At 49.9% G+C, this 129,935-nt stretch overlaps 2 protein-coding genes and 3 long non-coding RNA genes across 11 annotated transcripts; all 5 read left to right on the forward strand.

Moving 5' to 3' along the window:
* Nucleotides 1-2,905: 2,905 nt before the first annotated feature.
* Nucleotides 2,906-9,075, forward strand: LOC139075070 (uncharacterized). The gene is made up of 2 exons (XR_011525107.1): nt 2,906-3,291; nt 6,801-9,075. It is a non-coding gene; the product is annotated as an uncharacterized lncRNA (long non-coding RNA).
* Nucleotides 9,076-14,780: 5,705 nt separating this feature from the next.
* CCDC69 (coiled-coil domain containing 69) lies at nt 14,781-64,613 on the forward strand. Of its 5 annotated transcripts, XR_011525473.1 has the most exons (11): nt 14,902-15,136; nt 29,430-29,499; nt 31,848-31,954; nt 32,460-32,547; nt 42,130-42,203; nt 43,230-43,331; nt 43,821-43,940; nt 44,841-44,938; nt 59,635-59,687; nt 60,520-60,742; nt 63,690-64,613. XR_011525473.1 is itself a non-coding variant. In XM_070570409.1 (10 exons), exons 1-9 carry the CDS (start codon nt 15,089-15,091, stop codon nt 59,636-59,638), a joined length of 711 nt encoding a protein of 236 aa, XP_070426510.1. In that variant the 5' UTR covers nt 14,902-15,088; the 3' UTR covers nt 59,639-59,687; nt 63,690-64,613. The 5 variants fall into 5 exon arrangements, 4 of the variants coding, with proteins under 4 accessions (XP_008515483.2, XP_070426510.1, XP_070426509.1 ...); XM_070570409.1 differs by lacking the exon at nt 60,520-60,742; XM_008517261.2 differs by lacking the exons at nt 59,635-59,687; nt 60,520-60,742; nt 63,690-64,613 and adding an exon at nt 45,717-47,933 and having other exon boundaries at nt 14,781-15,136.
* Nucleotides 17,196-21,504, forward strand: LOC139075264 (uncharacterized). Its single transcript, XR_011525474.1, has 2 exons — nt 17,196-17,451; nt 21,290-21,504. It is a non-coding gene; the product is annotated as an uncharacterized lncRNA (long non-coding RNA).
* A 4,368-nt stretch (nt 64,614-68,981) lies between the features above and the next one.
* LOC139075265 (uncharacterized) lies at nt 68,982-70,083 on the forward strand. The gene is made up of 2 exons (XR_011525475.1): nt 68,982-69,144; nt 69,863-70,083. It is a non-coding gene; the product is annotated as an uncharacterized lncRNA (long non-coding RNA).
* Nucleotides 70,084-70,342: 259 nt separating this feature from the next.
* On the forward strand, nt 70,343-120,065 carry ANXA6 (annexin A6). Of its 3 annotated transcripts, XM_070570411.1 has the most exons (26): nt 70,395-70,546; nt 80,194-80,237; nt 86,485-86,575; nt 87,260-87,354; nt 87,875-87,988; nt 88,964-89,054; nt 90,003-90,082; nt 91,976-92,032; nt 92,865-92,958; nt 93,355-93,450; nt 94,600-94,658; nt 95,702-95,824; nt 96,949-97,007; nt 98,374-98,452; nt 100,120-100,201; nt 101,389-101,483; nt 102,132-102,245; nt 103,958-104,048; nt 104,872-104,951; nt 105,510-105,563; nt 111,213-111,230; nt 111,973-112,066; nt 113,210-113,305; nt 116,060-116,118; nt 117,476-117,598; nt 119,646-120,065. In XM_070570411.1, the coding sequence occupies exons 2-26, from the start codon at nt 80,220-80,222 to the stop codon at nt 119,703-119,705; spliced, it is 2,022 nt and encodes a 673-aa protein (XP_070426512.1). In that variant the 5' UTR covers nt 70,395-70,546; nt 80,194-80,219; the 3' UTR covers nt 119,706-120,065. The 3 variants fall into 3 exon arrangements, 2 of the variants coding, with proteins under 2 accessions (XP_070426511.1, XP_070426512.1); XR_011525476.1 differs by lacking the exon at nt 111,213-111,230 and having other exon boundaries at nt 70,343-70,546; nt 105,510-105,576; XM_070570410.1 differs by lacking the exon at nt 111,213-111,230 and having other exon boundaries at nt 70,344-70,546.
* The last annotated feature ends 9,870 nt before the right edge of the window (nt 120,066-129,935 follow it).

A 129,935-nucleotide genomic window follows, 5' to 3' on the forward strand; every position in this document is an offset into this window, starting at 1 on the left:
TGTGAGCCCTGGACTTACTTGGCCCGGAATACCTACCAGCCGTGTTTGTGTGTGGTGGGAGTGAGTGTTCTTGGGGACCCTGTGTGTGGATAAAGGCTGGTGTGGTAAATGCTCTGAGCATGTAAGGGAGGAAGACTTTTCTTCCCTTCTAGGTTCTCTGGCTGGTCTAATAATTAAATTGACATAAGACTGATTAACAGGAGAAGGGGAAAAACAAATTTAATTTCGTATGTATGAGAACTCTTAAGATATGAGGTTCCCCAGTGGTCAGGCAATTAAGGCTTATATGCCATCCTGAGCTAAGGAGAAGGGGGCAGGGTTCTGGAACTTCGAAGAGGAGGAAGACAATTCACAGGAAGATGAGAGGAGCAAATGTGTTGTAAACAAATATTCTCCATGCCATGCAGATAAGTCTTTCTGAGTAAAATGTTATCTCTGGTAATAGGTCTCTTCCTGGTAGAGGCCCCTATCTAAAATCTTAGGCAGTCAAGGGAGAGGTCAAAAGCTCTCCTTGAGTCTACTGGGCCTTGATTGTCTTCAGCTTGAAATAATCCACATGTCACAGTGGCACACGCTGGGGTGGCCTACCCTGAACCTCATCAGATGTAATGAGGACTGCGTACCACCTCAAATGCGAATGAAGCAGGTGCATGGCTCAGATGTCGAGGTCACAGACAGGCAACGCAAGCCTCAAACAAGATTTTTGTGTCTGCATGGTCTTTCTTAGAAGTTTTACTTGGTTGCCAATATATAATAAAAATAGGTGATTTCTCATTAAGTTGTGGTTTCCAGCTTTTCCTGAAAAATCAGAGAATCTGCAAACACCAGCCTGCGTTCCCACAGAGCAAGAGTCCATTAAAGCTGAGCTGCCATTGACCCTTTCAGTGGGGTTTGGGCTCTGCAGTCCACAGCCCCTACAGGCCATGCACCTCTCACTTTTCTTACCACCTGGTCTCTGTGCAGTTTCAACCCCAAACTTAGTCCTGACGAACAAATGACACAAATAGAATATATTGGAGTATATGAGGAAGCCATTTGGTTTAAAACTAATTTGGTCTGAACTTGTTTTTCCGGAAAGGCCTGATGTGGCCTGTTGAGCGTGCATTGTACATCTGCTTTAAACATTTACAACATTCCAAAGCCAAGAATGATGCCCTTAAAGACAGGGACGTTGCCTCCCCCATATCAGCATTTCTTTGAGGATAGGGATTTCTTCCCCAAAACTAAGTGACAAATAAAAATGGCAAGTAATAGGATATATTGGAATATATGAGGAAGCCATTTGGTGTAAACCTAATTCGGCCTGACCTTGTCTTTCCAAAAGGGCCTGACCGAGGCCGTTGAGCATGCATTGTATATCTGCTTTAGAGATTCCCTACGGCAAGAGCAAAGGCCCTTGAGATAAAAGTGCAACTTCTCTCCCCCTCCCAACGTTGGCATCTCCTTAAAGATTAAGCATCTTTCTTTAGGCTGGGAACCGATTGCAGCGATTGCAGCGCTCATCTGTGACGGCCCAGCCTGAGGCAACACACCTGCCACCCCGCAGCATTCACTGAGACAGCAGACCTATCTGCCGTTTCCATCAATCGCTGTGCTGACAGAGCAGCCTCGTGACTATTGTAAAAGGGACATTTCAATCATATGTGAAACATACTCTTTGAGGGCATATAACCACCCTGTATACCCCCACTTCTTTGGAGTGCTCTGTTCCTTTGTGGAAAGACTCTCCCGGGTTATAATCCTAAGATTTAAGCTCAGAATAAACTCACCCAAATTTTCATTTATAGATTGGTTATGGATTATTTTCATCGACATAAGGATTGATTACTGACCGGCTTTAACTCATCTTGTGACCACTGACCTGCTGACCACTGACCCGCTGTGCCTGCTAAGCATCTCATGAGTAAAAGAGAGATTCCTGTCAAATGTGATGGATGCTCTTTGTTGCAAAATGGTACATAAGCACTCTGTACACCCCACCTCTCTGGAGAGCTTCCTTCCTGGGTGGAAAGGTTCTCATGGGCTACAGTCCTCAAATCGGGTCATAACAAACTTACCTCAATTCTGATTTATAGATTTATTATGGATTATTTGCACTGACAGTCTGGACACTTGGTTTTAAATCTTGGCTGTTCTTGTTACTAAGGCATAATTTTCAAAAAGAAGGTAAATCATAACTCTTGTACAGATATAAAATGAACACACATTAGAGGTTTTATTTAACTTCCTCAAGGAGAGATCCTGTGAGATGTTACAACCAGTGCAAAGGGTAGTTCAAAGAATGAACCCATTTACAGATCAGGACTGTTGAGACCAATGTGCAAATGGAGGCAACGCTGGCCTTGTCCATAAGTGGGGGAGGAAGTCAGTTTAACCTGCAGAGGACAAAAATTTACGTGTCTAGAGGCAAAGATTATTTCCCACTGTTATGAGCCACCTACAACTTCAAAGGCAAAGGCAATGAAAGGCACAGAGCCCCCATAAAATCAGCAGCAGATATGTAAAAGGGTATGCTCTAGAGAGTGAATTTTTCTGCAAATGGTAATGGCATTTCTGACTTTAGGCAATGCCTTTACCCTCGCTGGGCCTCAGTTTCCCGATTTGTAAGAAGGTAAGGTCAAAACTAGGTGATTTCTCAGTTCCCTTTCAATTTGGAAAGTCTGTGTGTATACATATAAAATTGGAAGAAACACTAGAAGTTACTTCAATGCCCTCTATGATTAGGCCATTTTAGAGAGAAAGAAACTGAAGCCCAGAAAGGGACAGAAATTGCCTCGCCCACGGCCACTCAGCAGTGGTGGGATGAGGATGCAGATTTCTAGTCTCCCAGCTCAGGGCCACACCTCTGGGCAGAACTGCAGAGCTAACAGCACAACCCCTTTCTCACCTTACCTATCTGAAACCTGAGAGCAGCTGTAGGCCTGCCAGTGCTGGAGAGCAGGGGCTGGACTGGTCGGACAGGCCAGGCCGGGCTGGGGAAGGCGCCTGGGGAGCAGCCTCCCCAGCCAGCCTCAGTCTGAGGGCCCAGGGTGGGAGGACCTCACACAAGTTTGCATCGCTTTGATTCCCAAAGATTTTCATCTCACTAGAGCCTTCGCCAAGAGCTGTGATTCTCAATGCTGCCACACACTGGAATCCCCTGGAGAGCTTGAAATCAGTCACCTAGGAGCGCATGCCCAGCCTGCACCCCAGGGTGGGACCTGGGCATCAGCATTTGTAAAAGTCCCCCAGAGGATTCCAAGGTGCCGCCAACGCCGAGAGCCACTGGTCTAAAGCAGCTTTCACCTAATGGTAATGTGCATGCAAAATACCTGGGATCTCGTTAAAATGCAGATTATGATTCAGCAGGCCTGGGGTGGAGCCCAAGAATTTGCATTTCTAATAAGCTGCCCCTGAGGCAAACGCTGTGGGTCTGAGAACCACAGTTAGAGTAGCCAAGGTTCGCACTAGACTGAGTTTCTCCACCATGGAGTGGCAGTGGTGGGATACAGATGGAGTCACCTGTGTTTACTGAAACAGAGCAGGAAGCACAAAGCCTCAGCTGTTCGCAGGTTCTCGCTAGACACCTCATCACCCTACTGCCTTGGTGGGATGGATTCTTGATGTCTGAGGGCCAGTCCGACGCAGCATCTTTTGATTCTGTGAAGTGTCTAGCTCCAATGAGCTGCCCCAGAGGAGCCCGGGGAATCCAAGCAGGTTGACCAGAAGCCTGTTCTTTGAACAGCTCTGCTCTACCTTTGCTGCTGTAGGGGAAGTGGGAGAATTCCCTCCCGTTCCCTTAAGGTTCTTACGTCTGGTCAAATAATTAAAAAGGCAGGTTAGCAGGAGAAAATCAAACAAAATTTAAGAACATGTATCCATGGGAGAAACTCAGGAAAAACAGAGCAGCTCAGCCGTCTGCCGAGGCTGCCTGTTTAAATATCTTCGGCTACAGACAAGGAGGATGTCGGGGCTAGTGATTTGGGAGTTCAGAGGGGAGGAAGAGAATTTACACAGAGATGGAAATGAAAATGTTTGTCAAACAGTTTTTGCTGGGCCAAAAAATCAGTTTATTGGTGTCTTTCTATCGCACCTATTTTCCATTATACTATAGCTATCATATGGTCTGAGCTCCTTCCTGGAACAGGCCTCTGTGTTAAATCCTTTTAGACAGTTTGGGGTGGGAGGAGGTCGAATGTTCTTCCTGAGACTCTTGAGCCTTTATGGTCTTCTGCTCGAAAGAATCCACATACCAGAGTGGTGCATCTTCGGGCGGTCTGCCCTGAGCCCCATCACTACTCTCCTCCTTCCTTCTTCCTCCCTCGCTCCTCTGCTGGTCCCCAAAGTGGCTCTCAAGGATTGAGTTTAACAGACCCTGTCCGTTTCTGCCAGTAATTTTCCAAACAAGGACAATTCCACGAACTTCTTGGGAGGCCCAGGCAATGCCTAAAAGAACCTTAAGCGTCTGATGACTCCTAATGGAGGCAGGGTTGAGGGTGAAGGTATGAGAATCCTGTCCCTTCTTAGGCTTGGGACCTGGACCCTGGGACAGATGCTAGCAATGCACTGGCACCAGATTTCAGCCAGGTAGCACCACCGTCATTATCCCTTCACCAGGCCCTTTACAGTTTCCAAAGCATTCTATTAGCTGTCTCATTTATTCATTCAACAAACATTTGCTGGGCAGAGCAATGCCAGTGTCCCAGGCCCTGGGATGCAAAAGTGAATCGGCCTGCACTCAACAGTACTCACTGCAATCGCTCCAGGAGCCGCGCACAGCGTTGCTTGCAGGGCTGGGCGGAAACGTGAGCGTGGGTGTCGGCGGCCACCTGTTGTACACTCATCCCGCCGGCAGGGGGCGACCGCTATCCAATCCGGGCTCCTTGCTGCCAGACACACAGGCCTGGTGTGGACAGATCTGATTTTTCAGGAGAAGCTGGAAATCTTATGCGAATTCTTCAAATCGTTAAGGATAGGCAGATAATCGACTCTGAGTGAGCTCAAAATGAGTCTGCAGGACAGATGTACCCTAAAGAACCCCGGTGAGCAAACTTTGACGTTTGACCCTAGAGTATGGGATCCTGACTTCATTCAAAAAAGCCAGAGCTTTACATCATTATTCTAACGCCCGCATTCTACTTGTGGGGAAAGAGGGACTTGCCCAAGTTTGTTAGGGCAGAGCCAAGAGTGGGACCCAGACATCCTGACTTCTGCTCCAAGTCTTCTTGCAGTAGGAAGCATTCCCCCGGAACCCTGGGGTCCCCAGTGAGATACCGTTCTACAGCTCCGGGGAGGGCGTGCTCCGGAGAGCTGGTCCTGCCAAGGGGAGTCCTGACAGGGCTGGGGAGGTCGCCAAAGCCCAAGGGCAGGAGGGGGAGCCGGAGTTTATTTTTAGCTGCCTAGAATGTGCCTCTACGCCTTATTTAGACATCAGGCGACAGGGTGAGCTGGAGGCAGCAGGGGCGGGGGAGGAGATAGCCCCCTCCCCCTCCCCCTCCCAGGCTCCTCTTACAAGGCCCTTCCCTGCCTGCCCCCTTATCATCCTTTCTGGGGGCTCCGGGGCCCCCTGCTAAATAGCAGCCCTTGCTTGCGTGGGCGATGTCCTGCTCCAGGCTGGCTCGCTTTCTCCTCCACCTCCGCCCCTCTCTCCCCATTCCGCACAGTCCCACAGAGAAATAGAACTCTAGAGCCTTTGAATGTTTTCTTTTCACCTTCTGGGGTCGCAGATCTCTTTGAAAAACTGAAGTCATTTATCATGGTGGCTTAGAGCTCGGGTTGGGCAGTCTGATAGAGCTGGGTTCAAATCCAGCGTATGACCCTATGCAAATCCTTCCATTCCCCAAAACTGAGCTTCCTCTTTAGCACAGGGGAAATAGTAACCCATCCAAATGCCTCATGGTTCCTGCAGATTAAATGTGATGAAATATGCGAAGACCTTAGCATATCCAATAAATCCTCAGTAAATGATAGCGATGGTGATGAAAGCTATAGACCCTTTACCCAGAAAAGCGTTGAACCACCTGTACACACACAATGGTGAAAAGCAATTTCAGGAGACTCATGGAACCTCTGAAGCCCTCTGATCCCAACCCAACTAATTCACCCACTCATTTATTGTTCAACAAATCTTTGCTACAGCTTACTTACTCCATGCCCGCACTGGGTACAGTGTGGGTGGCAGATGTGAGGCCAGAGACAGGAATGTATGTGAATTATCCGGGGTCAAAATGCAAATCAATAGCAAACCAAGGATCGACATGAAAGTCTTTCTCTTTTTTTAAGAAAAACAGCTTTATTGAGGTATAATTGATATACAAAATCTGCACATCTTTAATGTATATGAGTGGCTGAGTTTGGACATATGCATACACCCGTGAAACCATCACCGCAATCAGGTAATAGACATATTCATCGCTTCCAAACGTTTCTTTGTGCTTCTTTGTTTTTTGTTTTAGTTTTTTGTTTGTTTGTTTTTGCGGTGAGAACACAACATGAGATCCACTCTCTCAACAAATTTTTAAGTGCACAATAAAATATTGTTAACTATAGGCATTACGTTGTACGCCAGATCTCCAGAAGCACCCTTCTAGTCTCTGCTTCTACGAGTGACTATTTTAGATACCTCATGTAAGGGAAATCATGCAGTATTTGTCCTTCTGTGACTGGCTTATTTCACTTAGCATAATGTCCTCAAGCATCCATGTTGTCACACGTGGCAGAATTTCCTTCCTTCTAAAGGCTGAATAATATTCCATTGCATGTAGACACTACATTTTCTTTATCTATTTGTCTCTCAGTGGACATTTGGGTTGTTTCCTCAGCTTGGCCGTTGTGAATAATGCTGCAGTGACCATGGGAGCGCAGATATCTCTTCAAGATCCTGATTTCAACTCTTGGATATATACCCACAAGTGGGATTGCTGGATCTTATGGCAGTTCTATTTTTAATTTTTTGAGGAACCTCCAAATTGTTTTCCATAGCGACTGTACCATTTTACACTCCCACCAACAGCGCACCAGAATGAAAGTCTCTTGGATGCCAATCTTGACTCCTTAAAGGAATGACGTCTGTCTCTGAAAAGGGACCACAATGAAGATCCCTCCCCGTCGCAGTCAACACGGATGCAGGCATCCATTCCCTCAGGACCCCTCCTCCCACAGATCCGTGCTTGCTTTCTCCAACATGCCTGACCAATGTTAACCTCTGCTTGCACACCACCCCTGACGGGGCACTCACTTCCTGTCAAGCTAGATCCCTGAACCCTTGACCAGCTGGAAGATCCTCCTTGCTCCCAAGGAGCTGGACCCCACATCCCTGGCCCCTCTACCCACTCCTCCTGGTTTTCCAAGACAGCTCAGAAGACTGATCATCTTCTTCAAGCGCCCCACATCCAAAAGTGTCTTGAGGAAGGAAGAGGGGAGAAGGGGGGAAACTGGAGATTTGCCCTTCTGCCAGCCTTGCCCAGCTTCCGAGCCCTGCCTGAACTCAGCCTCCCCCAGCGATCCAGGTCCTGGAGGCTCCCTGCCTCAGCAGCTGCTTCTTTAAGAAGCGCCAGGAGGGGGGGGGCCGGTCCTCGCTACTGTCCTTGGATCCTGTCCAGGGCCCTGATTTAAAAGGTATTGCAAGGTTTTTAAAAAACAAACATGTGTTGTAACCCAAGGCCCTGGTAACCACAACACTGCCGGCTGCTAGCTGCCGCCTCCCAGGCTGAGAGGAGAGGAAGCTGCTCTCCGCCTACCCCGCAGCACCCCACACTCTGCAACGCGCCGCGCCGTACTTACCCTATTATATCAGGCTGGGAGCTCAGCGAGGGCAGGGCCTGGGCTGCACCTGGGGGCTGCAGGCCTTCTGGACTGAAGTGCTTTTTGGACCCACACCAGTTCTCTCATGAACCATTCCAGTAGATAGTTGATGGCTCTAAGACCACGCTTTCTGTCCACTCCACCTGAGCCCCAGAGTGACCATGCATACACCAATCTGATGGGGCCACCCTCACTGCCTACAGGATAAAGTAAAATCATCTTGACTGGGCTTTCAAGGCTTCCCCCTTCTACCTGTGTCTCCCTCACTCCCTGTATTCGCCCAGCACTCCGGCCACACTGAGCCACTGAGCCCCCTGGAAAACCTGCACAGCGCTGGGCATGAATGTTCTTCCCCATTTTCTTTCTTTTTAATTTTAATTTTTGTACATTTATGTGTTACAAAATGATCACCACAATAAGGTCAGTTAGCACATTCATCCCCTCACAGAGATACAGTTCCCCACTGTCTTGACAAGAAGAAGTCTACGGAGCCCAGCTGGGCCATCACATCCTGGGTGAAGCCTGCCCCACCCTGCCTTCTCCCAGACAGAACTTGGTACTCCTTTTGCTTCCATGGTATTTTTCCATATCCCTTGTTATATCATTTGTCTAACTAGATGAGAGGCAATGTAACCTCCTGCAAATATTTTGTTTAGCTTGCATGATAGTTTGTGCTGTGTGTGTGTGTGTGTGTGTGCGCGCGCGCGAAAGAGAGAGAGAGAGAGAGAGATTTTACATTACAAAGACAAAACAGAGGGCCAGCCCAGCGGCAGAGTGGTTAAGTTGGTGCGCTCTGCTTCAGCGGCCTGGGGTTCGCTGGTTTGGATCTTGGGCGCAGACCTATGCACCACATATCAAGCCATGCTGTGGCAGACGTCCCACGTATAAAATAGAGGATGATGGGCACAGATGTTAGCTCAAGGCTAATCTTCCTCAAAAAAAAAAAAAAAAGCAAAACAAAATAAAACATTTCTAGTTTCTTGTGAAAAATTGGAAGGTCAGGCCAGTCTGGGCCTTCATTTCCTTCTAACACCATCCAGCGCAGCATGACCACCCGAGCTCCTTTCCGATGGGCATATGGTACCCACTTTGTAACCCCCTCCCTCATGCTGGCCCTCTCCACACTTATGCACCTACCCAACCCTGTAGACATTTAGGTTCTAAGCCTTGGATTCGATCACCCATTTACAAATATTCCATTTCCTTATCCCCGTAAACTATTTAGATGTTCCAGAAATTCAATATGTTGGCAAAGAATTGAATCAGGTCAATAAAAACTATAAATGTCACAAATTCCTTTGCCAAATCACAGGTTCCAATTTTTGACTTGGGAAACACAGTCCCTGTCCTCACCACCCTCCGACTCTGATTCCGGTTAGTGTCATGTGGGTAAGACGCTCCCATTGGAGTGGAACAAGGAAGGTGGCATCAAGGCCTGGAAACACCGGGTTTTCCAGAAGGGAGGGGTTAGGGCAGTTATCTGTTGGAAGATTGCTTAAATTGTGATTACATAGCAGGTGACATAGGTGGAAAAATATTCACTTTTCAAATCAAAGAATGAGGCGGGCTGCTGGAAACTGGGCTCCCCACTGAATAAGGATCTACAGTAAATATGTTTGGAACTGAATGGAGTTGAGAACACGATGTTGGGTGGGAGCATGCAGAAGGTGCAAACGGTCATCTGAGAAGGAATATGAGGGGGGCATGCAGGGGAGGACAGGTAGATTACTGACTGAGTTGCAGCCAGACAGGGGAATATCCATCTCTGATCTGGGCCTGGAAAGCCCCCAGCTAGTATTGGAGTCCTGCTCATTTGATTATATCTAAATTAACAAGCTGGTCATCAGAGGAGTCATCCAGAAGGACTCACCCTTAGTCCCTAGGTGTGAGGTGGCTTAAGGCCCACAGAAGAGCCTCCTGTGTGTCACATGGAGGGCACAGGTAAGGGCAGCCTAGACACTAGACACCCAGCCCAGCCAAAGATGACTCAAATATGGAAAATGGGGTTCACCTGTAGACTCACTGAGCCCTGGACCCCACTCTGTCCCTCATCCCTGTGCCCTTTAAAAGAAAAATGGCTGTCAGACATGAGCTCAAACATAACGACACGTCAGAACTACCTGGAGCACTTGTAAAACAGATTCCTAGGCCTATACCCAGCGTTTCTGATGCAGCTGGTCTGGGGTGGGGTTCAACTGTTTGCATTTCTAACAGTTTCCCAAGAGATGCTGATGCTGCCGATTCCTGGACCACATTTTGAGAACCACTGATGTAAAGAAACGGTTATTTCTGTTCCTTACTAGTAGCCTCTAGACCCTGGAGCCCACTTAACAAGGTGATGGGAATTTTCCCTGGAGAAAATCCCTAGGTGATGCCCTGTGCCCCTTCTAGTCTGCATTACCATAGAAGCTCCTTGAGGACCTCATCTGAACGTCACTGAACAGAGGAAGCACCCACCAGTGATTATTGACACGAATCGGCTCTTGGTAAAGAAAGTGGTAAGGCAAATCTTGCCACCTCTCCCAAGGCAGCCCCAAAGCACAAACCACCGGCCTCCTGAGAAAATAGGCAGGAATGGCTTCTTGCTAATTAGCATCACTCAGACTCAGTTCTCCTTTCCAAGGACCTCCTCATTAATTCAATTCAACACAACTCAAAATAAATAATGTAATAATTTGATTCCTTCATGAGATGACCCACCCCAACCATTGGAACAATAAGGCTCAAACTTGAGTGTGCAAATTCCTCAGACTCAGTGCTCCCAGGCCGCATTCATAGATGGGAAGAGGAGAGACGGCTCCAGATGATTCTGAAGGAAATGAGCCTGCCCATTCCTGGAGAAACACTCCAGTAGGAGCCTAAGGACTCAACGATTTTCCGTTGCCTTTCATTTCCTTCCCTTACATATATTCCAGGAGGAAGCTGTCAAAACTCACATTTCCATTAAGAGTCTGGCAAATCCAGGGTACTTGTCTCAGCAGAGCCTCGTTCCCCCCTCCAGGACTGAAGCTGGGGTACACATAGTGTCTCCAGAAGTAAATTATTCTAATTAAATTCAATAGAACAAACCTTAATGAGTGACCTCTGAATTGGTTAGAGATTGCATTCTGCTACTAGTGGCAGAATCTCCGTGACAGTGGCTTAAACAAATCTGTTATTTCTTCTATTACATGAAAAAATTAGCAAGTAGTTGGTCAAGGCTGGTAAGGGGTTCAATAATTCATCAGAGATCAAGGCTTCTTCCATTTTTTGCTCAGGGTAATAAAATGGCTGCTGGAATTCAGCTATCATGCCTGTACTGCAGGCAGGAAAAGTGGGGGCAAGGAAGCGGGGAGCCCTGCTCCCAGCTGAGTCATTTCCCTATTGAAAGTTTTCCTGGAAGTCTCAACCAGTGTTCCCCCTTACATATCACCGGCCGCCCCTGGATGCAAGGGAAGCTGGGGAGCTAGCCTGGGAGCCCGGCACGCTGTGGGCCCAGGGAACGTCAGGATTCTGTAACTAAAGAAGAGGGAAGGATGGAAGTTGAGTAAGGTGACAGGAAGTCTCTCCCACAACCTACTAAGTATCGGGTGGGGTGAGGAGGGAGGAAACAGAGGTGTGTAACCCTTAGTCCCTTAGGGAGGACACACAGCACACAAACAAGTGTAACTCAGAGGACAGCTGCCGTGTGTGGAACAAGCGTTGCAAGGCTTTTGGAAGGAGAGGGCACTGGAGCTGCTTCTTGACGTACAGGTAGAATGACAACCCACAGAGACGGATTGTAGAGAAAGCCACTCTGGGCAGACAACATATGTTTGGGGAACAATTGTTTTAGCGACCACCAAGTTGAGAGGTTCCTAGCCTGGGATCCACACACAGACCCACAGCGTGGGCTACAGGGAGAGCCTGAAATTCTGTGCAAAACCTTTGATGTATGGGCATATTGTACTTTTCTCGTGAAAGATGTTCAGGGTGATCTGCATCTCATTCTTTCCAAGCTTTCCCAAAGAGCCCACCCCATCCTCCACTTCTGTCCCTTTACACACAACCTAGCCACCACCACTAATTCCTCACTCCCCAACCTCCACATTCTACCCTGACTTGACTCATGCTGTTCCTCCCTCTTGTAATTACTCCTCCCTACTTCTCCCCTTCCACCTAGATACGGAAAGATAGGTAGTGATTTCCCCATCACTGGAAGTATTCAAATATAGACTGCACAAACACTTAGAAGGGAAATTAGAAAAGAGATTTGTCTCGGTTGTGAGCAACAGAAGCCAAGCATCAGATCCCATCCCAACCTGAGATCCTAGGATTCACTCAGGCATGAATGTCCTTTGGCTTTAGTATTCCTCCAGGAAGTCCTCCTTCCCCACGCCAGCCCCCTGGTCTCTTATCTCCTTTTAATGCTAATACTTTCTGCAGGAATACACAACTTGACATTAGCTTTATGACCTGTTTTGTATTGTTTCCCATCTTTTCCTACGCATAGGTCTAATGTCACAAAAACAGATTATAACTAAGTTAAGGACAAGAACTGAGTCTTATTTTCTTGTGCCTTTACTATGCCTTGCCCGTAGGGTGACCAACCATCCCAGTATCCCTAAGACAGGAGTTTCCTGGGACATGGGACTTTCAGTGCCAAAAGTGGGGAGATGCTGAGCAAACCCAGATGAGTTAGTCACCCTACTTGCCCAAGAAATGGGCACATCATAGTACCTGCTTGTTGATTGCTGACTATGACAGACATTTCTGCTGTTCAGCAGTATTTCTGGTTCTCCTCTCCTTCTGAGCACACATTGCACTTCCGCATCCCCTTGAAGTTGGGCATGACTGTTTGACCTGCTTTGGCCAATAAAATGTGAGTGGCCTTAATGTGTATCACTTCTGAGTGGAAGCATTTAAGACCCCAGGCGCCATTCTCAGTACACTCTCTTCTCTTGCCCTGGCAAACCCTGAAGCAATGGTGTTGAGATAGCTGCCCCACAGGATGGTGTAGGATGTCTCTGGGAAGCAGATCCCCCTGCCTCCCCATGCTGGACATATAGTGTGAGCAAAATTTAGCTTCACTCACGGTCCGTCCCTGAGATTGTTATGTTTTCATTACTGCAGCAAAATCCAACCTAACCTGACTGGTACGTCAGCCACCAAAAGTCTCACTAGCAACTTATTCAAACTCAAGTTACTAAAGCAAGAAAACTCTTCAGAATTTTTTCTCAGGCAGGAACTTCAAATCACGTAACTAAAAACTCAGTTGTATGCAAGTGGGAAATCTGAGCATGGCCTCCCAGGAAGCTCAAAGAAGCTGGAGGCAAGAATTCCCGAGAACAGAGGCTCCGGGAACAGAATATGCCTTCCTGGCTCCTACCCACCAGCCCAAGTTATTGATTTCAATTGTTGACATTAAAGCTCGAGATCAGTCTTAGAAAGTCCAACTCTTTAATACTCAGATGGGAAACTGTCCAAAAGCGGAAACAGCTGGTTCAGGATCGCACAGGGCCTTACTGAGCATGATCTCCCCACACATTTTTGGCCATTTTTGCCCTTTACGTTGCTTTTCTACCTAGTTAATTCACAGTCGTTGTGCATTTCTTTGAGATTTCACATACTTACCCATGACTTGGTGGTAAAAAAACTAGTCTCTTGCATGGGTTTAAAAACATATTTTTTTAAAAAAAAAACTTTTTCTTATAACAATAGTAATTTTCTTATTATAATAGTAATAAGTGTATGCTTATTTTTTTAAATATAAGAAAATGAAGAATAGTTTTAAATATCCAAAATCTCACCCATCCAGCAGTAATCACTATTGATACCTTTTTTTAAATAAGAATGAATGTGTTACATTTTGTAAAATTTTAAAAATTCATCCTCACCAGTATTTTTACTGGTTACAGGAGATTGTATTTTTGTAGATGTATCACAATTTATTTAACCAAGTTCCTTTTCTTTGATATTTATGTTGTTTTGGTGTTTTGCTTGTTTTAAAATCATGAGCACTGTTTCGATAAACACTGTTAATTTAAGTGGACATTCTTTCCTCGTTACCTGTTTAGCACATCCTACAGCAGTGGTTCTCAAACTTTAGCATGGGCCAGAATCCCCTGGAGGACTTGGGAAATGTTAGATTCCCGAGCCCCATCCGCAGAGTTCAGGATCTGTAGGTCCAGGTGGGGTCTGAGAATTTGCACTTCCAACAGAGTTCTCCCATGGTGATGCTGACGCTACTGATTTGGGGACCACACTTTGTGAACCACTATCCTATATTATTCTTCCTTCCAAGAACCTCATCTAACCCGTGTCCTTAGTTTCCTTTCTCAGAACCTGCAGCTACTGGTCTCACACTCTGTGGTCTCATTTCCTTCCCCATTCATGCCTGTGAGTGCCTTTCATCGACATACCTTTCCAAGTGTTTCTGGGCCTTGTATAATTTCTTAACAGACACACAGAGACGCACTCACACGGATTTTCAAAGTTAGGTGTCTTTTTCCTGCACTGCCAACCCCAGAAACCTCAGCTAGTAACAAAGCGAGGGTAAATAAAAGTTCCTTTTCCCAGACACTGATATTTTGTGTCCTTTATCCCCACTGCATCTGCCTGTCTGCCTCACAAGATTGTTGTGACAGGTAACGTCTCTCCAAGATGGACAGAGTAGAATATTACAGATGCTTGTGAGCTGGAAAGAGCTGTTGACCCAGAAGTGGGAAGGCATTGCCGTTAAACTTAGTGTTGTCATGTATTGGTCGGAAAGTGGGTTGCAGCTTAGGTTCTGAGTTAGAACTGGATCTTATCTGGGCTCTCTTGCTTACGAGCTACGTGAACTTAGGCAAATCACTTCGGATCTTTGAGCCTCAACTTACTCACCTGCAAAATACAGGAAATAATACCTTTGTTGCAAGGAAATGGCAAGAAATAAAAATAATGTATGCAAAGTAGCCAGGACAGGAATAGTTCTCACTAAACGGTAGCTGTTTTGTTTACTAAATTATTGCTTTAATTTTTTTTTTCCTGGCCTTTTCGCTGCTGAAGGCCCTGAAAAGCATCTTTTCTGCCCTGGCCGGAGGTTCCTCTCCTTTGCAAAGCTTCTGGTCACCTGCCTCGGGCGGCGGCGCCGAGCCCCGCGGGCTTCGCGGAGGCCCTGCTCTTCGGGTATTTACGGCGCGCGGCCGCCCGCTCGCTCCGGCTCTAGGCTGCGCTTCCAGGTTCAGTTTCAGGGGCTCGCCGGCAGCCCCGGCTGGCGCGCGCGCAGCGAGCGGCGGGCCGGGACGGCAGGGTCCTCTGGGGGCCCCGGAGTTGGGAGGCGGCGTCCGGGAGCCCCCGGAGGAGGATGGGCTGCGGACACAGCAGGCTGAGCTGCTGCAAACCCCCCAAAAAGGTAAAGGGCGCCGGCGGAGAAGTTTGCCTTCGGAGGGGATGGGGAGTGCCGAACCGCTCCACCATAGGGGACCCTCGGCGCCCTGGGCTTCCAGCAGTCGGCCCGGTGTGCCGGGCGGAGAACAGCGAGAGGCTGGTGGGGAGAGCTCGGCCGGGCAGCGCTCTTTCCCCTGGCCCCGGGCTGAGTGGCGCTGGGCAGCCGAGTTTACAAACACGGGCCCGGGAAGGGTAGCTAATTCCGGCTGCCAGTGGCGAAATGTCTAGTGCCTGTGGCAGGTGCCCTTTTCCTTCGGTCTGGGGCTGCTTGCTGTGTGGCCAGGGACAAGTGACTTGACCTCTCTGGCTTTCGCACCGTTCAGAGGCAGATAATCTCTAGGGCCGCTACTCGCAGAGTGGTCCAGGGATTTACAGCATCGGCATGGTCTGGGACCTGTTAGAAATGCAGAATCTCAGGCTCTGCTAAAATAGAACCTGCCTTTTAACGAGATGCCCGGGTGGTTACAAAACGTGTTAAAGTTTGAGAAGCGCCGGTCTAGAGCCTCTTCAGGCCCGAGAGCCGGTGCATGTGGGCTGTCCTGGGGGTAGGTGGGAGGGGCCGACGAGGGAGGAGATCTGCAGCCTTCTGCTGCTCTTCCCGCCCTTCCTGTCCCTCCCTCAAGGGGCCTGGAGCTGGGTTAGGGCCCAGGGGACTGCTCTCTGCTCAGGTTTCTTGCAGTGGGACCAGCTGCCCCTTGGGGTCTGACAAGCCCAGAAGGTCAGAGCCTGGAGCCAGAGGACAACCTCCTCAGGGGACAACCTGAGGCCCAGAGTGGGAAGGGAGGACCCTGGAGACTGTTTTTTCTACTTTTGCCTGCCCTCCAGTCAGGCCGGAATAGGTGGTACCATAAACTTGATGATCAGTCCCCTGGAGACCCTGAGAGACCCCAAACGGTGACAATATTTAGTAGTTTTTCACTGAACTTGAATCTCTCTCTGCTTCCGCTTTGCTTGTGCTGCCTGTGGGAATTCACTACTGTCCCCACCCTGGATGATTCTATTCCCCACCCTGTGCCTAGTCCAGCGGGATGAGTTTTGGTCCCAAGTACAATGTCTCCCCTGCTTTCCTTGTTTCTCCTTTATTCTCACTTCAGAAAACCTCACCAAGCCCTGACCCCTCATGTCTTCCTGGCTCCACAGGGAAACTGAGGCTGACTTCCATCAGCAGAATCAGAGGGTTGGCTGACAGGGAGGACGGGGCCATCAACCTGAGCCTGGCCTGTGACTTGGAATGGAGCTGTTGACAGGGGGACATCCATCCTGGGTTTAAGTGCTGGCTCTGCCGCAAACACGCTGTGTGACCCCCAGCAAGCCCTTACGACTCTCTGGGCCCCAGTTTCTCCCTCTGTGTGGAGAGGGAGGGAGATGAGCAGGACGATGTCTAAGGGTCCGAGAATCTGTGTTCTCTGACCTGAGTCAACCTCTCAGTCTGCAAAGTGGGCCAAGGGTGAGTTCCATCTGCGCAGAGGCAGGAGGAGACTGGAGGAGGAGCCCTGTTCCAGGCCTGACCCTTCCACAGGCTGGAAGAGGAGACCACAGTGAGCGTGGGTTCCCTTGCCTCCTGGCCCTTCGGAGAGCCTTAGAAGCTGTCCCCGTCTGTCCGTGGCACAGCATGAACTGGACCCCCTGTCCCAAGCTGTGAAGGGCAAGTAAAGTCGGCACAGACGATCCAACTGGGAAAGGGCTTGGGTACCACCTGGGCTGATGTGCCCAATGTACAGATGTACAGATGGGAGGTTAAGGCCTGGAGAAGGGAAAGGTCATGACTGATGTCACAGAGCAACTTAGAGCTGAAGCCGGGTATCCAGTCCCCTAATCTGGTGTTCTTTGTCTTCACCCCTGCTCTGTGCTTCCACCGGCTTCTTGTTGATTCCAAAGCTCTTTGGCATTAAAGCCTTTACCCTGTTGCCTCAGAGCAGCCTGGCATGTCTTCCCTGCCCCAGCACTGCCAGGCCCCTGCCCCTGCGTGGCAGGAGTTACAAGCTGGTTTTGTTTAAAGTTCATGCCTGTTTCCATCCCTCCAGGCTGGGCTCCTGGCCAATGTCTCATCCAGGTGCCAACCCCTGGAGGGCCTGAGCTACCGAGCCCATCCCCAACAGGCTGGGGGAGTGGGGGACTCGAAGGATGGGATGCACAAAAACGAGCTCAGACTGGAGAGGGTCAGGTCACGACAACAATGACTCACCCTGAGTGACGGTTAACAGGGTACTTTCACATCCTGCTGACCTCACAAGAGCCCTGGAAGCTAGGCTGAGCTGCTGAACCTTCCCCACTTTGCAGGTGAGGAGACTGAGGTTCATGGGGGAGTGACGTGTCCAAAGTCAGAGGGCCGGTTGGTGGTATGCACAGCTGAGCCTGGTTTTCTGCCCTCCCCATCCAGGGCTCACGGCCTCTGGCAGAGCACAGAGCAGGTGCCGTGTAAATATCGGAGGGAGTGAATGAGGGCCGAATGAAAGCCAGGCTGGGGGTTAGCCCAGGGTGCAACGGGAGAGCCTCCTCCAGCTTTAAACGACCGGGAAAGTCTTCGTGGATGGGGGGTGGGCATGCCTTGGTCAAGTGGGGAGGGTTTGGTGGGAGTTACCCAGTCGGGGCTGAGAGAACGGCCTGAGCAGAGGCTGAGCCAGAGAACGTGCAGTGTGAGGGGCTCATTGTGGAGAGTGGAGGCCGCAAGGAACGAGGCCGGAGCTTTCAGTGCGGACCACCCTACTGGGGACAGGGGCTTGACCACTGGGACTTCTCAAGTGCCCTCCAGGTTCAAGGACCTGAGGGTTTGCTGAATTCTGTGGTCTACAGTGCCTGGTGGCCTTAGCTGACCAGCTGTTCTAGACCCTACTGAGAGGCCCCACCTGGGCTAAGTTTTGGGACAAGTTGATATCCTGGTGAATGAATGAGTGGGGATCCCTAGCAGGCTGGGTGTGGGTACTGAGGAACCATCTGCATTGTGTGGTCCTTCCTAAACCCTTTCTGGCAGAGACCATGGCTGATGTGGCCACGCCCCATGGGAGGACTTGGGAGAAGGCTGGACAGAGAGTATAGGGGCCCAGAGACCAGCCTTCCAAAGACCAGTAGGAGTCACATGGGACTACGCAAGGGCCTTCAATCCCCGGCTGGTTACCTGCCCTCTCTGGGCAGTGGTGGGCAGGGCCACCCAGTGCCTCATGTTCATTGTGCACACGTGCCTGGTATGATGTCTGAAGTCCCCAGTCCCCAGGACTTCAGCTCTGACCACAGCGCCACAGCCCTGAGCAGGGCGTCAGAGAACCTGGCTCCGCACTGCTCCCAAAGCTGGGCCTCAGGCGGCAGGTTCCCTCTGGGTCAGTCTTTCAGCAGCCCTTCAGGAGCGCTTCCAGGTAGCTGGGCAGGTGAGAGAGAGGGAGAGATGCAGAAGTGAGTGCCATGGGAGAGCCTGGCATGGGCATAAATAGAACAAAACCATAGACACAATGGCAGGGGTTTAGCCCTGGGCTCACGTATTCACTTATTCACTCAGCACACAGGCTAGGTGCTGCTTCATTCTGGCTCCAGCACAGATCCATTAAGTGACTGTGGAAGGGACTTGGCTTCTTTGTGCCTCAGTTTCCTCATCTGTAAGATAGGCATGATTAACTCCTGGGTCATCAGGTTGTTCTAAAGATTAATTGAAAGAATGCGTGCAGTAGAGTCCCTGATACGCTGACCGGCAAGTGGTATGCCCGTGATCAGAGGGAATGTGAGCAATGTCATAAGGGAGACATGGTTATACTTTAGGACTTCATCGCCTGGATTGTACCCGAGGAAAGCTATGTGGGAAACGCAGGGACATTAATGTCCTTGGTAAGCTGTTGGGGTTAGAGCAATGAAGCCTGGAGCCAGGCCATTGCCTTCTAACCTCTGAAGTGTTGTCAAGGGCATGGGGAGCAGCCTTGTTCTCCCTTGTTCCAGAAGACAGAATTGTGGCCAGTGAGGGGAAGCTAAAACGAGCCAGGTTCTACTTCTCATGAGGAAGAATGGTAGTGAGTTCCCCATCTCTGGAGGAGTTCAAGCAGAGATCAGATGACATTTTGGCAAGAATAGAAAAGGGGATGCAAGCCTAGGACTAAGAAATATTTGGGATTCCACTTGAGAAATCTAATTATTCTGATCATTACAATGTTTGAGGCAAAATTTCAAAATTTGGAAAAATATGAAGAAATGTAAACATCGCTTTTAATCCCACCATTAAGAACCTCTGTGTACATTTCAGTGTTATTCTTTCTGCTATTTTTACTACATATATATTATACGTGAGTGTGAGCATTTTTACACAATTGGGACCATTTTAAATGGTTATATTCTAGTTACTTAATATTTTGCTCAGGCCATTCTCCCATGCTAAGTAGTTCATGGAAACATGATTTTTTTAATGGCCCCCTACTGTTGGGTGGGTCCCATGGCTTATTTATCCAGACTGGGCACTGGTTGTTTACATTCCCCACCCCTGACCTCATCATTCACGAGCATCCTTGTGTCTTCAGCCTAAGCCGGGGAGAGTATGGCTTTGAGTTCCGAGGGGAGCGGAGGGGAAATCAGGACAAATCAGGGCAAAGCTGACCTTTTCTCTTGGTTTGCCGAGGGTGGGGCAGCAGGGAGCAGGAGAGGAAGCTGCCTTCCCAGGCACAGAGCCCTCTGCCCCAAGCATCCTGGGGACGTGGTGTGTATGTGGCCCCTGAGCTCGTGGCTTTTGCCCAACCCAGAAAATAATGCTTTCCCAGAATCATCCCAGCTAAAGTCAATACAGACTTCCATACCTATGTGCTCTGGCAACTTTGTGAGGGTGAGTCAGATTTCTTTTATAAAAGGACATTTGTGCCTTGTGACCTAAAATCCATTAGAAAAATCCCTATAATCCTTGCCTCGGAGACACAACCTTTGGGAACACATTTTCCAAACGTGTACAAGTTTTCAAGTCTGTCCTTTTCCTTTGTCACTGAATTCCCAGGCAGCTTGCATTGCTCTCCCAAAAGCCTGATTTGTCCCCAGCCACCTGAGGACTTCCATCTTTGCCTCAATCGGGGGTTGAGTTTGGGGCCCATACTTCACATCAGCACTTGTGGGGGTTTTGGTTGTAAAAAGGACAGAAAAGGTAAAACTTCAAATTAGTTGCCCAGAAGCAGGCTGCTATCTAAATGAAGATGGTGACGCTCCTGGTAGGCGGGACTGCCACCTGACGTCTTAGTGTTCATAGATGAGCTCGTAAACAAAAGTCTGAAATCTGCCTGGAAAGGGAGCTCTAAAGGGTCTCAGTATAACATTCATAGACATTTATGTTCAAAAAATAAACTTGGGAACAATAGGGACTCCCCGCCGTAAAAGGAAGAGTCTGACGGATGGCCCGAGTTCTGGTCTGGCATCTCGGGTGCGCTTGGGTTTCCATCCTCAGGGCCTGCACTTCATCCTCTCCGTGTCCTCCGCCCTCAGAGCACTGAGCCGTTCCAGATGACCCGGGGAGAGGGTGAGAAGGGGAGCAGGACCAGCACGGGAGGGGGCGGGGAAGGGGGACACTCCTGTGACCCCACTGTGGGCGGAGAGGAGAGAAAACCCATCCATCTTTAGTACAGATAGATCTGAGTCCATCCATTACCCGAAGACAAGCCATCCTGCGTCTCTCGCCAGGTGCATTTGAATCCCTAAAAATCGTTTATCTTGTGTCACTTTATTTTCAACCTGAAACTTCCAGAACATCTAGGCCAAATGCCTTACAATACCTAAAACACCCATCCCACATCCATGCTTTCCTCCAGGTACGTGATGCACAAATGACCTACTTCCGGTCCTTCTCCCCCAGCGGTGGAGTGCTTCCACTGCGTGTACCGTGAAGCTTGTGGACCTCCTCACCATTTCTCCACTGCCCCATGCAACCCACCTCCTGCCCTCTCCTTAAGGAAATAACCCTGACATCAGAAAAGTTGCTACTGTACTGGGTTAAAACGTGCCCACTGCCCAAACTCATGTACCCCCAGAATCTATGAATGCAGACCTTATTTGAAATAGGGTTTGCAGACGTAATCCAGTTAAGATGAGGTCATACTGGATTAGGGTGGGCCCTAATCCAATGACTAGGGTCCTTATAAGAATAGGGAAATTTGGACACCATACACAGGGAGAAGGATGAGCGATGGGACAGAAGCAGAGATTGGAAGGGTGCATCTACCGGCCACGGAACGCCAAAGACTGCTGGCAACACCAGAAGCTAGGAGAGAGGGACGAAACAGCTCCTCCCTCAGAAGCTCCAGAAGGAACCAAACTAGCTGCTAACTTGATTTTGGACTTCTAGCCTCCAGAACTGTGACAGAATAAATTTCTGTTTTAAGTCACCGGCTTTGTGGTGATTTGTTACAGCAGCCCTAGGAAACTTATGCATTGTAAGGTTAATTACTCCTCACCTTACCACCAGTCAGAATGGGCAGCCAGAACCCATCTCTCCCCTTTGGACCAGGGCTCCGCGGAAGGATGGGGAGCATTGCAGACAGGAGGTGCTTAGACGAGGTCTGAATGCTTACAGACACCAGATGCAGCATCTGCAGGGGAGAGAGCTCTGCCCTGGGGGTCAAGGATCGGTCCCACTCCTGCCTCTTCACCCACCTGCTGCCTGATCTCAAATAGGTGGCTCTCTTCCTGTGCCTTGGTTTCCCCATCTGTAAAATTACTGCCCTGGCTGCTTTTAGGTTCCAAGAGAGGTTATTTCTTCTTGTCGTTGTTGTTAATTTCTTTGTACCCAAGTAAAACTTGAATACAGTATTGTTTAAAAAATTCTAAGAATTCAGGTAAAACTAAAGCTACCCCTCCTTAACCACTGTTTTAGTTCTTTCTCTAGAGATGACAACTGCCATCACTTTGTGCTTTTCTGGGTACTTTTTTCTGTGTGTTTACGTACAGATAGAAATAGTTTGTTTTGCATGTTCCACCAAATGCCTTTCCATCTTTGTATGTAAAGATCTACTTTGTTCTTTTAAACGTATGAGTGTTGTATAGTATTATGCACCTCGGTGTATCGAGTCAGTCCCCCGTCGTGGACATGAGGCAAGTGTCCAGTGTTTCTCTGCTAGGAATGATCCCGCCCTGAGCATCCTGTAGGTGCCCGTTGTCCCACTCACGGGTGCTTCTCTCTGCTCGCAGTACAATTGCAGGGGGTGGAGCATGCTGCATGTAACCTGGGAGCTGGTGGCCGAGCTCTCTGTCATCCCCTGCTTCCAGGCAATCCTGCCCCCCCTTTTCTGTCTCCCTTGCAGGGCTGCTCCAGAACATAGGGTGGAGTGAAGGGCTCAGCACCCCCACCTAGACCCTCCCGACCAAGGGCCCCTCCTCTTGCGTCCTCCAGAGAAGCCCTCTTCATGCAGGGGCTGACAGCTGAGTGTGTCAAACCACCTGTCCTGCTCTGCCTAGAGCAAACGAGCATGACAGGATTGATGGAGGATGGGCTATCAAGATGACCTCACGCTGCCTCTTCTTCCACATGCACAGCATGTCAAAACCAGAAGTGCTCTGACGTATCCCATTGCCCAACTCCATGCTATAGAGAAGAAGAAACAGACGTCTAGAGAGGGGAAGGTGCACCCCCAACGTCACACAGCAAGCAAGTAGCAAGCCAGGGTCTCGACGCTGGACTCCTATTGGAGAGTTTGCCTTTGGGTTGGGGGAACAGGTAGATATCTGGCAGTGTGTCTGTGCCCTCAGCCTGTCTCTTCCCCAACCCCGGCCACTGACACCATTTTCTGTCCTGCTCCTTCAAGGTCCTTCTGCCTGCTGGGCTGACCCAGATGCCAGAAATGGTGCCTATTGCTTCTGCCAGCTCCAGGCCCTCTAAAGCGATCAGAACTGGCAGACACCCCAGGAGGCTGATAAGGGACAGGAGAAGGTGGGCTCCAGGGAGGAAGAAAAGGAATCTGGTCTATTGGAAAGCCTTTCTGTAGGCCTCAGCCTCTCCATCTGTGAATGAGGGGCGGGGCCCTGCCCTTGAGGCCTTCTCCACCGGCTGCCTGGTCTGGCCCGGCAGGTGCTTCAGCAGGAAGTGGTTCTATCCTCCCGAGATCTCTCATCAGTCGGTCAGATAGGAGCAATGGAGACCACATCCGCCCCGACGTGGGGTGCTCTGGGGGCACTGCAGGTGTTCGGGGAATAGGCGGTGCCCGGGCACAGCAGAGGGGGCTGGCTGGTGCTGCTGCCTTTAAGGCGGTTGTATAGTCACATGGCTCTACCCGCAGGCAGGCAGTGGGCGAAGTTGACGCCACACTGCGTCATATGAACCAGTTGAACTAAATCTTTAGCTCCCCTGGCAGTGTGAAAATGAAATCAAATTCAGGCATTACTTTGGCAAAATGCATCCACCCATCTTAGAGATGGAATGTGAGGCCTGTGTTTGTGGTGTTCTTCCGTCTGAGCCGCTGTAATTTGGGTGTGAATGCTAACATTTCTCAGCAGCCCTGGACATTTAGGCCCTGGAGGGGGCCCCTGGGGCCTCTGCCCCCACCCCCTTCCTGCCTCTACCCTCAGCCAATGGGCTCTGCTGTGGTTGTTCCGATTCCGAAACTAATGGGGCTGGGGCCCCACCCAGGCTGAGTCCAGACACCGGAAAGGCAGCTCTGATACTGTGAGGGTGTGACCTGAGGCCTGGGCTCCGCCTGCGATCTGGATCCTCCGTGAGCTCTGCTCCCCGGCTTTGTGGTCTCTGATGAGTTACTCATGCTACCGCAGGGCCTAGGTGTTCCATGTGGAAATAGGAGGCGGGGATTGGAATAAACTGTCTCCGGGGGCCCTTCCAGCCCTGTCTTCTGGGTTCCTTCCTCTGCCAAGATGGGTGTGATAACACTATGTGGCCAAGGGAAGCCCGGGCCTCAGCTTATGGGGACAGGGGAATTGCTGAACTCTTAAGGGTCCTTCGATTACTAAATTCTCTAAGCTCAGCAGGAATAATGAGGACCTAAGTCATAACACTCAATCAGAAATACTCAAAGCCTTGAAGGCCCACAAAAAGGATGGAGTGATGCTTCTTACAGCGAGGTTAGACCAAGTGTCTTCAGGAAACCTTGAGCCATCCTCGGGGTTCCTCTTAGCTTCCATGCCAGTAGGATTCCCAAGGTAAGGAATAGCTGGGCAGCCTCTCTCCAAGTTGCTTCTGCCCTACTCACGCTTGCCTGATGGGGCTCAGAATTTGAAGGGAGTTGAGGAGTCTGCTCCAAAATCTTTGGGAGGACAGAAACCCACCCCAAAGTACTGCAACCTGAATAATACTCAGCAGCGCCCTCTGAGACTCCGTTAATGCTGGTAGATTTTACGGACCGCCTGCAATGGTTGAACACTTTATGCTTCCTGGAGGTCTCTAGTTGCTGAACAACAGGGATATTTTACAGGATTAGACCATGAAGTTGAGGGTCCTCTAAGATCACTTAGATCAACCTGCAAAATGAAGTTTACCTCTTCTTGTATGCTACCAGTGACGGAGAGCTCACTACCACCACCGCACCCCTCCCTCAGATAAAGCAGCTTACCTCTGGTTGGGATAGTTCTGAAATTCTTCTTCCTGTTGAACTGAGACTTCTCCTTGAAACTTCTAGTCCTGGGCCACAGCCCCGCCTTCCAAGGCTGTGGACCACACATTAGCAGCTTCTACCTCGTGACGGTCCTGTGGAGGTTTGAAGACAGTGGGAGGTTTTCTTGCCTGTTCTTGAGGCTGACCAACTATTGTTCTGTTAACAGTCCCTCCTGTAACTTGGTTTTGAGTCTCCTTCCACATCCTGCCAGTTCCTTTTGGACACCTTCCCATTTGTCAGTTTACCCTCCAAAATGCGAGCATATTCGAGGGGGTCTCACCAGGTCCCGTCTGAGCTTGTCTGCTTCTCCACAGCTCTGGACAGTCCTCCCGCTCTACCCTGATTCTGTGTGCTTTTGGCAGCCATATCCCACTGCAGACCAGCTGTGCTTCAGGTTGAACCCGGGGCAGGACTCCAGTCTGCTTGATGACAAGAAGCTGGGCCCAGAACTGTGCATGTCACCAAGACATAGGGGCCCTGTTTCCAGCTTTCTTAGTTGAAAGGCTGCCCTGGCCTTCAGGACTGAGGAGAATTTCTGTTCCAACCCTGACCCATCACAGATAGAGAAACTGAGGTCCAGGGAGGGGAAGGAACTTCCCTAAAGTCACACAGTAAAGCTGGAACCCAGGTCTCCTGGCGTGTCCCCCAGTCCTGGGTTCCCCTACATCCGGTGCTGCCAGCTGCCACCTCCGTAGCTTTCTTCTCCCAAGTCTCCGTTGACTCAGGAAGCTGCCACCCCTCTTCCAGAGCTCAGTCCGGATACCCCGCCCGGCCCTAGGCCTCCCGACTCTGCTCTTGGAAGGGGAAATTCTTGCGTTCCCCCGACACCCCCCAAGCTCCTGTCCTCTCCCACTGCAGGGTGAACTCTGCGCCGTGACCCCCAAGGAGGAAGTGGCCAGGCTCCAACCTGGGGATTTTCCTTGCAGTCATTGCTTATCAATTCCTCCTCAGCTCTGGGCTGTGTCTTCAGGCTTTTGCAAGCATCAGAATCACCTGGATAGACTGGTAGACTGGCGCTTCCCAGCACACACACCACCCTCGAACTGGGTCTGGGGAGCTGTGTTAAGCATGCACTCCAGGTGGTTCTATAGCGGGCCTAGAAATTCCTGGAAATACTGTTCTGGGCATCCTAACAGATACTGGGGCAAATCCAAAGTGGATTTCAAAAACGGTCCCTGTCCTCAAGGAGCCCCTTGGACTAGCAGGAGAAACACAGGTCACCAGATAGGAACTCGCAGAGTGTCTGAACAGGCCCTGGAGGGTAGAACCAATAGGAGCTAACTCAGCCCTGGGGAGAAACCGAGGAGAAATGATAAATGAGCTGGGCCCGGAGGCCTGAGAAATTATCGACCATATGTCATGCTGGGATGGTCTTGAGCAGCTTGGGGTGGTCTTGAACACACGGATAGCATGTTAGGGCTAAGAGCACGATAGGTTGTTTTGACCTGGCAAATTTGCCAACATTTTTTTAAAAGTGATACTATTCCATGTTGGCAAGTTTGCGGTAAAACTGGCTTTCTTGTGTGCTATTAGTGAATTAAGTTATCGAATCTTTCTGGAGGGTAGAGGTGGAATTTCAGATGTCTAAAAAAATCTTATAAATCAGTATGTTCACTAAAGCATAATTTGGAAATTAAAAAGTGGAAAGGACCTAAATCCTCCACAGCAGATTCATGATTCAATTCATGCAGAAGGATGTAATATTTCAGTCATTAAAATTGATATATTTACAGAATATTTAATGCCATGGAGTAAATGCTCATAGTATATTTGAAGAAGTCAGATATAAGAAAGTATCTGTAATATTCCAATAATGAATAAACATACATATTCCTCACTACTCTAATTGAAAAAAGATGTTTACAAATATTTAAATATTAAGAAAATGAGGGAAGAGAGGGGTGGACTGAGGACAGGCCGGGAAGGGCCTTGGCAGTCGTCCTGAGGGAGGTATGCGGGGGGTGGTTTTGTCGGGATCTGGGGACCTGAGCACACGGCCACGTCCTGCCTGTGGCCTGGAAGCTGTTGGTGGAGAAGAGTTTCTCCCCTTTCTGAAGTTGTTTTGGTGGGGAAGGCAGCTTGTTCTGAGCTTTATGATCTTAGTTCAGGCTACCCGAGGCCTCTGGCAGCCCAAGAGGTCCACCGGAACACCGGGGGCTCTGCGTTCCTGCCATGGTTTCAAACAGAAGGTAATAAACTCACGGCATGTTTAAGATCTTAGAATATGCCAGAGTTCCAGGCACATTATCTTCCCTAATCCTTGAAACGACCTCATGAGGAAACCGAGCCCTGGAGGGGCCGTACAGTCACGTGTGTTGGCTTTAGGATTGGAATCCAGATCTGGGTGATTCTAGAATCCCAGTTCTTAACCACGCTACTCCCGTCTCGGAGGTTCTGAGACATGGTTCTGATGCTGATTTTGACATCCGGGTGCCGTGGGACGGTGTCTCACCTCCCCTAGCTTCGGTTTGCTCACCGGTGATCACCCCTGCCTCGCGGGGCTGTTGAGAGGAGCTGAGACCAGACGCCCAGAGTTCGAACGCCGAGGGGATCTCAGTTACGCTAAGACATCCTCACCTCTACTGCACCAGGGAGGAAGCGGGAGCTCCAAGGAGGGACAGGATTTGTCCGAGTATGTGGAAGAGCCGTGACTGGAGTTCAGGAATTCTCACTCCCATAAAAATGGTGCCCAGATTAGCGGACCCAGTGGTGGCAACAGGGACAAGACGACCATTGTGTTATCTCCTCCTTCCTCCAGCCCAGGGTGGAGAGGCTGGCTCCTGTCGCTTTCCCAGATTCCTGTGTTGACAGCTTCCCTGGCTTGTGCCTGAGCTAGGTGTCCCCTCTCCCCCGGGAAGGGGGGCCAGGTCTCCACAGGGTGGATGGAGAGCTCCACTGTCAGGCGTGCCCAGCCACCGAGCAGATTTGGGGTGCCAGGGCCTGGGGGAGGCACAGTGCGTCCCTCAGTTTGCCGGGGGCTCACATTGTGCCAGGCTCTGTGCTGGGCACTGTGGAGCAAGAGCAGAATGTTCTAGAAGTCCTCCCTTGATTCATCTTCCCTCCCCAGCCAGAAGTGTGCTTTCTAGCTGCATTTCAGTTTTTCTTGAATTCAGGAGACTTTCAATAATTTTTATTCTAATGACGACTTTAAAAAGTCTGTTACTGGGGCCAGCCCGGTGGCGCAGAGGTTAAGTGCGCACATTCTGCTTTGGCGGCCCTAGGTTCGCCAGTTCAGATCCCAGGTGCGGACATGGCACCACTTGGCAAGCCATGCTGTGGCAGGCGTCCCACATATATAAAGTAGAGGAAGATGGGCACGGATGTTAGTTCAGGGCCAGCCTTCCTCAGCAAAAAGAGGAGGATTGGCAGCAGATGTTAGCTTAGGGCTAATCTTCCTCCCAAAAAAAAAACTGTTACCATAGTAAAAAGTAAAGTTTTTCTTTTACAGTGATCTTTATTATTGAACAGTTTCATAGGTTGACTTATTTCTAAAAGTGTTTCTTAAAATGAGGTCTAGAATATCGTTTTTCTTTCTTTTTTTTTTTTAAGACCATCTTGAAAGGTGTACAAAAGAGCTTAAATTTTTTTCTACCCCCAATCCTGGTCCAGCGTCCAGGGCCAGACCTTGACCAGCTTTCCACCTATCTGGTGTGAAATGAGAAGATTGAAGGTGTGAGCGTGCGGCGAACGCTGAGTATGGATGTCAGTGCCCTTTCCCAGCAGAACTGTCTTGAGCTTTCCTTACTGTGTTCTGGAAGGTTAAAATGTCCTCTGTTTTATGAAATGACAGTGATAGTCTGTAAATAATTTTTTTAGCATCCTTACTCATCGACCCGTATCAACTCTCCTATTTAAAAATATTATTTATGAAAACTGAGGATCTGGGGGCCCTGACACCACTTTGCGGTGCAGCCCTTCTGCATCAGTTCTGTCCTCAGATCAGATTCAACCAACACTGGGCAAGGCTGGTTAAAATGCCCGCTGGGTATGGCTCAAATACTTGACTCTGCCAATTATCCCCTAATCGACCTTGATCCAGTCCTGACCTGCTTCAGCCTTCTCATCTTCAAATTGCGGGTAGTCCTATTTCCCAGGGTCCTTCTGAAGATGAGCTAAGATCATGTAGATAAGACAGCATGGTGCCCGATACATGCTAATTCCAGTATCTCACCCCGTCTGTCAAGTTAAGTACTACTGTTTCCTGTATCTGGGGAACAGCCCCTTCTAACAGAGAACAAGCGCGGGTGAATCCGTGGTGTGAACTCTGATGCTCTGCCCTCAGTGCAGGGAATTTGGCTGGCAATTGTGGTGGCCACAGGCCCTGAGGAGAAAGGGGAATTGCCTCTGAACTAGGGGGTCACTGGGGTGAAGGTAATTGTAGAAAGTCTGGCCAAGCCCCAGGAGAAGGTGGAGGTGGGCAGGAAGAGCCCCATGGCGGGTGGCAGGAACCAGACCACAGGAATCCAAGGAGAGGGCAACCAGCATCAAACTCCCTGCTGAGGGTTTTCCTGACCAAGATGAGAAATCCAGGTCTGGGAACCCGTTCCCTACAGAGGGAGTGTGAGGGAGGCAGCCTAAGTGGACTGGGCACAGGGCAGGGTCTGGCATACTGGAAGTCTTGTCTTGCCTTTGGAAGAATCCTACTGTAGCATCCATCCTCACATTTACCTCCTCCCCTCTACCTTTACCTCATTGTTGTCTCATTTCTTCCAGAGGCGCCAAGAACCAGATCAGCCACCCAGACCAGAGCCACAGGAACTAGGTCCCCTCAATGGAGATACAGGTAAATAGCCAACCCTATAAACATCCTCCCCGATATCCATGAGGTTTCCTACTTTATAATCAACACAGGTGATATAGTTACTTAATTATCTCATGAGATCTTATGTAGGTTACATTAATAGGAATATGATGTCTGAAATCAGGGAGGTGATAATCCTGACCTGAACTTCCCTGTTCCTGGCTGTTGGTACCACACCTGTAGTGTCAAGTTTATTTCTGCAAAGTACATCTTCAGAGTAATCCAGAAAAATTGGAGGGAGTAGAGTGGAGAAAGATGAGGCTGGTGAGGACTCTGGAAACCATGTCCTATAAAGAACAGTTAAAGGAACAGAGGATGTTCTACCTGGAAGGAAGATGTTGTAATAAAACACAATGGTTCTCTCCGAGTGTCTGAAGTGCCCTCAAGAAGATAAGTGAGCCTGGTTCAGTGTGACCCAGAGGTCAACTAGGGCCTCGAAGTAGCAGGAACAGGCAGGCAGAATTCAGGTTCAATCTCAAAGGATTTTTTATGTGGTTGTTGGTTTAAAACCATCTGAGCTATCGAGTAATAGAGGAAGTCTTCATCTCCGAAAGTGTTTACTTACGGCCTGGAAGCTGTCAGGGATGTTGTAGGGGAAGTTCAAACATCACATAAGCAGCTAGATCAGAATTCGGGGATTCTCCCACCTGCTGTGCATAGAGTTACCTGGGGGAACTTCGGAGACATGGATGCTGGGGCCCTACCCAGACCAGGGAAGCGAGACTCCCCGGGAGCTGAGGAATCTGCATTGTAAGTGACAATGTATCTTCTTAATAAGCTTCTCCCCAGCTGCAGCCAGCCTGGTACTGGTCTCGTGGACCAAAGTTTGGGGCCCTGAGCCAAATGACTGGTGAGAGTCTGGGGCTCTCTCATCTTGACCACTGCCATCCCCTAGGACGCAGGGCACCGACTCACTCCTCCCCCTCTGCCGATGGGCTGACCATGGTGTCCGTGTCGGTGTTGGCGTCTCCTTTCCGGCCCCTTCCTCACATTCTCCTCATACCCTTTGCCGGACCCTCCGCACAGAGTTCTGTAATAACACCAACACTAATAACAATGCGAACAGCGCTGGTATTGGCCTCGAATGCTTGTCACGAGCACCCACGATCATTTAGAGGACGATAGAGAACACTGGTTGAGCTCCTCCCAGTGCCTGGCACCACACTTACTTTTTGTGCATCAGCAGGCAGAATACGGTGGCCGTGGGGAGCATCTGCCGTGGAAGCAGAGGGCTCAGGTTCATAGCCCTTCCCCCGACTGTGAAATGAGTGATCTTCAGCAAGTTGCCTCATTTCCCTGCCCCTCAGTTTCCTCGTCTGTGAGATGTGTCTCATCATAGTCCCCACCGCATTGGGTGGCTGTGAGGATGGAGTGAGTCATACCTGTGAGGCTTGTGAAACAGAGCTGGGCATGGTAAGCTGTCAGGGTCCCCTCCCTGCTCTTACTATTTTTATTGCCATTGTTTTCTGATTTACTCATCTCAATAGCCCTGTGAGGAAGGTATTGTTATTACCCTGATTTCACATATTGGGTAACTGAGGCACAGAGAGGCTGGGTCCCTGCCTTAGCTCATACCCAGAGCCTGTCAGCCTCAGAGTGCCATTGGCAGGGCCTGTTCCGGAGTTTCCCCGAGCAAGGGCTAGACTTCCTGTTTGCATCTCCTTCCTGCTCACAGCAACTCCTGTGCCTCCAGCTGGGGAGATACTGAAGGTGACAGAGAGGTCACACACTCAGATGCTCACAGGACCCCCACCCCCCAGCAGCAAAGGCAAGGGATGAAATGGCCCCATATGCACCTGCCCAGTAGGGAGAGCTGAGGAGTGCGCAAAAAGCAGAGCCACGTCCTGGCCAGAGCAGGAGGCCGCTGCCCCTCAGCTCCAGCTCCTGGTCGACGTGAAAGCACACACTGCCAGGTCTTTGGCTGCTTCAAGAAAAGTTGGAAATCTCTATTAAGTAAAAACTACCCAGTTATTTAAAAAATTGTGTTCCCTCTTTTTTGATTTTTCCAAAGAGTTTGAGATCAGCAACTAATTTTTTTTTGGTTTAGATCTTGGGTAGGGCAAATAGAACATCTTCTGGGCTGCATCTGTCCTGCGAGGTACCAGCTCTGCTGTAGATGCTGGGGGGCAGGATGAGACCACTTGCTCCTGCCTTGAAGGAGGGTCTGCAAAGCCGGAGAGATCTGAGGGGCTGCCTCTGGAGGTTGGTCCCCAAATGAAACCGTTCTTGAGTGGAGACCAGGGTTCCCACCTCGTAGCCCCGGCCTCCCTTTCTCCTGGGCCCTGACCCCATCTCTGCTCTGTGTGATTTTTTTGCTTCCTCACCTATAGCCACCACTGTCCAGCTCTGTGCATCTGAGGAGGCTGAGCAGCACCAGAAGGAAATAGCCAGAATTCTCCAGCAACATGAAGAGGACAGGAAGAATTGGGCACAACAGGTAAGTCCAGGTGACCCCACCCCTTTCTTTTCCTCCTGCTCAGCTAACCTCACTCAATCCCAGAGTGAGGACCAACTTTGGGTTTTATTGTTGTTGTAAGGATCTCTTACCCCTTTGGCCAAGAAAGGAGTCCTTTGTCGAACAAATATTTGTAACTGCTCACGTATAATTCATTATGTGCAAAGACAGGTGGTGGAGATCCTCGAACACGGTCGAAGGGCTTCCTGCCCTGAGTGGGCATCAGGGTTAGAAGACTCCAAAATCCCTTTCCATCTAGATAACTCTCTGGGAGCCCCCTTCTAAGCCTAGAGAAGACAGAGTCTGTGCACCTGCTGTATCTTGAAGGTCTTGTACCCTCTCTGAGCACGTGTCATTGCTATCACTCAGATGAGGGGGTGGGACTCTGATCACCAACCTCCACAAAGCTCCAGGGGTCTGTGAGTGGATCAGTGAGGCCACGCAGAACCTGCTCAGTCTCATCCTGCTGGGGACCCTCCGCCCCCAGGTGGAGAAGGAGAGGGAGCTCGAGCTTCGAGAGAAACTGGACGAGCAGCGAAGAGGCTTGGAGGGAGAGCATGAGCAGAGCCTGCAAGGTAAGGAGGGAGATGCTCCAGTAGGGAGGGCATGGAAGCATCCTTCTTCTGTCCCTAGCTGCTGAGTTCACAGGGGCATTCCCACTGGCCCTCCCGCCTACAGCGGGCCACAAGCAGCTGGCTGCTTCAGGCCTGGAGTCGGCAGGGTCCTTGGGCTGACCTTTGGGGCATGGCTTTAAAAGTCTGACACCATGCTTTGTTTCACCTTAGTTGAGGGGAGTTTTTTTCCTTCCATTTTTAAAAGCAATTCATATTCCTTAAAGGAAATTTGGAAAACCTAGACAAATTGAATTTTTAAATATCCATATTCCTCCTCCACAATGATGACAGCTCTTACAGTTTATGGTTAGGTTGATTATTTTTTTTCAAGTAACTTTCTTACCTTTTATATGCGATGAGATCATTGTAGAAAATTTAGAATCTACAGAATAAACAAAGAGATCTTACAGATCTCAGACTCTGCAGCCACGGTCCCTGGGTTTGAATCCTAGCTCTACACTTACCAGCTGTGTCGCCTTGAAGAAGCTAGTTAACCTCATTCCTAAGGTCTATAAGAATTAAATGAGTCAACTTAATTAGATAGGATTTAGACTGGTGCCTGACATTTCGCAAGGTACTTAGCAAATAATTATTAGCACTTATTTTATTATTGAGGAAATTAAAATTGTATGTAATTTCACCCAAAATTAGTCACTGTTGCATCTTTGATATAGATCCCTTTCATTTCTCTTTTTGTGTATATACCTGGAATATACATCTATATATATATATGTACTTATGGGAAGAAGATAAATTGTTTTTTTCACTTTGAATTATGTTAGCATCTTGTCATTAAACTTCTGTAACCACATAGCAGTCCGATGTGTACCCTTCTTCAGTGAACTGAGCCCCTTTGATTAGGCATGTTGATAATTTCAAACTTTTCCATTGTTTATAATAGCAATGAGACTTACACAGTGAACCCCGTTTTGTAAAATCTTTGCCACATTCATGATTTTATTGTTAGAATAACATCCTAGAGCCAGCCCTGATGGCCCAGCGATTAAAGTTCAGTGCACTCCACATCAGCTGCCCAGGTTGGGTTCCTGGGCGAGGAACCACACCACTCATCTGTCAGTAGCCATGCTGTGGCAGTGGCTCACATGGAAGAACCAGAGGAACTTACAACTAGAATATACAGCTATGCACTGGGGCTTTGAGGCTGGGGAGAAGGAAGAAAAAATGAGGAAGATTGGCAACAGATATTAGCTTAGGGCAAATCTTCCACTGCACACACACATGAAAAAAGAAGAACATCCTAGTAGAGTGGTGTGGCAATGTTTATGTATATAGATTTTTATTTTGGTAAAATACATATAATGTAAGATTTACCTACCATTGGTGACATTCAGCACATTCACAGTGCCCTGCAACCATCACCACTATCCAGTTCCAGAACATTCTCATAATCCTAAAGTAAACCCCATACCCACCAAGCATACTTCCATACTTTCCCCCCAGCCTCTGACAGCCACCTATCCGCTCTCTGTCTCCTGGCTTTGTCCATTGTGGACACTCATATAAATCCAATCGGACAACTGTGGCCCCACATCTGGCTTCCTTCACTCAGCCTAATGTTCCCAAGGCTCATCCACTCTGCAGCATGCATTTGCACTTTATTCCTTTCTCCTCCCGTTTTTAAAATTTTTCCATTCCATTCCTTTTTGTGGCTGAACAATATTCCATTGCATGGACATACCGCACTTTGTTATCCATTTCTAAGTTGATGGACACCTGGGCTGCCTCCACCCTTTGGCCACTGTGAATAGTGCCACTAGTACAAGCACCTGCTTGATCACCTGTTTTTAATTCCCCTGAGTGTACACCTAGGAGAAGATTGCTAGGTCATACAGTAATTCTATGCTTAAGTTTTTGAGAAAACACCAAACTGTTTTCCACAGTGGCTGCACCACTTTACATTCCCATCAGCAATGTGCAAGGGTTCCATTTGCACCACATCCTTGCCAACACTTGTTAGTTTCTATTGATGTTGTTGCTATTATTATCATCATTATTATCATTATTAATGAGTGCAAAGTGGTATGTTATTATGGTTTTGATTTGCATTTCCCTAATGACTAATTTTGCTGAGCATCTTTTCACATGCTTCTTGGCCATTCGTATATCTTCTTTGGAGAAGGTTATGTATATTTTTGACGCTACTGAAATTGACCTAGAAAATGTTTTGCCAATTTTTCCTTTAACCATCAGTATTTGCAGGCCCTTTCCCCAGAATTATTTATCTTTTAAAAATACAGTTAAGGGGCCAGCCCAGTGGCATAGTGGTTAAGTCCATACATGCCGCTTCAGTGGCCCGGAGTTTGCAGGTTCAGATCCCAGGCACGGACCTAGCCCACTCATCAAGTCACGCTGCGGCGGCATCCCACGTAAAGCAGAGGAAGATTGGCACAGGTGTTAGCTCAGCGACAATCTTCCTCAAGCAAAAAGAGGAGGATCGGCAACAGATGTTAGCTCAGGGCCAATCTTCCTCACACACACACACACACACACAAATACAATTAAGATGATTTTATATGTGAAACTTTGTATCCTGTTCTTTCATTTAACATTGTGTCAAACATATTTCCAAGTAATTGTGCTGCTACTAAAATGTTTATAAGGACTAGACCATTGCATACATGGTTTTCGTTATTTCTCGTGAGTCTAGGCATCAGGATTTTAACTACTGTAAATAACACTGCACTAAATGTCTTTTGCATAAAGATGTGCCCACATTTCACATTATGTCCTTGGATTCCCAGAAATGGAATAACTAGAACAGAGGTCTGAACAATTTTAAGATTCTTGAAACATATTGCAACATTAGCACAAAATGTTCTGAAATGGAATTGAGGCCCTCGCCCTGGGAATGTGTGGAGCTGCATTTTAATGCTAATACACCCTGTGACACTGGGCCTGTCATTCAACCTCAGTTCAGTTTCTGTCTCTAAACTCTACCTTCTCTACCTCACAAGGCTATTTGGGGAAAACAGCTTTGTTCTCCAAGCGTCACTTTGATATTCTTTTCAGCATTATTAATACATGGATAAGAAAAATTTCCTATTGTAAAAACCCCAGAAGAGAAGGAACTGCCTGTCTTGTTTCGATCAGTCGGACTTCTTCCACAGTTATTTTTATTTTTCTATTTTTTATTTTTTATAGTTATTTTTAAAATTGCTTGGCACATATTAGGTGCTACATTAGCATGTATGAAATGAATGAACAAAAGCATAGCATGGGGGAAATATGTAGGATTTTTATTTGTTCGGGGGAAGTACACAGACAACTGGGAGAAGGTAGTGGTGGTTTTTCACATTTGATGACCCTTTGTTGTCTTTTATTTTCTACATTTGTTTCTCTTTTTTAAATTATCATACAGTAAAATTGACTTTTGTTGGTGTGCAGTTCCATAAATCCTAACACATGTATAGATTAATGTAACCATCCCCGTAATTGGATACAAAATATCCCATCACCCCCAAAACACTCTCTCAGGCTGCCCTTCGGTACTCACATCCTCCCCGACCCCAACCCCTGGCAGCCACTGATATGTTCTCCATCGCTATAGTTTTCTTTTCAAGGCTGTTGTATAAACAAAATAATACAGTATGTTTTGGGCTTTTTTTTAAAGATTGGCACCTGAGCTAACATCCATTGCCAATCTTTTTTTTTCCTTCTTCTCTCCAAAGCCCCCCAGTACCTAGTTGCATATTGTAATTGTGGTCCTTCTGATTGTGCTATGTGGGACGCCACCTCAGCATGGCCTGACGAGCCGTGCCATGTCCACGCCCAGGATCCGAACCGGTGAAACCCTGGGCTGCCGAAGTGGAGTGCGCGAACTTAACCACCCGGCCTTGGGGCCCGCCCCTACAGTATGAATTTGATATCAGCCTCTTTCACTCATCATGATGTCTTTGAGATTCATCCACATTGTTGCGTGTATCGACAGTTGTTCTTTTTCATTGCTGAGTTGTGTTCCATTGTTTACTCATTCACTCGTTGTGGGACATTTGGATTGTTTCCAGCTGGAAGCGATAATGAATAGAGCTCTTCTAAACATTCATGTACAGGTTTTTGTGTGGACATCGTTTCCGTTTCTCTTGGGTAAATACATAGGAGTGGGATTGACAGGTCATATCATAAATGTGTGTTCAGTTTTATGAGAAATGACTAAACTATTTTCCTGAGTGACCATCATTTCATGTTCCCATTAGCAATGTATGAGCTCCACTATTCTTTCTTGCTAACACTTGTCAATATTTTTAATTTTCGCTGTTCTAATAGGTGTCCTGTGATATCTCATTGTGGGTTTAATTTGCATTTCAATAATGACTAATGTTGAACATCTTTTCTTGTGCTTTGCTGTGTGTATATCCTCTGGTCAAATGTCTGTTCAAATCTTTTGCCCATTTTAATTAGCTTATTTGTTCTTACTGCTGAATTTTGAGAGATCTTTATATATTTTGTATACAAGTCCTTTGTATTTGCAAATATTTTCTCCTAGTCTAGGTTTTTTTTTTCATTCTCTTAACACTGTTATTCACAAAGCAAAGCTTTCAATTTTGATAAATTCCAACTTATTGTTTTTTCTTTTATTGATTATGCTTTTGGTGTCATGTCTAAAAACTCTTTACTGAACCCCAGGTAACAAAGATCTTCTACGTTGTCTTCCAAAACTTCATGGTTTGAGTTTTACATTTAGATCTGTGACCCATATAATCATGTGATTTTTCTTCCCTAGACTGTTAATATGGTGGATTACAGTGATTTGAGTTCCAAATATTGAACTAGCCTTGCATTCCTGGCATAAATCCCACTTGATCATGGTATATTATTCTTTTTATATTTTGCTGATTTGATTTGCTAATAATTTACTGAGGACGTTTGTGTCTATGTTCATGAGGGATATTGGTCTGTACCCTCTGTCTGCTTTTAGTATCAGGGTAAAGCTTGCCTCATGGACTGAGCTGGGAAATGTCCCTTCCTCTTCTAGATCTGGAAGAGATTATATAGAGTTGGTATTACATCATTTTTAAATTTTCAGTAGAATTTGCCAGTGAAACCATCTGTGCTTGGATATTTCTTTTCCAGAAATTATTTAAGTACAAGTTCAGATTCTTTAATAGCTATAGGAATGTTCAGGTTATGTATTTTACCTTGGGTGAGTTTCAGTATTTTTTAGTTTTTCAGGAATTGATACGTTTCAACTAAGTTGTCAAGTTCATGTGCATAGAATTGTTCGTAGTGGTCCCTACTATTGTTGTAAATATCTCTGTGTTAAGTTCCTGATATTGGTAATTTGTGTGTTCTCTCTTTTTCATTTTTATTTTTTAATGTTTTTTTTTTGGTCAGTCCTGCTTGAGGTTTATTAATTCTATTAATCCTTTCTAAGAACCAGCTTTCGGTTTCATTAGTTTTTTTCCTTTCTTTCCATTTTCAATCTCATTGATTTCTGTTATTTCTTATTTCCTTTCTTCTGCTTGCTTAATTATGTTTAGTTAGCCCTTCTCTTTCTGATTTCTTAAACTAGAAGCTTAGATGATTGATTTGCCACCTTTCTGCTTTTCTAACATAAGCGCTTAATGCTATAAATTTCCCCCTAAGCACTGCATTATCTGCATGCCCCAAATTCATGTTTTACATTTTCACTTTTGTTCAGTACAAAATATTTTCTGATTTTCCTTGAGACTTCCTCTTTGGCTCATTGAATATTTAAAGATTTTATTTTTTTCCTTTTTCTCCCCACAGCCCCTCAGTACATAGTTGTATATTCTTCATTGTGGGTCCTTCTAGTTGTGGCATATGGGATGCTGCCTCAGCATGGTTTGATGAGCAGTGCCATGTCCACACCCAGGATTTGAACCAACGAAACACTGGGCCGCCTGCAGTGGAGTGCACAAACTTAACCACTCGGCCATGGGGCCCAGCCCCTCATTGAATCTTTAAAAGTATATTTCTTTCTAAGTGTTTGGAGATTTTCCAGTTCTCTTCCTATTGCTGATTTCCAGGTTGATTCCATTATGGTCAGAGATTGTGGTTTATATTTTACTCCTTTTATAATTTATTAAGGCTTGCTTTATGACTCAGGATATGGTCTATCTCATGAATGTTTCATGTGCACTTGAAACGAATGTGTATTCTGCTATCGTTAGGTTGTATTTTATAAATGAATCAATTGAATCAAGTTGGTAGATGGTCTTGTTCAGTCCTTCTACATTCTTACTGATTTTCTGCTTACTTTTTCTACTGAATACTGAGGAGTGTTGAAGTCTGCAACTATAATTGTGTATTTGTCTATTTTTCCCTTCAGTTCTGTCAGTTTTGAGTTCATACATTTTGAAGAACCATTCTTAGGTGTATAAACATTTAGGATTGTTATATCTTCTTGGAGAATTGATCCCTTTACCATTATGTAATGTCCTTCTTTATCCCTGATCATCTTCCATATTCTTAAGTGTTTTTCCTTTGAAATTAATGTAGCTGCTATAGCTTTTGATTAAAGTTGCTTTTCCACCCTTTTACTTTTAACCTACCTGTGACATATATTTAGTGTGGGTTTCTTGTAAAAAGCACATAGTTTGGGTTTTTAAAATCCATTCTGACATTCTCTTTTATTTGGTGTGTTTGGACCATTTAATTTAATGTTGTTACCGATATGTTGAATTTAGGTCTGTCATTTTGGTATTTTTTCTGTCTTCCATTTTTCCTTTCCTTCTTTCTTTTTGAGTATTTGAACATTATTTAGCATTCCATTTTAACTTGTCTATTGTCTCTTTTAGTATATCTCTTTGTGTGTGTGAATATATATATATTTAGGGATTGCTCTAAGAATTACACTGTACGTAACATCTACTTAGCATTAATATTCTACCACTCCAAGTGGAATGTAGAAACCTTACCATCATGTAGGTCCCTCTATCCTCCCCCCTTTTGATTGTTCTCATCTTATTATTACATCTACATACATTGAATACCCCATCAGACAACATTATACTTTTTGCCTTTAACCATCAATCATGTTTCAAAGAGCTCAAGGGAAGGAGGATAGCCTATTATATTTACCTAGGCATCTCCCAGTTCTGTTGCTCTTCCTACAATCCTTAAGTTCCAAGTTTCCCTCTGGTACCATTTGCTTTCTGTCTGAAGAATTTCCTTGAGCAATTCTTTGACAGAAGCTCTGCTGGTGATGAGTTTCTTTAGTGTTCCTTCATCTGAGAATGTCTTTATTTCACCTTCTTTCTTGAAGGATATTTTCACTATATATAGAATTCTGGATTTACAGTTCTTTTATGTCAGCAGTTTTAACATGTTCTCATTCCTTCTAGTCTTCAAGGTTTCTAATCAGAAATCCACAGTCATTCAAACTGTTGTTTCCTCTAAATAATGCATAATTTTTCTCTGGATCTGTTCTAGATTTTTTCTTTGTCATTAGTTTTCAGAAATGATGTGTCTGGGTGTGGATTTCTTTGGGTTTATTTTGTTTGGGATTCATTGATCTGTAAATTTATGTTTTGCCAAATTTGAGAAGCATTCAACCATCTTTCTTCAAATAGTTTTTCTGCCCTACACTCTTTCTCTTCACTTTCTGAGACTCTGATGACATAAATGTTGGACATTTTGGAATTGTCTTATAGGGCCCTGAGGCTCTGTTCATTTTTTTCCATTATTTTTTCTCTCTGTTCAGATTGGATCATTTCTCTTGATCTATCTTCAAGTTCACCAGCTCTTTCCTATGTCATCGTATTTGTTATTGATCCCACCCAGTGAGGTTTTTTTTTTTTCATGTATTGTATTTTTTAGTTTTAAATTTCCTTTTGGCTCTTCTTAATATCTTCTATATATTTGCTAAGACTTTCTATTTTTCCATTCTCTTCTAGAGTCCACCCTTACTTCATGGAGTATTTTTATAGTAGCTGTCTTAAAGTCTCTGTTAATAATTCCAAAATCTGTGGCATCTCAGTGTTGGCATCTGTTGAATGTCTTTTCTCAGGCAGTTGAGATTTTCCTGCTTCTTTGTGTGCTGAGTATTCAGGATTGCATGTTGAGCAATTTTGGATTTGTATGCTGTGCCATTTTGGATTCATATGCTGAGCAATTTTGTATTATATCCTAGACATTTTGAATATTTGAATACATGAGATTCTGGGTCTTGTTTAAATCTATGAGTTCAGTGGTACTTTGAATTCTGGTGTTCTTGCCCAGTCTGCCTGCTACCACTTACTTTTCAGAGTCTGAAAACAGCCGCTCTTTTCATTCTGTCCCGTTTTTATAGCTACATTCAGTAGGACAGAGTGGATGGCGTGTGCTTTCTCCATCTTCCTGGAATCAGCACCTGTCTTGATAGGCAAATTAATTAGGCAAATTAGGCCTGTAATTTTTAAAAATTAAGTAATTTTTTTAAGATTTTATTTTTCCTTTTTCTCCCAAAGCACCCCGGTACAATAGTTGTGTATTTTTAGTTGTGGATCCCTCTAGTTGTGTCATGCAGGATGCTGCCTCAGCATGGCCCGATGAGCGGTGCCATGTCCACGCTCAGGATTCGAACTGGCGAAATCCTGGGCTGCCAAAGCTGAGTGTGCAAACTTAACCACTTGGCCATGGGGCTGGCCCCTAAGTAATTTTTATATAGCTGATCTTATCAGTTTTTGACAGCTCTATCACATTTATGTTACTGAACATTCTTTTCTCTGTGTCAGTGCCCACTGTGATACAGACCCCCTATAAACCTGGTCCTTTGGCTGTATTAAGCTTTCCTTGCCTGTTCTCTCTGTCCTATTTCCCTTCCCAACGATTGATTGGTCATTTCCCTGTTGTCGTCTTTCAGCTGAGACAAGGTTGGAATTTTCCAAAAGGAACTTTGTAGAGGAGGTGGGATGAAAGATATAACTGTGTTGATTTGGGGAATGACAAGTCCAGCTCTATACAGCACGGCCCAGCCTGGGAAGCCCTTGCATGTCCTTTTCTCACCCCTTAGACATAAGCCAGGCTTATCGACCCATCTCACATTGAGGCAACAGGACTTTTAGATATTTCAAATGATCTCCTCAAGGTTTCCTCTCAGTGTTAAAGAAGCGGAATCAGGACCACGTAGATTTCCTGGCCCCAAATCAAATGTACTTATGGCAGCTTTGTGCCATGGTTCGACAACTAATGATTTAATGATGTCATAATTTGCCTAAGCTAGCTTACACAACATTGACCCTACGCATTTTCCACGGCATGCTGTGGTCTGAGATGAGCAAGCTTGCTGCAGGAGCTTTGGATCTTAGCCTCAGTGAGGTGTGGGTGGCACTCACAATCTGGTAGTTCCTCCCTGGGTATAATTTGTTTCCATTTCCAGGAGCTTTTATTAAATATCTACTATATTTCTGGCACAGCCCCAAGCCCATGAGATAGAGGGATGAACAAGAGCGTTCCCAGATTCTTGGCCCCTGTTGGCCCCTGGTGGTCACCTGGGCTCTCTGGCCCACATGGGGTCTGCTGGAAAGCTTTAGGGTGAAGGGTCTGGGTGTCTGAGCTCACAGAGGTCTCCTTTCCCTACAGTCCTCCGGGCCTCCTATGAGCAGGAGAAAGAAGCCCTTACTCACTCCTTCCACGAGGCCAAGGCAGCCCTGCAGGTGAGCGGGGTTGGGCCATGTCCCTCTCTGAGAGAGGAGGGGAGGACCTGCAGGAAAGCAGCATGGAGCCCAAAGCAGCCAAAGCCGATGGCCTCCACCTGGCTGTGAGGGACAGAGGCAATTGTCTTCCGTGTGTCCAGGCCCCTTGATGTGGTGACCAGGCTCAAGAGGACCTGGTTTGAGATCAGGGATGGCCTGTTTTTCCAAGGACTGTTGGGAGGATCTCGGAGACCTCACGGGCCGGGTGCCACTGTGTGATGGGACTGGTGGGTGGATGCACAGGGACCTGTGGAAGTATGAAAAAAAACATCTGACCCTATTTGGCTGGTCAGGGATTTCCTAGAGGGAGTGAGATCTAAGCTGGAACCTGGAGGATGGGTTCTTGCAATTCTTCAGATGAAAAAGAGTAGGAAGGTGCCTTAGGCAGAAAAGCAGTGTGTTTAAAGGCATGGAGGGAAGCAGAAAAAATATGGAACTGAAAGAAGTCCAAGATGTGTAGGGTATAGAATATGGGTGGCAGAGGGAGGCTGGAGAGATGGACAAGGGCCGAATGGTGGGAGCCTGGGAACCCTATTGGGAGGTTGCACTCTTTCCTAAAAGTAATGGGCAAGGTTAGATGGAGGAAATTCTTGGCAGGGGAAGAGGATGGAGACAAGAATGCACCGTGCAGTTGGAGGAGTGATGTGGTGTTTGGCTGCAGGAGAAGGGGCGTAAGGGGAGCAGTGAGAGATGAGACTGAGAAAGTGCATCGAGCTTCATCTGGATGTGCTTTGAATGCCAAGCTAACACAGGTCTTGAGTACCAGGACATTGTCCCCAAGGATGTGGAGAGTCATTCAACTTTATAACCAGAGTGGGGCTGGTATGTTTCAAGCAGGGGTTGAAGTAGTTTAAGCCCGCGTAGTCGGGTAGGGTACAGTAAAGACAGACTGAAGAACCCCAAATTGATCCCTCTCTGGGACGTGGAGATGTCCACCTGCAGTCGTTATGCACCAGACTGTGATCATCTTCCCGCCTCATTCTCCAGGAGACCATTGACGGACTGACCTCCCAGCTGGAGGCCTTCCAGGCCAAGATGAAGAGAGTAGAGGAGTCCATTCTGAGCCGAGACTATAAGAAGCACATCCAGGTAGGTGGCAGTACATCTGGGGGTCTTTCCTTCTTGAACCTCCAAGGAGGTTAGGGTCTGGGCAACAGGAAAGGCCAGTCCCTCTTCAACGACAGGGCTCAGACCTGACACTCTTACCAGCCTAGAAGAAACAGGGTCCCCATGTCACTGAGGGGGAAAGAAGGCTCAGAGAGAGGCATATGGGATAGTAAAGTGCTCAGGCTCTGGGTTCAGAGAGAAGTAGGTGCAAAGAGCAAACCTACCACTGGGCACATGTGACTTAACCTGTCTGAACCACTGTGTCCTTGCCTGTGATGGTACTAGCACATGCCTCAAGAGCTGTTATTAGAATAGAATGAGATAAAGCATATTAAGAACTCACCATGGGCCAAGAGAGGGAGGTGACTTGTGTAAGTCAAACTGTGAGCTGGAGGCAGAAAGGGGAGGAGGGAGGTAGCCCATGCCCCTCCGCCTGCTGTTCTGATGAGGTCACTCTATGTCCCTGTCTAGGATCATGGGAGCCCCAGCCAGTTCTGGGAGCAGGAGCTGGAGAGCTTGCATTTTGTCATCGAGATGAAGAACGAGCGTATTCATGAGCTAGACAAGCGGCTGATCCTCATGGAAACAGTGGTATGTGGGTGGAGGCGGCTGGGGGATGCAACCTCAGTGCTCTGCTTTCCGGGCATTTCTTCTGTAATATGTGCAGAGGGAAGGTACTTTGAGAAGGCTGCAGCTTGGTCCACACCAGCTTTGACCTGCCACCCATGATGGCCCTTGAGACCAGCCCGTGGCCTGTCTGGGTCAAGTCGTGGCCCCTTCTCATCTGGGTCCTGTGCTTTTCTTGACTACTCCTGATGCTGTAACTTGGGTGATACTGGGGCAGGAAGCCTGGTTAATCAGAGGGGCTGGCAGATGTCACATGTCAGGCAGGGGCTGAGGAAGGAGGCAAGGCTGAAAAATCAGACAGATGTGGGAGGCCAGAGTCAGCAAGGACAGGCCTGGGGAGTGGTGGGCATTGAGGACACAGGTGGCTTGGTCTCCAGGAGAAGGGAGGCCTTGGGAACCTAGGGCTAAATCCAAACAGATTACGTTGCTCTGGAAGAAATCTCCCTGGCCTCGTGGTCACCACACGACCTGTGTTTTAATCAGACCATCTTAGATGTTCCCTATAAATTTTGTTCAGCCGTTTTTGTGGAATAGCGTAACAGACATTTAATTTTATTTATAGAGATTATATCTTCTGCCTTTTGGAGAACCAAAAATATCCTTTCTCTTATGAACTGATGGAGATATTAGACGGTAGTGGTTATATTCTTTTTTTAACGTTCTCATGTGGCAAAATTAAAAATTGGCAGCCCTATGTTCACTCCTTAGTTGTATTTTTTAAAGCAATCTTATTGCTTCATGAAATGTAGCATCTGGTCTCGAATGAATCAGCGTTTTCAGTGACCACAGATAAGAAGGAGGTGATGGCACGCATTGTGCCACATGAGTTTGGTGGCTTTCTGAGCTCCTTCTGGTTTGTTACAGAAAGAAAAAAACCTGATGTTGGAGGAGAAGATCACCACCCTGCAACAGGAGAACGAGGACCTCCACGTCCGGGGCCGCAATCAGATGGTTGTGTCAAGGTAGCTGTCCAGGCCCGCCCCCCCCCCCCCCCAACCTCTGTTCCTCCCGTCCCCCACCCTTTTTGCCAAAATCTCCATTTGGGAGAGCCTCAGAGAAGCCTGGGGGGATGGATTGACACTTGGGCCCCGGCCTGTCTGGGGAACATTGCTCCTCTTTCCTTGGGAGTCAGCAATCTGAAGGGACCAGCTCTGCCCAGAAACCTGTCTCAAGGCCCAGATTGGCATCTGTTTGTCCCTGTCCTGCCTGAGTGGGCCTTATGGGAAAGCCCAGTCCAGGAAGAAGGAACAGGAAACTTACAGTTCAAGAGGCCTAACAAATGAATAAATGTTCACGAATGAATGAATCGATTCTGAGGGCTTGGTAAATGAGAGCTAAGATCATGTGTCAGATATAATTTATTGAATACATATTATCTCATCTCATCTTTATAATTACTCAAAGAGCTGGATCCTATTATTATCATTCCCATTTTATGAGTTTACAAAATTCAGAAGAAATGGAAATTTGGCAAGACTGAATAACTTGTCCAGGGTTACACAGCTAAGTGGTAGAGCATATTTGAACCCAGAGCCGTCTGCCCGTGTGGGCCACACTCTTTGGTCCATAGACTGAACTGCCTCTGGAGTACGGGCAAACGATGGGTGAGGGGGACCCTAGGGCAGGCGGGTGGGCCATCTGAGGAAGCCTTCCTAGGAGAATGGGTCAGTCCCTGCAGTCGCTGGAGGCCCCAGGAGGCTGTCCCCAATAGGCAACCCTGGGCTGTGTCTGCATCCACAGGCAGCTCTCGGAGGACCTGCTTCTCGCCCGCGAGGCCCTGGAGAAGGAGTCTCAGTTACGGCGACAGCTCCAGCAAGAGAAGGAGGAGCTGCTGTACCGGGTCCTTGGGGCTGATGCCTCCCCCACCTTCCCCCTGGCCTCTGTCACCACCACAGAGGTCTCCTTCCTTGCCACATAGGCTCAGGGTCGAGGCCCACTGTGATTGATGCCTGTGGTCAAGCTCCCTCTCGAGGACTTTCCAGAGAAGACACAGGAGCCTCTCCTTTACCCAGGAGGGGACGAGGGCAGGAGTGAGATGGGGAGCCAGGGTGTGTGCCCAGTGAGCCCTGGGGGCTCAGGCCGCGTAGAATCACCCAGGGGGCTTTGGAGGCCCCCAGAAGCGCCTTCCCTTGAGTTGGCCCAGGGAACAAGCAAGAGGAGTCCTTTCCTCCCTCCCCCTTCTCTCCGTCCAATTGGGGAAGTGTTGAGGCTTTTCCCAGGGGCAGCCTGTGCCACTTTGGCCATCTGACAAAGAGGGGACAATCCCCTGGTCCTAATTTGTCAGCTGTGCTGCCAACTCACCAGCTGACTCATCAACTTCCCTAGATGTTCCCACTTCTGCCCTGGCCTTCTCTCTGCCTCAGTTTACCACTCCTCTAAAATGGTTGGGGGAACTGAACACTTGGTCATTTCAGGGTCCCATTCTAGGATTGCCTGAAGGTCAGAGTAGGGGCTGGGGGACAAGGGAGGAAGTGGGCCAAACCCTGTGAATCAAACTGGGAAAGGTAACGGGGTCACTGGAAGCCCTTGGAACTGGCAGTGCCAGGGAGCCCACCCAGCCAAGGCAGGGGCTGGGCAGGCCATTGGGCATGCCCCTGCTGCCCATCCCAGAGTCTGGTCAGTCCAGGGGTGACGGCCAGAGCTGCTCCTCCTTGACCAGACAGGGCTCACTCTCCAGCTCTCCTGATCCCTCAGTCTCTGTGCCACCTCGTGGGTCTGAGTACTCACCAGCCAGAGCTGGACCATCATCCCTGTGCAGACGAGGAAACCAGGTGGGGAGGACGACCCGCAGAGCCAGGACTAGGACCTCATCTGTCATCCGGGTCTCATCTTGCCGTGTTTTTCCTTTCTCCCCAGGCTCTGGGAAGGCCAGACCTGTGACTTAGTCTTTTCCTCCTCCCTCTACCTGCCCCCCACCCACTTCCAGTCTCTCTCTCTCCTGCTCTCCACCTTAATTCCTTTTACCACCCCTGACTGTGGCCCATAGAGCCCGGCCCTCAGCTTCCGCATCAGTGCAAAGGGGTGGCTAGAGGAAGGCACCTCAGCAGGCCTGTCCAGCCCTGACTGTCCGTGGATTTAAGATTGTTCTCAGGAAGCTTTGGGTCAGCAGGAGACTATAATAGTAACCGCCCCACCCACAGACCACCAACACTCCCCATCACCAGCCCACTCTGCACCCCACCCCTGCACAGAGCATTTTAATGCAGTGCTGTCACCGCCCTCCCCTGATCTGCATAAGATCCTTGAAACAGGGTCTTATCCCTCTTTAGCTAAGATCAAAGGGCCTTGTCTGAGGTCCCCCAGCTGCAGGCCCTGGACCTGCACTCAGGAAGTCAGTCATAGAACCGAGGTTTCCTCCGTCACCCCAGACTGCCCTCTTCATTCCCCCGAGTCCAGGTCTGGTCCTCATCCATTCCTAGTTCTAGGAGTTCAGATGTGACTCTGACTCTCTGGCCCGGGGCAAACAGGTTATCCAGGAGCCCTGGGGACAGCTCTGGAGTGAAGTGCACATGTCCTTCTTCATGCAACTTTTCCCAAAGCCTGTCTGGGACACACTGGTTCATTGAACATTAATAAGCATGACCAAGAAAAGAATCAGTGGGCAAGTGATTTGGGAAATTCTAGGTTCAGTCATGTTAAACAGATCTGCAAAATGCAGGCCTTCTCAGAAGCTTTAATAAGCTCATGTGCGCTGCAAATCCCCAAGAAGGAAGCAAAGCGTCCAGCAATTCCTAAACTTCTTTGACCAAGTTTCTACCCCAACTGGAGCCCTTGAAGCTGCAGAATGCACTTTAGAAAGCATTGTTTTAATTGAGAGGGGCCAGGCTGGAGAAGGGGCGATGGGGAGTGGGGTTTCCCTCGTGTAGCCTGTGGTGGATATGAGGAGATAAACTGTGGTCACAGCCCCACCCTGGGGCAGACAAGACACAGAAACTAAAGTTAACACGCGGTATCCAATTTACTTGGCCTCCGAGTTTTCCTGGGAGAGGGAGCACCTGGGTCCTCACTGGGGATCTCCACTAGGGGCAGGGATCCTGGAGGAATAAGTCCTGGGACCTAGGTGACTCACCAGCGGTTCTGGGCTCCCTACTCATGTACCGGCACCCAGTGCCCTGGCTTTTCCTGGACTCAGAGTGGGGCCTGGGGTTGGAGCGAAGGCTGGCTTGGAGGTCAGAGCCTGGAGTGAGCTGTGAGGTTGAAGCAAGGAGTGAAAGCAGTGATGGGCTGGCAGAGTGTGAGGGGTGAAGGGGAAGGCTCTTTCTGCTCTGTGGGGCACGCCCTTAGCATCAAGGTTCACACAGTCACCTACCCTTGTTTCTGCCCACTGCTGGCACACGCAGATGCCTGCAGCCGGGGAAGGAGCCAAGAAGGGGGAAGAGAGACATGAGGGCTTGGGGTTAAGTAGACACAGGTGGTGGTGGTGCCCCTGCCCCAAAGGTTGGTGGCCCTGCAGGTGCAGACACCCTCATCCCAGACCCGGGCCTCTTCCACCTGCAAGGTGCTCCCTGCCTCCCGCTGCACCTGGCCCTCCCAATGCCTCATGTCGGCCCTCATTGATGTAGAGGGGTTTGCCCAGCTGCAGGGACAAAAAATAACTGTCCCTCTGCTGCGCCAGGTGCCATCTTGAACTCAGGCACCACCAGGCAGGTAAGAGGCACCATGTATCCCTTCAGGGAGAGGGGAAGTGACTTGCCCAGGGTCACACGTCCGTGTCAGAGCACCTGAAAGGCCAGCGTCTTTGTGGAAGACGTGCAGCTTCTCAAGTCCCTGGGGAGAAGCGGGCGTCTCCTGTCCTGCTCAAGGAGATGCAAGAGGTCACCCAGCCCGGAGCAGCACCTCTAGTGCAGGTTGTGGGGCCCTCCGGTTCTGTGGGGATATTAACGGGTGCTCCCTCCCTGAAGGAGGAGAAAGTGGGATTCCGTTACCAAAATTGTTTGGGAAACACTGTCAAGCAAAGTTAAACTGGGGAGACTCAGACCACTGAGTCTGTCACGTGTGCATGTGCATTTTGAATCTCCAAGGCAGGTGATGGTTATAAGGGGCAGTGTTTTCCTAAGAACACTTTTTTTTAGTGGGAGGGGGTGGTATTCTACCACTCCAAGGAACGTTTGAAGAAATGCTGGTGTAGCAAAGTCAGTGTCTCCCAAGCACCTGCATGTTCTTTTCCCTTTCTGGGGTCTAAATTTCCACCTTTGATAAGTGGGAGGATGATCCCCACTCTTTCTCCCTCCTGAGGCCTCACCATCATCATGTCTTCGCTGAGTCCAGCCCTTCCTCCGAGGCTCATGTCAAATTCTAGCTCTTCCAGGAAGCCCTTTTAAGAATTCCTAAAGTCGTCAGTGTTGGTAGCCTACTATTTGGCACAGCTGCTCTCCAGATGTTTGAGGGTTAAGGGGTAAGTTCTTTGAGAGGAAAGAACATCACTATGACCACCTCTCCAGTGACACCTTGGAAAGGTCTTGGCCTGAAGCAGATGCCTGGGAAACAGTTGCTAATGCATTTGCCCCATCTCCCATCACACACACCCCCAACCATAGGGCCTGAGCACTTGCCCAAGGCCGATTTAGGCCAGTCTGGTCTCAGCTGGAATGTCACCTCTGACCCCTCTATCATAAGTAGACCCTATCCCATGGCCCTGTTTTATTGCAATGCAGCACCTATTCTTTAGATGATCATATTTGTTCATTTCCTGCTTCCTCTTCCCCATTTAGTCTGTAAACTAGCAGAAAGCAGAATCCATCTCTCTTTTGACTCATCATTGTAGTCTCAGCACCTGGTACAGTGTCTGGCACGTGGTGGGTGCTCAATAATTATTGTTGCATAAATTAACAAAGATCAAATTATACATTTTTATACAGTAACCTGAGAAATTGCTCTATCTGACAAAGGAGGAAACTGAGGAACAGAAAAGGGAAGTGACTGCCCAAAGCCACTTGGAGAAGCAGTGTGAGGGTTGTGACTAGAGTCCAGGTTCATCAGATTCCCAGTCAAGCAGTGGTTCCACTCTGCCATGATCGCGCCTGGCCTTCATCCTCATCCTTCACTCCCACATCCCTGCCCCAACCCAACACCACCACGTACACACATACACGCAGCCTCCTCTCACCCTCTGCTTACCTTCTGCCCTGGATATTCCCAACTGAAGTCCACAGCAATCTCTGGCTCACCCAGAACTGTGCAGGTCACATTGAAATTCTCTCCCATTTGAACTGATATTGCTGAAGTTTGGATGGTGGGTTTGGAGGAGGAAGATGGGTCTGCCATGAAGAAGAAGGGAGAGAAATGGAGACAAACGTTGAATTGATTGTTCAAATGGTTGAATGGAATGAATGGGTGGACTGGTTGAATTGATAGGGGATGAATGGTTGAGGTGGTTGAATTGATAGAGGAGGTGTGAATGGGTATAATGAATTAATAGAGGGTGGGTGGATAATGGAACAGCTTATCTGATGAAGGATGGGTGAATGGAATGATTTGATGGAAGATTGTTGAATGGAATGGTTGATTTAATGGAGGATTATTGAATGAAATGGTTGGTTTGATGGAGGATCGTTGAATGGAATGGTTGATTTGATGGAGGATTGTTGAATGGAATGGTTGATTTGATGGAGGAGGGACAAATGGAATAGTTTGACTTAAGTGAGAATCTGTAGATAGATAGAACAGTTGAACCAATGCAGGCTAGCTTGATGGCTGGTTGCCTGGCTATCTGGACAAGATGAGTGAATACATGGAGTGTTGTTGAAAGCTTGTTTAGAGCTCCATAATCCACAGAACCCAACCCTGAAATTCTCAACAGAGGATCTATCCCCATATCCTCCCCTTCCTTACCCACCCAGAACCCTAGGCTCACACACAGTTAATGTAGATCAGCACATAGATGGCAGAGATTTGTCTCCTGATGCCTAGGCTGGCCAAGCAGAAGGAGCCAGCCAAGGAAGCTTGGGACCAGAGGATGGTGAAGCCCTTCTCCTCATCAAAGGAGATGTCCATCCCATCCACTGGGACCTCCTCAAGGAGGAACTCCCTGTGCAGTGTCACCTGGACCAGAGAGTTGCTCACCTGGCTGGGAAGCAGGACTGGCTGATGGCTGCACAGCTGCACCACCTCATAATAATCCTCTGTGGGGACAAAGAGTTCCTCTGGGTCTGGGAAGGAGGGAGAGAGAATGAACTTGGGACAGATTTCTTGCTTCCTGATGTTCTACCACCACCCATGAGCATGAGGTCCATCGTGGGGACTTGAAATCCCAGTTTCCCTGCCCATCTCCATTCTCTTTCCTCTCTCTAAGGGGTCCTTGACTGAGGGCTGAAGACCAACCTGCTAGTTCCAGCTTTGTCATTAGTTTGCTGTGCGTCTTAAATCTTTTTCCCTCTCTGATCTTTAGTATCTTCATTTGTACAATGAGGGGGTTCAGACTGCTTGGTCTCAAAGAGCCCTTCTAGATGAAAAATATTACAGGAAGCGTGAACTAGTAGTAGAGATTTCTGGTTTAATTCCAGTCCAGATACCCACTAGCTGTGGGATCTTAAATCACTTTCTTCCTCTGAGCCTTGGTTCTTATAAGTCAAGCAGGAGCAATAATCCTGTTCTGGCCTCCTTCACAGAGCTGATAAGCAAATGATACTGGAGATGAGGCGCCAGGCCTGTGGGAGGCAAACCTTCTTCAAACTCCTTCAAAGGACTTTTAGCAACACAATCTCAGGTCAGATTCTTGGGTGCACAATGGTGCCGTGAGTAGGAATTATCTGGGGGCCAGCTTTCCAGAACAGCGCTGTCCCGGAGAACTTGCTGTAACGATGGAAATGTTTTGTAACTGTGTTATGCAATAGGCAACCACTAGCCACCTGTGGCTATAGGGCACTTCAAATGTAGCTCGGGCGAGTGAGGAACGGACTCTTAAACTTTCTTTAATTTTAACTAATTTAGATTTAAATAGCCACATCCGTTGAGTGGCTTCTGTATTGGGTGAAGAGGCTCTAGAGTCGAGACAAATGCAATGGTTAACTTTGGCTGAACATGAGAAGCATCCGAGGTGCTTTTAAAATACCCAGCTTCTGGGCACCACCCCCAGACCAGGTAGATCAGACCCTTACTCGGGGTTGGTCTCAGGGGACCCTAATGTGCAGCCAGAGTTGAGAGGCACTGGCTACCGGTTCCCAGATCTTCCTGAAGACGGGCATCACCTGCAGGACTTATTGGCATTCCAGGTTTCCACACTCTTTCCAGACTTAATGGGCGTGGGGGCCAAGAATCTGTGTTGTTAACAGGCTCCCCGGGAACACAGATAGGGTCAATAACCTGTCCGCTGGTCAGTCATTACTGTTATGGTTGGATTTGAGTGAGGGAGACACTGCTGAGTCCCGAAGGGTCATCTATTTCCTCCGTTGGACAAAATTAGACTCTGTGACTCCTCAATTCCACATGGAACTAGCCATAGAACCCCAGAATGGCACAAGAAGGATCTTGGAGAACCCCTAGCGCAATCCCCTAATTTAACAGGTGGGTCTAAGGGGACAGACTTAAGACGGTTATGTTTGGAGGACTTTCCTGTCCGAGGTTCTTGGAGAAGCTGGCTCTAGGGCGCCTGTGAAGATGGTCTTTCTTGAGCCTCGCCTTCTGCGCACGCGCCGTCCTGGCAGCGCCGAGCCCGACGTCTGTATTTCCCAGTGTTCCGGCCGTGGAGTTGACCAACTGCAGTTGACTGTGCCGGCTGAAGTGCTTGATTTTGAAAGACAGTCGTGGGGGCGGGGCCGGCAGGAGACAGGGGTGGCCTGAGACGCCTGGTGGGCAGCGTTTGTTCGGCTGACAGTCCTCCTCCCCAAATTTCGTCACCCCATCCACCCAGTCTTTCGCCCTTGCCCCTACTGGCCTTTCAGGATTTGTATTGGCCCCACCCACAGTTGCTGATTGGCTCACTGGCTTCAGGCACAGTTTCTAATTAGTCCATCGACTCCCCATTGACCTTGCCCACGTGTTGCAAATGGAATCCCCCAAATTCCTTTGCCCTCCTTGGCTCCTTCCTGGTGTCCCTTTGTCCAGGCCAGCAAACGTCCTCTAAGCACCTCACCGCCAAAGGAGGCAGAGCCCCAAGAAGTCTCATTTTAAGACGCTGAGTTGAAAGAGGGTGGACAAATGTCCCGAACCCAGTCTTCCGTCCCAGCCTCTGCCAGATTCTCTTCTGGATTGGGGCGGGTAATGCTGGCGGGGTCAACTTTGCCTTGATTTCTAGCTTTCCTATGATGGTGTCCCTGAGGGAAGGGTGGTCTCCAGCCTGACATCCAAGCACAGACGGGTCGGACTGTCAGCCTCGTTTGCCTTACCACTGCCGCCTTTCTGCCTACAGGTGCTATTTGCTGGCCCCAGAATTGACATCTCAGGATTGTGGGAAGTCTTGTCTCCCGTTCTGTTAAACACTATGCGTCTGACGGGTCTTGTGAGCCCATTTTACTGTTTCTTTTAGGTGCCTGTAGTTGTAGTAACGGGATGCCCAGTGTGGGTTCTGAGCCGTTTTAACCCCTATAAAAACAGTTATCCAAGTGCTTGTAAACCGCTGCCCGACATCCTCCGACCCACCCCTGGCCCCATTGCGGCAGTCATGCGAGTTCCTCCACTCGATTCCCCAGGCGTCCCTGGCCCTCCTCTTCCCGGTACGCAGGCACCCTCCAGCGGACCACCTTCCCCTCGCGGTGCAGCTCCCGGGGTTCCCCGGCAGTGCAGGCTCAGCGAGTCTCCCACCTTCCAGAAACGGGCCCTCCCTAACACCTGGGCCAGGGTGGAGGGGCTGCGGCCTCCACGGGCGTCTTGATCTGCAGGAACTTCTGGTTCTGGTCTAATCTGGGCTTTCTCCTACTTGGGGCTTCGGGGAGCTTCACCTCACCGGGGCTGGCTGCTTTGAGGCTCCTCTTCTTCTGAGGCTTTGGGGTTCTGCCACACTCCTGGGTTTCAGCTGCCGAGAAGACAGGGTGCTCTGGGGTCACCAGCCTTCACCATTCACCTCAAATTCTATCCTTCCCTCGCCCCAGCTGGTGACAGAGCTCTGTTACCATTTATGCTTGTTACTACTACACAAGTAATTCTTATTAGAGAAAAATGATAAAATACAGACAAACCAAAAAAAGGATTAAATTTGCCCCAAGACTTAACCATCCAGAGGTAACTACCATGGATATTTGAAGTATATCTTCCCAAGACTTTTTAATGTAAATGTTTTAAATAAATATTTTGTTAAAAAAGAAAATGGAACAATATGCTACATATTTTTAATAGTCTGCATTTTCACTTAGTAATATGTTGAGATTATCATTCCATGTCAACAAACACATGTGCACCAACATTTTTAGTGACTTGCATGGTATTTCGTGATAGGGATGTATCATGACTTATTTCTTCATTGTTGGATATTTGAGTTTTTCACATTCTTAGGCAAACGATTTTGGAATAATCATCTTGTGCATGTATCATTAATCAGATTGCTTATTTAGAATAAATTCCTTAGAGGTGGAATTGCCGTTGGGCTATGGAAGGGACCAAATACATTTTCTTATCCAAGTTGTCACCAATATTGCCAAACCCTCTGGAGCATGCTCCAAAAAAGGTCACTTAATCCCCAGTTAGGTATGCCTAGTGATGGGGAACCTGACACTTAATTACACCAATAGCTACCGCTGATGCAGCCTACAGTGTTTCTGGAATAGTATTAGCCCCTTCATATACATTTTCTTATTTCGTCTTCTTCATGACTGCAAAGTAAATATTATTCTGATTTTACAGATGAGGAACTTGGGGCTCACAGAGGCTGACCTTCCCAATGTCCTCTGCCAAGGACCAGGAGACCTGGAACTCACACCCAGGTCAGCCTGACTCCAGAGCCCACGGTAATTCCACCAGCAGCCCATCTCAGGGCCGAATGGCTCTGACTGCTAGAAAGTCCTTTCAGATGTTGACCCAGTATCTTCAACTTTTACCACTGACCTAATTTTTCTTCGCTGTGGAAGAAGCAGCAGAATCGTTCCATGTGCCTGCCTGCGACCCCAGCCCCCAATCTTCTCTTCGTACAGAGACGGTTGTACGATTTGCACCAAGTCCTGAGGCTCTTTCTTTTCCTTCCTAATAGTTCCCTGATTCATCCTTTTCTCTCTGTCCCCACTGATAACACCACTCAGTCCACGCCCTGATCAGATCACATCCAGATTATCACTGTAGTTGCCAACTGGTCTTCTTACCTCTAATCTGTTGTACACACAACATCACATACATCTTCTTAAACCACCATGTTACAAAAGCCCTGGGTCACCCCATCATTGGTGGGGCTGTCAGGGGCCAATCAGGGCCAGGGAGCTGGAACAGCATGTGGGCAGCAGTAATAGAAAAAGTTTAGCAAGTGTCCTTTTTATGGTGCCAAACCACCATCACGAACACACACAGGTACCCAAAGGACAAAAACAAAACAAAACAGCAAAAGAAAGAAAGGATCCAAACCACCACTTTCACACCTGAGTCCTCTGGTTTTTATAATTGTTAAGAAAAAAACTACACTCCTGTGTTTCTTCTTTACTCTCACACTCCTACCACACTCACACTTCCAATACCAAATGTGTGTGTGTGGGGGGGGGAGGTGTTGCCCACACCAAGCAATTGTCTGTGACACCAGCTGGGTGTCCTACAATTTAACTCAATTCTGACACTACCTACCTGGAGAGAGCATCAGACCCACAGGTTAAGACTGCCCCCCCTACTTTCACATGCCAACCTCAAGTCCCAGGTTGTCACCTGTGCTTCTGACCAACTGGCTATAAATCAGGGTCCCCATGATCCCTTCCTGGGGTTTGATAATTTGTTAGCATGGTTCACAGAACTCAGGGAAACACTTAGACTTGCCAATTCATTATAAAAGGATATGATAAAGGACACAGATGAACATCCAGATGGAAGAGATACACAAGGGCAAGGTATGTGGAAGGGGTGTGGAGCTTCCATGCCCTCTCCACCACGTGCCCCACTCTCCCAGCACCTCCACGTGTTCACCAACCTGGAAGCTCTCCAAATCCCATACCCTTGGGATATTTATGGAGGCTTCATCGCATAGGCATGCTCCATCATTAACACTAATCTCCAGCCCCTCTCCCCTTCCCAGAGGATGGGAGGTGAGGCTGGAAGTTCCAAGCTTCTAATCATGGTTTGGTCTTTCTGGTGACCAGCCGCCATCTTGAAGCTATCCAGGAGCCCACCAAGAGTCACCCCATAAGAACAAAAGACACTCCTATCACCCTGGAAATTCCAAGAGATTTAGGAGCTTTCTGTCAGAAACAGGGTCAAAGACCAAACATTAGAACAAAAGACATTCCTAGTGCTCTTATCACTTAGAAAATTATAAGGTTGTAGGAGCCCTGTGTCAGGAACTGGGGGAAGAGACAAACATATATTTTTTTCCCTTATTGTAGATAATGTAAAATGTCCCTAGTAAGGATGTCTATCTAGGGGGCCACACCTGGCCTTGAAGGGAAAGGGTGTCACAATGGTTTGGGGAAGTTTTGGTAGTTTGAGGGAAGTTTATTCTGAATTTCTTACATGGGGAGAGCACTTAACAGTTCACAGAGAATTTTCCCACACAGATTCTGGTTTCATCCCTGCCACAACCCCAAAAGAACACCCAGCAGGCATTACTACCCCTTTTAAAGGTTGAGAAACTAAGCCTCAAAGAGAACAGCTGCGCTCAACATACTAACTAGGTGACCTGGAACACTGAAGTCTAACGTCTAACAACAAATATTTTCTGAGGAGGTATCTAGGCCACTGCAGTGGTGAACCCGAGGGAGCCGATGGAACATGGACTGTAGAGCCATTGGTGCTGGGGTTGGTATCTTTGCTCCCCTACAAACCAGCTGTGTGACCTTGGCCAAGTCATTTAACTTCCCTGAGCCCCATTTTCTTAATTTAGGAAATGGGAACAAGAACACCTGCCTTGCAGGACTGTTGTGTGTGTAAAATGAGATGATGTACGTGCAGCACTGAGCACAGGGCCTGGCATAGACTAGAAGCTCGATAAATAGTTGTCATCACGAGTAGGAGATTAGTTTCCTATTGTTGCTGTAACAAATTGCCACAAACTTAGGGACTTAAAACAACACAAATTTATTCTCTTACAGTTCTGGAGGTCAGAAGTCTGAAATAGGCCTCACTGGGCTAAAATCAAGGTGTCGGGGCTGCACTCCTTCTGGAGGCTTTTGGAAAATCTGTTTCCTTGTCTTTTCCAGCTTCTAGAGGCTGCCCATATTCCTTGGCTTATGGCCCCATTTCTCCATCGTCAGAGTCAGCCATGTTGGACCACCTCTCTGGTTCTCTTGTCTGAGTCCCTCTTCCGCTTTCAAGCACCCTTGTGATTACATTGGGCCCACTTGAATGAAGAATCTAGAATACTCTCCCTATTTTAAGGTCAGTTGATTAGCAACTTTAACTCCATCTGCAGGCTTAACTCCTCTTTGCCATGTAAGGGTCTGGGGATTAGGATGCGGACATCTTTAGGAGCACGTTATTCTGCTGACCACAAATAATATAATCTTAAAAATCCAAACATAAAGCTAATGTTTTGATAGCCAAACTTCCATGGATAGAGGCCTTGAAGCAGAAGCAAGCCAATCAGAGGGCAAAATGAGAGAGCGGCCAGGAGTTTTTGCTGGTTCTTTGATTGCCCTAATTGAGAGGCTGTTGTCAGAGCAGGTGGCTGGAGGAAGACTGGATTCTGGGTCTGGAATCTTATTCGGGTCTTCCTGTTTGGTCTGGACTTGAAATCCCACCAAGGGCAGGGTTAGAGTGGCTCCCAGAGCTGGGGCTGAGCCGGCGGGGTTCTGACGGGGCCCACACAAGCCCTGATGGCGGGGTGGCCACACACACATCTTCATTAGCAGAGGTTCCACCACCCAGAATGAGTGGCAGCCCGCCGTGGGGGAAGGGGCTCCGTGAAACCATCACAAGACGTCCACAGCTTTGGAGCTCCTGCATTTTCCAAGCCAACGAGTCACCTAGGCAAACTTAAGGAAGACATCAAGTTTGACTTCAGGGTCTGAGGATGATGGTGATGATCCTAACTAAAAAGTACTGGGCACCCAGGCGCTGTGCAAAGTGCTCTCCATGAATTACTTCATTCAACACTCACAAGACCTTACCAGGAAGCTCTCACTGGTGGCCCCAGTTTACAGATGAGGAAACCAAGTGTCATATAAGTTCTGTAGTTTGCCCAAGGTCACCAAATAGGAGAGATCCTCATGTTACCTCTTGCTGTCTCTGGGTCTCAGTTTTCACATCTCCAAATGAAGAAGTTGGACTAAACCAGAGATTTTCAAGTTTAGAAACAAACCAATCCGTAGATAGATTGTAGATAGCAGAACCCTTTCTTGAAATGTTGAAAGGCCAATGTTAAAAAAAATAACAACAGAGGGGCCCACCTGGTGGTGCAGTGGTTTAAGCTCGCACGTTCTGCTTCGGTGATCCGGGGTGCAGACATGGCACTGCTTGTCAAGCCATGCTGTGGTAGGCATCTCACGTATAAAGTAGAGGAAGATGGGCATGGATGTTAGCTCAGGGCCAGTCTTCCTCAGCAAAAAGAGGAGGATTGGCAGCAGATGTTACCTCAGGGCTAATCTTCCTCAAAAAAAAAAAAAATAATAATAATAGGGTTGTTCTGGTTGAAGGAGGGGCTGGAAACCCACCCATCCAGCCTCTCAATTACTACCCAACCCCACACACACACACTCTCCCCCTCACCCCAAGGCAGGCAGTTAGAGCAATAGAATTAATTCCTCAGAACATAGTTTTTAAATCCCTGGACCAGAGGGGCTCTCAAGGGTCTTTCTCAGCGCCCATGTTCTAAATGTCTGAGATCACGTCGCCTCCAGTATCCCCCATCCTCCGACTCCTCTCCTTCAAGTAAACCCTCCAATCTCAACCATCAGCCCTTTGCTAAACTGCCGCCTCCTCACCAGGAAGGTGCCTGCCCTTCCCCTTCCATCAGAGGCTCCCTAAGGAGCGTGTGACAGCACCAAGTGGCAAGATTGCCGATGTCCAGGCAGCATCTGGAAGAGAAGTGTGGGACGACACCCCCTCTCCAGTGCTGTTCTAAGACAGCCCCACCCTCTTCCTGGGACGGTTGGAAGCAGAGGGACGGAGGCAGTGTCTCACTGGGGCCTCGGGCTCTCCCGGGGATCTGTCTACTAGCGAGTCCTGGGCCAGAATCCTTCAGGCTGTGCCCCTGGGGGAGCCTGAAAACGGTTGATCTTTGTGAGCAGAATCATAGACCCTTAGAGTCAAAGAACCTAGAAATAAACACTCAGACACTTAGAACAGCGTAATCTTGGTATGATGAACTCGGGGTCTCTAAAATTAGAATAATATTGCTACCGCGTATTCAGTGTTTATGTGCTAGGCTCCAGGCCAAACATTTATATACATTTAGAGACTTCGTTTTATCAAGTCCTGCCAGTGAGCGGAGGAACCAGGATTTCTTCTGTCAGATTTCAGGGTCCCACGTGCTCTGAACCACCACACGAATGTAAATCACTGCTAGACCTGAAATGGTAGCCTCTGACATTCAGATCAGAGAGGCCTGTTGGGCCTGGAAAGGGTTTGGAGGATGACGCAGTCCATCCTTGTCTTTGTACAGGTGAGGATGCTGAGCTCACAGAGGCGGCAGGACCCAGGAAGGTGGCACAGACCGTGAGTGGAGGAGCTGAGCTTAGAACTCAGCCTCCTGACACCAGGGTTCCAGGGCTCTCTCCCCTTCTGCATGCTGTCAACAGGGCATCCTGGGAAAAGTGAGGCAAGGGGGGGTCTCAGGACGTCCCAGGGGAGGAAAAAGATTTGCTGAGATGAAAGGAGATGTCCATACTTGAAATGGCACAGATGAGCAGGCAACATGACAGGAAGCAGAGGGCTTGGGGGTCCACATGGAGTGACCTGGAGCTGAGACACTGATGTGGCAGCAGGGGCTGTAGGGGAGAGACTGTTGGGGCTAGCAGAGTGTGAGCAGGGAAGTGGCGGGGGACCCCTGGGAACAGGAGGGGGCCTGATTTCAAATGTAAATCAAAGTCCTAAGTCCTGGCCTCTCCAGGACTCCAAACAAAATTCCTTTCTCTGGGTTCCCCCTGCCAAGGTGAGTGGAGCTATTCAGAGCCTTGCTCAGGAAAAAACAGACCTGCAGCTGGCAGAGGAGGGTCCCCAAGAACAGACAGGCGGAGCTGGCCGGCGGCTGGAGGGGCCACTGAGGTTCACAATAGGGACGTGAAGAAGGCCCAGGAATAGGAGTGGTTGAGGGCCAGATAGCTGAGTGTGGCCGAGAGGGACAGGCGTGAACCAGACTTAGAGCAGGGTCTGGCTGCTGCCCCTGGGCCAAATCTGCTGGCCCGTAACTAAGAATGGTTTCAACATTTTTAAATGGTTAAAAAAAAATTTGGTGACAAATGAAAATTACATGAAATTCAAATTTCAGTGTCCACCAATAAAGTTGTATTGGAAAACGGCTACACTCATTCTCGTCTGTACCGTTTAGGGCTGCTTTTGCACGAGGGCAGCAGAATGGAGTCATGGCAGAGACACGCGGCCCACAGAGCCGAAACGACGTACTGTCTGGCCCTTCACAGAAAAAGTTCGTCAAGGGGCCAGCCCAGTGGCACAGCAGTTAGGTTCGCACGTTCCGCTTCTCGGTGGCCCGGGGTTTGCCGGTTCGGATCCTGGGTGCGGACATGGCACCACTTGGTGAAAGCCAAGCTGTGGTAGGTGTCCCACATATAAAGCAGAGGAAGATGGACATGGATGTTAGCTCAGGGCCAGTCTTCTTCAGCAAAAAAGAGGAAGATTGGCAGTAGTTAGCTCAGCGCTAATCTTCCTCAAAAAAAAAGAAAAGAAAAAGTTTGTCAAACTTTCCTCTAAAGGATGGTATTTACATAAAATAATTTTACTTAAGTAAATAATATGTAACTAAAATCCATTCTCCAAAAAGAAAATTACAGATGCAGCTAAGTTCCCTTTGACCAGCCCTTCCACCCATGCATGGCCCCTCCCCTTTCCTCAGAGGTTATTGCCTTGGTGTATGTTCCTCCAGACTTTTTCTGCATTTACATACACATACGTGTATCCATCGAAAAATTCAGGATTGTTTCATAAGTTCTTTTTTTTTCTGTAGGTGGTTTTCCACTATACATATTTTTCTTAAATTTGCTTTTTTTTTTTTTTGCTGGAGAAGATTTGCCCTGAGCTAACATCTATCGCCAATCTTCTCCCCACCCCCAACCCCCACCCCACCGCCCAGCCCCAGTACATAGTTGCATATTCTAGTTTAAGTCCTAGTTCTTCTATGTGAGCCACCGTTACATCATGGCTACTGACAGACCAATGGTGTGGTTCTGTGAGCAGGAACCGAACTCCCGCTGCAGAAGCAGAGGGCGCCAAACTTTAACTGCTATCTGGGCTGACTCAACTTGCTTTTTTTTTTTTAACTCAACAATGTGCCTTGGCCACCCACATAGACCTACCTGTTTATATATATGTTTATATATATTCCCACCCCCCCATGAAAATTAATTTGTTTCCTTTTTTTTACTGAGGTCACATTGCTTTATAACATTATATAAATTTCAGTTGTCCATCATTATATTTCGACTTCTGTATAGACTACATCAAGTTCACCACCAAAAGTCTAGCTGCCATGTGTCGCCATACACATGTGCCCCTTTTCCCCTTTGGTCCTCCTCCACCCCCTCCCTTTGTAGTTCCAAAGGGCTACACAGTATTCTACTGCTTGTCTCTACCACATGTCCATTCCCTTACCAAAGGACATTTAGATTGTTTCCATTTTTGGCTATTGGAAACAATGCTGCCACAAGCAAGAACTAGCATTTCAAGGCTCAAATAGCTACATTTTCAGAAAGAAAATGTTTGTTAAATGAGAGAATGGTATTCAACACAGGTATGTCACCAGGTGTATTTTTACTCATTATGTTTGTGACCTAAGTCAATGTCACAGTGCAAAGCCCTCCAGATGTAGCCATTCGCCTCTTGCTCTCTTGCAGAGTTTTGCTGCATCATGACTACTGCTTATAAGCTGGTAGAAACCCTCCTGGCTTCTAGTTGAAACAAGATTCCCTCTGTATAGACTCAGGGGTCATTGTTGGAAAGAGAAGGGTAGTGCGGTGGGGTGGGAAGCAGCAGAAAACAGGGAACTTGTGAGCTTGGCGTCTGGTTCTGGCTTTGCCACTGATGCGACCTTGGGCCTCAGTTTCCCCATCTGTTCAAGGAGAGTGTTGGACACCTAGAACCCTGGCCTTCCAGGGCTTTAACATTCCAGTGACCAAGTCCTGCAAGTGAAGGGCTCTGAGAGGTCACGGTTTACCTTCCAGCTCACGGCATCGCACTCTCAAGGGAGGTGCTGGGAGCTTGGCAGGTGACCACCCTGAACCCAAGTTCTAGCCAATCACTCCCCAAGGGAGAGATGTCACAAAAAGAGTATCCATGTGTCCCAGATAGTGGGCGTGGGGGACCAGCCCAAAGCCCTGGAGAATGCCCCTGTGGCCTCGAGCCCAAGGTCCCGGCTCCAGACCGTGGCCTTACATATGCTCTCTGAGCACAGTGTTCCTCTCCGTCCCACAGCTCTCATCACAGTTTGTAATTTTATAAGAATTTGTGTGATTATGTCATGAATGTCCATCTCTGGCCCTCCAGGGTGTAAGCTCTGAAAGCTGGGACCAGGTCTGCTTTGCTCACCCCTTGTCCCAGTCCATTAGCACAGTGCCTGGCATTTTGTGGGCACTAGATAAAGATTTGTTGAATAGACGAATGAGCTGCTCCAGGCTGGTTTCAATAGCAGAGACATAGCCCAGGCTTCTCTCTGATCCAAGGGATCCCAAGAGGCAAATAATGGTGGCGGGGGGGGGGGGGCAGTGGGTGGACAGAGGGTCCAGGCAACATCATGAAATTGGAAAGGTCACTCTCTCCCCAGATGTCAGCCCTGGGCGGGGGCGGGGGTAATGTTGGTAATAGTAGACCTTGGGAATAAACACTCTTGGAATCTGAATTGTAGAATTCATTCATTTATTTTTCATTCATCAAATATTCACTGAGTATTGACTTTACCAAGCAATAGAGACGTGGAGAAGACAGGCATTAACCAAAAGCACACAAGCAAATATCTAATTACCAATTAGGACTGTGTTATGATGGGAAAAAAACGAGATCCCAGGGGAGACAATGGGGAGGGGTGTGTAAAGTGCGCTGGGGGAAGGATTAGGAAGGAATTTCTGAGGAAGTGCTATTTAAGGAGAAACCCACAAGAATAGTTAAGAGCAAATGGAATCTTTCAATAGAATTTTGAGTGAGTCATGGGATCTTGGAACCCCAGGACGAGGCTCTCAGTGTTACAGGATCCTAATCTCATAGAATCTTGAAACAAACACTCACAGACTCTTCGACAGTAAATGGAATCTTCGAATGGTAGAGGCTCAGAGGCTTCACATGCAAGGACAAAGAGAATCTTACCAGATCATTTAGTCCCATCCCCGTCTCTCTACTATTGTACAGATAGGTATAAAACTAAACCAAAGTGTGAGGTCATATACCCCAGCCAGAACTAGCTCTCCTCTTCTTATTAGTAGACCAGGACTCTAGCCACTTAACAAAGAATAATCGTAGTAACGGTGCCTTTCCTTCCTATACCTTTCTCTTCAGGGGTCAAGGTAAACTCTTGGCTTGACTTTGCTGGGAAGATGAGCTGCCTGGAAGGTCAGGAGCACACTCTCACGTTCAAAGAAGCCTTCTGAAGACCCAAATGTGCCGTTAAACCCAAAAGAAGTGAGTTTGTTTAAGGGATCCAGGACACAGGATGGGGTCAGGAAACCTGAGTTCCAGTCTGAGTGCAGGCACTAAACAGCCGTGGTACGCAGGCCACGTCATGGAGCCTCTGTGGGTCCCAGTTCCACGTCTTGTAGGTGGGATGACAGTGTCCAACTCAGCTGTGAAGAGATAATGCGTGCAAACATGTTTTGCAATTTACGAAACACGTGTGATGGTTCTAAGGTTCAATGGTTTCTTTTCGACCTTGTGAGATTGTGGGTTGATTTCCTCTCACTGGAGGGCAATTTGGCAATATTTATCAAAAGACTTAAAAACCACACATTACTATTTTATGTGGAATTCAAGTTTTAGAAAACAATCTCAAAGCTATGCTGAAAAAAATCAGAAACAATCTAAATGTCCAACAATAGGCAATTAGATAAGTAAGTTATACTATTACTATATAGGAGAATTTGATAGTTATCTTAAATGTTTTGAAGAAGAATATTTAATCACATGAAAAGATGTTCACAATAAATTAAGGTTTATAAAAGAGAAAATAATTTTGCAATAAGTTCCAATTTTTTTGCAAAGAAAAATGTAAGTGTGTGGCACATAAGTGTTCCATAAATGTTGCTATTATTATTATTATCATTGTTGTGTCATATAATAAAAGAATGACGAGTTAATATAGTGTTAATGTAGTCTATCTCTGGATTGTAGGATTATGGCTTTAAATTTTTTTCATCTTTTGAGTATCTATAATAAACTTATTTTTACAATAAGAGAAATAAGCAATAAAAATCATGAGAAAAATGGTTCTTGATTTTTAAGCCTGTCTCTTCTTTGTATGCTGCTTCTCCATCTCTCCACCCTCCTGCCCAAAACTGTCTTCACGTTGCTGAGACCCATAGCAGAAAATAATCTGCTTCATGCCAAGTGGTTAGAAACGCCTTACGTTCGCTCCTATAGAGAGAAGCAATCGTTAACTCTTAGGGAGGAATGCCAGGCACTGTGACAGGCGTTAAGGGGAGTTGTCGTGGAGGAAGGGGGCCTTCCCAACAGTGATTTAATAGTACCGCCTGGGTCTCCCTTTAGCGAACTTAAAGTGAGACCCACCCCTGGGAACGCCCAATGCTAGGCAACCACCTCTCCTGAAGGAGACGGGCAGAACTGGGACCTGCCAACAGGTGGCAGTATCCGACCACTTCCAGCTTCCCCGGAGGGCAGCCAGGAGGTCTTGAACTTCTCTCCTCTAAGGTCAGAGAAACTACAGCCCAGAGAAGGGAGAGGAGAAAGTCTGGAATCCCACTCCTGTGTTCTCGCTTTCATCACTGCCAGAGAGACACCACCACACTGTCCCTCTTACACTTTTGGAAGGGCCACTCCGTGGAGAAAGGGGCTTGGGACAACATCCAGAAGATGTTTGCATCCCATGTGTGCCTCCCTCCAGGCTTTGTTTCCATCAGCCAGTGAGGCCATGTGACACATGCTTTACTTGCTATTCCACGGCCCCTGGATGTTTACGTTGTTTTCTTTTTGTGGCTAAAAAATACAGCGTTGGGCCTTAAAAGCTTTTTCTGTATTTCAAACTACTTTCTTAGGACTGATTCGCAAAAGTGAGATGATCAGCTCAAGGAGAAGGAGCAGTATATTAGCCATTTTTCTGCAGCCCATGGAATAATGCCCTGGGCTCCTACAGTCAAGGGGACCTGGCTTTCAATCCTGCCTCAGTCACTTGAACTGACTTTGGGCAAAAGCCATAGTTTCCCTGAACTTCAGTCACCTTTATGCAAATCTAGGATATTAACAGACCCTACACTTGTACACTAGACCCCATTCTCTCTCCAAATATTGCTCCCCTCTTTCTCTTCTCCCTCATCCACGTTTCACTCCCTGATCATTCCCATCTGCATGTAAATATGTGGCGATGTCTCCAATCCTAAACAAACCAAGAAACCAAAACCCTCCTCTTGACCCCCATCCCCCACCAAGCAGTACCCCACTGGCTTGTGCCGGCCTTTGCAGCAAACCTCCTAGAAGAAATAGTCGACCCTTGCTATCCTCAGCCCTTTCCTATCAGGCCCGTACCCCCAACACTCCACCAAGCCTGCTCTTCACAGCACGAGAAACGTTGACCTCCACATTGCTAAATCCACGGATGGATTCTTGGGTCTGGTCCTACTTGACCTGAGAGCAGCGTTTGGCACACTGACCACTCCCTCCTCCTTAAAGCGCTTTTTTCATTTGGCTTCCAAGACACCGCACTCTCCTGGGTTTACCTTTCATCTCTCTGCAAGCTCCTTCCCCATCACCTTTGCTGAACCCTTCTCTCCCTGACTCAGTGTGGGGGTGTTCCTGGGTTCTCTTCTCTTTTGATGACCTCATCTTTTTCCCTGGCCTTGAATGGTGTTTATATGCCTGTGACTTCCAAATTTGTGTCTCCAGCCCTGACCTCTTTTCTGAACTCCAGATTTGTCTATCCAACTGCCTCTTTGACATCTTCTCTTGGATGTCTAACAGAAATCTTAAACGAACTGGTCAAAAACTGAACTCTTGGGGCCCCATAGTAGCACAGCGGTTAAGCTCGCATGCTCCACTTTAGTGGCCCAGGGTTTGCGGGTTCAGATCCTAGGCGTGGACGTAGCGCCACTCATCAGGCCATGCTGAGGCAGCATCCCACAGACAAAATAGCGGAAGATGCTAGCTCAGTGACAATCTTCCTCAAGCAAAAAGAGGAAGATTGGCAATAGATGTTAGCTCAGGGCCAATCTTCCTCACAAAACAAACAAACAAACAAACAAAAAACCCCACCAACCTGAACTCTTGATCTTTTTCCCACTTCCACCCCTAAAATTGCTCCTCCTGCAATTTCACTCATCTCAGTTCACGGTAACTCCATCCTTCCAGTGGTTCAGATCCTTGAAGTCATTCTTGACTCTTCTCTTTTTTTCTCAACTTGCATCCAGTCCTTCAGGAAATCATGTTAACTCTACCTTCAAATATATCTGGTCTCTAACCACCTCAATTTATACCGTTTTACACTCTGGCTGAACCATCAGTATCTGTTGCCAGTATTACTGCAAAAGGCTTCTAACAGATCTTCTGTTCTACTCTCAGCCCCCAACAGTAGTCAGTATTCTCAACAGGGGGTCGGAGAGACTCTTTAAGAAATACATCATCTCCAGAAAATATATAAAGAACTCCTACAACTCAACAACAAAAGGACAAACAACCCAATCAAAAAACAGGCAGAGGACTTGAATAGACATTTCTTCAAAGAGATGTACACATGGCCAACAAACATATGAAAAGATGCTCAACATCATTAGTCTTTAGAGAAATGCAAATCAAAATCACAATGAGGTACCATTTCATACCATCTAAGACAGCATTCAAAACAAAAAACAGAAAATAGCAAGTGTTGCCTAGGATGCGGAAAACTCTCGCCCATCGCTGGTGGGAATATAAAATGGTGCAGCTGCCATGGAAAACAGCTCAGCAGTCCCTCAAAATGTTAACTATAGAATTACTATACAAACTAGTAACTCCACTCTTCAGTAAATACACAAAAGAACTGAAAACAGGTACTCAAACAAACAGTTGTACACAAATGTCAATAGCAGCACTGTTCACAATGGCCAAAAAGAGGAAACAACCCAAATGGGCGCCAGCTGATGAATGGATAAGCAAAATGTGGTACATCCATACAAGGGAATATTACTCAGCCATAAAAAGGATGAAGTACTGATAACTGCTACAACATGGATGAACTTTAAAAAAATCATTGGGATGGTTAATTTTATGTGTCAACTTGACCGGGCTAAGGGATGCCCAGAAAGCTAGCAAAACATTATTTCTGGGTGGGTCTGTGAGGGTTAGCACTTGGTTAGCTAAGAGATTAGCATTTGATTGAGTAGACTGAGTAAAGTGGCAGCCCTCACCAGTGTGGGCGGGTATCATCCAATCCTCTGAGGGTCCGAATGGAACAAAAGGCGAAGAAAGGCCAAATTCGCTGTCTCTCTTCTTGAGCTGGGGCCTCCATCTTCTCCTGCCTTCAGACTTCAGAGCTCCAGCTTCTTGGCATTTGGACTCCAGGATTTACACCCCCGCCCCTGGCAGTCTGTGGGGCTTCTTGGCCTCCATAACATGTGAGCCAATTCCTATAATAAGTCTCCTCATATATATCTATGTTTGTATATCTTATTGGTTCTACTTCTCTAGAGAGCCCTGACCACAATTATGCTAAGTGAAAGAAGCCAGACACAAAAGACCGCACAGAGTACTATCCCACTAATACAATATACGCAGAATAGGTAAATCCACCGGGGCAGAAAGCACATTGGTGCTTGCCAGGGGCTGAGAGGAGGGGGCAATGGGGAGTGACGGCTTAATGGGCATGGGGTTTTCTTTTAGGGTGATGAAAAAGTTTTGGAACTAGATAGAGGTGGTGGCTGCATAATATGGATGTCATATTGTGAAGTGAATTGTTCTAAGTGCCAGTGAATTGTTCGTGTTAAAATGGTGAATTTTATGTTATGTGAATTTCCCCCCAAAAAGGAGAAAAAAAAAAAGTCACATCCCTGCCCTGCTCAACACTCTGCAACAGCTCCCCCAGCACCTCCGAGGTGAGGAAAAGACAAAGCCCCTAGAGGGCCCGCAAGGCCCCCTCCCACCCCACATGATTCAGTCCCTGGTCCCTCCTTATCTCCGCTCTCTTGTTACTCTCCCTCTCGCTCACTCCACTCCAGCCACACTGGCCTCCTTGCTGTTTCTCAAACATTGCAGGCCCGCTCCTGCCATGGAGCATCTGCCGTTTCCTCTCCTGGAACGCTCTTCCCACAGATCCCTGTTCAGCTCCGCTACCTCCCTCACCACCTCCACAGCTTTGTTCAAATCCCACGCTCTCACTCCCTCTGCCAAACCCCCTACATAACAATTCTCCCCGTCAGCCTGGGACTCCTCATCTGCTTCTTCTTCTCTTTGTCCACAGCACTTGTCACCTCCTAACACATCGTCCTGTTGGCTTGTTGTGTGTCTATCTCCCCTCTGCTGGAATGCAGACTCCAGGAGGGCAGACATCTGCATTTTGCTTGCTGATAAGCCTCCTAAAATAGTGCCTGGCACATAGCAGGTGCTGAATAAATACTTATTAATGACTTGTGAGGATTAAATGTGACATTGCAGGTAAGGCACTGACAACAATGCTGGGCTCATAGAAAATGCTCAATAAACAGCAGCTACTATTATGATGCTGGAGGAAACTCCACCTCCATCCTCACTGGGGCTAGTCCCCCCATAGTCTATCTCAGAAGGTGTTGCTTCAGCTGACAGCAGATCTCACCTTAAGGTAATTAATTTCTTCTTAGTCTTACTGGATTCCGTTTGTCTTTCTGGTCACAACTTAACATTACCTTCGTTCAGAGGTCCAGGTTAGGCTGGGTCCACCTGCTGAGGGCCATCACAGCAAGTCATAGCTTCCAGATTACAACTGTCTAACCTTTATTGTAGCTATGACCCGACCATCTATATATCACGAGAGTGGAAGCTCTGTGAGGGCAGGTCAGGGCCCCACTTCCCATTCACTCACTTCGTCTCCCAGCTCAGTGATGCGAGCAGCAGGTGCTCCATGCTAAATGTCTGTTGGGGGAATGAATAGATGAAAGGACATACTTTCCAACCAGTATCACTACAGGAAGCTTAGAGGTCTCTGAACTAGTGACAGATTGAGGACAAACCCTGGAAAAAGCTTTGAGTATCTCTATCTTTTGGATAAGCTAATTGATAATCAGAGCAGTTAAGTGTCTTGCCCAAGGAGACTCAGCAGCTGAGTGGCAGCCCAGGATTGCCATCTTTTCACCAAAGAATTTCTAAGGGACAGTGTGCATGTGTGGGGGGGAGGTACTACCGACATTTACCGCATCACCGCCTCCTCCAGGAAGTCTTTACAAATCCCCCGGAGGACAATCATTCTCAGTTTCCTCTGGATTCTCAGTTTATTGCTTTTTATGTTCTAGCATTTTGCCCACAGCCCTGGATTGTAACTGCTGTCTCTGCCTTTCCTCTAGACTGTGCACTCCCCCGAGCCAAGCAGGAATACCGTCCCTCTGGAGTCACCTGGTCCAGGTTCGAATCCCGACTTCACAATTGACTAGCTGTGCGACCTTGGTTATAGAACTGAATTTCTCTGGGCTCTCTTCCCTCCAGAAAGTGACCAAGTAGGGTCACCGACCTGATGGGGCTACTGAGGAACGGAATCTGATCAGGCCGATAAAGGGCTTGGCCCCAAGTTTGTCAAGCCTCGATGCTCTGTTTCTCAACAAAGCTTCGGCGAGTAGTAGTAATTTGGGGGGTAAGTGTTCAGAACTGGGAGGCGGGAGCCCTGACTTCCAGCCCTGAACGGCCGCGTGACCTTGGCCAAATCCCCCTCCTCTCTCTAGGTCTCGGGTCCGGGGGCTGAGCCCTGACCGAGATTCCGCCCCCCCCCCTCCCCCCACCAAGGCTGGCGACATTCTAAGATTCCAGGAGAGAAGGAACTTGGCGGGGGGGGGGGGGGGGGCGGGAGGCGGGGCGAGCCCGATTGGCCCCTGCGCGCCACGTGTCGGCCCCGGAGCGCAGGCTGTGCTCCCCGCCCGCCCCGCGCCGCGCCGCTGCTGCTCGGCTAACGGGCTCCCACTCGGCGAGCTGTATCCTCGCGTTCGGCTGCCCGGCTGTCCGGCTGCCCTTCCGCGCCAGGAGGCCTCCGCCGCGCGGTGAGTGGGTCGAGGCTGGGGAGAGGATCACGCCGGGGGACCGCCTCCGGGGGCTGCAGGGACGCGGGGGCGAGCCCTAAACGCCCAGTCATCGCGGGCCGCGGGCTCCGGGGAGGGGGCGCCCGGGAGCAGGAGGGGCGCGGGCAGGTGCGGGCACTGGGCGCGGGCACCGAGGGCGCGGTCACCCGAGAGGGGCGCGGGCTGGGTGTGTCCGGGGGGCAGCAGGCGGAGACGCGGAGGCGGACTGCGCTCAGGCTGGGGGAGGGGAGGAGTGAGGCGGGGGAGGGGGCCGGCTCTGCAGAGGGTGTGGTCTAGGGGCGGCTGGCCCCGGGGTGAGGCCGCCCCGGGGTGAGGCCGCGCCGGCTGCAGGCTGCGGGCTTGGGGAAGGGTGCGGAGCCTGGAGAGACTTTGAGGGCCTGCGGTTGGGGGCAACTGCATGGGAGTCTTAAGGACCCGCAGAGAAGGGTGTGACCGAGGCCGAAGACAGAGGGCGTGAAGAGTCAGACCCTCCAGCCGCTTATGAAATGGCTTGTGTGTATGTTGGGGGGAGGGCTCTCAGGGTCCAAGCTGATGAAGGACTGGCTGTCCATACCTCAGGCCCTCAAGGACCCTCCTGCCCCCTTCGGATCACTGCTTGGCTAGAAAGGAGACTCCCAAGTGGGCTGCAAGGGCCCTGTGGTAGGGCAGAGCCCCACCCTTCTTCCTGCTCTCCGGAAGCCCAGTTTACCCAGTTTACGCCTTCCCAAAGCTTGGGGGCTTCAGATGACTCCCAGAATACCAGCACAGGCTGAAATACCCTGAGTACGAATCCCGGCTCCATCAACTTGGAGTGTGACCTCTAATCAGTAGCTGTCCCTCTCTGAGCCTCAATGTCCCTCTCCAGTCCTGGGCTGCTAAACCCAGCCCCTCTCAGATGAAACAATGGCTGTGAAAACCGATTAATTTGTCAGCTGCAAGGAGTGATTACAGGCTTGGGAAAGCTGGCTTTCCCTGGTAGGGCCTCTAAGGGGAAAGGACAGGGGTCCTTTGGGAGGACAGTCAGCCTTTGCTTCCTCCCTCCTCCCTCCTTTTCGCTAGACCCTGGCGGGTCTTCTAGACGATTCCAAATTTGGCCATATGGCTCTTGGGTTTGAGAAAGGACTCTGGTTTCCCCAGAGTCCGCCCTTTTCCCTCACTTCCCCCTCCTCCCCTGCTCCAAGCACACCTTAAATTGGTGGCTCCACTGACCTAGCGGGCATATCCTGACCTGCTCAGCCCTTCCCCTTCCAGGTGAATGGCCGACATTGCTTCAGCTCCCACGGACCCTGCCCTTCTGCCTGGCAGGCCCTGTGCCGTGCAGAGGGCACTGGCCTGGGGGTCACTGGAAAGCTGGGGTTACAGTTCCAGGTGCTGGCGGTGCTCCAGCGAGCCCGTTCCCTCTCTGGGCCTTAGTTACCCATCTGTAGCAAAGTCTGCTCAACTGGCTGCCGCTTCCAGGACTGGTATTTTAGGATTCAACTCTTCTAAGATTTAAGATTCTGGGAGTTGGGTGGGGCTGGGGAGGGAGGCAGAGGCCTCCACCCCCCTCTGCAGCTGTGACAGTCACTCACCCATCTTCCTCTGCCTTCCGCCCTTTGTTCCCAAGGCACCAGCTGCTGGGACACACAAAATATTTGCTGTTTCTGAGTTAAGGGCACCAGCTGTTGCTGGAGCAGAGTATGGATGTGAATGTGCAGAGGAGGGGGCTGCCCCTGGAAAGTTGGGGACCTGGTGGGGGAGCTCTGCAGTGCTGGCGGTGTCTGCAGCATCTGCACTGCGGCACCCAGAGGGAGCCCTGGGCCACCCGGCTGCAGCCCAGCCCCAGCCCCTGCCCTGCCGCTACTAAGCAGCTGGGTGCCCTGGGCACACTCCTGCCCCTCTGGGCTTTAGTCCCTTCCTCTCTCGGGGGTAAGGGATGTGCCCAGGGCACCCAGCTGGTACAAATGGGTTGCAGCTGCACGGCTCTTCTTGTTGTACTATTCTAGGATTTTCTGGGGAGGTCCAGTGGTATCACCAGCCTCACCCCACCCAACCTTTCTAAGATACTTCCTGGGGGGGACAAAGAGCAGGATGTGGTCTCTACCTTGATTTCTGAACATGTATGTCCACCCGCCACCACCCTGCAACAGAGGAGAGGAAGTGTGTGTGGGGGGTGCCTTGATGCTTATAAACTTTGTGGTTTGGAATCCAGCCACACTCCATTTCCTCTCCTCCTGGGCTCAGAAGCCCCCACAGACCCTGGTCAGGGAGGAGTGACTGTCCTTGGGTTCTTGGAGCCTCAGCACCCTCTTCTGTAGGGTGAGGGTGAGGTTGATACCCACCCTCATGAGATTACAAGATGGCAGATGCGAAAGTGCTTTGTAAACTGTAGAGTCCTGTGTGCCGAGAAGCAAGTACTGCTGTTGTCATCTCGGAAGGGTGTGGTGCTTGAGAAGGCAAATGACCTGAACCTCAGTTCCTCATCTGTAAAATGGGTATGCTGGTACTGCTTAAATAATAATAAAATAGCAACCTCTTATTTTATTACTTGAACCCTTCTAACTTGCCCTGGTTCCACCCTTGATGTGTTAGATGCTCTCACCATGCCCATTTTGCAGATGTGGAAATGGGCCGTCAAAAGTTTAGGGAAGAAATAATGTTAACACTTACATCGTGTCCTATGTGCCGGGGCCTCTTCTAAGCACTAGAAATGTCTTAATTCTTCTCATCCTCACCACGGCTCCTCTGCAGTAGCACTGTTTTTATCCCACACTTTACATTTGAGCCTAAGTACTTGCCCACGGCCACACAGCTTCTAAAGAGCAGGCCAGGCTTCAGGCTCAGCCACGCTGGCTCCACTCTCTGTACTGTGAGACACTACACTTTGCTGTCCCTCACACAAGTGACCTGAGCTGGGCTTCAAACCCAGGCCAGTCCAATTCCAAACCCGGGGCAGCCCAGTAATCTCCTGGGGCCTTATCCAGCCCAAGGATCAGTGGTTCTGGGTCAGGAGAGGGAAAGGCGCTGCTCTCTAAGAAACCCGAGTGCCTGCTTCTGGGGGGTTTGCCCAGGCGCAGGGCCAGAAGTGGCACTGACTCCAGCTTCACCAAAGGCGAGGCTTCTAGAGGGTGGTGGGGCTGGTCCGAGTGTCTTCCTGCGGGCTGAGGGAGGAGCCATCAGGAAAAGGGGAAGGGAAGGGTCTAGATTTTATAAGCCAAGGCCTCTGACATGGGGTGCATACGCCCTGGGGGCCGCTAAAGATGATTTCCTGGGGCACAGGAAGAAACTATTAGACCGCTTATCATATATGCTTTTAATCTCATGCTTAAAGAGTATATTTTTGTTTATCATAATGAATGCTTAATTTTTTTTCTGTTGTTACTGGTGGTGTATAGGATCAAAAAACCCTGCAGATTACTGCACTAGGTTGCCAGCTTCATGGGGGCGGGAGGTCCATCTGTCTCATTTTCTGTTCTACCCCCAACTCCTATCAGTGGGCATGCTGGAGATGCTCAATACATATTTTTTTGAAAATCAGCCCCTGCTTAATGACTAATTTTCTCTGTGACCTTGGGCATCTTACTTACCCCCTCGAGGTATTTCCTGTCCGGGCTATATAACAAGGAATAAAGCACAGTTTAAAAACCATTAGGCTGGATGGTTCCTTTTATTCTGCGATTTTTTCAAGGGGGTCACTAAAGAAAGCATTAAAACAACTCGGTGCATTTCACTCCACAATCCTTCTGAGCCACACCCGGTGGTAGGGATGCAACAAAGTAGCATATCGTACAATAATTTTTAAGGAAGGGCAAAATAATAACTCACACAGGTATAAAAATGATCATGTGCTAAAGATTTTCTTCTATAGGGGCCGGCCCGGTGGTGCAGCGGTTAAGTTCACACATTCCGCTTCTCTGGGGCCCCGGGGTTCGCCGGTTCGGATCCCAGGTGCAGACGTGGCACTGCTAGGCGTCCCACGTATAAAGTAGAGGAAGATGGGCATGGATATTAGCTCAGGGCCAGTCTTCCTCAGCAAAAAGAGGAGGATTGGCTGTAGTTAGCTCAGGGCTAAGCTTCCTCAAAAAAAAAAAAAAAGATTTTCTTCTACTGTTTAATTAATGGCTGGACCAGGCAGAAGAGAATCAGTAGACACCTTTATATTGAAAGGAATGTCCAAATGGAGGCAAACTGGCTTTTCCACCCGAGGGGAAGGGAAGTCACTTGGGCCTTTCCCAGACAGGACAGAATGAGCATGTCTTATAAGAATTATTTTGCGTTACCATCAGTTATCTACAAATTACTGAGCTGTGAAGGAGCTCAAAGACAAAGAAAGACTAAAATCAAATAATCTGGAGAGTCGGAGGTACAGATTCTTTTCTACAACACCTTGGAAGCCAGCAGCTTCCGTCTAGGAGAGGAATGATGCGTCTGCAGTGGTTGACCCAGGCCAGTCAAGTGTAGGTGGTTTAAAGTACTGTGGGGGTTCAAGGAGGGGAAGTCCCTCCTGGCTTCCTAGAAGAGTTGGCAGAATCACCTAGAAAAGTTTTAAAAAATTACCACAACTCAGGCCTCACCCCAGAACCGTTGAATCGGAATCTCTGGAGGTTGACCTTACACTTTGGTAAGTTTGAAAAACTCCCCAGGTGGTCGTGATGAAGCCAGAATGGAAAAAGCACTGGTTTTGATGCCAGAGGGCTGAATGGAAAATACTGGTGGGAGAGATTCCTGGTTTAGGGGGGAGAGGGTGTGGTGGTTGGTGAAGGGGAGGAAGATGAAGGCAGGTAAGTCAAGAAGGATACCAAGGGCCTTGAATGCTGAGCTAAGAGGGCCTGCATTGAAGGGGACCGTTGGGGAAGAGTGAGTGGGCAAAGCAGTGACACGGCTCAGGTTGGAGTTCCCTGGGTCCTCCTGGGGCACAGAAGTCTGGGTGACTTTTTGCATCATCTTCCAGGCTATTTTTTAACTTTTCTCAAATTGCCTTCACCACACATGCCTGGTTTCACCCCCTTACACTCAACAGCTCCTCCCTCCCTAAAAGTGCATTCTAGTCCTCCACAGCCCACCAGCTACCTTTTGAGGACAAAAATGCTTTTTCTTATGCTGGTGTTGCTGTTCTGCCTGACATCCCCTCTCTCTCCTCCTCCCTCGGCTTCCTTCCATTGAGTCCACACTCTTCACCGTGTATTTCAACAAGCCCAAGTCCCTAATATGTGTCTTAACTTTATGTATGCATAACAGACATCAAAAATGGAACATACAAGGACAAGACAAAAAAATTTAGAGAGGTGTAATATTCTCGTCCTGCAGCCCAGTGAACTGTGGTGCCCAGGACCCCACGAGGGAGACCACTGCTCTAATAATGCTGGTTGTGATAACAGAAGCCACCACTTTTTAAACATTTAATCTGTAACTGGTCATTCCAGTTTTATACCATGCCAGTATTTTACCTACGATACTTCATTGAATTGTCACAAATATCTTATGAGATTGTCATTTCAGAGATGAAGGAACTGAGTCAGAAGAAATAACATAACTCACCCAAGGTCGTAAACTAAGAATTTGCAATGTCAGGATTTGAACTCAGGCCATGACTGCAAAGCTTGCATTCCTTATTATAATGTCATACTGCCTCCCTTGTAAATGTTTGGATTTATCATAATAAAAGCTACCATTTGTTGAGCCTTCACTCTGTGCCAGGCACCGTGCTAAAGGCTCTTCATCCATTGTTTCATTTATTTCTCAATACATGGAGGGGTTTTTTTTTTTTTGGGAGGTGAGGAAGATTGGCCCTGAACCAACATCTGTGCCAGTCTTCCTGTATTTTATATGTGGGATGCTGCCACAGCATGACTTGTTGAGTGGTGTGTAGGTCCATGCCTGGAATCTGAACCTGTGAACCCCTGGGCCGCAGAAGCAGAGTGTACAAACTTAACCACTACGTCACCGGGCCAGCCCCTGGAGATATTTTTTTTATATGCATTTTGCAGATGTGGAATTGAGATTTAATTAAGGTAATTTACCTAAACCACAAACTGGTAAGAGGCAGAGCTGTGACTCCCAGGTAGGTCTGATCTCCAGGCCCCTGCCTCTTGCATGACTTGGACAAGACCCCATCCCTGTCCAGCTCTCAGTTTCCACCAACTCTCTGGTTGGGCAGTGGTGAGCCTCAGGTCCTCCAGCTCTGGTGTCTTCTCTACCCCAGACCTTCCTCCTAGAGTCAGTCCTGAGCTCCCAAGAGGAAGGAAGTAGCGTGATTGCTTGCAGTCTAAAGGTCTAAGGTGGGGGTGGTCACATCTGCAAAAGCCCCCAGGCAACCCTACCCTTGAATGGGTTCTGGAATGATCAGTCCTCTTAGATATCCAGGTCAGAAGAGATTCAGGGTTCCTGGGAGGAGAGAGGCGCACGTCTAGAGTGGCCATAGCTGCCAGCCTTTAGAAGCTGTTTCAACCAAGGTGATGAAACTTGCATATGGGCTGGGAGGGCTGGAGATAGAGAGGAATCCTGTGACCGGGATGCAGGGGGACCCTCCTAGGACTGATATTCTGAGATTTTGCTGTGAAAATCCCTGGTTGAAATCTATGAAAGCCTCCCACGTCCACGCTGGATTTCCCAAAGAGGGAGCGGTGTTATTCCCATTATACAGATGTAGAAACTGAGGTCCAGAGATAGAACCTGGCTTGTCTGAGATTACAGACAGATGGGAACCAGAACCAGGGTCTTTTCCCGTGAACTCTTCCTAATGTCCCGTTGCAGCCCTGGCCCAAGGCTGTGTGGAGGCCTGTTATGACCTGGAGCCGGGAGTCAGGAGGCTGGCTGTTGTCTGGGCCCTGGCAAGTCACTTATCCTCCCTGACATGGCTTCACCCCGTCTCGAAAATGAGGGGCTTGGAGGAGTGGCTCACCAGGGGCCCTCTGGGATTCTGAAACATTGGATCTAAAACATTTATGTAACAGCCAGTTTGAGAAGTGTGGTGTGGGTTGCTCTGGGAGGGATCAGAGCCCCTTGCAGAGCCAGGGTGGAAGGCGCCGCTGTGACGAGCTGCAGAGCTTCCCTGAGCCTCAGAGGAGGGGCTGTGGGAGTCCAGCCCCCGAAACTGCAGGCTGAGCATCTAGTTCTGGAGGAAGCTTGCTTCTCATGTGCCCACAAGACTCACATCCACCGCTCTCGGAGCCGAGAGTATTTTCCCAAAGCCTCCGAGGCCCCTCCTCTGAGCCGTCTCTCCTTGGAAGGGGCTCTGGTCCAGATGGGCCTGGGCTGCAGCCAGCAGCTGAAGTTTCCAGCAACAAGGCCAAAGGAGAACGCTTTGAGGCTGGAGGTGCAGGTGACAGGCCTCAGCTGGCTTCTTGGGCCTCCTGAGGTCCCTGTTTGTCTGCCGGCCCTGGGACTCCCTCACCCTCTGCCCAGGCCTGAGGAAACCCGGAGCTGGCTCCCGGCCAGACCCTGGGGGCAGTGTGGGCCCCTGTCCGCTGTCAGGGGCAGTTTCCATTTCCTGGTGAGGGCTGCAGTTTGCCTCAGGGGCCCCTGGTTGTCAGGGGAACAGCAGGGTTTCCTCGAACTCCCCTGTGGCTGCAGGCCGATCTCTGTCCGTCTCATGTCTGTCTGCTGACTGCAGTTTGGAGGCCTCGTAATCAGGCAGTGGGGACACAAGGGCAAACCCGACAAAGCCCTGTCCTCGGAACTTCCCACAGCGAATGCCACCATTTATTGAGAACATCGCTCGGCCGGGCCTCGTGTGCTCTGCCCTTGACCTAAGTTATGGCTCATCCTCCAGCAAGCCTACGAGGCAGGACAGGGAAAGCCCCAATTTCGCCCTTGAGATAACCTTGAACTCAGCGATGAGCAGGATGCTCAAGGTCACACAGCTAATAAATGACAAAATGGATTTGAATCCAGACCTGTCTGACTGCAACACCCGTGTTCTCCCCACTGTGTCACCCCACCTGTGACCCCAGAGTGAGAGCAGGATTGTGGACTGGGGTCAGGGCCCATCTCCCGTAAGTATTTAGTGGGGGGAGTGGTCTGTGGAGAACTGGAAGGCGGAGCTGAAACGTCTCCTTGGTCTCTCCCCTCTCCTAGTTCAGCTCCTTGTAGGTCTTACTGAGTAAGTCTGGTAGTTATTTTTACTTTTAAAAAGTAATATGTAGACATGGTTAGTAAGATGGAATTGTGCCGTCCTGACTAAACCGGAAAGCGCCGGTCCTTTCTGCTCCTCTAACCCTGAGAAGATGCTTCCCTTGTGTCTTTGCTGTCCTGCTGTGGGTGCTCACTAGCCCAGCCCCTCCCCGTGCTCTTCCCCTTTCCAAACCAGTTACGTCCCTTTTCTCATTTCTTTTTCGGTGAGATATCTTTGTTTCTTATTCCTTCACTGTAGACCCCGTCTCCTGACACCCCCCGCAGTGAGATCCTGTGTCCTGTTTGTTCAGTCACACCCCACCCCCCCATGACCTTCTGTCCCATCAGAGAAAAGTCCAAAGTCTTCACAGTGGACGCAGGCGCTGTCCCCGACCCCCATCCCACCAGTGTCCCCACCCCCATTCTCTGTTTCCACATCGCCACGCCGAGCTCCTTGACCGCACTGCCTGCAGGTGTCCACGTGGGTCATGAGACCCTCTGACCACTCCACCTGGGACTGACCCCTTGTCACTCACTTCTGACCAAGCTTCATCTTTTCTCCTTCGTTCTTATCGCAGCCTGATGTACGTCTGCATTTGTTATTCTTCCCCATTCCAGAGTAGGCCCAGAAAAGCAGAGTTTTTAAAAGCTCTTTTGTTTACTGCTGTGTGGTGCCTGACTCGAGCAGATGGTGAAGAAGTGTTCACTGCCTTACCCAGGAACCATGGACAGCCCTTCAGATATTTGCACCAGGGGACCCGCAGCCCCTTGGCTCTGCTCTTCTGCAGACCCTCAAGCCCTGGGCTCTGAAACCGTCCTTGGTGACTTGGAAGGAGAACACGCGTGGTGCAGATAGCATGGACTCTGGAATCAGCACTTCGTTGAGTTCACGTCTAAGCTGTGTGACCTTGGGCAAATTATTTAACCCCCTGACCCTCCATCCTCGGTTCACTCCTTTATAGAAAAGGGGAATCTGATGCTGGGAAGGATGGCTGCGAGGATTAAGGGAGACAACATCTGGGGAAGTGCCCTACGCAGCCTGGAGGAGTCACGTGGTCAGTGGTCGTGCCCACTCCCCCTCTCTGTTCCAAGTCCCTTTTCCATCATGGTGTGAGTGTCTGGACACCTGCTATCTATGGGTTGTCCTCTGAAAAGTGCATCTGGCCCTGAGCCAGGTCTCTGGGCGTAATTTAACCTGAAGGGCTGGAGGCAGCTGGAAGACAGCAGCGGATGTATATGCCCTTGGGAGAAAGGAAGGGTGAGGAAATTTGGGGGAAAGAATGAAGGAAACAGGGTCAGCCCTGGTGGCCTAGTGGTTAAGTTAGGCGTGTTCTGCTTTGGTGGCCTGGGTCTGGTTCCCAGGCATGGACCTACACCACTTGTCAGTGGCCTTGTGGTGGTGGCCCACATACAAAATAAGGGAGATTGGCACAGGTATTAGCTCAGGGCCAATCTTCCTCAGCAAAAAAAGAAAGAAAGAAAGAAAAGAAGACAGCAGAGCACAGGGGAGTCTCATGAGATGTCTTTCTTCTCCACAGTGTTTCCTGCTGCAGAAACTGAGACCATGGCCAAACCAGGACAGGTAAGGAATCTCTCCCCTCCGAGGCTGTTCTCTGCCTTCCCTGGCTCTGGGCTCCTCCCTGAGTCACTAGGCCTGCTGCAGAGATCCCTGGTACCTTCAGCCTGAAAGGAGCAGGATAAGTTCTCAGGCTTTCCTTGCTCTTGTTATAAGTCACACCTCTTTCAGATGCAAGTGACTAATGGCAATACACAACATCCTAAGCAGAAAGGATATGTCTTGGCTCACATGACTGAGAAATCCAATGGCTTCAGGTCTGGCTGGATCCAGGGGCCCAAACGATATTGTCAGGATTTGGCCTCTGAGCTGGGCTTCCTCTGGGTGGCTTCATTCTTGGGCAAATTCTTCCCTGCCTGAGCACGCTAGCCAGCAGCAGCTCCAGGCTTCCATTCGCCTGTCTGAGAGTAACAACATAACTTATTCCCCGTGATTCCAAGGAAAGTGCCAGGTTTGGTTTTCATTGGCTGGGCCTGGGTAACTTGGAGCCAGGTGGCAGAGTCAGTCCCAGCTGAACTGAGTGGCCCAAGAGTGGTGCCCCCAGGAATGGAGATGGATAGTGCAGGCAAAAGCATTAGAGGGTCCTGTGCTCTCGAGGTGGACATGTTCCCTGTCACATGCATTTGAGATTCAGTTTGCCTGACTTGGAAGATCCCGGTCTTTCGTGCTGTGTGACCACTTCGCTGGGCAGTAGAATTCGAGGTGCATCAGAGCTTTTACTCCTCTCTGTGGCCAGAGCTGGGTTCTGTCCTTGGTCAGAGCAAGGTGTCATTCTGTGCCAGGGTTTGCTGAGAGTAGTCCCTGTTGGCTGGCCTTAGAGAAAGAGTCGTGGTCACTGTGAGGATGGCATCGGAAAGGGAGAATAGAACTAAGGGATGCCTGACTTGGCCCCGTTTGCCCCTCACGTCAGTCACAGAGCTCCTGCCCACAGACATAATACAGGAGCTGTGTGATCTTGGCTGGGTTCTTTACTCTCTCTGGGCCTCAGCTTTCATTATGAGGTGGTTGAGCTTAGTAAAAACTAAACTTTGTCCCTGTCTATTGTCTTGCCACCCAGTGGACAAGGGCCGTAAGGCCCTGTCTAGTCGCAGTTCTAGAAGAACGCAGTGTATTATGTGACAAGGATTCGTACTCAAGAGACTCCTAGCCATGGTCGCCCTCTCAGCCTCTAAGGAGCATCCTTTGCACAAGTGGCTTCTCCGGCCAGGAGGAGAGAGTGTTAGTGGTTATGGGCAAAGAGCCGGGGCGGAACTTTTGCTGTTCCTCACTTCCCATGTGTTGTCATCCCAGATCTACTTCCTGAGAGGCATTTGAATTACAGGGTTCTAGGTGCCCGAAGTGGACTGATCAGGCCCCAGGAGATCAGAGGGGCCAGGACCCAGGGCGCAGATCTTTTAGACTCCTGGTGCAGTGCTCCCAGACCATGCTGTCTTTCTGGCTGACCTGTGGTTTCTTGTTGCCGTGGACCAGGGGTCAGTAGACATCTTGCAAGCAAGAGTCCCAGGGTGGCAGAGCCTTAGGGGCCGCTCGTCCCATGGCGGGAGTTGGGATCCCGCACGCACGGTGCTGATGCTCTGCTGGGGCAGTAAAGGCAGTGCAGAGGCCTGCGGGTTGGGGTAACAGGAAGCTGCCTGGAGGGAGCTGCTCGGGAAGAGCAAGGGGCTGAGATGGTCTAGGTGGAGCAGATGCTGGGACAGAAGGCCAGAGGGAGGGAATGTCGTGTGCTCAGGGCGGTGAAAGTAATCTGGCGTGCTCAGAGGGCAGGGGTTTCGGGAAGGGGAGGAAGTTCAGAAGACGGTGTGGAGAAGAGCAGGAAAGGTCTTCCTCCATTCAGCCAAAGCTTGGGTCTTTTGCTTCCAGTTTTAGCACCCAATTCTGCTTCTAGTTCCCCCTTCCCAACACACACACGTGCACAGAACAAGCCACTCATTCTTTCGTCTGGTCCAGATCACCCCACATTCCTCTTGCTGAGTTCTCTCTGTCTTTCCTTCCAGAACAGGGGTACTTGAGGCCCAAAGATGTAAAGACATAGCGCGGCATCACAGAGAGGTCCCGGAGGCTTGGCTGTGTGGCCTCAGCCTCACAGGGATGGTCTGGGTTCGAATGTGATGATGGGCATATGGAACGCTTGAGGACAGGGCGAGAGGGTCGGAGCTGGTACCTGGAGCTCCAGGAGCTGCAGAGACAAGGCCTGAGTCCGGCCCAGGCGAGGCAGCTCTCAGCTGGAGCCCTGGCCGGGCCACCATCTCTTTGGGTGACATCACTTCTGCTCCCGAGAAGCCTCGGGGCTCCTCTAGCAGCAGCCTGGGTGGGGCCCAGGACCATGAAACCCCAAGGCCCAGGCTGCTCACCAGCTGGCACTGCGACCTGCTGAATATTTCAGGGTGGAAAGTGCCTTCTGCTCTGCTTTCCCCTCGCCTCCTACTCATCGTGGGTACCTGAGGCCAGGAACCTGCCTGCTGCAGGAGTGACAGGGAGTCAGTGAGGTGGAGAAGTGGGGACAGCTGCACAGGTGGCACTTGGAGATGTAAAATTCTCCAAGTTGGTGTGAAGATGACCAGCCATGGGTGATTTGAAGGACTGTCTCTCTGTCTCTGAGTGTGACCCTTGCCAAGGCCCCCTGTGCACCCCCTCTTCTAGTGGCTGTGATCCTATGGGGTCCTGGGATAACTAGTCTGCGGGCAGTTCCCTGGAAGGCTTTATTTTCCTTTGCAAAGACCCACAGGGGAGCCCAGCCTTGCTGCTCGCTAGGCCTGTCTCTGAGGGAACGTCTGATGAAGCCTTGTGTCAGGCAGCAGACTTCCTTCCCCCGCGGGGCACTCCATCAGCCACAGCCCCTTCCCCACACCCTGCCCAACCACTGCACTGTGCCAGGAGGGAGGGGGAGGAGGTGGAGGAGCAGCAACAGGAGAGAGGGGCATCAGCTCCCTGCTGAGACCTCTGCCTTTCCTCCTGGGGACACGCTTCCACCCTCTCCTCTTCTCCTTACCTCCTGGTAACCTCCAATCCCACGATCATGGCGGCTTTGGGCATCCACACTGAGCACTGGAGACTCTGGGCTGGCTGCCCTGCATGTTGCTTGCCTGCTCTTGCCTCTCTGTGAAGCCTTTTCCCTCCCCCAACCCCTTGGGGCCAGCTGCTACTCATCTTTTAGGACACAGCTTAGTCTTCACCTCCAAGAAGTCGTCTTTGATCTGCTGAGAATATATTCACAGTCATATTCCATCCATGCACCCATCCGTCTCGGAACAAATATTTAGTGAGTGCCTGGTTGTGCCAAGCCCTGGGGAGTTCATCAGTGAGCAAGGCAGACTCTCAGAGCTTTCTAGAGGGAATTTCTCTTTCCTGGCTCCCGTGTTACCCTTAGCATAGTATCTACCACACTGTGTTGTAGTTGGAATTGTCATGATCTCCCGGCCAGGCTGTGAGCTCTTAGTGGTCCCTGGTCCTAGCATTATGCAGGTGCTCAGGAAACGTTGCGTGAATGAATGAGTGGCATGGTAGCCTGAGGTGCCTTGGAAGCGTGAGTGTCCAAGACAGCGAGAAGCACTTAGGGTCTCACGGGTTGGATGGATTGCTGCCTATTGATAGCCTTGAAAATGGGCTCAGAATGGCACAGAGAGGACATGGGCCTGCCTAGAAGGAGCCAGCTCCAGCAGAGGAGGCAAATGGTACAGGATCCAAGGGGAGGAACAGACGGACGTTGCTAATGAGGGGAGAAGCCCTGGGCTGTGTGATGTTGTCCCTTCCTCACTCAAGGCCCCACCTGGATGGAATCTGAGGGGAAGGGAGAGAGCCTGATCTGTTGGAAAGAACCTTGGGTTCTCTTCCTAGCTGGGCCTCTGACTTGCTATGTGGTCTTGGATATGTCACCTTCCCTCTCTGTTTTGGAGGTCTGCTGGGACACAGGTGGTAATAGGAGACCAGCTTTCCTCATGTGGTTCTCAGAGGGCTTTCCCTCCTTTATTCCAAGCGAGCACTGGGAGGCAGGTCCTACCATTGGCACAGTGGATTGAAGGCTGGAGTGAATGTGGGTTAGGCCAAGAGGACTCAGACAGGTAGAGAGAAAAGCACACATGGGTCATAGCACCAGGCTAGCCTGTCAAAGGGCCCGGACAGACCATAGAGGACCTGGCCCCTCCTGGCATCTTTCAAAGCTGCATACTGCAACGCTGGTCCCAAGAGTCGCTGGCATTGGAGAGAGCATGGCTGGAAACCCACTGCCAGGAGAGGGCTCTCCTCCACCACCTCCCCCTTCAGCATCCTCCGTCTCAGCCTGAGCCATCACGGGTCTTCATCCATTCCTTCCACCCCGTCACGGCTACTGAGCCCCTTTGTGTCGCTGTGTCCAGCACTCTGCCAGGTGCTGCCCATACATCTGTATTTGTCTTATTCATAGCACAGTCCCCACCCGCCATGGAGTCAAGAAACAAGTGGGAAGCTGAACTAAGGGGTCTTTAAGGAGCCTTGCAAAGCCGTAACTGTAATTCTGGCCTTCTCAGCCGTCCGTCCATCCTAGAAGCTCCTATTCTCTGCTCTGCTTCTTGATACTCCTGGGTTGGAGGGTGTCCAGAGAGAAAGACAAACAGGTTTGGAAGTCACATTCCTGTAGGACACCAGTTGTTTTGTCTTCTTGTTTGTCTCTTCTGTGGCAAACACTTGAGTGCCTCCTTTGTTCTGTCTCTGTGCAGTGGACAGGATGGACCTGGTGCTGCCCTCGGGTCTCTGTCAAGCTGCCTGCCCCGGGTGTTGTGGTCAGCAGGGATTTCTCCGGCTCCGGCCCGTGCGGGGTGCAGCGAGGCACAGGGACACTCTGGCGGGAAAGCCACCATCCATGCTCACTGAACTCCTTGCGAGGCTCTGGTCTGGGTAGCTGGCATGTGTTGCTCTTTCCTTCTCTGCCCAGGGCTGCGATCAGGTTGCAGAGAATTCACGGGTGGCGGGAAGAGGGCCGTGTCTTTCTGGTCACTGCCCTGTAAGAACTTTAAATAGCAACCCCGTGCCCACGCCTGCGTACCTCGGAGGAGCCAGCAACTGCAGACGTAAACTGAGGAGCATGCAAATGTCTGGCCAGGTCCGCAGTGCAGGCGCTGGGAGATGCAGGCGATGGTCGGAGGCCCGTTTTTCCTGTCTACTTCTTACCCCTTTAAGGCACAGGTTATGTGCCACCCACATTCCCTCTGTGAAGCCTTTCCTGGTTCGCTCCCCATGCTGAAATAGGCCTCTACTGTTTTCCCACATTCCTTTGCCTCTGTCTTAGGGTGTTTATCACAAGGTTTATGGTGATTTGTGTGCTTATCTCTCCTCCACTGGGTCAGAAGCTCATGAAAGACAGGGTTGGGTCTTTCTCCCTGGTCTGCCACCGTCAGCATTGGGCCTGGCACAGGCTGAGCAAGTGCCCTGTCACCGTGCTGTGTGCTCAGTACCTTGGGCTCTGGCATCCTCCGCTCTCCCAGCTCTCAGCCGCTGTCCCAGGCCCCATATTTCTTGGGGCCGTGTAGCTGACCCACATCTGACTTCTCTGTGAACCAGCCCATTGTGCTTTCAGGTTCTGTGTGGAAGATCCTCTGGCTCCGCCTCTCTGCCCCTTCGCCCCAAGGACCCAGCCAGCTTGTCCTCAGATGCCAGTTCACAGCTTGCTTTACAGGGCCCAGCGGGGCGGCACCTTGTCTTAGCGGCAAATTGGAGGGTGGCTCTGGGCCCCCCTGGGCCAAGCCCCCACCCTCCGAAGCTGATGGCTGCAAGGTTTCTGGAGCTGGAGAACAGAGGGGAACAGCCCGGAGATCTGGGGTCTGTGTGACCCTCTGCAAGTGGCTTCCCTTCCTTGGGCTCGGCTTCTTTGTTTCTCTGATAGAGATCATCTTAAGTGCTTCTGCAAGTTTCTAAAATACTCACATTAATGGAGGTGACGGGGCTTTGTAAACCACAAAGTGCCATTAAAATATGCGAGACTCTTGTTTCTCCTGCCTGGATCATTTGCACCCCTGCACTCAGCTGGCTTTTATCTCTGCTGGGTCCTAGCAAAGTGGTGCAGGGCCCTGGCCTTCTTTACTGAGCCGCCCTCCCTTGGGGAAATGGCACCGGCTTTGGGGCAGGTGGCGGCAGGAGGTGACCGATCCCTATGCTGACCTAGGCCTTCTGAGGTCACTGCTTGCTTTTAGGGGAAAGGAGCTCAGCCTGTGGCCGGGGTTAGGAGAGCGGCATGGGGCTGGGGCCACAGTCAGCAGCTCACCCTCTGCTTTTCTCTCTACAGGGCTCCAAGTACCGGGGTTCCGTTCACGACTTCCCGGACTTCAACCCCAGCCAGGATGCCGAGGCCCTGTACACTGCCATGAAGGGCTTTGGTGGGTGCTTGGCCACTGGGAGGGGGGCCCCCAGGAAAGGGAGTGGGATTCACTGGGGCTTGGGGGTGTCCCCACAGGTGCGCACAGCCCAGAGCCCTTTTGGGGTGGGGGTGAGATGAACTCGTCTTTTTTTGTTTCCTCTTCTTATTTTTTTATAACTTTATAATAAAATATTCCAGACCAACAGAAAGGTCTGAAGAATAATAGAAGCTTCACCCGTACACCTGCCACCCAAGCTGAGAAACAGCTCCTGCCTCCTCAGATGGTTGAAACCTCCTTGGCAGGTCCCCCTGCCGCCTCTCCTCTTGGGGGTAACCACCACCCTGAATTCAGTGCTTGTTTTTCTCTTTTATTTTTCTTGTCATGAAAAGAACCCTGTCCTGGGTGTTAGGACCCCTGGGTTTTTCTAAGCCATCCTCGCTGTAAGACCTTGGGTGAGTCTCTGCCCCTCTCTGGGCCTCTGTTTCCTTATTTGTGTGATGAGGAGCTGGATCGTGGGCCCTCTGAGCTCAGATGCTGTGTGTGCTGTGATCCCTCTCAGTGGGGGCTTGGCAGGTCTCCATAGATCCCCCCCTCCCCTGACGCCACCGCCCTGCGGGCAGAAGGCTGGACTGCAGGGAGCAACCCCGGTGGCTTTCCTGAAGGCAGGTTGGGGTAGGATGACGGGTGCCTCCCCTCTTCCAGGCAGTGACAAGGAGGCCATACTGGAGCTGATCACTTCCCGCAGCAACAGGCAGAGGCAGGAGATCATCCAGAGCTACAAGTCCCTCTATGGCAAGGTAACCATGGCCACCGGAGGGCGGGTGAATGGTTCCAGCCATGTGTGCCTTCAGGGTCTTTCCTGAGTATTTACTCCAGGGCAGCCTCTCTGCTGGCTCTTCTGCCTCCTTTTTTCTCCTCTTCAGTCAGGGAACATTCATCCACAGATAGTCTAGAGCACATGCTATGTGCTGGGCCCTGTGCTAGGTGCTAGTGCCACGCAGGTGACTAAGACCTGTGCAGCGTCACCCTGGGGCCCACAGACAGTGGGAGAGACACACAGTAAACAAGTAAATGATGGTGAGGAAGGGGCACGATGCTATGGGCTGGACTCCTGCACTGCCATATGCCAGCTGCGTGACTTTGGGAAGTTGCCTGACGTCTCTAAGCCTGTTTCTTAAGGTTGATGAGAGTACGTAGCTCCAAGAGGGCCGATTAAGTGGGCCGATTGAATTGTCCGTGCCTGAGTGAGTGCTTATTAAATGTAATTCTTACGTTATAGCTGCTCTTCCTTCTTCCTCCGCCTCCCTCTCCCCCCAGGACCTTATCGCTGACTTGAAGTATGAGCTGACGGGGAAGTTTGAACGACTGATTGTGGGTCTGATGAGGCCGCTTGCCTATTGTGACGCCAAAGAAATTAAAGACGCTGTCTCCGTAAGAAGCACGTGTCTGTGTGTTGGGGATGGGCATGGTTACTGGGAAGATTCCTGCTTCTCTAGCAAGTATTCCGTGAGCCCTGCTCCCACCCGGCGGACGTGCTCTGCTTCAAGAGGCAACTTGCCCAAACCCTGTCCCAGAGGGGCACCGAGGGTCTCCTCCAGAGGGACAGATGTGGGACACATGTTGCTGTGGGGCACACCCCATAAAAGGGGGCCCTTGGCCCAGACCCCCACACCAACAGCTCAGTCCTGAGGGAGCAGAATATAGGGATGTGGAGACACACTGCCCAAAGGCCAAGGGCGTTCTGAAAGAGGTTACAGGGCAGGGCCCTGGGCCTGGGGTGGCTTGAGCGAGTGTCGTAGAAGATGAGGGGATCCAGTTGGGCTCGAAAGCCTGGAGAGGATTGGTTGATCAGAGTGTTAAGGTCCTTCCAGGCTGGAGAAGAAATGGCAGGAGAGGTTGTGGCGGTGTGTTCAGGTATGAGGAGCAGCTTGGTCTGGTTGAGGTAGAGGGTTGCTCCCTAGGAAGCAGGGAGAGATCAAAGCCGTCAAGTGTGCCCAGGACTTTACACTTTATGATGTGCTATGATCTTTGTCTCAGATGAGCCATCAAACATGAATTCATTGCATAAACTGAAAAACTTAGCAAGGTGAGAGATTCTTACCTCCTCCATCTCCCTGGGAGTTTGGCAGAACAACCAGTATCATCTCCATTCTATAGAGGGAGAAAACTGAGGCCCAGAAAGATAGTGTCTTAATGAGAGGTCACAAAGCAAGCTGTGGGCAGAGGTGGGACTCGAACCTGTGTCTTTTGATTTTCAGGCAGCAGCTCCAGATCGATGCATAAGAGCTGTGGTTGGAGCACCCTGAGTGCTGGGGGTTTCATAGTTCTGGCCGCTCCAGGCTCCCAACCCATGGCTGGTGGTCAGCCATCCCCACCCGTGACTCGTGTACCCCTCTCTTCTCCCAGGGCATTGGCACCGATGAGAAGTGCCTCATTGAGATCTTGGCTTCCCGCACCAACGAGCAGATCCACCAGCTGGTGGCAGCATACAAAGATGGTGAGATGGGCAGGAGGGGCCATTCCGGTTTTTCAGATATGAAATGAGGGTGATTGCAAGGGTGGGGACCTAAAGACTATCCACCCACCTTCTTTCCTCTTTCCCTCTGACTGTCCATCTGTCTGTCCATCTGTCCATCCATCCTAGAAGTACCTGCTCTGTGCTGGACAATGTGCTAGGTTCTCAGGATATGGTGGTGGGAAAACCCACGTGGTCCCTGCCTCCCAGAGGTTATAGACTAAGGAGGTAACGAGGGACACAGACCATCAATAGGTGAACTTGTGATGACATACGTGGATAAGTGTTATGAAGGAAACAGATGAGATAACAAGAAGCAGGCTTGACCTGCTTCAAACAGGTGGTCGGGGAAAGCCTGTCTTAGGAGGAAATGAGAAGGAGCCAATTGTATAAGGAGTGGAGAGAAGATCCCGGGAGACAGAGGGAACAGCAAGTCCAAAGGCCCTGGGGCAGTGATGATCCTGGTAGGCAGAGCGAGGCGAGAGTGGCAGAGGGCAGGGCAGCATCACGCAGGGCCTCGTAGGCCAAGAGAAAGAGACAGTGTTTTCTTCTAAGTGCAGTGGGAAGCAGGGGAACCCAGGTTCAGATAGGAGCTTGAAGACAGTCAGCCTTGTGGCTGTGGGTTGGAGAGGGAGTGAGAGCAGAAACAGAGAGAACCTTCAGAAGGCTGTGACTGTCCAGGAGATGAGACGGTTCCTGGAGTGGGATGGCACAGGTGGGGATGGAGAAAGGGGTGGATTACATCCCATCTTGCTGTGGGTCAGTACAAAGAATGGTGAAAACACACCCTGGGTCTTGCCATGGCCGTCATGGAGACTGGGTTTGGGATTTGTAACAAACGCTGATCATTTTAGGGGCAGCAGGGACCTTTATCCCGGATCCCTGGGGTCTCCTGGGCATGGGACTAGAGCTTGTGTTCCTTCCCTGCAGCCTACGAGCGAGACCTGGAGGCTGATGTCATTGGTGACACCTCTGGCCACTTCCAGAAGATGCTCGTGGTCCTGCTCCAGGTTGGTCCACCTTGGGGCCCTAAGACCCTCCCGGAGCTCCCTACCTGAGTGCAGGCCGAGGGCTGTGGGCACCTTCTCCGTGTTCCCCCGGACAGGTGGTCTGTGAGGGGCTCCTTGGTGGGTCCTCAGGTATGAAGTCTTCCTTGTATACTGTGGCTGCCCCTCCCCAACTGCCCATTTTATCGTCGAACTTGAGATGGTTTCTCTGTGGCTTACCTGGGGGTAGAATCTGTGCATCCGGGGGTCTGTTCTGTTCCCCCTGGCTTGCACAGGCAGGTGTGTCCACGTGACCCGCATTTCCCTTTGCACACGGCCTTCTCTCCTGTGCCTGGGAATGTCCTCTCCTGTGACCTCCTTCCTCTCTCCACACACACCCCTGCCTGCACCTCTCTGGGCCTCCCTCCTGCCTTTGCTTCTCCAGAGGCGGCACGGACCTCAGGACAGGCAGACACGTGGCATTTCTGGGGCTGCCTGCATTGCGTCTCCCACAGCCGAGCCCGCTCCTCCCCCCACCCACAGAGTCCACGAAAAAGACCATAACGAGGCTGCACGCCCGTGTCCTGTGCTGACTTCAACCTGCCACGCTGGGTTCTTTGTTCATTTTCCCGTGCAATGTGTTTTTTAAAGAAAACACTTTGAGTTAGTTACTAACATTTAAAAATAGGGAGATTGTGTTCAAAAATCAGACTTCTGGATTCTTTTGAATAATTGAAAGTTCTGGCAAGAGCAGACCTGCATTCAGCGTGACTGCAGTGGGCTGGAGAGCGGGTCCCACTCTGCCGCTTCACTTGACCTCCCCGGCCCCACGGGAATCTCTGACTGCGGGCCGTGTAGGAACAGGCTTTGAGGTGGCTCAACCCCAGCTCCGTTTATGAAGCTTTATAAACGTTTGTGAAGCTTTCTATATAAATTAAGCCACCTCTGTGTTTCTTTCACTCCTCTCCCGCCACTCATTTTACATCAGCTGTTCCCAGTTCTTTTCCTCAAGTTGATTGTAACAATCCACATCCCATATTAAGCTACTGGCTAATTATCCGAATCGTCAGGAATGGGCAAGTATGACCTTTGTCCCCATTTTCAAAGCTACTTGTTCTGGAGAGGAGAGTTTCCGCCTGAATCTTGGAGTCAAGGATGTTGCCTCCTCAAGATCTAACACCAATTGGGGGGTGAGGTGGCCCGATTGTAAGTGTGTGGCTCTGTCTTCTTAAACTCAGTCCCAGAGAGACCCAGGGGGTTGAGATCCTGAGGTGCACAATCCGGGGGAAAGAGGAGATAAGCAAGGCTTGACCTCTGCCCGCATACCGTGGAGCCCGGCAGGGCTTGCTCCAGTCCCCGTGAGGATCCTCCGCTGTCAGGTGGGGCATAGGGCGAGGGCGGAGCAGCGGAAACACCAGGAGGATTTGGTGCCTTCACAGCTTGTGAGCTCAGATCTCAGGGCCCGAGTTGCACATCCTCATTGGTGGTTATTTGGGTTAGGGTACGGGAGCTCCTAATAGAACACAAATGTGCAGACTTTTTGCCCCTGCCACATCATTTTTGGGGGCATCATGGGCCACGGCAGAACTTTGTGGCAAGCGCCCTGTCCTCAGAGATCTCAGTTCAAGGCTCTGGCTTCCTGTGTGATGGGAGCACCTAGAAGGGCCTTGGTTATTCTCAGGACACCCCTGTTTGGTCCCAGCTCCGAGGATGAAGGGAGAAACCAGTGGGGGGGACCTCTGATTTCTCTCTAAAATAGGTGCTGTGGTCTCGATCCAGGGGCAGCTGTAAGTCACTGCTCCTGGACACTTCCAGGCCGCCATGTTTTTCCCAGTGCTCTCTGTCACCACCGCCGGCATCCAGGCCTTCCCCCTGGCTTTGGTAATTGAGGCACATGTCCCTTGTCTCTCTGCCCAGGGAACCAGGGAGGAGGACGACGTAGTGAGTGAAGACTTGGTGCACCAGGATGTCCAGGTAAACAAGCACCGGGGGAGGTCCCCGAGGCACAGCCAGGGGAGAGGGTGGGGATCGGGCACGGGCTGGAGGAGAAGTAATTTGCATCAAATACCAGAAATAACTGACTCATAGCCATCATTTATACAGTGCTTTGCTGAAGGAAGGATTTAAGTTATCTTTCAAAGATACCCAGCTTCTATAAAGTTGATGAGATGTATGTTGGAGCTTTCATCATTTGTTCATTTATTCGTTCAGTTGGTTAATATTTATTGAACACCTACTATGTGCCAGGCACTCTGCCAAGCATTGGGGAATCACCAATGAACAAAGTTAGACAGTACTGGGAGAGACAGGCATATATTAATCACACAAACACCTTCTCTATCAACATACCATGTATTCCAAGTGTTTTGAGCCCCTACTGTGTGGCAGTAACACCGTGGAGGCCAATACAGGGAATGCTAAGACATAGTCCCTGTCCTTCATGAGCCCACACAGTAGTGGTGAGTCAGGCATATAAAGAAATCATTGTAATATACAGTGGATCAAAGCTATAAAGAAGCAGAAAGCTATAGGAACCTAGAAGAGGGAGAAGGGGAAGAGAATTCTGCCTGGGGCATCAGGAAGTGCCTTGAGAACAAATGGGACTTTTAATCTGGGCCTTGAAGGTTGAGTAGGAGTTTCCTCAGAAAGAAAGGGAGACAGGCATATGTATATGTGTATGCAGAGGTCCTGACACTACCAGTTACTGGTTTGTTCAGGGATCTGGCAGTAGTTGTAAGTGACTTGGCCAGGAGTCCTGTCTCCTGAGGTTTCCTCCTTCAGTTAAGTCCCACTTCTTCCCCTTCAGGACTTGTACGAGGCAGGGGAACTGAAATGGGGAACAGATGAAGCCCAGTTCATTTACATTTTGGGAAATCGCAGCAAGCAGCATCTTCGGTTGGGTAAGCTCCAGAGACCCACAGCTGCCCCCTGGGGGTTGTGCCAAGAATTCCTTTCGCTTTTCCTTTACTAATGGAGCATGATAGCTACTTCATCCACAGCCCAAACCCGAGTCCTGATCTGACTAGACAGTGGTTTGTCTAGCCCCTCACCAGAGTCATTAACAGGATGCTCAGCGCTTCCATCTAAGTAGCAGTCCTATCTTTGTGTTGGAGCCTGCAGTGTCCACAGTCCCTTGCAGCATACGCAGCATGACCGCACAGCGGCTGGTGATGTGCGGCCTCCCTGTCACCTCCTGAAGTATCGACCTCGTGTCGGTACTCCCATCCTGGCCACTGTGCCTTCCCTCCTGAAGTCCCTGTTTCTTCTTAGTGTCCCTGTCTCTCTGTCTGACTCAGTGTTTGATGAGTATCTGAAGACCACAGGGAAGCCGATCGAAGCCAGCATCCGAGGGGAGCTGTCCGGGGACTTTGAGAAGCTGATGCTGGCTGTGGGTACGTCCTGACGTGGCATTCCTAGGGTCTTCGAGGGATTCTGGGATTCTGGGATTCTGGCCCAGGAACAAGGGGCTAGGAATGGAAAAGGGGAATTATATGGTATGAGATGGGAAGGAGAAAACAGATGGGTGGTGAATTCTAAAGGTTTAGCCAGGGCAGCATGGCTGAGGCCTGGGAGGCAGGGAGCCGAGCCTCAGGCGCTGCCTTCCTGCTCCTCCTGCCTCAGTGTGTGTGCTGGGTGAAAAGGCACTGAGCCAGGGTGGGGGAATAATGACCTGGAGAGCGGGCTTGTGTGGAGCGTGTACTGTGCACCAGGCGCCGTGCTGAGTGTCTAGTCTTTAAAAAGACCCAGGAGTGGCACTCATCATCTCCATTCCACGATGAGGAAACTGTGTCTCACAGAGGCTGCCTCACCTGCCAAGGGGACGTTTTGTAATGAATTGGGGGTGCTCTTGGCATGAGGGATGCCAGGAGCTGACTAGTCAATGGTGGAGTCAAGATTCAAACCCAAATCTGTGATTGACTTGGAGCAAGTCACTTATCCTCACGGGGCCTCAGTTTCCTCATGTGATAAATGGGGGCAGGGGATGGACTGCCTGACTCAGAAGCCCTTGCAAGCCAGACACACCAAGACTTGATATGTCTGAGCCTGGGGTAGGTGGTGTGTATGTGTTTCTTGGGAGAGAGCTCCAGCCCGGCCCTCATCTTCCCGCCCAGAGCCGTCCCTCGCCACCCCTATCACACGTAGTCAGGTTCTGGCCCATCTGCCGGCGGGATCCAGTGTTTCCACAGCCGGCACCTTTCTGCTGTAGCAGAATCTAAAGAAACACCTTTCTCAACTCCACTGCAGATTACCCCTACCCAGCACAGTCCCTGTGAAACTCCAGAGGGCTAGAAAGATGAAGTGGGTCTTTGCAACGCACTGCCCACCTTACAACAGGCCAATTTCCTGATTTCTTTATTCCCTGGGTTTGTAATACAAGAGGGTGGGTCTGGGGTGCTCTGGGGCTGTGGGTTATCAGGAGCCAGGGTTCTTCCTGGGTTTGAACTTGTTGGCCCCCAAGGGATGGAAACAAAGAAGGGGCAGGCCACCCCATCCTCTTTCCGAGGCAGCCAGGATAACTACCTCTTCCTCCCTCTCCTCAGTGAAGTGCATCCGGAGCACCCCGGAGTATTTTGCTGAAAGGCTTTTCAAGGCCATGAAGGTGCGTGTTTGGCTTGGTGTGAACGAGGTTGGGAGAGGAGGTCTCTGTACACTCCCAGAGGACCGTTGGGACTCTTGGGCAAGTCCTTGTGGTCCCCTGGCCAAAGAGATCCTTCAAGGGACTGGCCACAGGACAGAGTGATGGCACTTTGTCCCAGGTGAGCTCCAGGGCCTGTGATGCTGGCTGGTCGCACACCTTCCCACCCAAATACCTGCCCTTGATTGATCAGAGGGGACAGTGACAGCCTGCACCTGATGCATCAGGCCCGGTGGACTGGAAGCCCACACTTTTAACAAATATGAATTAACCAGAATGTTTATATCTAGTGTACATAGGTAAGTGCAAAACACTCTGGCATTATCTGCTAAGATCCGTGATGCTTCTCCCATCCCTGTGGCCCTGTGATTCCACACTAGGGGTGTACTGAGAACAGTGATTCCCTGTATTTTACACACGTGACACACAGACACTAAGGAATTTCCATAGCACACCAGGGTAAATGAATGTAGTTGTTTCTTGCCGGAGGCCACAGGCCCAGGCCCCTGTGTGACCATCCCAGGAGGGCAAGTGGACCAGAGCCCGTTCTTTGTCTTCCAGTCCACAGTGAGGTTGGCCAGCTCGGCCCTGGAGAGATGTTTGCCTGTGCACGTGTGTTCATAAGAACCTCCAGGGCAGTATGGTCTGTGTTAAGAAAAAACCAGAAACAACCCAATGTCCATCAGGCGTAGCGTGACAAAAATACACGCATAGTGGTAGATTTACAAAGTTCCAAAATGGGTGAACCTAAACAGTATATTGCTTCGAGTTACAATGTTAGGTAAACTTATAAGGGAAATCAAGGATGGGAATGACGTACACGGGGGAGGGAGGAGATGAAAGCAACAGGGACGCACAGGGAGCTTCAGAAGGAATGGCAGTGTTGTGCTGCTTTGTTTTTAATTTCAACATTTTATTATGGAAATTGTATTTTCGGCCAAGCTGGGGGCTCTCAGCGCTCCAGCCTCGTTCAACTCCCCGTTCCCCCAAACCTACTTGTCTTCCAGGGCCTGGGGACTCGAGACAACACGCTGATCCGCATCATGGTCTCCCGTAGCGAGCTGGACATGCTTGACATTCGGGAGATATTCCGGACCAAGTATGAGAAGTCTCTGTACAGCATGATCAAGGTGAGCGCAGCTAACAGGGGACAGAGCGCTTTCTGCCAAGACAGAGGGCTTGGGAACCACTCCCAGGAGAAAAGGAACTGGCCTGGAAAGCTGGGAGTCTCTTGGGAGTCCCAGGACCCTTGCCTTGTGGCACATTCAGGGAATTTAAGGCAACTCATCAGAGAAGCAAATGTCGGGGTACTAGTGAGACGGGAGGCATCTCTTCAGAGGAAGGCAGGGCTGGGTCGTGAGGGCACGCAAGCTGGATCTGAGATGAGGACTCCATCCCAAGGGCACCGAGAGCTCAGTCTCCTGGAAGAAGCAGGGCAGGACATGAAGAACAGAAATGAGTGCTAATGTGGCCCTGGGCCGGGTGATGGCTCTGGGGTATCCACCCCACGAGACTTGGTCAAGACACAGGTGTAGAGTTGGGTTGTTCCTCCCTTTTTTTGGGTGAGTGAGATAAAGCTTTATAACTTCAAACTGAGTTCCCCAAAGTGTATCCAAAGAGGAGTTTTATAGGTATTATGTGCAAAGATGTTTCATGGGAAATATTTGGAAAAAACTAGAATAAGCAAAGATAAACCAGTTTCTTTACGTGAGAACTTCTCATAGACTTTAGTATTGTCCATTATGAAGCTCCAAGGGGATGCAGGATGTACCACGTCTACCAAACATACATTTTTTTGTTTAGTTTTGGCATCTCCCAATGTTTTCATTCACGGAGCCCTATTTTCGTGGATGATTTCCCCTGGGAGGGTGGAGCTGGGGATTGTCTGTGGCAGTGGTGTGCTGGGCCAGCTTGCACCGGCTAAGAAGAGCCGTGAGCATCTCTTCTTGACTTTCTTCTTCAGGGAAGTCATTTTGGCAGCTTGAAATACCCATTGTCAGAAGTATTTACACCACAGAAATGGCAACTGTTACAAATCAGGGCTTTCTTCTTTTTTCCCCAGAGAGCCAGTTGTTGAATACTTACCAGCACACCACTGTTTGGGGGTCTCAGCCACCTCCAGGAGGAGGGGCGTCAGGGCTGCTGTGAATAAGTGTTCAGCCTTCCCCTGCTTGGGGCACTGCGGAACCTTCCTTCCTTGTCTGAGAGGAACCCAGGTCTGGGTGAGAGGTAACCTTTCCCTCTTTCTTTCCAGAATGACACTTCTGGCGAGTACAAGAAGGCTCTGCTGAAGCTGTGTGGGGGAGATGATGAGTAAGTGGCTTCGTGACCCTGGGCTGGAGAGAATGGCCTGGGGGGGTGGCAGGCCAGGACTCTCCTGGCCCTCATCCTCATGGATGGATGGATGGATAAGCTCGGGGATTCCTCGGAGCCAGGAGCACCCCACAGGTGAAAGATGGCCTTTGCCGATATCTGTGTGTCTGAGTGTCTGTGTGTGTGAACACAAGTATGGTCTCCTGTGCACTGGTGAACTTGGAAAGTCAGTCTGGGGGTGTAGACCAGGAATCAGAATATGAGGGTCCAGGCCTTGCAACTTCATGGCCGCTTCTCAGTTTCGTCTGTTAGATGGAAAAAGCACAGGTGCCTGCCCTGCCTCCTCACTTATTCAGCATATTGTCTGAAGCACCGTCTGTGTGTAGGCCTGGTGGGGAAGGCCCTGGTGAAGCCCACGGTCTGGGGAGGCATGCGACCGGGGTGTGAATACGGGGCTGTCCTCTGATGCGGAGAGTCTCCGTGTCCGTGAAGGCACGTGTAGATGGACTCTGCCAGACTGGGGGATGCTCCTGGAGGTATTGAGGCTGAGACCCAAGGAGGAAGGTGAGGAGGAAGAAGCGGAGGTGAAGACAGGGTCTGGAGGAGAGTGTTTGGTGTGGAGGAAAGGCCTAGAGATGAGAAGGCACAGCCTGGTTCATTTATGTAACCATGCTCGCACTTCTGTGGAGTGCCGGGGAGAGAGGGAGGCTGAGAGGTGGGCGGGTCCTGGGGCCTTTTCCTGGCATATGAACCTCTCCTAAGGGTAACAGGGAGCCATTGAAGAGATTAAATTGGGGCGTGACTTGACTGGATTTAGGTGCTAGGAGAGGAACTGTGGTACTCAAGTTTCCCTTCTCTGGAGCTCACAAGGATCCAGTTAATAAGGATGTGAGAGCCTCCTGTCCACCTTTGGCGAGTGCCTTAGGGGCCCATGCGGTTCAGCGGACATTCACTGCGCACCTGATAACCGTAGGTGCTTTGCGGGAGGAGATGTAGAGATGACGTGGCTGTAAGCTGGTCGTTGACTTGTTTGGGAGGGAAGACTTGGATAGATACACTCAAATTATGGGGAAGAAAGAGGAGGGTGAAATATTAGAGAAATCCTCTCCTGCTTGGGACCCTGGGCCAGGAAGGCTGCCAGGCAGAGCCAGATTGCAGGGGTCTCAAGAGAGGGTCCAAGGTTCTTAGAAGTGGAGGGAGGGCTCTGGTGAATAGATGAGGCATAGTCTGGAGAGGAGGTAAAGCCAGATGGGTTTTCTTAAAGTGTGTGTGTGTGTCTGTGTCTGTGTCTGTGTGTGTTGTATGTGGGGCATGTTGCCCACGATGACGCTCCCTCCTATCCTCTCCCCAACCCCCTCCCTTCCAGTGCTGCTGGCCAGTTCTTCCCGGAGGCAGCGCAGGTGGCCTATCAGATGTGGGAGCTTAGTGCAGTGGCCCGAGTAGAGGTCAGACCCTCCCCACCTCCTGCTTGACCTCTTGACCACGAGCTTCCACTCTTCTGCTCGCACCTTCCTGCTGCTCTGGTTGGCACCCAGCTGCCCCCTGGTGGCCAACCCAAGACACTGGTCCTCACATCTGAGCTTCCTTTTCTTGGAGTGATGAGTTCGTGGGCGGGCACTCTGGTGTGGGCATCTGGTTCCTGCATTAACTTCTAACCCGCTGGGAAGTGTTCTGGCCCACTAACCACTCACAGGGCTTGCTGAATGGAGACCTGGTTCTTTGGAGGGGCCTGTCCCATCCTAGGTCCAACAGTTGGGCTTTGGAGGCATGAAAGCTGAGAACAGATGGGCGCCCCTGGGTGCACTGACAATGCAAGATGGTCCTGACCATCCTCAGACCCGGGGTCCACAAAGAATGAGAATATGGACCCAGGGTTCACAGAAGTACTTGAGGCAAACAGTACCAGGGACCGGTAGCATTTGGTCCATAGAAAAGTGTTTGGAACCTTGGATTCTCTCTGTTATTCACTTGCTGTGCCACCTTTGGCAGGTCCCTGCCCCTTTCTGTCTCCATCTTTAAAATGAAGGTGTAGACATGGCAGTCTCAGTGCCTTTGAACAGCTCTCGAGCTCTGACGTTCTAGGACAGCGTTTCCCGAATTATAAGGCAAGAACTGTCATTGCGGAAGATCTCAAGTTATATGAGAAATGAATTCAGTGTGGGGGAGGGGAGCCTGCACGGCATTAAATACCACTGACTCTCACAGAGTGAGAAAGCTACTCTTTTTCACTTACCTCAGCCTGCCTGATTATGTCAAAGAGAGAGCCTTGATCGGGTGCCGCATTCGCTGATTTTCCTTTTTCACAAACACAGAGCTAGAGAGCTGACTTCAAGTTCAGAGCTTTTGACAAACAATGACACCTTGTTAAATCTGGTGATACTTGACACCATGATTTTTTATTACATTTATTTTCGTGGGTTATCATCTGTTTATGGCACACGAACCAACTTTCTATTTATGAGAATGATATAAAATTATTTTCATTCATTGATTTATTTCACAAATACTTTTGAGTGCTTACTCTGTGTCTGGCACGGTTGTAGGATATATTCAAAAACAAAATGGACAAAAATCCTTCCTTTAGGTTTCTTTAAATGAGCTTCAAAATGAATGCATTTAAGTAAAATGGAAAAGAAGCTGAATTAAGTAAAAATATTAAGAAATAGCATAGCATGTGCCCAGATATGGAGACTGCAAAGGTCACTCAGGAGTGACTGAAATTTGGGAAACTCTGTTCTGGCATTTCAGAACATTTAGGTTGCCTTTTCAGGGGAAGTGGCTCTTTAAGAGGCAGAGGGCCTTGTGGACAGGGCAGGATGCTGAGGGACCGGGGAGGCCGCACTGGCGCCAGGACGGGGCTGACTCCTGGGGCAGGAGCCCAGCCGCTTCTCCCTTGACCAGCACTTGCCCTGCTCCCAGGCCCGGGTCTGTCTCTCCCTCTCCCAGCTCTAGGGCAGGGGTCTGTCTGCTGCGCCTTCACCCCGCCTCTTTCCCCTGAAGTGCTTGGTTTGGTGCTTGTGGGGAAGCCACCCCTCCCTCGCATGCTCCTCTTCTGGCCTGGCCCCCGGGGGGGCCTCCAGACCCCTGCTGAGTCTCTTTCTGCATCCTGCAGCTGAAAGGAACTGTGCGCCCAGCTGCTGACTTCAACCCTGATGCAGATGCCAAAGCGTTGCGGAAAGCCATGAAGGGCCTTGGTAAGGGGGGCGTGAAAGGGGCAGGGTTGGCCTCTGGGCAGCAGGGGGCAGATTTGGCAGTGGACCAGGTACGGGCCAGAGCCAAGGCCTCAAACCAGGGTCTGCAGGATGAGGAGGACTTTACCCTGAGTCTCCACCCTCCTAAGGAGCCTCCCGGCCCCCTGCGTTTAGGGAGGAGGGGGCTGTGGGAGTTAATAAGGAACTTGCCACAAGCTTTTCCTGCCGACTAAGGTGTCCTCAGTCCCTCAGCAGCAGTGTCCTGGGGAGAAGAAAGTAGTAGGGCTTCAGGCCTGGGTTCTTGCCCTGGCTTTGCCACTGGCTCACTGTGTGACTTTGGGAAGTCCTTTAACCTCTCTGGGTCTCAGTTTTCCTGTGTGTAAAATAAGAAATACAGTCCTTGTAATCCAGGAGTCCCAATTCTGGGGTCAGGGCGCCCCCTGCTGGTCACCCGCTTCCAGTGGGAAGAGCCACCCCCTGGGTGGATGGCCCGTCCTCAGAAAGGCCACTGGGGACAGAGCATCTGGGGTTTGGTTTCCATTGCCCAACAGCATCTCCCAGGGGCCTTGGGTTAAGTCCTTTACCTTCGGGGCCTTATTCTTGTTTGTCTCACGGGAATGGTAATATCTAGGATTGTAAGATGACAGGTAAACATGCTTTTGAAAGATGGATTCCTGTGCCAGGTCTGAGGTTGATGACATTGATCGAGAGGCAGGAAGCCATATCCTGATGCCTTCCAGAGACACCCTGCTGTGGCCAGAATGGCGTGAGGCCCAGCTTTCAGGGAGTTGAAGAGAAAGGACATAGGGTCCCCAATAGGACTTGGGTGGTCTGGCGGGAAGGGTGCCTTAGTAACTACTCCAGCCTCATCATCTTACAGGGGTGGAAACTGAGTCCCAGAAAGGGGTGGGGACTTGCCCAAGGGGACAGCCATTGTCAGAGCCAGAGGCCCTGACTCAAAACCCAGTGCTCTCTGCTCCCCTGGTAATGGGACAGAAGGACGTGCAGGGAGGAATCCAGGGGCACTTAGTGGCTGCGGCCAGCAGGCAGGCTCCTGTAGGGGCTTGGGGCATGTGGCTGCCGAGCTAGGCTTCTACCCTGACAAAGATGGATGGGACCCATTATTTTGGGAACATGGGGGAAGTTGGGCCACAGGCCTTCCTCTGAGCCCTGTGGCTTCGGTGACCCAGGAACTGACGAGAGCACCATCATCGACATCATCACGCACCGCAGCAACGCCCAGCGGCAGCAGATCCGGCAGACGTTCAAGTCTCACTTCGGCCGGGTAAGGGCTCAGGGGGGCACTGGGCCCCGCATCCACGCTCCTCCTCGGAGGGAGCTCCACCTGTCACAGCCAGCTCTGCGCACCTGGGCCCCTGGGTCTTCATGGCAGTGGGGCCCCGTGTGGTCACGTGTTCTTGGAGTATCTCCAGCATTGGGTTTCGGCTGCCTGCAAACGCCCCTCTCCACTGCCCCAGTTCCTTGTGATCAGCAGCTCTCTGTGAACGGCCCGGAGGAGATGGAGGTTCAGCCTGGGCTGATCATGGAGACGAGTTGTTTTCATGCAGTGCTTGGGGCATCTCGGCGCACAGCTCCCTCTGTGCAGAGGTTCAAGGCACCCAGCTGAGTGTCAGTCATCATTGCCCCTTAGTGGCGTCTTGTTTTGGCTGGCGAGTTTCCCCCAGGATGGAAATGGTGCTGCCCCCTTTCCTTCCCTGTCTCCTGTCTCCAGGGAGAGCAGGTCTTCCTCCTGGCTGTTTTTTCCCCACCATCTCTAAACAGTAAACCCAACGTCAGCAAAGACAGACACAGGCTCCCTTGATCCCCTGCATCCACATGGAGCCCCTGTTTCCTTGGTCCATACCTCGTCCCTATCCTGGGTCACAGGTGGGCAAGTGCTGAAGTTGGTGAGACCTCGGCTTGCCCTTTGCAGGATTTGATGGCTGACCTGAAGTCCGAGATCTCTGGAGACTTGGCGAGGCTGATTCTGGGGCTCATGATGCCACCTGCCCATTACGATGCTAAGCAGTTGAAGAAGGCCATGGAGGTACGGCGTGGGCACCAAAGGGATGGAGTCCAGTCTGTGTGGGTGCTGGGGGGACACAGGTGCTCCCTAGAGCCCAAGTGGGGTGGTTGTAACTCCTTGGTAGAGCCCCTCCCACACCCAGTTCAAACTGGCACAAACACAAAAGGGGATGTTGGCTCCTCTAACTGACAAGGACAGGACTCGATCTGGTTTCAGACATGTCTGAATCTAGGGACTCAGTAATGGACAGGGACTCAATAATGTACATGGACTCTTGCCTCTCCCCTGCCTTGCTTGGCTCAGCCCTCTTCTGTGGTGGCCTCACTCTCAAGCACCCTTTCTCCCAGTGGTAGCACGATGTCTTGTGTATATCCGACCAGCCAGCACCTCCAGTGGAGAGTTCCTTCTTCCCAGGAGTTGCACCAAAGTCTTGGCATTTACTCTGGTTCATTCAGGCGCCCAGTGACCAGAGGGGTCAGAGGGGTCTCCTGGAGCAGCTGAAGGAGGCAGGATGGATCTGGGAGGAAAACAATAGCAATTGGAGTCTGTATTCTAGTCCAGCCCTACCACTAACACACTGTGTGGTGTTTGGACCACCTACACTGTCTAAGCGTCTGAGCTTTGGGCTGTGAAATGGGAACAATCATCCCTGCCCTTCAGCCATGCTGTGGCAGGCGTCCCACATATAAAGTAGAGGAAGATGGGCATGGATGTGAGCTCAGGGCCAGTCTTCCTCAGCAAAAAGAGGAGGATTGGCAGCAGTTAGCTCAGAGCTAATCTTCCTCAAAAAAAAAAATTAAATTAAATTTTAAAAACCCAGATATTCGAATCTGTCAATCAACCAGTCTTGTCCACCTCCCTCCCCTCCCCCAAATTGGGGACCTTTCAGTAGCGGGTCCCCGAGCTGCCCTAGTCCAGAGCCCCTACCGTATGAGTCCTAGCATCACTCATCAAATACAGATATAAACAAATACAGCTTATATTTTTCCTTAAAGCACAGAACTGTTTTTCTTCTGAAAAGTTAATACATGTTCACCATTAAACTTGGGAAAATCTACACAGAACAAAAAAGAAAATAGAGACCATCTATGATCTCTCACCCGCTCAGAGACCACGGTCACTGTTGTACTGTGACGCACATCCTCTGTTCTTTTTTGAGAAAGATTAACCCCGAGCTAACATCTGCTGCCAATCTTCCTCTTTTTGCTGAGGAAGACTGGCCCTGAGCTAACATCCGTGCCCATCTTCCTCTACTTTATATGTGGGACGCCTGCCACAGCATGGCTTGCCAAGCGGTGCCATGTCCGCACCCAGGTTCCAAACCGGCGAACCCCAGGCCGCCAAAGCAGAACGTGCGCACTTAACCGCTGTGCCACCAGGCCAGCCTGTCCTCTGTTCTTATATGCTTACGTATAAATATTTACATTCAGGATATATATGTATATATGCATTTTTATATACATATACTTATATGCCATATATTCTTTTTTTTATCCAAAACACTTCTCATGGAAGGTTCTAGAAATCTTGGCAAGCTGGCATGGTCATCCCTGATTGTGCTAAGGTCTAGGGGCCACATCTGGGGGTGGGGAGAAAATCCAGGCAGGCCTAATGGCCTGAGAGTTCACCTCCTGGGTGGTCTCTGCAGGCAGGGCCTCCCTGACCTTGGCCCCTTGGGCGTCTGCACAGGGGTCAGGGCTGTGGTTCGCATCTTCTTTGCCTTGACCTTCTAGGGAGCCGGCACAGATGAAAAGGCTCTCATCGAAATTCTGGCTACTCGGACCAATGCCGAAATCCGGGCCATCAATGAGGCCTATAAGGAAGGTGCGTGTGGGAGGCCTGAGACCCAGTCCCACTGGGAGGCGGGTGGGAGAAGAGCCTGGTCCCCCAGCTTCTGGCATTGCCCCACAGCTCTGCCCTGTCTCCCTTCTCTCAGGCCACAGTGCTTTGATAAGCCTCTTCGGTGTGCCCAGCCCTGTGTCTGGGAAAGGCTGCCCCAGACAGAGTCCCAGCCAGACAAAGGCCTGGAGGTAGAAGAGAGTTGGGCTGGGAGTGAGAGGAGTGACTGTCCAGGCCGCTGGAGAGAGGGAGGGCGGCGGCATGGGTGGGCGGCCTATGCAGTCGCATGGGGCCCTGCGTTCAGATGGCCTGTGCTTGGTTGCATGCTACCCTATCGCCATCTCAAAATTCTTAATAATTTTTCAACAAGTGACTCCATATTATTCTGAAGAACCTCGAGTACTGGTCAAAAATATTTAAACTTTTTCCCTTGTAAGGAGCTTTAAAATGGTAGAATTTTTGAGCAGGGGAGTGACACGGTCAGAGCTGTGCTTTTGGGTCCAGCACCTGCCATAAAGGAGGGAAGGTGGAAGAGAGATTGAAGACAGGGAAGCTGTTGTACGGGAGAGGAGAGACGTAATGAGACCTCAGCCAGGACAGGAGCAGAGGGAGGTGATGGATAGATGGGCATGTCCATGTCAAGATCAACAGCAGGATGGCTGGATGCTCCCAGGAACCAACTACAAACGCCTTCATCCCTATCACCTCTGCCCAGACTGTCTGAGCTTCTAGGACCATCCCTCCCTCCCCACCCAATCCTTCTTAACCAGCAGCTGCCCACCACCCAACCCCCATTCCTCTGTCTCAGACTATCACAAGTCCCTGGAGGATGCTCTGAGCTCCGACACATCCGGCCACTTCAGGAGGATCCTCATCTCTCTGGCCACGGTGGGTGAACTCATGGGCCCAGGCCTGCTTGGCTCTCTGGGGGTCTGGGATGGGGGAAGGGTGGAGAGTTGGGAGCCCACTCCTGAGGAGGAGAGGGTGTCTTCCCTCTTGCCTTCTCAGTCCCACCGCTGAGGCCGTTACTGCCTTGTGCGACGCTTTCCCCCACTGTTCACTTTTCAAAGCTGGCTTGGTGCCACCTTCTCTGGGCAGCCATCTCGATGACCCTCAGACTGACTTTTTGGGCCCCCTGCTCACAGGACAAAGCCACATGGGTGACCTTTCCCTGTGTTGTTACCCAGGAGCTTCTGTCGCCATCTCCTGAATTCCCATCACTCAGATGCCGGGCCCTGGTGCACCGTTCCGCAGGCTCACTGTCTGGGTCAGGCCCTCGGCTCAGTGCCTTCCAGATTTAGTGCTTATAGCCGCTACTGTGAAGGCGGGTTTCAGCTGAGGGAGGGGGTGCAGCAAGGTGGAGGAGCTGAGCAAGGCCCTGTGGCTGCTGATGGGCACCGAGGGTGGATGTTTGGGGACTGACCTTTCTCGCTGGTCCTGCTGCAGGGCAACCGTGACGAGGGGGGAGAAGACCGGGACCAGGCCCGGGACGATGCCAAGGTGAGACTCCCCGGTGCCTCCAGCTGATGTCTGTCCATGCCAGGCCCTGGCTGTCTGGGACGGGAGAGGCTCCTGACAGGGACCTGGCTGGTTTGATTGACAGACGTTTAGACTCTGGGCCCCTTACACCTCTCCACCCTTAGAAGTGAGGCTGTGAGGGTTTCCAGAGCTTTCAGAAAGATGCTCGAGAGTGTGGTGCTGGTCTTACTGGCATTTCCTATGTGAAGAGTAGGCCTGGAACCCTAGACCCTCAGAGCTGAAAGGGACTCATCGATCGTCCAGGTCAAACTCCTCATGTTACAGTGGGAAAATGGAGGCCAAGAGAGAGTGAATGACTTTTGAAAGTCACACAGCAAATCAGTGGGCCAGGTGGAACTGACCCGGTAGGAGCAGGTCTGGAAGCTTGCTGGGATGGGGGCCTGAGTGCCAAAGGTCTTGATTTATTATCTATGAAATGAGACTGAGGTCAAAGGGAGTGTCCTGGCACAACCTGGAAAGTGACTTTATCAAGGGCTGGGGTCTTTGTTTTACTCACTGATGTCTCCAAAGTGGCACAGGGTCAGAGCTCAATAAATATTTGTTGTTGAATGAGTGTGGGGGCAGAGGCACTCTAGGCTCTCTTGGCTTCTCTGCTTCTGTCCTGCTTCTTAGGATGGGGAGCTTGAGGTCCGGAGATGGCCTCTCATGGGGGCTGGACAACCCCAAATCCATTGTCCCTAAGGGTCCCTGTGGCTGGGTGGTCCCTGCTGAGGCTGTCTGCACTGTCCCTGCTCACCTGTGCTTGCTCTCAGCACCCTCTGGCCTGACCCAGGTCTCCTCTTCTCCTGCCCCATCCCCAGCCCCTCAGAAGCTCTAGGTCCCGGGGTCGGGCATAGACCACAGACGGTGGATCCAGCCCCCTTCTTTTACAGTTGGTGGGTTGAAAAGAGCCCTGATGCATTAGGAGTCGGGGCACTGGCTCTGTTCCCAGTTCCGCCAGCAGAGGTGTGGAATGTCACAGCAGCATCTGAGCTGGAGGGATCCTTAGCTGTAAGCTAAGACAGAGTCCTGTTAGGACTGTTAGGATATGTGCTAAGTACCCAGCACAGTGCTAAGACTACGTTATACTTTATTAGACCTGCTTTTTTCCCTAAATGAAAATGAAGCTCCTTACCTACCCAAGAGTACCGTTTCTAGGTAGCTGCGGTATGATTTGAACCCAAGCCCACCTGACTCCAAAGCTTTTAGTATCCTCCAGGACCCAGTACAGTAATTCCTGCAGCTTCCAAACCAGGTAGCTGCTGGTGCCCAGTCGTCCAGGCCCTGGTTTGGAACAAAGCTGTCAGAAGCAGCAGGGTTCCATTCGGTGTGGTTTTCCAGCTGCACTGTGGGTACGTTTATGGGGGGCGAGGCTGGGAACCCAGCTGCGAGGGCTGCTTGCTGAGGCCACACTGCATTCACTCATTCAACACATACTTATTAAGGACTACTGTGAGCAGCCCATTGTGCTGTTGAGGATCCTTAAACCTGGCCGCCTCCTTAGAGATCACCCCACATTCATCCTCCACCCTGAAATTCATCCTCCTTGGAACGCTTCCGCCTGTGCCTGCTACCTGTGAGCTCTGCTCCCAGTTGTTGCCAGGAGGGGGCAGCGGTGGGCCTCACTGGCAGCGGCTCTGCAGGAGGAAAGGGGCGAGAGAGAACCTGGGTGGAAACAGTGGAGGGAGCTAGCGCCCCGCCCAGCTCAGCTGCCTCTCCAGCCTCATAGGGGCTAGACCCTGGTCTTAGCGTGGGCCATTTTCTTATAACTAGAAAAATTTTATTTCAAAAGTAATACACATTCTTGGGGCCAGCCCAGTGGTGTAATGGTTAAGTTCGCATGCTCTGCTTCAGCGGCCCGGAGTTCATGAGTTTGGATCCTGGGCACACACCTACACACCATTCGTCAAGCCATGCTGTGACAGCGTCCCACATACAAAATAGAGGAAGATTGGCACAGAGTTAGCTCAGGAACAACCTTCCTCACCAAAAAAAACCAAACCAAACCAAAACAAAAACCTTTATTAAAAAAAAAAGTAATATATATTCTTTCATAGAAACTTTAGAAAATAGACAAAAACCAAAGAAAAGAATCCATAACCTACTAGTTATAAACCATTGTTAATATTTTGGAATATGTCATGCTAGTTGTCTTTTTATGCATATATAAAAATGAACTCCTGATTTATAGCAGTGAAAAATGAATATTCTGTGACTACTGTTGCATATTATGTTTAAAAAATTGACATCACTTAACACCTTATATACCATTCCATTTAAGAATCTACCAAACTTTATTTAAGCAGCCTTCTCCCTAATAACCAACACTTAGCACATTCATGGTTTTTTCCTTAGATTAGATTTCTAGAGGTGAAATGGGAATGCTGGAGGAATATGTGTATAAAAATGGAAGGCATCTGATACACAGAGCCAAGTCCGCCCAGAGAGAGAACCCACATTGTACTGGCTGTGTGTGTTTGCTTGTTCCACACTTCCTCCATCCCATACTCTCCCCCGGGCATCCACAACACCTCTTGGGAGTCCAGGTCTGTTATGGACAAGGTGACATATGTCCTGTGTTCACCTGTTGCCCCACAGGAATAGCTAAGAGCTTCCCTTTCACGCTGAGTGTTCCAGCTTGAGCAATAAATAATCTAGATAATCTAATTATTATAGAGCCAGAGCAAAATGCAGAATTGTGGCCATTTTTAGATAAGTCAATCCCCAGATTATTTTTTAATATAAGAGCTTTATTAAAATATAATTCATATACCATACTATTGACCCATTTATAATGTACCAAGTCAGTGGTCATTAGGATGTTTACAGACTTGTGCAACCCTCACCACAGTCAATTTTAGAACATTTCATCACCCCAAAAAGAAACTGTACATGTTACAGTTACTCCTCATTTCCTCCCAACCCCCCAAGCCCTAGGCAACCACTAGTCTACTTTCTGTCTCTATAGGTTTGCCTTTTCTGGACGTTTCGTATAAGTGGAATCATATAATATGTGGCCTTTTGTGACTGGTTTCTGTCACTGACTGTAATCTTTTCAAGATTCATCTGTGTTACAGCATTTATCAGTACTTTTTCCTTTCCATTGCCAACTAATATTCCACTGTATGGATATGTAACATTTTTTTATACATTCATCAGCTAATAGACATTTGAGTTGTTTCCACTTTTTGGCTATTACGAATAATGGTGCTTGCTTATAAACGTCTGTGTACAAGTTTTTGTGTTTTGTGTTTTTCTGCACATTTGTTTTCATTTCCCTTGAATATACATCTAGGAGTGGAACAGCTTGCCCATATGATAACTCTGTGGCTAATTTTTACATGAAGTAGCTAGGCTAATAAGGAACAGCTTTTGTGTTGAATATCTGGAAAATTATTTTAGTAACCCACTGCATTTTTCACATTACAAATATCACTGTCTTAAAGTTGCTTTGGGAAAAAAACAACATGTCCAGGGTTCTCTGATCCAAATCGATGGAGAATGCTTGGCACTTTAGATTCTTTTTTGGTTAATTTTTTAAACGTCTCCCTCTTTTTAAAAAAAAAAAAAATAGTGCTAGGTATTTTTTTAGCGTAACATTTTAAAAATGGTGGTAAAATGCACATACATAATAAAACATAATACATAATAAAAATACACAGAACACATCATAAAACTTACCATCTTAACCTTTTTTTAAGTATACAGTTCATTGGCATTAAGCACATTCGTGTCGTTGTACAACCATCACCACCATCCATCCACAGAACTCTTTTCATCTTGTAAGACTGAAACTCTGTACCCATTGAACAGTAACTGCACATCCCCTCCCCCAGCCCCTGGAAACCACCATTCTACTTTCTGTCTCTATGAATTTGACTACTCTAGGTACGTCACATGATTGCCATCATACAGTATTTGTCCTTTTCTAACTGGCTTATTTCACTTAGCATAATGTCCTCAAGGGTCAACTACATTGTCTTTAATATAGGAAAGTATAAATGAAAATCAGGAGCATCCCATAATCCTAGTAGCCCTGATGACTCTTATTTGACTTTTTTACTTTTTTTTTTCTTATGAGGAAGGTTGGCCCTGAACTAACATCTGTTGCCGATCTTCCTCTTTTTTTTTTTTTTTTTTCTCCCTGAAGCCCCAGTACCTGGTTGTGTATCCTAGTTGTAAGTCATTCTAGTTCTTCTGTGTGGGATGCTGCCACAGCGTGGCTTGATGGATGGTGCGTAGGTCCGTGCCCAGGATCCGAACTGGCGAACCCCTGGCCACTGAAGCAGAGCGTGCAACCTTAACCACTACGCCAGTGGGCCAACCCCTTATTTGACATTAAAATAAAAAATAAAAATAGCGTATTTTCATTTTGAGAAAATGTAAACATGAAATTTCAGGAAACATAAAATGTGAAAGCTTTCCCCCACAGCTCTTCTCAAAGGGAACCACTGTCAACAACATCTTGACTATCCCTTCAGCGTGACTTGCCAGGAAGTATGTCAGAGCAAGTGTGTGTTTATCTTTTCCTATCTTGATAAAAGAGACACTATTATACACAGTATGCTAGACTTTGTTGCTTAATTTAAATGGAAACTCTCCTTATCAGCTCTGTGGACTGGTCTCACTCTTTTTGAGAGCCGCATGGATTTCCATTATTGGATGAACCATAGCCTGTTCAACAAGCCATCTATTAATGGCTTCCCATTTTTCTCTGTTACAAAGAATGCCGCAGTTGACACCCTTGTGTGGTGTCTCGGAAGACTTGCCAGGGCTTCTGTAATGCACTTTCCTAGCAAGGTAATTGCTTGATCAAACAGCACATGCATTTTAAATTTTGATAGGCATTGCCAATTCATATAATGAAAAGAAGGTTTCTAAAGCATAAGCCTGTTGTGAGGCTTATAAAGAGGATGGTTTCCGTCTACCCAGTAGAGCAAAGTGGTCAGCAGGGTTTCGGAAAAAGAGGCAAAGGCGAAACTCTGTCAGGGGTTCACAGGCTGGCTGTGTTTTGTTCCCAGGCACTCCAAGTCAAAACTACTCACAAAATAGTGTCCTGACGACAGAATTCTGTGCTGGGTCTAAGGCAGTGATTAAAATTCACCCTTGTAAGATGACTGAGCAGCTCGCATTTTCCCGCCTGATGGGCTGTGGGCCCTCTGAGAGTCCCCTCCCCTCCAGGCCTCAGCTCTCCTGTCTGTAACATGAGCGGTTAACATGGCAGGTCTCCCAAGGACCCTCCAAGTCTGAACATGGTAAAAGGTGCAGGGAGCTCAGCACTTCTCACGTTCTAACTCCTCGGGCTCTGTGGAGACGAGCACACTGAGGTCTGGAGTAGCCCTAGGTGGCTGGGGGTGACAATGGGTAGAGTACCCTGTTCTGTGTCCCCTCCTTTGCCCTTGAGTGAGCGCTTTGTAGTTAATTCCCAGGCCTGTCCCCATGTTGAGTTCCAGTCCTAAAGTCGGGGAGAGGTGGTTTCCTCCTCCCTGCTCCCACGTGGTCCTCTTGGGACCTCTGCCGCCCTGAGCCAGGCCCCTCCCCCTCCCCCCAGGGTCCCCGGAGCCACCCTCTCCCGGCCTCCTCTGACTCTTGCCTCCCTCTCTCCCTCCTCTCTCCCCTCCCCACTCTCAGGTGGCTGCTGAGATCTTGGTGAGTGTCCTGCTCTTCACGTGGATGTAACGGCCTCTCTGCGGAAGAGTCTGGCTGAGCCCTGGGCGGGGCTGGGCGGGGCAGTCAGGCAGGGACTTGGGGACCCCGCAGGTTCTCTCTCTCCCCTTCAGGGCCTCTTAGAACCCCGCTGGGTGAAAAATGGGCCAGGCAAGTGTTTCTCAAACTTCAGCCACTCACCTTCCATATGATTTGTGCTGCATACCACCAGCTGTGGATATTTTTCTTTAAACCGACTCTCTTTTTCAAACCTGAAATGAGTTATTTTAAAGGGAAACTTCATATCGCTGTAGCTAGAACTAGTAGCTGGTTAGAAGACCATTGTGGAAACATTCCTACCTGGTGCACTGAAATATGTTTGCCTGTTTACTGCCCTTGGGGGAACACTGGCGAGGCCATTTTTCCTTGCACATGTACACAGACATGCTTCCCCAGAGGGGCTTTCTGGGGGTCTTAAGAATGGAAGGAGACTTCCAAGGGGTTTAAGGATGTGGCCCTTAGGCCAGGGTGGAAGTGCCCACGTGAAGCCCCTGTGTGGCCCTTGGGAACTGGAGGGAGAATGGAGGCGGAGGAAGGAAGAAGGGGCCCACGTCAGCCTCCTCCCATGACTGGGCTGCCCAGCTTCTCCCTGCCCTCAGCCTTGGGAAAGCCGTGGAAGTGAATCATAACCAAGGCTTTCTTGTGTCTTCCCTCCCAAACCCTCACCCCCGTCTGGGCTCTGCAGGAAATAGCAGACACGTCCAGCGGGGACAAAACTTCCCTGGAGACGCGTTTCATGACGATCCTGTGTACACGTAGCTATCAGCACCTCCGGAGAGGTGAGGCCTGGCTCCCTCCCCTTCCCAGTCCAGCAGGAAGATCCCCAGAGCTGATGAGAGCCGCTCTTGAGAGCTCCAAGAGGAGCCAATTGCCCACCCACCCACTGCTGACCCCAGCAGCCCTGCGGTCTTGTCCTGGCTCTACTGCTAACGTGTCAGCCAGCCTCAGGCCAACTCCCTTCTCCTTCGCGGCCAACTCCCTTCTCCTTCGCGGCCAACTCCGATAGATTGGCAGTGGCTACCTAGAATGCTGGGTTGAGGATTCAAAGGTTGTGTCATGGTCCTTTGGTGATACCTGCCAGGAACAAGGCAATGAGGGTGGTGATGGCACAAGGACCACACACACGTCTTTGAGCCACAGGCTGCCACGTGCACAGGGCACACTGTATGCAGTGGCTCTGACATAGGTGGTCATGAAGTGCCCTTTCCACTGAGACACTACATTTTGACGTGCATCTGCCTGGCCCCTTTCTGTAAAAGACTTAAGGTGCTTTAGCATCATGGCTAGAAGAGGGGACTTGGGAGCTGAAATGGCTTGATTCGAATCTCCTGCTTATCAGCCATGTGACCTTGGGCAGGTTACTGAATATCTGTGCCTTAATTCCTTTCTCTATAAAGTGGGATTTTAGTTCTATCTCACATGATTGTTGGGAGGACGACACAAAAAATACAACACACAGAAAACACTTAGCACAGTGCCTGGCGCATAGTGGCTTCCTCAGTGTTATCGTTATGATTACCTATGTTAGTCTCTATCCAACCTTGACTGGAGGAAGGGGAGGCCCAGCAAGGGGGAGGGGCTCATCCAGGGTCACTCAGTGAGCCAGGGACAGAGCTGAGACTAGGACCCATGCTCCTACCATCCTCACCTGGGTTCCCAGAACTTGTCTGAAGCTCTGGGGCAGCGTCTGACTTGACGCAGAATTGGCTCTGAGCCCAGGGCAGCCTTAAGGTCAGAACTTCCCTGCCCCAAGGATCCTGCTCAGTGCACTTAGGCCTGGGCTGTGGCCGTGCCTGCTGCCCCTTTCCAGGGTCCTGGGGCACAGCCAGTGTGCGGAGCCGGGTGGGAGGGAGAGGGGTGATCTCCCCCCTCCCTCTAAATTGAAGCTAACCCCCCACCTCTGGGGCTTCTCTTGGGGCCAGTCTTCCAGGAGTTCGTCAAAATGACCAACTATGACGTGGAGCACACCATCAAGAAGGAGATGTCTGGGGATGTCAGGGATGCGTTTGTGGCCATTGGTAATTGGCGGGGACCAAGGGAAGGGGCTGGAGGTCAAGGGAAAGGGCTGGGAGTGCAGGGAACATGGTGAGATTCCCTGGACGAGTGTGGCCTTGGCAGCTTCCTTAGCTACTAGTGCAGGAAAATAAACACTGCCACTTATCCGCTCCAGGGTCCTGCCGACGTGTGCTCGGTGGGGTGACGTGAGGAGGTGTCCCAGGCTGCAGGGCAGGATGAGGAAACAGCTCTCCCTGGGGAAGTGACCGCCACGAGGGCAATGGCAGGGCTGGGCAGCGGCACAGTGTCCTGCAGGACTGGGGGGTGTACACACTCACACACACTACACACAGACACATGCTATACACAGCTATGCACACTCACACCGCACACTCACTCTCCCCTCCTCCCAGCACCTGGATCTCTTCGGTTACTCTCTTACTATGTAATTTGAGTTCTTGGCTTTGCAAAAGTCTTTCCCCTTTTGGATCTCAATTTCTCCATTGTAAAAATGGATGAGTAGATGTGGGCAAAAGTGGAACTTGTTTTTATTAGTATTAATGGTTAGGAGTGTCTCGCTTTATTACTATAAAATGCATTGCCTTGGTGCATGTTTTTTTTTTTTTCTTACCTGGAGGTATCAAGGAAGGTTTTCACAAAATTGCCGTCAATTATAAGATGAGTTTTGATTTCAGGGACTTTAAAAAGATGTTTCAGAATAGATGAAAGAGAGATATTGTTGCTGTTATTTAGCATTCAAGGGCCTTTCCCGTGTGGGGCAATACCCAGGGGGCAGTGTGGCCTGGTGACTCTAGGCTGAATCCCTCTCTACCACTTCCTGGCTCTATGTCCTTGAGCAAGTCACAAAAACCCTGTGCCTCAGTCTCCTCCTCTGTAAAACAGAGATAATAATAGGACCCAGCCCATAGGGTGGTTTTTGTGAGATTTAGATGAGTTGCTTTTACGTGAAGCACTTACAACACCGCCCCCTGGCACATAGGACACACTGGATAAACGTTAGCTTTTATTGTAATTTCCTGCCAGGCCGTGTGTGACGTTAGCTGCACGCAGCTTTGGTTGAATCTTCACGAGGTGCTTTTGTCAGCTTATTTTACAAAGCGGGACACTGAGGTTCAGAGAGGTGAAGTATCAGTGGTGGAGGCAGGGCGCACACCAGAGGCTGCCTGAGCCCAAAGCTCATGCTAGTAATTACCAGAATAGTTGGAGACACTTTCAGATCTTGCCCTCATGTTTCTCCCTCTTTCCTCTCTCCTCCCGTCTGGGACATGTGTGTGCGCGCGCATACACGCATGCACACACACACAACCCCCCCACTCCACATCCCTCCATCCCATGGCAGGCCTGGGGTCCTCCTGGGGACATGGGCAGGCTTCAGGTTCTGGGCAAGGCTTTCAGGATTGGTTTCACAGGATGGAAGTTTCTGCCCAGTCTGCTCCTTAACCAGACTGAGCCCTAGGCCTGGAGTCAGGGCAGGCTTCTTGGAGGAGGTGACATGATGGGGGACGTGCACATCAAGTACAGCTTTGCAGGATGGGATGGGATGGGATTTGGGGAGGTGAAGTAGTGGAGGGCAGATAAGAAACTCCTTCACACCAGGAGGACAAAGGCACAAAGGAATTTCCAGTCTGTTCAGAGAAGAGGGGAGTGAAGGCGATGAGATAGCAGAGGGAGGCAGGAGCTTTGACTGTCGGGCCAAGGGGCTAGGGTTTTCTTTGGGAGGGGTAGGGAGCTGCACGAGGAGCTGGGAAGGTTGGTGTATTCCTGAGCCTGCAACAGGGGCGGGTGTGTGATGGGCTCCTGCATCACCGTGATCTTGGGCGGTGCAGCTCCAGCCTCTTGCCCCCCTGGCCCCCTCCTGAAGGTATTTTAGAATCCAGAGTCATTCCAGCTTTCTGGTACTGCTGTCTGACTCCTCCTCCTTAAGCTGTCTGAGACATCCCCATATGGGCGGCTGCTGAGGGCCAGAGACCCCCAGGCCTTGAGAAAGGGCTGGGGTTGGTGCAGCCAGGCAGGCAGTCTCTGGGCTGGGGGTGGGTGGGGAGCAGAGGCCACCGATGAAGCAGGAGCGTAAAGGCCCTGGGGCAACACTCAGCCCCAGGGATTGGCACGGTGCCTTAAATCATACCATCAGACAGTCATTCTTTGGCATAGTATTTCTCTAAATCAGTAGTTCTCAAACATTAGGCTGCACCAGTGCAGGGTGACCAACCATCCTGGTATGCGCTAAAACCAGGAATGTGTCAACGTGGAACAAGTTGATCACCCACCATCAGAGTTACAGATTCAGCACAGTCTGGGGCGGGGCGTGAGAATTTGCATTTCTACCAAGTTCCCAGATGATGCTGATACAGCTGTCCAGAAATCGTACTTTGAGAACTGCTGCTGAAATATTTCTTTCGTCTGAGTCTCTGGGGTGGAACCTAAAACCTGAGTTGTAAACAAGTTGTCTGGTGATTCGGATGCACTTAGCAGTTTGAGGTCCCGTGCCTTGGGTTCATGGGGATTTCTTCCCTTTGAGTCCTCCTGCTTATCTGCAAGCACCTTAGCAGGAAGTGAGTTGCAGCCCAGGATGAGCCAGAGGAGGTGGCGTCGGAAAGGGCAAGTGAGGGTGTCAGGCCCTGAGTCTCACCCCGGGGTTGGCAGTGACCTGCAGGCCCAGGCTGCCGGGAGAGGAGATGGGAGAAGGAGGCCCAGCCCACGGTCTGGGCACGCCTCCTCTGACCAAGTTCCCTGCATCTGTCTTCTCTTCCTCCCAGTTCAAAGTGTCAAGAACAAGCCTCTCTTCTTTGCCGACAAACTTTACAAATCCATGAAGGTAAGAAAACATGCTCATTTGGTCTTCTCCCTTCAAGTACTTCTGCCCACCCACAAACATGCACATGCGCCATCCGCCAGATCAGGACTTGTGGCAGCTGTTTCTACCTGTTTGATATTTATCAGCATCTGCCCCATGTCTGGCTCTAAGATAGTAGTTCTCAACCAGGGTGACTCTGCCCCCCGGGGAACCTTTGGCAATGTTCAGATGCATTTTAGTTGTCACAACTTGGGGAGTGTTGCTGCTGGAACCTGGTGGGTAGAGGGCAAGGATGCTGCTAAACCTCCTGTAATGCACAGACAGAACCCCACAACAAAGGATGATCAGGCCCCGAATGCCAAGGTTGACACACTTGCTCTGGGGACTCAGGGCTGAGTAGGACCCAGTCTCTGCCGTCTTGGAGCTCACATTCTAGCAGGTGACACAGTATCTCCTATGACCAATGATCACAAAAGGTGGCAGGTGCTCAGCTCTGGGACTAGCCCTGGCTTCCTGAAAACCCACGCCACCCTGGCCGCCCTCTCGGCCCAGCAGGTAGAGTCTCAGGGGCTGACAGAGCCTGAGCAGCTGGTTGGTGGGTGCGAGCCTGAGCCCCCTCTCAGCCTGCAGTCTGCAAACGTGACAGCTGTCTACTGAGCGCTCACCGTGTGCCAGCTCTGACTCCTGAGCTGGTTCTAGAGCTCCCTAGGGGCAAAGGTGGGCCTTGACTGCCCACATATTCCTTACCCGTGCCTACTCCCTGGCCCCCGTGTTAGTGTCCCAGGGCTGCTGTACTGAATTACCACAAATTGAGTACAAAAGAAATTTATTCTCTCACGTCTCTAGAGGCCAGAAGTCCAAAATGAAGGTGTTGGCAGGATTGGTTCCTTCCGGAGGCTCTGAGGGGGAGCTCTCCCACACCTCTCTCCTGGCTTCTAGTTGTCGCCAGGACCCTGGTGTTTCTTCTAGAAGAATCCCTCCAGTTTCTGCCTTTGTGTTCATGTGGCCTTCTGTGTGTGTGTCCATGTGTCAGAAGGACACCACTCATTGGATCTAAGGCCCACCCTAATCCAGTATGACCTCCACTAATTGCGTGTGCAAAGACCCTGTTTCCAAGTTAGGTCACATGGTAAGGTTCCAGGGGAATGTGAGTTTTAGGGGTGTGCTGTTCAACTCATTAGGCCGTTTTTGCCTCTGTCGGGCCAGTCCTAGGCACAGGGGAGTTTGGGTCAGGACTGTTTTTGGAAGACAAAGGCAGAATATCCCACTGGTTTTGGAGAGCAAAGGGAGTGGGGCAGGTGGACACCTCCTGCTGCTGGCCTGACCTGGCCCTGTTTGCCCTCCCGTCCTGTGCCTCCCTCTCGGCCCGCTCCGCCAGGGTGCTGGCACGGATGAGAAGACCCTCACCAGGGTCATGGTCTCCCGGAGCGAGATCGACCTGCTCAACATCCGGCGGGAGTTCATTGAGAAATACGACAAGTCTCTCCACCAAGCCATTGAGGTGAGGGGAAGGGTTAGAGGTCGTGGGGAAGTGGGTGAGTGTCACATCCCTGAACATAAGCATAGAAGCCCTTTTCATTCCCACAGTCTTTTTCTCAATGAGTTAGCTGTTAGAACAGCCAGGATATGCTAAATGCAAGGAGACCTGCCTCATTGTTTATGCCAAAATAAATTCCAGATGGATCAAAGGTTTATAATTAAAGATTTCCAAATAAAGCAAGAGCCTATTTTTTAAAACAATTTTCTTGAAGTATAATTTACATAGCATAAAATTCACCTGTTTTAAGGGTATAATTCAATAATTTTTAGTAAATTTAATGAGTTGTGCAACTATTGCCACAATCCAGTTTTAGAACATTTCCGTCACCCTACTAGGACCCCTGTACCCCTTTACCCTTTTCCACTCCCACCCTAGGCAACCATCAGGCAACTTTCTGTCTCTATAGATTTGCCTTTTCTGGATATTTCATATAAATGGAATCATGTAATATGTGATGTTTTGTGTCTGACTTTTTTCACTTATGGAGCCCAGTTTTTTGCCTTTGAGACTAGGCAAGATCTTAAAGTTTGGTACTATACTTGGTTGACAAGACTGTAGGAAATGCCCCAGGCAGCTTCACACAGACTTGGCAGGGATGTAAATTGGTAGCACATCTTTAAAGGGTAGTTTGGCAGTTTCAAAATTTAAAATGTGCACATTTTGGATTTGGTAATGTTACTTGTAGGAATTTATCCTACAGACATAGCCACACGTGTTCCCAAAGACATGTAAGAGAATATTTATGCCAGCCTTGTTTATAGTAGCAAAAGATTGGAAGCTCTCCATACAGAGCTGATTAAATAAATTATGGTACATCCATGCAATAGAATACAATACAGCCATGAAAAAGCATGAGGAGGCTCTCTGTGCTGATTTGGGATCTTTTCTAAGTCAAAAAAGTATGACCCAGAATAGTGTGACTGCTATGTGTCCATTTGTGTAGAAAAAGGATATTATACACATATACGTAGTTGTGTATTCACAGACTTGCTGGAAAACCATACAAGAAAATACAGTTATGTGCTGCGTAACAACATTTTGGTCAACCATGGACCGCATATACAACAATGGTCCTATAAGATTAATACCCAATAGCCTAGGTGTGTAGTAGGCTGGTTCTACCATCTAGGTGTGTTTACGTACATTCTGTGATGTTCACACAACGAGGAAATCGCCTAACAAAACGTTTCTCAGAACCTATCCCTGTCGTTAAGTGACTCATGACTGTAGTAACAGTGGCTACCTCTTGATTTAGGAAATTAGGGGTCAGGGATGGGAAGGAGACTTATTATTTCATCTTTCCTTTGATTTGAATTGTTTATAACGATGATATATTTTTTAATCATATATCAAAAATTACAAAAAAAAAAAAAAGAAAAAAACATGTATCATAGAAGTGACAGGAGATCCACCAAAAGGAGGGAGAAAGTCTGGCCTCCCCCAGCCCTACTGTATGCCAGACATTATGATGTGTTGTGAACATGATGATGTTCACGTTAATTCCTGCAAGGGCCCAGTGCCCAGTAAGTGCTTGATGGTGTTTGCTGGAATGGGGAATCCTGCAGCACATGTATTAATGGCCGTGAGGTGAGGGTAATAGCAGAGTGAAGGGAGCCAAAGGAGGTAGGAGTTCACTGTGCCTGAGGCAAGAATAGAGGGCAGGAACACTTCACAGAGGAGGGGGCATCTGATGGCAGACCAGATTTTGGGGTGGCACAGAGGGTGTCCTGGATGGAGGAATGGTGGGTAGAAAGGTAGAAAGATGACCAAGATGCTCCCAGAAGGAAGAGGGGAGGTGAAGCCACAGAGTTTCACGAGGGTCAGATCACAAAAGGCCTTGAAGCCAGGCTGAGAGCTTGGATGTTTTCCTGAGGGTAACGGGGAGCCACAGCAGGGATGGTCACATTTATGTGTTGGGGAGACATCCAGGCTGTGAGCAGCTGGGAGGAGGGCACCGAGGCCAACAGGACTGTTTTCACTCACTCTGCTCTCCCTCTGCCCCTGCCAGGGCGACACCTCCGGAGACTTCATGAAGGCCTTGCTGGCTGTCTGTGGGGGCGAGGACTAGGGCACCGACTTTGGTGGGGCCCTCTGCCGAGAAATTCAACAGCCCCAGCCGCCATGACCAAGCCTGACTGCTCTAGCTCCGGGGACTAAGGAAGGGACAGGGGTGGGGGGAGGGGGTCAGGGGTGGGCTCTTATCTTTAACTGGGGTTTAGGAAAGGCTCCCACTACCACGGGTCGCTGAGGGCTCTGCACGGTCACTCCTCACATCTGAGCACCTGAAGAACCGTTGCCATAGATGCCGTCCATCTCCAATCCTCGTCTTCCTCCTCAGCCCTCCCCGGCTTCTGTCCCTTGCCACAGCCCCTGCCCTGGTTTGGGCTTTGTCAAATCCTAAAACATACTGAGCCTCCTGTCTGTGAAATGAGTGATGTGTGTGCTTTGAATGGTGGGGTGTGGTGCCAGGTGCCAATTTGAGTGTTCTGGGGGAGGGGAGGGAGGAGTAAATATCTTCCGGCCAACTGACAATCCTGCCATTTCACCACCCACCTCCATCCAGGTTGTTGTGCTAGAGCACTGAACCTGGAGTCCAGATACCTGGCTTCAGATTTCCATCTGCCCCGCACTTGCTTTCTGGCCTTTGATCAATCTCTTTCCCTCCCTCTGTCTCTATTTTCTCATCTACAAAATGAGACGGCTGGACAAAAAGATACTGGCTTTCTCTTCTAACATGGATGTTCTAGGACGTCCCTCCAAATCCTTCCTTTACCACTTCTCTCTTTAAATAAAACAGAGACATACAGACAATAAGCACATTTCCAATGGGGATCTGTGTTTTGGACCGAGAACCTGCAGCCTGGGTTGTCCCCATTAGAGCCTGGGGTGTTAACCTGCCCAGGAGTGAGTTCCATCTTCATGCTCTTTCCTGGGAATCCCAAATGAGAGTCAGAGCTTGCATCCAGCCTAGGTAGGCTGGCCCAGCCCGCTCTGGGTCTCAGGTCCCCTCTCCTCCCTCTGCGGCCTGGATGTTTCTCTGCGGTCTTCATCCATTACAACCAAAACCAGACTTCCTCTTTTGAACTCTTCAAGGGCACCAGATGCGATCGTGATCTGGGGAGGCCTGTGGAAAGTTTCCACTTCGAGAAGATCACTGATAAGCAGTAGACTCGACTGCAGTTTCTCTCTCTCCCTTCCCCCAGCTCTGTTTCTGCTCTGAGACTTGGATCTAAAGTTGTCCAGCGACCCTGGCACGAGGTGCCTGCTGGCTGGAGGGCTCTGCTCCCTATCCTGGCTGTGTGCCTCATCCTGGCATTTCAGCGTGTGTTTATTGTAGGAGCTGTGCAGGCAACATGGGGGGTGGGTGGGGGGGAACTTGCTGGATCTGGTCTTGTGTGACCTTGGACCAGCCCCTGCGCTCACTGGGCCTCAGTTTCTCCATTTGTACAGTGAGGGGTTGGACCCAGCAGTTTTGAAGAGCCCTGTCTTCGTTTCTGACATCATGAGGCTGAAAGTAAGATAGTTCACCTTGTTGTGTCTTCTCCACTTCCTTCCCTCCTCCAGGCTGTGAGCACAATCCCCATGACGGTCAGCTGACAGCTTTTTTGGGTGTTTGCCCAACTTAATTTAACTATTACTGAAAGATAAATTAAAATGGTTCAGAGCTGGGGAGTCAGACCTTTGCCATTGACTACCTGTGAGCATGTCATCTCTCTCAGCCTCAGTTTCCTTGTCTGTAAAACAGAGCTCCCAGTTCTACCTGTCTCAGCATTTGTAGGGTACATGAGATGATGCACGGACCTGCTCAGCAGGGTCCTGCCTGGCTGAATTCAGCTGTTGGCACTACCAGCCCTGAGCCAGGCCCCGTTGTAGGAGCTGAAAGGTGGCCTCCAAGATGTTTTCCGAGCTTTGTTTTCAAGAAGTCAGTCCACTGCAGATCACACAGGCATCCAAAGACAAATTAAAAATATGTACCAAAGGCAAAATAGGCTGGGAGTGGAAAGGAAAAGTGATGGAATCTGAGGAAACAGAATGGGGATGCTCCGGGAGGCCGAGGGGAACATAAAGCGGAGAAACCAGGAATTTCTGTAACTCCTGGAAACCAGGAATGAGGATATCTCAACTGAGCACTTGCCATGTACGAGACACTGTTCTAACCCCTCAACGTGCAGTTTTCACTTAATTTTCAGTTCCAGTGGGTTGCATTCTGGGATTGGCGGGTAGTGGGAGGGAGCCCTCAGGGTTTGTGGGGTGAAGTAGATGAGATCAGAGATGGGAGTTTGCATCCAATTATAGCGGACCTTGTATGTCAGGATTTTATCTTAGAACCCAGGAGCCTTTGGAGGTGCTTGGGTAGGGAAAGTGTGCATCTAGCCATGCGCTGAAGAAGAATGCACGCAGGAAGGAGGCCAACTGGGAGGCTATTGCGACAATCCCCCTGAGACCCAGGTCCTGCAGAACAAACCACATTTTTTTCTTGGAGCTGTGGCAGGGGAGGGAGTAGCCACTATTCTGAATCTGAGGCACGTCATTCATTCATTCATTCATTCACTCGTGCAGCCTGTACTTATCAAACGCCTCCCATATACATGCTATGTACTAGGTACTAAAGTTAGACCGTCGTGGTGCTAATCCTTAAGAGTGTCCATTCAAGCGTCCCTCCCACGCAGCTCTCTCTGGAACACCACTTTAAATGACACCGGAGATTGCTTCTGTGCCAAAGGTCAATGGAGAGAAGTGGTAGGGACTAAATTAAAACTAAAAGGAAAGAGAAAGCAGAAGCCCAAACCACTGCTGTCTCAAAGTGGGAGAAAAGGAGATGGTTGTGATGTTCTAAGTGTGGAAGGGGCCTTCAGAAATTCTCACCTCCCTCCCTCAGTTACAGACAGACAACTGTCAGTTCCACAGAGAGGAAGCCACTGGCCCAGGGTCACAGAGCATTTTAGCAGCAGACAGAACTGGACCCCTGCAGTCCTGGCCCCGGTCCAGTGCTTCATAAACACCCTGTTCGTTCTCCCATGGTCTTCATTCTTCCCCTCTGAGGGGGGCTTCAACCCGGAGTCATCCACTCTCGCTCCTCACTGCTCCCCCTCCTGCCTCGAGCCACGCATTTTCCCTTCAGGACAAATGCTCTTCAGAAGCTCTGGATTGGGATGTGCCAGCCTTGGTGTTTGGGGCCTCAAGGAGATGTCTGAAGGAAGTGGCTGGTCGATGGGTTACCCTTTTAACCTGAGCCGAGGGCAGCTGTCTGGGAATTGTCACTGTCACATTTCCTGCTGCTGGAGAGCAGTGTAGGAACAGTTGGCTACTTAAATCTTCGTGACATTTACCGAGCGCCAGCTTTGCTGAGAGCACGGGAGGAGCTTCTCGTCGGAAGCCATCACTTCCCTTGCATTGTGCAGGAGTGGTCACCCCCATCCTACTCATGAGGAACCTGAGGGTCCAAGTGGGGAAACAAATGGCCAGAAGATAGAAGCAACACATCATGGATTGACTGAGCTGGAAATGGTCTTAGAGATCATCCAAACCAACCGTCTTGTGTCCTAAGTTTGGAAACTGAGGCCCAGAGAGCAGGATTGTGTCCACGGCGTTAGGAAGGGCGAGATCTGGGGCTAGCACCTGGGGCTCCTGATTCCTGCCCTCTCTGCTGACACATCCTCTGTGTCCTCGTCTTCCTCTTGATGGCGGAAGCCAGGCTGAGCTGAGAATGGGTGTCAAGTTGCCCAACCCAAGTTTCGGAACCCAGAAGTGTTAAATCGGGGCTCTGACATACCTCCCCACTCCCCTCAGACCTCAGGTTTCCCAAGGCAGACTTCCCCACTTCACAGAGTTAGGCAAGTGGGGAATTCTAGTTCTGTAACTGAGCCCTCCACTCAGTGTTAGATCTACGGAGGCAGGCGGGCCTGGATTCAAATCCTAGTCAACTACGTGGAAGTAGATAAGTCACTTGGCCCCTGTATGCCTTGATTTCTTCATCTGTAAAAGGGGAGTGATAAAGGTTTCTATCTCTCTGGGTTGCTGGGAAGATTGAATAAGGCAGTGTTCACATATCCCTAAGCACACTGTCTGGGACATAGTAAAGATTCAGTAAATATCAGCTCTTTGTCCTTAGTAAATAGGCTGGAGTCCACATCATACAGGAGAAAGACTCAGAGAGGGGAGGCTCTCTCAACAGCCTCTGATGACTAGCGTGATTAGAGATGTCCTTTAGAAACACGTTTCTGGGGGCCAGTGGCGGGAGACCATTGGACAGGCTTGCAGTTAGTCCCCGGATGTGGAGGGATGAGGACATGAGCCAGAGGGGAGGAAGCGGAGGTGGAGAAGAGAGAAGAAAGTCATGGGGCAGCAAGAAACCAAGGGAACCGCCCCACCTGCTAAGGGGAGTGAGAGAGGGAGGCAGATGTGAAGCCAGGTGTGGTTACCTAGGAATCCAGGGGCAGGAAGTGCTTTTAAAGGCAGGATGTGAGGCCAAAGGCCCCTGGTGCAGGCCATCCCGCTGCCCTCCTCTCAGCTAGGCAAGGACTGAGGAAGCCCTAAACCAGAGCCATCTGGGAATGGGCCCTTCCCCCAGGCCCAGCTGTTGTAGCAGTTTCCAGAACGTGCATTTCCTTCTGTAGGGTGGTCCCACCCCTTCCTCCCAGCTATCACCGTCTGCCTATTGTGCTGCCAGCTGCCAGCAGAATCCCCTAGTGGCTACTCCACCGAGATGGCCATGGACCTTGAATGGGAGATAGCCATGGGCAGGGATGGGAGGGCCTGACAGGAGAGCAGGGAAGGTGGGGGATTGACATAGAGATCCTAAGCCTGTGCTGGGCCAGCGATTTCCATTCCCACTTTCCCATACGTCTGGCACACACTCAAAGCCCATAAAAACAACTTATCACACATATACAATTCCAAATCACTGCCAGTCACCCCCACAGGGACACTATGTACACCCAGAATCAGAAACAGTGCCAGTAACACCCAGAAACACACATTGTCGACCACAGAGGAAAATAAAGTGATTAGACCCACATACACACTGCTGGTCACAAACAGAATGTAGATTATTGTCCACGCACATCCTACTGGCCACTCAGGAAATGCCTCGCACAAGTCCCCAAACGTGCTTTTCACACACATTGGGCATGTAGACACTCACACTTCTCTGGGCACACAGCCTTAGCGTGCGGCACACAACTCCAGAAGTCAGTGACCTGCCTGCTCTTGTGCACTTTCTTCCATAGGAGAAACAACCAGGCTGTATGCAGGGCAGACTTTGGGCCTGACTGCCCTGACTTGAGCTCTGGTCCTACTTGCCACCTGCTCTGGGAGGCAAGTCCAGCTCCCTGGAGAGCCAGGCAGTAAGGGGGATCAGCTTGGAAACAAGTGGAATCACTGGGGAAGGCTTCCTTGGGGTAATGAGGCTCAAGGTGAGTCACATGTCAAGAGGCAGGAGGGAGCAAGAGATTTTCTTTCAAGGGCCTCCATCTCGGTCTGTTCCCCTTTCTAGGAGTATTCTAGAAGCTGGCGTGAAAGGGTTAACAGTGCCAGCTGCCACGCCCCCTACTGTTAGCCCTTGATAAACTTGAGGCTGGGATTTGCCCAAGGGGAGGCAGGGTCACTACCTCCTGGATGCCTTTTAGCTGTTCCCAGGATAAACTTCCCCAGGTGAGTGAGATGGAAACCTAAAATGAAACTTTGCTAGACTTCTCGGACTCAGCGTCATGACTGTCACCCCGGTCGGCAGCAGCAGCAGCCCCATCTCCTCATCATCATTGCCTCTCCCTGAGGGCTGGCCTTCCCTTTGGGTTGGAATGTACTGCCTTCTCTTGGGCGAATGTAACTTCCTCTCACTGGGCCTCAGGCTCCCAACTCTCCTCCTTAGGAGGTGTTTCAGGGACCAAATGAGATTAAGCATACAAGGAGCCTGCACAACGCCCGGAACCCTGGGAGTTTCAGGCCCCAGTTCCCTGTCTCTCCCAGTGCCCTTTCTGCCCTTGCCCCTCTTCCATCCGGGGGTCCAGGTTAATTGGAATGCAACATTTGCATAGACATGAGACCTCACCCCGGGGAATTTCCCCTTGGTGACCAGGCTTCCTTTCTGAGGTCAGGCCACATCATCAGACATTGCTTCTTCCTCTTCAGCTCCCCCCGGGCCCGGCTTTGGCCCCTGTTGTCTGGCAGGTGTAGGTCTAGGCTCACAGATTTAGTCCCATCCTTTCCCTTGGGTACTGTCGGAGAGGGTGGGAGTGTAGAGGGTGGGCTGGGGACCTGGAGCAAAAACAGAAGGGACGGATACTTGAGGAACAGAGCAGGACAGCAGGCAGGAGGGGGTTGGGAAGCCTGGAATGTAATGCCAGCTCTCAACAACTCTCTGCCTGACCTTGGGCCCATGGCTTGCTCTCCCCGGGCCTTGGTCTCCCCTTCTGTCCAGCCAGGGGGTTGGCCAAGACAATCTCTAAGCTTTGTTCCAGATCTGATGGGCTAAAAGCCACTTCCTTTAGCAGAACAGTCTTGCAACATTTGTCCTTGGATCTTCTTCCTTTGACAAGAACCTTGCAACATACTGCCCTGTATCTGTTTCCTTGGAAAGCACAATTTTTCAAAATGTGTCCCTGAATCCCATTTTTCAGATGCTAACAGAACTGCATGTACCTCCTCTCTTCATGGTGGGTTGGTTTGAGTTTTAATTTTCCTTTCACATCCACCACGTATAACGTTCTGTGACCCACAAAGAGTGGGATGGAGCTCTCCTGTCTCCAGATTCTAAGATCTGTTGCCCTCATGGTCTCTCACCCTGGTGCTGAGAAGTCACCTTCCCTGGTACAAAAAGGAGGGCAGTGAGGTCCTGGGACCACCTGCACCAGAACCAACTGTTAGAAGGGCAGCTTGGAGAGCAGTGGTCTCAACTTTGAATCACCTGGGGAGCTTTTTAAATACCAATCCCAGGCCACCCCTCCCTCCCCAAGATTCTGATGTAATTAGTCTGGGGTGGGGCCTGGACATCTTTACTTTCAGAAAGCTCCCAGGGGATTCTAATGTGCAGCCAGGATTGAGAACTGCTGATGCAAGGCCTCACCCCGAACCAAATGGATCAGATGATTCTGATGGACACTGAAACTGACGAACCCCTGACCTATGAGATTCTTTGTGAAATTACCCTAATGGGCACCCCGTCTATGCAGACAGCTATTCGCAGGGTTATAGATGGTCAAAGAGAATTGACCGCCTTTCACAGTGGAGGAAGATGAGGGACAAAGAGAGGAAATTACTGCTGAGGTCACGTAGTGAGTTAGTAACAGTAGTGGGCCTGGCACCTAGTAGATGCTTATGGACTCAAAGCGTTTTTGCGAAAGTCATGGATTTGATGCTTGGGTGGCCCAGAGAAGCACATTACATTTGGTACCTTCTGCTGGCTCACGACAGTGACTTCTCCTTGGCTGCCCGTAGACCAGCAGCTACTTCTCACTTTGGAGCTGGAAGACTCAGCTTAGGGAGCTTGGGCTTCTGGCACCCGGCTAAGTACTAAGATCACTCCTGGGAACTTATTATAGATGCTGCCTCTAGGGCCCCACCCCCAAGAAAGTCTGATATCTCAGGTCTCTGGTGGGAGCCAGAAATCTGCCCAGAGTCTTGGGCTAGGTCCTAATGGCATGCGGAGTTTCTATCCTTAGGGAGCTTTCCACATAACTGGTGAGTCAGGAAACCCTTGGAGTCAGAGCCATTCATTCGTTACACAAATATGGATTGACCATTAGGAGACTGGCCCAATGCTGTTCCCACAACATCAACAACGAGACCAGAGATGTCAGGGTGGGAGAGGTGGGGTTGGATAACAAAGCATCAAAGGAGTGGGCCTGGGAGAGTTTCCCCGTGTATATCCAAATTTCATCCATCTTTTGAGGTCCAGCATAGGTCTTCTCTCCTCCAGGTGAGCTCTGGAAACTACCTGAATTAAACTCCAGCTATGCCAGTTATTAGCTATTGGCTTAAGCCACTATGAGCCTCAGTCTCCTCCTCTGTAAAATAGCAGTACCGATCTCATAGGGTTGTGATGAGGAATGCGTGAAATAATTCATTTAAGAGCACTTAGTACTGTGCCCGGCACATGTTAATCTTAAACATTAGCTATTAGTGTCATTGTGTCCTGACCATCTTGGCCTGACCTGATTTCTCCTTCTGCTGAACTTTTGGACTTTCTTACAGTGTCGGAAGGGAAGGCTTCCTTAATGATTATCTAGTCTGATTCCTTCACATTATAGAAGGGGAATCTGAGGACCAGAGAGGGGAAGGGACTTGCCCAGGTCCGCACAGCAGAGCCAGGACTCAAACTCAGCTCTTCTGATGCCCAATCCAAGGGCCTCTTCTTCCTTGATGTTTATCCCAAGGCCTGAAGAGGGAAGGCAATTTCAGAGAATTCATGGCCGGAAGAAGGATGAGGTGGGAGAGAAGGTGGAGAAGCTGATTGCTCTCAGCACTGCAGCAGGGAAAGCCCAGAGCTAATCTTCCGCCAGAATGTGTAAGCCAGGTGGTCCTAAGTGGAGATTCCAGCTCTTGTGGGTCCAGCTCCTTGAGCCTCCTTAGCCTTCAAGGCCCCTCCGCCATGTAAGACTCCATCAGTGGGAACTGGTCGAAGCCGGGGTTCATGAACTCACAGAGGATTTGTGATAATTGTGGCCTCTGATGAGAAAATCTCATGTATAGAGGGCGTATTGCAATCCAGGAACATAAGGGCTGAATGACACATTGTACTGATGAGGAATCTGAAACTCCATTTCCTCAAGGAAGGGACAGTCCTCAGTTTCACGGAAGGCTCTGGATGACCCAGGGGGCTGATCCCAGGCCCCCAGGAAGCCTCTCAAAGGGAGCCAGGGACAAGATCTCTCTCCCTGATGCTGAGTCCTGCCACCAACCCAAATGCCTGTTTCTGATCTGTTGGGGACACAGGTGAGGGAGGCCCTGCAATCTGGTGTGAGATGGCAGAGAGGGGAGCATCTGACAGCGTGGGTGTCCCTGCAGAGAGAAGGGTCTACGTGCAGGGGAGCATATCATCCTTTGTGCCTGGTCCAGCTCAGCGACGGGTGCTGTTAGCCCTGTAGAACTTCCTGCCGTGATGGAACTATCCGCACAGTCTGTACGGTGGCCACTTGCCTCATGTGGCTATTGAACATTTAAAGAGTGGCCAGTGTGACTGAGGGACCGAGCGTGGCGTGGGGAAGAGCACTGGATCAGGAGTCAGGAAGTCCCTCCATTTACTCACTGGGAAAGTCACTTCCCCTGTCTAGCCTTCACTTCCTCATCTGTGACATGAAGCCCTTGGGCCTGGAGGTCTCTTTAGCATTCCCCGTGCAATCCCAACCTGAAGGGCAGGAAGCAGCTGAGGATTGGATTCAGCGGACCCTCCCCTCCCCCGCTCCCATCCTCTACTTCCCGACAACCCTTCCTCCCCCAGGGATCAACGTGGCCTCTTGTGACCTGGCCCTGCTTATTTCTCCAGGCCCACCTCTTTACTTCCCTGTTGCCTGCTTCAAACTCCATGCTCCACTCAGAGTGAACGTTTTTCAGTTCCCTGAATGTACTCTCTCTTCTCTTTGCATATTCCATTCCCTTTGCTGAGAACACCCTTCCTTATGTTCTTGCTTGGCTACTTTCAGGTCTCAACTGAGGTGTTACTTCTTCCAGGAAGACTTCCCAGATCCCCAAATCCCAACCAGATGCTCCCTTGTCCAGGCTGCCTATATTTCTCCTGCCAAAACACACCTCTACCACCCTTTATTGCAATTACCTATTAATTTGCCTACAGGCCCCAGAGCAGTGCTACCCAGTAGAACTTTCTGTGATGATGGAAATGTGCTATACATGTGCACTGTGGTAGCCAGAGTGGCTACTGAGCACTGGGAATGTGGCTGGTGCTTCTGAGGAGCTGAACTATTCATTTTACTTGATTTTAACTAATTTATATTTAAATAGCCATGTGTGGCTACTGGCTACTGGACTGGACAGGGCAGCCCCCGAGTCTGAGCTCTGAGTGGGCAGGAAGCTGGTCTGACGCCCATTCCTGTATCCTCAGTGGCCTATAATGTTGCTGTAAGAATGAAGAAACTCTGGAAGCACGAATAATCGAGAAAGGCCAGCTTATCCAGATGGGCCCCTCCCAGACCCTCCCCAGGCATCTTTTCTGAACATAATGAAGCGAGACCTTCTGTTTGTAAAGGAGTCAATAGTTGACGAAGGATGTCCGCAAACCCTCATTTTATTTTAATTACTATCGCAGGAGGCAGGCAAAGCCGGGCTCATTATCCCATTTTACAGG

The sequence above is a fragment of the Equus przewalskii genome, chromosome 13, assembly GCF_037783145.1.
Source record: "Equus przewalskii isolate Varuska chromosome 13, EquPr2, whole genome shotgun sequence".
NCBI classification, from domain to species: Eukaryota; Metazoa; Chordata; class Mammalia; order Perissodactyla; family Equidae; genus Equus; species Equus przewalskii.

Excerpts from the sequence above, each read along its gene's own strand:
- CCDC69 (XM_008517261.2), top strand. The coding sequence starts at position 15,089 with ATGGGCTGCGGACACAGCAGGCTGAGCTGCTGCAAACCCCCCAAAAAG. Across the intron at positions 42,204-43,229 it reads AGGCCAAGGCAGCCCTGCAG|GAGACCATTGACGGACTGAC; the intron begins GTGAGCGGGGTT and ends CTCATTCTCCAG. Across the intron at positions 43,332-43,820 it reads ACTATAAGAAGCACATCCAG|GATCATGGGAGCCCCAGCCA; the intron begins GTAGGTGGCAGT and ends GTCCCTGTCTAG.
- ANXA6 (XM_070570411.1), top strand. Across the intron at positions 104,952-105,509 it reads TCCTCATCTCTCTGGCCACG|GGCAACCGTGACGAGGGGGG; the intron begins GTGGGTGAACTC and ends GTCCTGCTGCAG. Across the intron at positions 117,599-119,645 it reads CTCTCCACCAAGCCATTGAG|GGCGACACCTCCGGAGACTT; the intron begins GTGAGGGGAAGG and ends TGCCCCTGCCAG.